This window comes from Zalophus californianus, chromosome 8 (assembly GCF_009762305.2).
Source record: "Zalophus californianus isolate mZalCal1 chromosome 8, mZalCal1.pri.v2, whole genome shotgun sequence".
Taxonomy (NCBI): domain Eukaryota; kingdom Metazoa; phylum Chordata; class Mammalia; order Carnivora; family Otariidae; genus Zalophus; species Zalophus californianus.
Window position 1 is genome coordinate 9,142,847 of NC_045602.1, and position 122,473 is coordinate 9,265,319.

Below are 122,473 nucleotides of genomic sequence, written 5' to 3' on the forward strand. Positions count from 1 at the left end.
GCCAGGAACAGGTGAAAACTTCCTCTTAGTGATCCAAGACACGAAGCCACCGGAGAGCTTCAGGGACCAACACCGCCTTCCTCTTTCCCTTAGGAAAAGTACAAAAATCGGGCCACGCATAGCCCCCATCCACACCAGTAGCCTGAAATGCGGATGGAATGATGCCCTGGCTTTGAAATCAGTCAAACCTGGGTCACATCCCCGCTCACATACCCTCGATTGCTAGCTCCGTGACCTTGGCTAAGTCCCTTGACCTTCTGAGCTCCAGTGTCCTCATGTGTCTATGGAGAAGATCATGCTTTTATTCTTCCATTCAGCAAGTATTTATTGAGTAGCTACTACGTGCCAGACACTGCTGGGGATATGATAGGGACATCAGGCACTGCCCCTTATGGAGGAAGCTGTCATTAGCTGAATAGTTAGGCAAACAAACGTAGCTTTACAAACGGCGTTGACTGCTATGGAGAAGTGATAAGGGTGCTGTGAGGGGGTGCAGTGATGATGTGATCAAGTTGAGGAGGCCAGGGACAGCCTCTCTGAGGAGGTGACACTTGTCTGTGGTCTGCTCTGGCAGTGAGTAGTAGCTAACCAGCTGAAATGTGTCTCAGGCAGAGGAAATGGCACATGCAAAGGCCCTGTGGGCTGGAGGGAGTAGGTTGAATAGGAGGGGTTAAAAGGCCAGTGTGACTGGGGCAGAGAGATCACAGGGAGCAAGTGGGAGATGACACTGGACGGGCGGGTGGGAACTTTGTTCACCAAGTTAAGGAAGGGTTTAAAATGTTGTATACGTTTTATATATTTACTTGAATGGTTTTACATGACAGAACCAGATTGTCAAAAAGATGACCATGGCTGCAGCATGGAGATTGAACTGCAGGATGGCAAACAGGAATGTGGGCGATCCCATTAGGAGGCTGTGCCAGGCAGGATAATAGTGGTCCCTCAAAGATATCCATGTCCTAAGCCTTGGAACTGTGAATGTATTAATTACATGGAGAAAAAGAACTAAGGTTGCAGATGGAATTAAAGTTACTCATCACTGACCTTAAAATAGGGAGATTATCCTGGATTATCCGAGTGGGCCCAGTGTAATCCCGGGAGCTCAGAGAGTGGGTCAGAGAGCCGGGACTTCGGAAGCGCTTGACATGCCCTTGCTACTTTGAAGGTGGAGGCAGTATTCTTTCCCTCATTTTGTAATTGAGGGGGAAAGGAATTTTGAAGACACAAAGTGACCTACTCAACACCAAGCATTATTAAATATTGTATCCAGGGCTTAGATCCAATCCCCTTGACTACAGACGCTCTTCCCATTGCTGGGGGGCTGGGGGCAGGTTGGGGCCTGACTTGGTCTAATTTCAGCACTCCCTGTAGTGTCATCCACTTCACCCCATCGGACCCTGCCCCCCAACCAGAACAAGGCCATCTTCTTCTACTTCAAGTTGTACTGACCGAGAAAAGAAACGGGAATTTGTCATTGGAATCACGATGTAGGAGGGCAGGCACATTTGGACTTACAGAATTTTGGAGATAAAAAAGAGCATAAGAGTCGCCTAGTACAACTGCGTCTTGTGACTGCTGGAAAAATTGAGACCCAGAGAAGGAAGTGTCTCGCCCAAGCCTCTCCGACCTCCCCCCTGCAGGTGAGAAACAGAACTAAAGCCGGAATTACCCGAGCCCCAGAGCAATCAGCCTTCCATTGTATCCCGGACGGGGGTCCCTTGTGTTCCTGGAAACTTCGGTGGGAGTTTGAATGACTTTTCCCATAAAAGTAGGCTTTCTACATGGAACTCGGTGCCCCTAAGACTCCAGCTGTAAGGGGTGCTGTGCATTCCTCTGCCTTCCCTTCCCCGGAAAAGTGAACTCACTTTGATAGGACCGTTTCAGGGTGAAAATGTTATTCTCTACTCCAAAATAAGTTCACAAATGAACTTCAACATGCCCCATTTGTAAACTCGGAACTGCCTGGACCATCGCTGTGGACTCTCCACCTGGTAATCTGGAAGCATTTTTGTCTGAAGACTCCCCCCAACCCCCGCCCTTTTCCCCTCTGCGCTTGTGGGAACCTACTGTCCAAGCGTTTGTCCAGCGGTGCAAGTGCAGCAAGACCTCTGGAGCCACGCAGAGCTGAAGCTGAACTTGGACCCGGGTCCCATAAGTGGGAACTCCAGCAAATGGTGGGCCAGGGGTGGAGCACTGAGCCAGGGACTTGGATCTCGATCTTCATAAAGACGCAACTGAGATTCAAATTCAGTTTCACTGAGTACATAGTACGTGCTGGTCACCTCCAAGTACACCTCTCAGTAGACTCTCCTAGCAGCCCTGGGGGAGGTAGCACTGTGTCGGTGCTTTATTGATTTATTTTAAAGATTTTATTTATTTATTTGAGAGAGAAAGAGAGTGTCAGCTGGAGGGAGAGGGAGAGAGAATCTGAAGCAGACTGCACGCTGAGCACAGAGCCGGATGTGGGACTCAATCTTCTGACCTGAGACCACGACCTGAGTTGAGACCAAGAGTTGGATGCTCAACAGACTGAGCCACCCAGGCGCCACCATGTTGGCTCTTTAGAAGAGGAAACTTTCCATATGAGCCCGCTTCTAAGTGGCAGAGGCACTGACCAGACCATGGCCACCTTCCTGATGTGCACTCGCACGGCAGAGAGATATATCTCTCTGCTATCTCTTCTTTGAAGGCACTAACCCACTTCACAAGGGCTCTACCCTAATGACCTTATTACATGGCATTATCTCTTGCTTCTTACATCAGCTCCAGGGTAACCATTTTACTGTTCTCTCTTTACAGATGAGAATACTGAGGCTTACAAAGGCAGAATTCCATGCTGAAGGCTACACAGCTCTTAGGGGGAGAACTGGGGTTCAAACCCAAGTTCATTTTTGGTGTCCACCATAACTGCTCCCTGCTTGGTGCGCGGGCCCTGAAGGCTGGGCTTCAAATTCTGCGTTAAGAATTTTGAATGACGACGGACAAATCACTGTGGGGCGGAATGAGATTATTTTCTTCTTGACTTTGAGAGAAATTCTTGTTGCAATACACAAGTTCACCATTTTGGGTGTTCTTGTGTTTATATTTAATCTCTGAAATCAAACCAAACCCTTGGAGGGTTCAGAGTTCCCCTGGCAACAAAACATATATTTGGTATTTTATTCAAAACTTGATTTTTAATCGGGATCAAATGCAAGCATTGTGGATTTAAACTGCTACTGGCCTTCCTAGCCGGCCTCGTGAGTGTGACATGAGTACCACCATTGTACCCAGTGCGTGCTTGTGCCCCAGGAGGAATTTGAGTTGGATGGTCTAGAACATCTGTATCCAAGCTGCATGATTTTTAGAGCGTACTGTAATATTCCACAGGAGCTGAAGTGGGGGCAGTAACGGGATTCTAAGAAGTGTTTCAAATGCATCGTTCTGTTGAAACCAGGACTGAATTAAGGGCCATATGAAGCAGTTCATAGACGAAGAACCTGCTCTGCTTGCCCCACTTTCCCAACAAAGATTCCGACTTGGCTGGGGTCCCTTGGCTCCCAGCTGCTGCCTTTCCAGAGCCTGTTGTAGGAAGCTCTATCCCTCTTCTTCCAGATGTGGTTTCCGGGATACTAGAATGGTCCTCCTGGAATTTATCCTTCCGGTTTTCCTCATTTAGTTAGTGAAACCATCATCTACCTAGTCACCCAGGCCACAGACTTCAGTCATCCTCAGCCCCTCTCTCTTCTCTCACCCAGCCGATCCACATCACTCACCACGCCCAGGTGATTCCATCATTTGGACCTGCCCCCAGCCTCCCCTTCCTCGTTCCCTCCCCCTTTCCCACCTTGGCTCGCCTCCTGGCCATCCTTTGCGAGAATAGCCTTTAAATTCACTCTGCTTCCAATACGAGACCTCGGAACGATCCTGTCAGACACAGGTCTGCTCATCCCAACCTGCTGCACCTCCCACTGTGCCCAGTGACGGTTCTCAAACCGGGTTCTCTGGAACCTCCGGGTTCTGCAACCAACACCAGGAACAGCCAACACTGTGGCAGTTCCCTTCTGTCTGTCTACATAGGGCCTCCTAAAAGATCTTGTTTGAGGAGGGCATTGTTCTGAAAAAGAGAATGGCCCTACTTTACCCACATCTCCTGACCATGGCCCCACCAAAACTCCCTCCCACTGTTCCCTGGGCATGGGGCCCTCTGCGCTATTCTCCAAATACACATGTGGTACCTTTGTTTCTTTGAGCACGATCTCCACTCTGTTTGGAAAGGCCTTTCTCCCTCCTCTCTTCTCTGAGAGCCCCACTTATCCTTCAGAAGCAGCTCAGACGTCACCTTCTGTGGATGGCACAGAATTCCTTGTATTCCCTGCCGGAAAAACAGTTGGCTCCCTCCTGTGCTCCCAGGGGGCCCTGGGCATGTCTCAGTGGTCACCCTGGAAATGACACACCTGTCTACCTGTCTTCCTGCCCAACCCTGGCTCGACTGTGAGTGACTCAAGGGCAGGATTTACATTTCACCCATCTGTGCATTCCATCTACCCACCTAAGTACCTGACCCCTGAGAGAAACTCAACAAATAACGATTTAAGTAACACATCAGCCAATCAACAACATGGGCTGGAAAAGTTACAGGCAACTGATGCGTAGCAGGCACAGTGACAGGTGAGAGGGTGACAGGACAAAGGAAACAGGCATAAGGGGCTTCAAAGGTTGCTGATTCTGGGCTGCCGTAGTTGAACTCAGAGCATATATATTTTTGAGTATGACTTAGGTAGGATTTGAGGCCTGCAAAAACTCAGCCTGTTGGGGCGCCTGGGTGGCTCAGTCGGTTAAGTGCCTGCCTTCTGCTCAGGTCATGATCCCAGGGTCCTGGGATGGAGCCCCACATCGGGCTCCTGGCTCGGCGGAAGGCCTGCTTCTCCCTCTCCCCCTGCTCTCTCTCTCTCTCTGTATCTCTGTGTCTCAAATGAATAAATAAAATCTTAAAAAAAAATCATACCAAAAAAAACCTCAGTATGTCCCTTAGGCCGGGCTACACCAGCGTGGGAGCGGCATTTTGGGGGCTCTACCTGCGGCACCTGTAGGAAAAGCGGATGGCGCAGGCCCCCCTGGCTTGGGTGGGGCCACACCGGCAGTCTGACCAGCTCGTCCATGTGCTAGGCTTTACCCTTCCTCCCGAGTGGACTCCATCAGTGCTCACAATGCACCTGTCTGCTCTGGGGTTACAGTCATACCCATTTTACAGCTAGAAAAACAAGACTTGTGCAGTCACAGTAAGACACTATGGAGGCAGCCCTGGACGGCATGACTTCTGACTCCAAATCCCATGGTTTCTCCACGTTGCCCCGCATGCACGTTGGGAAGAAAAGAAGTGGAGACAGGGCAAGGGTGGGGGGAGATTTACGACCTCATAATGTGTCCCGGGTAACCGAGACCTCACGCTCTCTGTAAACACGCTCCGAGAAAACTCAGCACGTCCTCCTCTTATTTAATTTCTTTTCTTTGAGATATAAATACATACCATAAAATTCGCCGTGTTCGAGGGTACGGTGCAGTGGGGCTTAGTATCTTCACAAGGTTGTGCAATCATGACCACTGTCTATTTCCAGAACATTTCTATTTGTTAATTTCTCGTGTTTTTCTTTTTCAGATTCCAATGATGAGAGACCCTGGCTGGATTAGAAATGTGTGGCCTTCGAACATTAATGTGAGTGATGTTGCTGTGAATGTGCCATTTTACCTTTACATTCCGAGGTGAGAGCAAGTGCTCTGACAAACCGTCACGTTCTGCTATGGATCCACACGGTCTCCAAACCAGGTCTCCGCCACTCCCCCGAGGCTGGCAGAGTTGGCCCGCAGCTCTTTCTGGGGGCTCGAGAGGCCTGGGATGGAGCTAAGAACGTTTTGGCTAGTTTCTAACCTCTTCTCCCTGGATCCATCCTCCCCTGGAGCACGGAAATGATTTTGCTGCCTCCCTGATTTAAAAAGCCTTCCATGGCTGCCTAGTGCCCATGGGAAAAGATTCACGTCGGTACCCGAGCCGTTTGCTGGTTGCCTCTGGCGGATGGTCCTTATAGTGTGTGTGGTCACATGGATCTAACAAAAGCCCCCAGGCCCCTCAAGGCCCTCTGCAGATTCTGCTTCCTCCTCCTGCGCCCTTTGGTTCCTTTGTCCTCCCGCGTCAGTCCCACTGCCCCGTGTGGTCCCCAAGCCTTAGGCCAGGCCCCGCAGATTGTCCCTGTGACTGTACTTGGTACTTTGCAGGCCAGGGACGCTTCCTTTGGGATCTCCCGAGACTGCACGTCCCGCAGCCTGAGGGCCAGCCCCATCCTCCGCCCCCTTGCCCACTGTGGCTTCTGGACTCGTCCTGGATCCGGCTCGCGGAGCCTCTGTGCCTGGGGAGGGGATTTCTGCTGTAGCACTCCGGCGGTGGGCCCAAACTTCATCTCTACTTCCTGTCTCATGGTGCCCTCACCTTGCCCCAGAACTGTACTGTAAGCTTCAGCAACATCCTACGACCTGCTGTATACCCCTGTGGGTCTTAAACCTGAACTCTTTTCCGGTGGAGGCTAGACTTGAGGGGATAAGTTAGGGGGTGGCGAGGTTTGAGACAAGGCTTTTGGAATGATCCAGGGAAGAAGAGATAAAGCCTGAACACTCGTTTGTCCCTGGGTGGCCTGTCCTAAGCCTTGGGGCTGCAGAACAGAGGTAGCCTGGAGTCTCTGCTCTCAAGGAGCTCCCAGTCTGGAGAGGGACCCAGGCACAAAATGCGGACCAGAATGGGGACTCAGGAGGCCCCGTGTGGTGCGGGCCAGAGGGAGAGGTTCTCCCGGGAGTTGGATGCACAGGCTCGGGTTGAATGAATGAAGAAGGCAGCTGAGGGAGGCCTTGCCCCAGGGACTCGGTGAGGAGCTGGTCTGTTCCCGAGGGGATTGGCGTGGACAGGGCCCAATCAGAGGCCAGGAATCCTGACCAACGGGCAGTTAGTGGCAGTTGAGCCCCGAGTGATGGGAGCCATCCTCTATGGAGGAGAGTGGAGGCAGGAAGTCCCGGTAAGTGAGCCTCTTCTCTTGGTGGTGGCCTTGCAGGCCGGCAGTCACGAGGCAGTCTGAGGCTGCTTCCCGGGGTCAAGTTCCCATTCCGTAGCCCGGGGGCAGGAACCCATGGCCACCAGGTTTCCAGCCCCAACCTCTGGCCATGCACAGTGCAGCAGCAATGGTATACAAGAGAGGGAGGCAAGAAGAGGCGATCCACCGGGGTTCTCCCACAGGCCCTGCACTGCCCTCCACACGGCTCGTCTACAAACAAGATCAGAAGCAGTGGACAGGAGAGGCAAAGTAGGAAGTTTCTGTCTCGAGGCTGGAGTGACAGAAAGTCTTGACCGTCTAAGGCAGGGGAACTGGATTAGGAGGATACGTCCTGCCCTTGGACCCTAAGCCCAGCCACTTAAGAGTACGTGTGTCATCGAGCACGTTTGCTTGCTTCTCTGAGGTTCAACGTGTGCACGTGGGGAGTTCATTCAATCATAAACATAATGTGCTTGCTGTTTAACACAAGGCACCATGCAGAAGAGAAGAGGGGTTTGGAACTCAGCTCGGGTGGGTGGAGAGTTTAGAAGCAATTCAGAAGAAAGACTCCCAGGACAAAGCAAGTCTTACGCAGAGTCTTGAAAGAGCTGTACGTTAGCCAGGCGTGGAGGTGAGATACAGCACGCTGAGTCTGGGCACCTGGGGCCTGTGGTAGGACCAGGTGAGCAGTGGGAGATGAAAGTGGAGGAGAGCAAGAAGCAGGGGTGACGATGGAGGGGATGGGGGGGCCGCGTCTGCCTTCCTGATGACCTTGGACTTTACCCTAGAGGTAATGGTAATGGGGGCGGGTGGCATGGAAGGTCCTAAAGCAGGCAATGCCCCCTCAGATCGGCAGCCCTGTTAGAGGCCGGTCATGGGGTGGGCTTGGAGGCAGGGAGACCAGTTAGGAGTTCATTGTTGGCCTCGTTGAGTGTGAAATATTTGTGGACCGTCTGGAGGTGTCCAGCAGGTAGTTGGATGTAAGGTCTGGAGCTGGCGGCAAGGTGTGGACTGGAAATGCTGAACTGTGTGTGGCTGCCGTCTCCAAGGGGAGGCTCTCCGCGTCTGTCCTGTCTCTCCGGCTCTGGCTCTGTCCTGCTTGCTGTGCAGATGGGCTGGGTACCCGGGAGTCAGTGATGAGCGTGTCATGGTTAGGCTTTTGGTTCAAGGGCTCAGCAGCCATTAGAAGAGGTGGCAGAATACAAAATGGCGCAGTGACAACGCTCTCTGACATGTGCCATCATGGGGTTACATGTGGTTCATTAGTACAGAGAAGTCAGTGACTGATTCTTCACGGACCTCAGGATGTCTCCACGAGGTCTAGCTCTCTGTTTGGATGAAGTAGCTCTGGGAAGCAGAAACCCCAAGAAATACACATGCACCAACACGCCTCCCACCTCCATCCCCACGTGTACACACACACACACACACACACACACAAACACAGATTCATTCAAGACAGACAGACTTGAACTGGAGGGATATTCAAGCAATGAAATGTTCACCCAAACTGCTTAGCCCACATTGCTCAGCGAAGGGGAAAGAATGTGTGGGGCAGTTTGTTACATGAAGCCTCGCTCATCTTTCCTGTTGTGTTCATAATGAGCAGGATGTACTCTGCTGAGAAAAGAGAAAACACCTTTTTCTTGGCCAGCCTGTGGTTGGATTGGAACATTTCTTGTAAGAGCAGCAATTCTCAGAATTCTGGGTTATCCTGCTCTAGTTCCTTGAAACTTGTTGCTTTAGGTTTGGAAAGTTTGTCTTCCTTGCTGCCTTTAAGTTGAAAAAGGACTGGGTTTAAAATGTAGTCTTCTTGGAGGGAGCATGTTTTGGCATGGGGGGTGGATAGGTGGGTGGGAAGTGATTCTGTCTAGATTTAAATTTATTTTTGAAACATTTCATCAAAGGGCTCCATGTGCCTGGTTTCTAGAAAATCAGCTAGGCAATACCAGCCATACCTCTGGTCTATTTTCCCTGTCCCCTCTGCACATCATCTTGGGGCTTCCGCTCTGCTGGAGGAGAAGGTAGCTGATTCTCACAGAACACCAGGGACAAATGCATTCTCCTTTCTTATGCATAATCTCACCCTGTTTTAGTTTGTTCTGTATTCAGACACTGCCTTTCTTATATATGGAGTTTTTTCCCCCCCGCTGTGTTCTTCCTGGGGGAGGTGTGTTTCTCCTGGGGGTATTTTCCTCATTAGGGGGAGAAACATAAGCTTCCCATTCTCTGCCCCCTGCCCCCCCACCCCCACTGTCCTTAAGCTTTTCCTTTAGTCTGCCACTTGGAAACCTTCGCATTCCTTATCTTTAAGCCCTTACTTGCTTAAAAATATATTTAATATAAGGTTTAAAAAGTACATTTAATATGTACTTAAAATGTATTTAAATTTTAAATTTATATAATTTTATTTTAAGTATTTCAAGCCATTTTAAACATATCTTAAACAGTTTTAAACATATTTTAAAACAGGAACTTGCTTTAATTGGGATCTGTCTTTTTTAATTGGATGACCATGATTTTCATATAGGTCGTTGGTTTTCCTTTGTATTTAACAAACTTTTACATGGTCCTTATGTGACAGGTTCTTGTCTAAAAATGTTATACATATTCACTCATTTAACTCCTCTTGGCAGCTCTATAAGTTGGTCCTATTACTGGCTCTGTCTGAGAGATGTTGAGGCTGAGAGGTTGAGCCAGTTGCCCAAGGTCACGCAGCCTGTAAGGGCCAAGGTTAGGATTTGAACCCACACCTTTGGCTCCAGAGTCTTTGTTCCTAAGCACTATAAGATGCTGCCTCCATAAGAAGTTTCTCTGTTGAGCAGTCTTGAATTTTTGTCATTTGTTCCTTGCATTTAGTACCTCTAGTCTGTACTCTGGCTTCCCACACTTTTAGCTGTGTGTAGATGCATTTTTTTACCCCTCTCTCTGGGAGACTTCCTTCCTCCCGCTTGCTCTTACCTCCTGAGTCAGAGCTGTGATGTTGGGGGGGCCCTCCCGAGGTCCACTGCTACCCAGACAAACATGCATTTATTTTCCCTTTACTTCCAGATGTCGCATTAAATTTCAAGGAAACTTCAGAACTTAGTAACCTACAACAATGCGGAAAACAGGAGGGGCGTCTCCGGTGGAAAAAGCTATGTGATCAAATTTGGAAGGCAAGAACAAAGGGAAAGGTGGCCTAGAGAAATAACATAGAGCAAGCGGTCCCCTGGAACACCTGCAAAGGTTACTGTGGCCGAGGGAGGGGCCGCCAGCCCAGTAGAACCTCCAACAGGCGCTGGAGCCACTGAGGCGTCCCCCTTCTTTTAAAAGACGTTTACCCCTCCCATTGTACCTTGTACATAGTAAGCAATCAGAAATGGCTTGTTGCATGAATATATTCTTTGTGACTTCCCTCCTGCTTAATTCTTGATAAGGGCACTGGTATTTTTAACATTAGTACATGCGTAATTTTTTTTTATTAGGATAATTATATATATATATTTTTAAAGATTTTATTTATTTATTCGACAGAGAGAGACAGCAAGAGGGGGAACACAAGCAGGGGGAGTGGGAGAGGGAGAAGCAGGCTTCCCGCTGAGCAGAAAGCCTGATGCGGGGCTTGATCCCAGGACCCTGGGATCATGACCTGAGCTGAAGGCAGACGCTTAATGACTGAGCCACCCAGGCGCCCCTGCTGAAGAGAGATTTTACAATAATTGCACACACAAGTGGAAAATTTTAGCTATAATAAATACTTCAAATAAAAGATACATAGACTAGTAAGAGTGTCTAGCAGGGAGAATTGATATAGTTGAGGAGGATAGTGATGGTTGAACTGAGGTTGAAGAATGAGTGGAAGGTAATCAGGTAAAGAGGGGATAGGATTCCAAGAAGAGGGAAGAGCATGTCCAAAGGCCCTGTGGTAGAAGGGAACAGGGCGAGCATAAAGAAATGGAAATGATCCAGTGTGGCTTGAACCTGGACTACGTGGAGAAACGGGAACCAGAGCAGTGGTGGCCCTTGATGTGTAGTCAGATGTTTGATGCCGGGGCTGGAGGAGTGTGTGTGTGCACGCGCGCGCGTGTGTGCGTGTGGGTACACGCATGTATGGTAGGGGGATGTGCCCTCATTCGGATGCTCTCCAGCTGATCCATCTTGTCTCCGGGTCTCCCGAGCACCCTGTGGCCCGGTGGAGCATTGCCTGAGCCGGATCCCGCTTGCCCCGGGTTCAGTGTTACGAAGCGGCGTGTGATAAAACTGAACAGGGTCAGCACGGGGCTGGATCCTTGTCTGTCCACCCTCACTCCTTGCCTCCATCCCTCCCTCCTATTTGAAATTCAAGAAGCTCACATTTCCAGGGGAGGGAGCAAGGGGAGGAGAAAGTATCTGGTAAGATGTTATCTATTTTTTTTTAAAGATTTTATTTATTTATTTAAGAGAGAGAATGAGATAGAGAGAGCATGAGAGGGGGGAGGGTCAGAGGGAGAAGGAGACTCTCTGCTGAGCAGGGAGCCCGATGCGGGACTCGATCCCGGGACTCCAGGATCGTGACCTGAGCCGAAGGCAGTCGCTCAGCCAACTGAGCCACCCAGGCGCCTGGATGTTATCTATTTTAAAATTAAAGTGATTTCCCATCTATTTCTTCTTTTGAAACTATCTCTGTATCCTTTGAAATGATTAGAGATGAGGGGTGCCACGGACCCCGGATTGACAGTGACGCCTGTGTGTGTTTGGGGGGATGGGCGGGCAGGGCAAGATTATCTGTACCCCCATGAAGTCACATCGCAGACAGGTCGGAGCTGATGATCTTCCATCTCCACTTCCTCGCTTCCCAATGTGGAGACTGAGGTCTTGAGGTGACACATGCAGGGTCTCGTAAGTGACAGAGAGCACAGACCGGAATATCCAGTCTTCACTTCCCCAGAGCCATGCCCTACCTAGGACACCCCAGATTCCAGAAGGACCTACGGGATTTTTTTTTTTTTTTTAAATATCCTCACTGTTCTGGGAGGAAAAGATAGAGTTTCCCTCTGGGGACTTGGGTTACTTACAGCTAGAACCTGGGATCTGGTTCAGGGGGAGTTCTCAAACTCTTTTGAGACCAGCTTATTTTCAGGATCGCTTTATTTTTTGCTTGAGAGAGGGTAAGGGAGAGGGGCAGAAAGAGAGGGAGAGAGAGAATCTTAAACAGGCTCCATGCCCAGCGTGGAGCCTGACATGGGGCTCGATCTCACGACCCTGAGATCACAACTTGAACCAAAATCTAGAGTCAGACACTTAACTGACTCAGACACCCAGGCGCCCCCCTTAGGATTCCTTTAGACAGAGTTCTCTTGTCTCTTCTCTTCTCTGGGGGCAGAAGCCTCAGTGGGCTTCTGTGCTTCCAAACACCCAGGTCATCTTCTGAGGGGAGTGTATGTGTGTGAGGGGAGAGCAGCTAAGCTCAATCCAGCAGAATCCGAGGGCGGTGTTCCCACCTCAACTTGCCTGTCTCCACACAGACCACCATTCCTCTGTGCATTGCTCTGGTGCGGTACAGCGAAGCCTAAGCCAGAATTCTTTTATTTTTTTCATAAAGATATGTTTTCATTTTTTACTTTATTTTTTATTAAGTTTTTTATTTTAATCCCAGTATAGTTAACATAAAGTGTTATGTTGGTTTCAGGTGTACGATACAGTGGTTCAGCAATTCTATACGTTGCTTAGCGCTCATCGCAAGGGTCCTCCTCCGTCGCTATCACCTGCTTCCCCCGTCTGTCCTCCAACCTCTGGCAACCATCAGTTTGTTCTCTCTCTCTCTCTCTCTCTTTTTTTCTTCATCAGTTTGTCCTCTGTAGTTAAGAGTCTGTTTCTTGATGTGTCCCTCTCTCTTTTCTTCCTTTGCTCATTTGTTTCTCAAATTCCACATATGAATGAAATCATATGGTATTTGTCTTTCTCTGACTGACTTTGCTTAGCACTATGCTCTCTAGCTCCATCATGTTGTTGCAAGAGGTAAGATTTCCTTCTTCTTTATGGATGAGTAATATTCTGTTGTACATATACCACATCTTTTTAAAAAATTTTTTTAAGATTTTATTTATTTGAGAGAGAGAGAATGAGAGATAGAGAGCACGAGAGGGAAGAGGGTCCGAGGGAGAAGCAGACTCCCCGCTGAGCAGGGAGCCCGATGCGGGACTCGATCCCGGGACTCCAGGATCACGACCTGAGCCGAAGGCAGTTGCCCAACCAACTGAGCCACCCAGGCGCCCTTAAAAATTTTTTTATTGTTATGTTAATCACCATACGTTACATCATTAGTTCTTGATGTCGTGTTCCATGATTCATTGTTTGCGCATAACACCCAGTGCTCCACGCGGAACGTGCCCTCTTTAATACCCATCACCAGGCTAACCCATCCCCCTCCCCCCCAGAACCCTCAGTTTGTTTTTCAGAGTCCATTGTCTCTCATGGTTCGTCTCCCCCTCCAATTTCGCCCCCTTCATTCTTCCCCTCCTGCTATCTTCTTCTTCTTCCTCTTTTTTTTTCTTAACATATATTGCATTATTTGTTTCAGTATACCACATCTTCTTTATCCATTCGTCTATCCATGGGCACTTGGCTGCTTCCATAATTTGGCGATTGCAGATAATGCTGCTAGAAACATAGGGGCGCATGTATCCTCTGGAATTAGTGTTTTCATGTTTCTTTGCTAACCTAGAATTCCCCCATTAGTTTTGCGAAAGACACAGCAGTTCCCTCTGGAAGACAGGGAGAAGGAGAGAGCTAATTCATGGAGTCAGGGCTGGGAGAAGCAGTGGGGTTCCAGTTCAACTTGTGGCATCATGTTTGGGAAAACTTGTACAGCCCCTTTCTGACTGGGGGTCCAGCTAGGAACTCCTGGGCTCCAGACACAGTGCAGGTTGTCTGCACGGGTCTGACCTGTCTTCTTAGGTCCTTTTCATTACCATCACAGATTGTCTAGAATCTACAGACAAACATAATTGCATTCTTGCATGTCAGCCCTTGATATTAGATCCCCATTTCTCCATGTCCCACTCCCTACATGGGGCTTTTCTGCAGGTTACACAGCTTTGGTTGTTATTAAACCCTTGGAGAGTGGTTTGGCTTTCCCTTTCATGCTGGACCGTCCCCTTCCAATTGGCCCACTGCCGTCCTTATGGCTCTCAGGTCTGATGGTCAGCACTGGATGGGGTTTTGCAAGTGTGGTCTGACCTACAGAGAAGACTAGCAAAAATTACTTCCTTTGTTTGAGGCTAACAGGCATATATCCATGCAGCCTGATATCACAAAGTTGGGAATATGCAAAGCTACGTGATCTTATTCTATGGAGGCTGGCAGGTTGTTACATGAGCTGAAGTCTCGGGGCCCGTTGAACACGCTGGCTTCGGTAACATCCCTTCTGGTCTCCGTAAAACATCGCACACTGGTGTACGCTTTTGAAGAGGAGAATCATAATTTAAGAAGAAAGTGAATATTGTTTAGCCCCCAGATTTTCATAAGGAGGGGTTGGCAAGATCTGAAGAAACTAGAGAAAAGACTAGTAAAATAAAATAAACTGATAAAAAAAAGAAAAGACTAGCATTTAGTGGAAAGGATTTGTAGATATTTTAGGAACTGCTGTTTCCAGTTGCATTCTCTTATCCAGGACAGCTGAACGTGCTACATTTGCACGAATTACTGAAAGGTGCTGCGTTGCATAATGACAAGTCAACAAAGCAATGTACAAATCCCGGGCAATTACTAGAACCTACCACCCAGCCTTTTGACATTTGAGCATTCTTTTTAGGACTCTGCAGTGACCACGAATCTGTCTAAGGCACCATGAACTAGAGACGAAAGAAAAAAAAAACTTCTCTTCCTTATAAGAACTTGTTTTTCAAATGTACCTTTTCCACGGGGATTCAAAATCCCCATCCAAAGATGTGGGAAGGGATTAGCATGTTTCATGCGTCTGGAAGACTGAGGGCTGGCTCCAACTCTGGATTTTCCCAAAGAATGAGGTGGCCCATGGCTCATGAATGGGTATTTTCAAATTTCACCTTTGACTCTGATGCATAGCGTTTGGTAGTAAGCATTCTCACCATGCCCCAAAACTGCTTGTGAGAAGACAAGCCCATTCCAATCTTGGGCACCCAGGGTCACATCTGAGGCGGGCTAATTTTTTTAAAAGATTTTATTTATTTATTATTTGAGAGAGAGAGATTGTGTGCACATGTGCGCAAGCGAACATGAGTGGGGGCAACGGCAGGAGGGAAAGAGAGGGAGAGGGAGAGAATCTCAAGCAGACCCCCCACTGAGCATGGAACCCAATGCGGGGTTCGATCCCATGACCTGAGCTGAGACCAAGAGTAGGACGCTCAACAGACTGAGCCCCCCAGGTGCCCCCTGAGCAAAGACTTTAGATGCTTGTGCAGAAGTAACTGCCTTATTTTAAAGGATTCCATTCTCATCATAGCATAATCTTCCATTTTTACCACCAGTTTCAAACTATTTTTAGTTGATTGGACAACAATTCAGCAATTGTATCTTGTAACTACTCATTTCCCCCTGTGACTTAGGCTTCATATGACTTAAGAGTTCATATGTAGCCTTACATTTCTTGGAATTGATGCTTTTTTTGGCAATAATATCCATTACAGAAATCTCTTAAAGACACAATACATAACACCAAATTTCCATGCTTGGTAAAAAAGGGATAAGTCAGGTTCCTCCCTCAACATTTCTTCAATTTGTTGGGGGGCAGTTTTCTGAATTAAAAATCCCCTCCACTTAGCCTGTTGTGAATTCAAAAATCAGCAATGCAAAATCCGACTTTGTGAAGGGATTTGGTCATGCTGTACTCCAAGCTTCCTATCAGCCCCACTGTGGACCAGGTTCTGCTCTGAATCCAGTGCTGGGCTCAAACCAGCCCCACGCAGCAGCCTTACTTAGTCCTCATTCATCTTTCTTCTCTCTCAGGGCACCGCCAAGTACTGACATCACAAGCCCAGGGGCGTGGTCACAATGCTGCCACCCAACAATGAGCTTTTCCTGGACCCCCTGCAGAGGAAAGGATGATGACAAAGGAGAGAAAATGGGAGGGGGGTGCTGAGGGGCAAGATCAAGAGGAAGAGAGAAGGGCAAGACCAAGAAGGAGCCAGCCATGCCTATCCCAATGATGGCCAGTAAGTGGTGGCCAAGCCAGCTGAGAGCTAGACAACCAAGAGAATGAGGAAGGTCGACCAGCTGGCCAAAGCTCCCGTGAACGGGGCCTCCCATGTGAAGTTAATGGAAGATGAATGGGGTCCTGCCAATATGCCCTCCAAATGGGGGAGACTAGGCTTTCCTCTAGCAGCTAAGGTAAATGGCAGGCAGGGAGGGTGGAGCACAATGAGGTTTTAAATTCTTCCCCATGTTGTATGTCAAAATCTCCCTATGCTGGCTCCTCAGACACAGAACTCACTGGAGAATGGAATCAGTGACTGACATGTGGGGACACTAAAGCCTATTACAAGGCTCTTAGAGTTTCGAGTCTACCTTCTGTTAGTTGGTTTGCTCTGGGCTTTTATACAAGTCTCTTTATCTATTAAGCATAATTGATTTCCTTCTAGTGGAGTCCTTTTAAGAATGCTAAACCTGGCCATAAATGGCCGTATTATAAAATTCTAATTTATACAAATGATTTTTCCCCAATATTTTGTCTCATTAACATGGAAAATGCAAGGGAAATACCATTTAGATGTATGTACCAGCAGCTGACATTGAGCATATTTTCAGGGAATTCTTCAAGTTGGTGCCTCATCGGAACCTCCAGAGTCTGATTCCCATTAGAAGGACAAGAGGCAGTAGGGACAGGAATTTCCATTCCCAGACCGGGATCCAAGGAGCCCACAGCACCCTTGTGAAGTAGGTGAAATTTGCCTTTGGCTCCTCTCTCTGGCTCCCTACACTCCCTCCCCACCAGCTCCCTGCTCTTTCCTTCTTCTATTCCATAGAGCAGAGGTATCTGTAGTACGGAGAGTAATTACTCATGCAATAGTAATTAGCAAACAAATACTTAAAGGAAGTTCAATTTCACTGGGATTTTAAGACTGTCATTTTTTTCTTTGTTTTGTTTCTGGATTGGGACGGTGTGGGAGTCAGAGACTTCTCGAAGCAGGCAGTCTCTACAGACGGATGCTCACACGAGGGCCCCGGGCAGGGAAAAATGTGACCATGGTTCCCGAAGCACTTTTTTTTCTTTCCGGATCTTTGGCCCTTCTTTAATGGATAGTTGGGGAAACAAATGAAGAATCAGTTTTCCCACAACCAAAAAGGACTTAACTGGGAGCGGGGGGCGCGTTATAAGGACTCTCATTTCATAACATGGAATCAGCACTGCAGAGATGCTCCGGCATCTCACCCTGAACCTGGGTGGTGACTGGCAGTATTATTGCTGGAGCTCTCCATTTACACAGACTTAGAAATGGGTAAATTTGGAAATGCGCTGCCCCTTTATCAATTCTCCATGTTTGCAATCAGCTCCTGATGACGTCTTAAACCTATAACTGGATATGTAGACCACCATAGAAGTTGTCTACCTTAATTGTCTTCTGCTGCCCACCCCATGTGGTCTGCCCACCATGGCCAAGTTCATTTTCATAAAATGGAGGTTTCATAATGTTTTACTTCCTACTTATAAAAAGCTTTTAGTGGCTCTCCGGGGCCTTTAGGATAAAGCACTGACTTCTTCGGCTGCCGTTTGAGGCCATGTGTTGGTCTCAGCCTGCCTTTCATACTAATCACTCAACAAACCCGTAAGGGCATTCTCTCTTTGGTAACCTGCACGGTGAATACCGAACACATTTTGCATTTTACCGCTGCTAAACCTTTGATAAACTTGCTGCTCCATCTCTACCCCCGGACCTGACCCCAATCTCTTCTCTACTCATTTCTACTGGTTGTCGTACGGTGATCCTTCAAGGTCTGGGTCAGAGCCATCCCGTCCTCATAAGTAAGGACTGTGTCCTCCTTTCCCATCGAGAACTCACTGTGATCTTTCTCCCAGACTCCTTGGGCCTTTGGGTCTTTACTAATCATTTGATGCTAAGAGTGGGTGACAATATTGAACCAGTGACCCATTTTTTTTTTTAAACTAAGCTGCAAAATTTATTCAGATTCTACCAATTTTTCTACCAATTCCTTTTCCTGTTCCAGGACCAAATCCAGAATCAAAATATGGCATTGAATTGTCCAGGCTCCTCCAGTCTGTGACTGCTCCTCAGTCCCCTTTGTTCCATGATCCCGACACTGCTGAAGGGTGGTTAGAGGGCCCCTTGATTTGGGTTTGTCTAATGTTTTGTCATGATCACATTGAAGTTGTTATGGTATTGAGGAAAAGGCAACAGGGCGATGTGCCGCCCCAGTACTTCCTACAGTGGTATCGCTGTGCGTCCCCAAGACGTTAACCTCCATGGCCCGGTTAAGGCCAAGTCTGCCAGGGCTTTTCACTCTGACTCCCCTTTGTAATTACTAAATGTTTTGAAACCTTGGGAATATTTTGTTTCTGCTTTTACCTTTGTGCACTAACCTTAGCTTCCATCCGTGGATCCTGCCCATGACAATTATTACTGGTATTATAATGGTGATTTTTCTGCTTCCCTCATTCTTTCTTTTTTAATTGGAATTTCTCAAGGAAGAGCTGCGTCTTCATTATTCACTTCTTTATTCGGTTATTTTTTTATTTCCATATGGATTCACGAATTTTTTTGAGTTATTTGGGTTGTAATCTAATAATGCTATTTTGTTGGACAAGTTCCGAATTTGGTCATTGAGAGGTGTTTCAGGTCAGCTCCTGTACTCTTTCAACATGCTTGCCCATCTCCTCCCTCCCTCCCTCCCTCCCTCCCTCCCGCCCTACCTCCCTCCCTCCCTCCCTTCCTCCCTCTCTCTCTTCTTTCCTTTCTTCCTCCCTCCCTTCCTCCCTCCCTTCCTCCCTCCCTCCCTCCCTCCCTCCTCTCTCTCTGCCTCCCTCCCTTTCTCCCTCTCTCCCTTCCTCCCTCCCTTCCTTCCTCCCTTCCATCCTTCCTCCCTCCCTCCCTCCTCTCTCTCTCCCTCCCTCCCTTTCTCCCTCTCTCTCTTCCTTCCATCCTTCCTTCCTCCCTCCCTTCCTCCCTCCCTCCCGTCCTCCCTTCCTCCCTCCCTTCCTCCCTCCCTTCCTCCCTCCCTTCCATCCTTCCTCCCTCCCTCCCTCCTCTCTCTCTCCCTTCCTCCCTCCTCTTCCTCCTTATTCTTCTTTGGCACTTCTTTTCTTTGTGGTACCACAAGATCTTCCGGATTCACCTGGTATTTCCCCTGTTCAGTCCCTGGAATCAGTTCTTCAGTGAACCCTAGTTTCCCTTATTGGAAAATGGTATTTAAAAACCAAGACCTGGGTGTGTGTGTGTGTGTGTGTGTGTGTGTGTGTGTGTGTGTTCACTGCTACTGGAGTGTCACTGCTTCTAGTCCCTCTCAGTGGAAAGAGATAAACATATATGTGTGTAGAGTAACCTATGCACAGACACACATGTATGTTGATCGATCTTATCTATTTATCCATCCATCTTATCTATCATCTATCTATCTATCATCATCATCATCTATCATCTATCTATCTACTCTCCCATCCATCAGTCTCAAACATGAGTTCATATCTGATTCCAGTTCAGACCACAAGATACAATCTAGGGTTTTCCCCCTTCACTTTTGTGTAGCATCTTTCTCCAACAGCAAGAAACCTCACTCCTATTATCTACAATTTATTTACCTATATTTTCAACCCCGGTACCCGGATGAAGCAGTTTCAGAATTGTTCATCCATGCCCCTGTGAGAAACTCATTTATCAACTGGAGGACAGGGTTTATATGCAGTTCGTGTAGTCGTTAGCCTCACGTTATCCAGTCAAAACACTTGCTGCCAGAGTTAGGTCAGTTGTTTTCTTCTCCATCTGCCTCAGTGTGATTCTGTGATTCACTTATAATACAGTTAGACTCATTTGAGTCACCACCTGCGTTCGGTCTTCACTCCTACATCCTGTTTGACTTTTGAAATTTACCGAAAGTGGTAGTCTTTGCACTGTACAGTTCTCTGAATATTGACCAATGTATACAGCCCTGGATCCACCATCAAAGTTCCCTGCCTGCTGGATTTCTGGTAGATGGTATTTAGCTAGGGCATTGCTGTTGTATTCAATCTGCCAATCATCTTTTAACTGGTGTATTCAATGTGATTTTGATATGGCTGGATTTAAATCCACCATCCTACCAGCTCTTTTCTGTGTGTGCCCCCTGTCCTTTGCTTTTTTCCCCTCTTCTTCTGCCTTCACTTATGTTCATTGAACACTTTTTTGTGACTCCATTTTATCTCCTTATTGACTTGTTATTTGTATCTCTGACCAATTGTTTTTTACTAATTGCTGAAATGCTTATAATTTACATCTTTAACTGGACTTTCCATTAAAATAATATGATAGCATGTCATGTGTAGGGCAAGGACCTTGCAACAGCACGTCCCCAAGTGTTCCTTCCCATCCTCGGGACTTTCACTTTCACATTAGCACATAGCATCTCTACCATGCTCGCGCTAGACCAGGGGCTGAGACACTATGTCACGTGGGCCGTATCTGGTCCACCACCTGTTTTATAAATGAAATTTTATTGGACAGAGTCATGCCCTTTTGTTTATATATTGTCCCTGACTGCTTTTGTGCTATAAGGGGCAGAATTTAGTTGCAGCAGAGATGATGTGACTCGGAGTCGGCAAAGTCTACAGTATTTACTCCGGCTCTTTTGCATGGTTTTTGATGAGAAGTCCGCTGTAAGGCTTACCTTGTTCCTCTGTGTAATGTGTCTTTTCTCTGGCCATCTTTGAGATTTTCTCTTTGCTTTTATTCTCAGTAGTTCAAGTGTGACATGCTTGTGTGTGCACGCGTGTGTGTATATGTGTGTTAGTGCTGATATTTATCCTGCTTGCTTGCCTGGTGTTCTTTGAGAATCTTGGATCTGTGATTTGCTGTCACTAATTTGGAAAATGCTAGGCCATTATTTTTTTAAAATATTTCTTCTGCCCTATTCTCTCCCTCTCTTCTCCTTCCGGGATTCCATTAGATGAATATTAGACTGTTTGATATTGACCCAAGCTCTTAGATGCCCTGTTCTCTTTTTTTTTTTTTTTCTCTTCTCTTTCTTTCTTTTTTCTTTGCATTTCAGTTTGGATAATCCCTAATTAGCTTACTTCAGCTTCACTGATTTCTTTCCTCACTATGTTGAGTGTACTGATGAGCTCACTGAAGATGTTCTTCATCTTCATTACAGTCTTTTTCATTTCTAGCATCTTCATTGGATTCTTACAGTTCTCATCTCTCCAATGAAATTACATATCTGATCTTGCATCATGTATACCTTATGTGTTAGAGACTTTTAACCTGTTAGTTTTTTAAAAAATCCATATCAGATAGTTCCAACATCTGTGTCATACCTGAGTCTGGCTCCTACCATTGCTGTCTGTCTCTTGGGAGTGTGTTGGTTTTTCTCCTTGCCTTTCCATTTGCATCATAATTCTTTCTTGAAAGCAGACATCTTGGTGGAACTGTAGAAACTTAGACAACTTGTTTTTCTCTCCAGAAGGGGACCTGCTTTTCCTCCTGGTAGGCCTGCAGTGTGGAGTCCTGAGCTATTGCTGTGGTTACCCTCAGTGCACCAAACCTGTCAATTTCCTGCTGGAACACTTTGTGTTTTAAGGTGGGGGTGGGGGTTATCAGAGAAATGTCTGCTTGACTCTCATTTTTAGACCTTTCCCTTACACGGAACCTCAGAGAGGGTTCCTTTGTATGTTATTTTTTTTCTCTCCGTGCTGTTCTTGTTACCCCGTGGTTCTCGTTCTCATTAGCCTGACTGCGTGAGGTGGTGGAGGTAGAAATTTCTGTTGTTTTGATGAAGCCTCTGTGGAGGCTGGCTGCCTGTCCCTGGCTCTTAGAAGCCTGACTTCCTCAGTTCTCCTGTCCCTGTGCAGCAGATCTAATAGCAACCATAATTTTGAAGTAGTAGCGAGTGTATATAATATTTTGCAGTATCTGCAAAAACTTTGAGGTGGCATGGAAATATCTGTGATTTTTTTTGCTGGTGTTGGTCACAGGTCCTGTTACGACTACTGTGTTTTGTGGCCAACATTCATAATGGAAGGAGATGCTACTAAATTTGAGTTAGAAGTCAGTGAAATGAAGATTTAATTTTTTCCACATTAAGTTCATAGATTGGGGCTTTCTATCCATGGATGCTTTGGAGTCCTAACTAACCTAACTTTGAGAGAGAATTCACAGGATGAGGGATGGAAGGTAGTAATAATAACTTGCCCTGTGGCCAGAATCAGGTAGTGCTTCTCTCTTGAATTAATATAAGCTCCGTCCCCCCACCCCATTCTGTAAGCTTCCTGTCTTGGCTCACTGAACTGAGAGTCAGGAAAAGCCTGTGTCCTGAGGACAGCTGGGCCAGTGTTGAGGATGTATCATTAAAAAAAAAAAAAAATCTCCTCCTACCCCAGAAAACCTCTCCACAAAAGGAGAAGAGAAAGAAAACGTTTATTGAATAAACATCGAACCAGAACATGATGTGTATCATAGGCAATTGGCTGGCTAAGAGATTGCAGTGACAGAAAGAAATTTCATCCCTTCCTATAGTCAGGCTGATACGACACATTGCGTAATGTTCTCAAGTTCAAAGACAACTAGTTCTCAAGCGGGAGGGACTGGACAGCACCATTTGTCACGCACACTTCATCCTAGCTTACCTGCTAATGGGGCGGCCCTCTGTGTTAATAGCTTATTGCCTCTATCCAAAGGGAAAATGAAACTTCTAGTATCCTTTATGATAGGACCGAGTTCCGCACCTTGGAGCGAGGCATGGCACCTGCCGAAGTTAGGTACCTACCCTCCCAGGAACACTGGGAGAGAGACGTGAGATGTTTACATTTCAAAGAGATGGCTTCCAGGTCCCTGAAACATGTCTGAGTTGTACAGGTGCTCAGAGTAGAGGCTTATTTAGCCTTTAAGAAGATTTACTTACATCTCAAAAGATGTAAGAATTTATAATAAGTGTGCTATTGTAAGTGCTCAGAGAAGGAATTTATAGGAAGTGTGGTATTGTAAATGCTCTAAGAAAAGAGAGGGAAGGCAATCTCTCTCCCTTAATGCACCAGGGAGGATTGCGTTTTTTTCTCAATTCGGATTGACCCTTACACCAGCAAGGAGCATTCCAGTGGCATCTGGACAGTGCGTCTCACAAGACTCTGGGCGGGGGGTGGGGGGGGGGTGGGGGGTGGGGGGGGGTGGGGGTGGGGATGGATGAGGCCTGGAGGGTTGAGGCCTGGAGGGAGGGGCGGGCTGGGAAGATACTGAGGGAGTGCTCCCAAGGACCCCGAAGGAGGGAGATCCTGCTGCTCTACCATCTTTGATGTTCCTTGTAGCAGCCTGTTGTTTTCCTTATGTGTGATATTAATGTTCTGCCTTGGGTGAAAGGAAGGTCAGTTTAGCTCTCCTAAGGCCAAGGAACATGTTTTTAATCCAGGCAATTGACTTTCATTCTCCTAAGTGAGTGGTTCCTTCCTGTGCTAATTGAACCCAGCCAATCAATTCATCAGTGACTCAGCATGTCTTCTGAGACCTCCCTTCGGGCCCAGCACACACTGGACACTGGAGAAAAGAGGAGGAGAAGAGGAGTTTATTCTCGCACACTAACCGGGGAGTCGCCCCCATAGTTGGAACACATGACCCTGAGAGCTCACCGTCCCCCATGAGCCTTTATTGTGCCTTCCTGGGTGCTGTTCCTTCGGCCTGAAATGCCTCCAACTGCACACAGTTCATCTGTCAAAAGTCTTCCCCATCCTGAAGGCCCAAACCTGATACCGTGTTTGTTAGCAGGCTCCTAAGTGTTCATAGTAAATATAAAAAATAGGAATTATCATTATTAGTATCAGGCTCACAGAGTGGACCATGTATATTGTACCGGACATTGCAGCAGATGCTTTCGAGCGTGTATTCCTCCACACAGCCCCATGAAACAGGCATTTGTACCCTAATCTAGTAGAAAAGGAAACTGGGGGTCAGAGAGGTCAAATGTGCCTTCCCCTAGATTACGTAACTAGCAAGAGGTGAAGCAGATCAAAAGCCCAGCTGGGAACCCCTCCCCTGGGTGGCTCCTAGGCCTCTGTGTGGACCCTGCCTTCTGGGCTTTTCCACAGCACTTCCCTCCTCTTCCAGAAAGGTACTCACTCACACCAAGACTCTGATACCTGGCCGATTTAAGAAGGCCTGGAAGGAAGGCACAGTGCCTGGCTCACGGCCCCCAACTCCTTCAGCCTTTAGCACTGTGTCTGGGGTGCACTGGGTGAAGGAAAAGGGGATGCGAGCAGAACAGGGAGCTCTGGACCAGGGAGGGGCACATGACCTTAAGGTGGCCATCCCTAGGATGTCAGCGACCTAAGACTGTGTATGCCAGGGTGAGAGGGTGACCTGGGTTGCTGGGATTTTTCTCTCGGAATGTTGGAGATAGAGAGGATCTGAGGGGGACGGTGTGTGAAGGCGAGAGGTGCATGGCGGGCTGTGGGCGGCCAGACTGATGAGGGAGGAGAACCCGGGAGGAGGCGAGCAGAGGCAGCAGGCTGCGGGGGAGAGAGGAGGCAGAGGTAACCCAGTGGGAAGGGACTGAGTACCAGAGATCAAGACCCACATCCAGAATCCTCTGCTCCTTTGAATATATCATGCTCCATTCACATACACACACACTCACTCACTTTGCTTGAGCTCGCTTGTATGGGTTCCATTGTATGGACACTTAAGAAGAAATATAAGTTATATGGTGGCCCTTGGCATAGAGGGCTGGGAGAGGGGAAGGTGGGCTTTGAGAGAGAGCGTGGTGGCCAGGATACAGGCCGGAGGGAAGTGGGCTCTTAGAACACTGGTTCTTGGAAGTGATTGGACCCTGGAATCTCATGGGGAGTTTTGCAAGATACCATTGCTGGGTCCTGCCCCCAGAAACTGTGGTTAATGGATGTGGACTGTAGTCTGGGCATTGAGAGGTTTTTTTGTTTTGTTTTTTGTTTTTTTGTTTTTAAAGAGAGAGCAAGTGAGAGAGAGAGCATGAGCAGCGGGGAGGGGCAGAGGGAAAAGGAGGGAGAGAATACTCGAATGCTCAAGCAGCTGAGCGCAGTGCCCAACTCAGAGCTCCCTCCCAGGATCCTGAGATCATGACCTGAGCCAAAATCAAGAGTTCCCCTGGGCACTGAGAGTCGTAACAGTTTCCCAGGTGATTCTAGTATGTGACACATTTTTGTTGGAAGCACTCCTTTAGAATATTAGGAGTGGGTGAGAATGTCCAGTTCTAGAATGATTTTGTTTATTCTAAGAACAAGAGATGATGAGATAGATGAGTTGAAATCCTCAGAATGTAGAGTTACTTTCCTCAACCAGCCCCAGGTTCTCGGTCAACAATAATTAAAGAGGTTGTATTTAGGCTGCAGGCAACAAGGAGGTGCCGATGTGGATGACTACAGGCAAGCAGCATTTAAATTCTGCACGTTAACAGATGTTATAATTTGTTGGCAGATCCAGTCCTTTTCTGCTTCCCTAATTGTCTTTTTTAGAGCTGACAAAGGATTGTATTACTCAGCATCATAGATTTTATCTTAACTGGTAGCGAAGTTCCATCGGCGGAAAAGCCTAGGAACTAGCTGAGCGGGAAGCTTGAGGCTGGCTCAGAGCTCACAGCAGTGTAACAGGCTACTAGTCTCTTTGCAGGAACCTGACTTTATTCTGGAGCCAGCTTCCCTCACCAAGGTCGGAGGTTGAATCACTATGCTTTGCTTTGTGGTCCAGGTTTCTGAAAGGGCTCTGCCTTCACGACCTCACCTAAGCCTAACTACCTCCTCGTCTCCAAATGCCCTCATATGGGGAATTGGGGCTTCAACATATAAATTGAGGGGCAGTGTAGCGGGGGAGAACATTACCATGCAGTCCATAGCAAATGCATTTCCCAGTTAACTCCAAATATGTTTTCTTCTTGGGTAGATTCAGCTAGGATACACTAATATGGCCTTGCCAATGGTTAAAATATTAGAAATTTAGAGACACTAATTATTGGTTGTTGTCCCAAGTTCCCTAAGTGGCCTCATTCCTGCCATCTCCTTTGTCCTGCCCTGGCCCCTCCTAACCTCCATAATCCAGCTGACCCCTGCTCCACTCTGCCTGGTGTCGGTTCTGACTGGCAAAGGCTCAGGCCTTTCCCGATGGGGTGATGATCAATTTGGGACTGGCAGAGACAACTGTTTCCTGTAAGCTTGGGGACAAGCTGGGAAGGGTCAAGTCTATAGAGTAAACTGAGACACACTGATCTGGAGCTCACATTCTAGGACACAACTTCCAAGGTGTGTGGGCTATTTTGCAGAGTTAAAAACAAAACAAAACAAAATTTAACTGAGTAAATTTGAAAATCAAATTAGTTTTATGAAGCCATTCATGAATCAGGCAGCATCCCATCTGCAAGTCAACAAGGGAGCTCGGAGGAGTTGCACAAAATACAAGGAGAGTGGGGCAAGAAATTAGCAAAAGACAAGAAAGGATTGTTTCAGGCCAGGTCACTTCCCCTAAGGAGAAGGACAGGAGTTCTTACGAGGTGGATTACCTCATCTTGCTCTACTGGATGGAGAGGGTCTGTGTGATAGATCACCTCTTCGGTGCCGACCAGAAAATGTCAGATTTATCGGCTTAAAATTCCACTCCTGAAATTGTAGGAGTTTTCCTCTTGGCTTGCTGTTCTGGGGGCAAGGGATTCCTCCACCTTGGGCGGGTGGCTTCCATTTTAGCAACAGAGACCTGGCTCCTGCAGGCCCGGAGTGCACCAGGAAGAGGGACCAAGGTACTGGTCTCAGCGAAAATCTCTTTTGGACCTTGCCTGGCTCCTTAAGAATCTTCCCCATTTGTCCAGAGGAGAAAGGATGTCCCAGCGTCTCCTGATTGCAGGGGACACAGGCTGGGAGCCCTGCCGGGGCAGTCATGGGACTTGCTGTGGTCCCCCTCACCTCATCGGAGGCCAGCCAGGACCTTCCTTCACCCCTGCACACACCAGACTGTTCTGCACAGGCGGTTCCTATGCCCACGGTTCTGCTCCTCCACACCCGGCTTAGATTAGCCCAGATGAGGGCCTGTTCAGGGCACCAAGGTCAGCTGAACCGGCCTCCTGGGGGCTGGAGTGGGTCGAACCTGCGGCCGGCCGTGTACAGCCCTTCAGGTCATGGCAGCTCTGGCCGGGGGGACAGTTCTGTGTGTATTTGTGCGATTGGCCATGATTCCGACCCCAAACCATCCGCTCACTGAGGTCCGATGCCTTGTCTGGTCTGCTCCCTGGTGGAGCTCCTAGCACTTCACGCAGGGCCTGCTCTAGAGAGAGTTGGTGTGGGCCCGGCGGGCCCTGTCCCAGAGCAGGCCCTCTGGGTGAGCCGCATCTCCCTGTGCCCCAAGCCTGGGGGCTCCCTTGCCTCACGGCTGCACTGCACACACAGCTCCTATGCATCCTCAGCCGCTCAGCACGTGCTCGGGGAGGATACATGATGCTGTCTAATCCTCTGTAGGGTGAATTGGGTGGTGTGGCCTCCAAGATCCAGCTGTAGCCCACTGTCAGCCCCGCCCCTTTATCTCCCTGGGACTTCTTTTGCTCTCTTGGATGCCTCAGGCCTAATCGGCATCCTCCTTCCAGTTTGGGGGTGAACCTTGGTGCTTTGGTTGAGGACATTTGATTCCCAGGCCCACCATCCCCCTCCTCCTCTCTGTGGGACTCAGGGCCCCCCACGTCTGCTTGTTCCCCCCTTGAAACTTGCTTTGGTCAGCCCACCCACCTGCACCCAGGGGACCCACTCTGTCTCTGATGGCTGCCAGGCTGCTCTGTCCCCTACCCTTTGAGGGGGGGTGAGGTGACATCAGGTGGTTAATGGTTCCCAGCTAATTCTTGAGGCCCTGAGCAAGGGGGTGCCCGTGCTGAAGTCACCTACCTCATCAGGCCTCTCCCCCCCCCCCCCCCCCACCCCAGGCCAAGGACCGGCCTTGGATCCTGAGGAGATCCCCTCCCTTCCTGAGAGACCAAGTCAACCCTGCCAGAGATCAAGAGATCAAGTGCAGCCCTCTGGGGGAAAATTCACTGTTCTTTCTTTAGTGTCCTTCCTGCCCCGGGGCATTTACAGAGCTAACGGTGGATGCCACTCCTTAGAGCCATCAGGAGACCAGTCATCCGTACACCTACTGACAATGCGCGCTGAGGTCCCGTGAAGAGGGGCGTTCACCTCTCCTGTCCCCCCTCCCCTCTGCAGAGCCCTTTCCATTGTGTGGGTAATACATCTGGAAAAGTTCAGAGTTCCCAGGATAAATCAGTTATTATCCCTGGCTAAACAGGGGTAGTTTTCCAGCTAGAATAGGGCTGCTTTTACCACTCTCCTCACTTTTTATGCACAGAAAAGCTGCTGCAGCTGGGGAGTTGTCATTGTTTGCTACTCTCTGGGTGTCCCTCCTGGGGGGGCATTGCTCAGCAGCCTGCTGTGTCCTGATGCTGAGTGAACCTGGTGGTCTCTCTGGATCACAGTGGGGCTAAACACTGAATACCTACCTCCTTCTGGGAGTCGCCACTCCCTAATATATGGGGTTTTTAGAATTAAAAAATCTTTCAAGCCAGCCACTGTGCCATGAATTTTACACGATGGACTTTTCCATTCTCAAAGTGGATCTGCCTCCCATTTTCCAGACTGTGAAACTGAGTCTTTAGAATCAAGGATGTGTGTGCTGCTTTGCCCTGGCTTCACTCAGCCCTTCCTTCCTCCTCCTGCTGGAGACTGGAGCAAGTTTACTCATCTCTGTGGTTCCTTCTTATCTTCCGAGTTGGGCTGAAGGCGGCAGGTGCAGGGATTGGCCAAGGGGATCACCTCAGCTCTTCCTGGCTGAGTCACAGCCGGGTCACCAGCCCAGTAGCTGACAACACAGAAAGGGCCCTCCCAGGGGGACTCCAGACAGGGCAGGATCAGAAAGTGAAATGTAATCTAGTGCATGTTCTCTCCTGGAGGCTTGTCTGAAAAAATTTCCCCCTTCAGCATCTGGCTCTGTTTAGATATTGTGGCAGTAATAGCAGGAGAAGTGCCTCTCCCGAAGTAGCAGGCTAAGCTTGGCATCCATCAGACTTCGCTGGGGGTGCCCCGGGGTGAACCTCAACCCCACTCTGCCCCACGTTCATCATCTGTAGAATGAGTGTTTTGGACTGGATTTTCTTATGTGTTTAGACCTCTAGTCTCCAAAGTTTAATAATTCAAGATCTATTTTAAGCAGAGTCTTCACTTAAGTGGCCTGAAGTTGGACTTTCCCTCCAGAAAGCTTTTCCATTAGGGTAGCCTTGCTTCTTGACTCCGAGGCCAAATACTCCCTAGGAGAGTGGGGAGCATCAGAATGCTTCCTGCTGGGGCCCTGCAATTTGCCGGCAGCAGTGGTAACCTCTCCCCTTCGGTCTCGGAGACACATCCCTGTGGAGGAATCTCACCTGTTAACAATGATCTACCTTGTAGCCCCTCCTCCCAAATGCCGATGGGAAGGGGTCACCTGCTTTCCTGGGGACAGGCTGCCTGGATGGGAGTCACCCCAAGACCAGCTTGAACGCATCCACCGATGGCCAGCTGGAAGGAGACACTTCACCTGGGCAGATGACCCCCATCTTCTGTCTAGAGCCAGCCCAACTTCTCTAAAGATGCTTTCCCGACATCTCCTCTGGGATGGCCGAAAAGCATCTCAAACTTAGCGTGGCCAGAACTGCACTCCTGAGTTTCCTTCCAGGCCTGCTTCTTCTTCCTTCCGGATCTCAGTAAACAGCACCATTATCCCTCAGTTGTTCAAGCTCCACATGGGGATTTAACCCTGGATTCGCCACAGCCACCCCACCCATACATCCACCAATCCACGGGTTTACTTACCTCCAAAATGTATTCGAAACCTTTCCACTTCTCACAACCGCCTCACCCCTCCCACCAGTCTGAGCCATATCATCTCCTCTGGTTTCCTGTAGTAATGTGTGTGCACTTCCAGTCTGGCCCCCTACACTCCATTTTCCACATAATAGAGAAGTAGTATAATTCTCAGGCTTAAAACCCTTCTTGGAATATCTAAACTTCTTAGTTGGCCTACAAGATCCCAAAGATTTGGTCCCTGCTACCCTCCCAGCTACCTCATGGCTCCAGCCATTCACAGAGGGCTGCCTCAGGACCTTTACACATGCTTTTTCTGCTCTCTAGAAAGCTCTGCCCCCAAATCTTTGTAGGACTCTGGTGTTTCTTGTCATTTAGGATTTCTATTCAAACATGACCGCCTGTGATCATCTGATCTACATCAGGTAGCCACAGATTATTTTCTTCATTATTCGTCCATTGCCTGTCTCCTTGCTGGAAATGGAAGCTCCGAAGGAGCAGGGGCCCGTCTCTTGTTCTTAGTGTCTGGAACAGAGCCTGACAAGTATTTGCTTAATGAGTGGATGAAGCAGGAGTGCTTGGTCATTTGAATAAAGGATGAAGGTGAACCAATGTTGAAAAGATAAGTGTAAGTTGCAATTTGGTCAACAAGGTGGGCTGCCACGACATGGTTGTAGAAACTAAGACCCTGGGTCAGAAAGGTTATGGGACTTGCCTGGGTCCCACCGCTTTTGAAGAGTAGGGCCGAGATGGCAGCCCGCCAGGCCCTGGGGGGTTTCGGAGCGCCTTACCTGGCTGCCCTAAAGCTGATGTTGAAAGCCCCCTGAATTCGGAGGCTTCCGGGAACATGTCAGTCTAGCCTGGTGAATTAAATAAATGACTTTGGCTTTGGATAGGATAATCAGAAACGTGGCCTAAGATGCCGTGCCCAACAGGCGGTGGGCGGTGAAGAAAGGGCTAGCGGACTGATGCCTTCCTTCGAAGGAGGCTGGGCTGCCCGGGGCCAGGATGGGCCCGAGAACTGCAGAGCGGCTCGCGCCTCGCGCCTCGCGGGGGGCCCTCGCGCGGCCCCGCTCGCCCCGCCTCCGCCCCGCCCCCGCCCCGCCCCCCGCCGGCGGGGGCGGTCGGCAGTGACAGCGAGCGCGCGGCGGACAGAGAGTGTTTTCATACAAAGGCGGCCACGCGCGCGGCGCCGCACGGTGAGTAGACGCCTCCGCGCTGTCCGCCGAGCCCCGGGCCGAGCCGCCGCGGAGCCCTGGCCGCTATCAGGGAGGGGCTGCAGCCTCGGCAAGGCCGGGCGGGGCGGGGCGGGGCCCCGAGAGCGGGGGGCGCGCGGCGGGGCCGGAGCGGGGCCGGGGGACGGGGCCGACGCGACGCGGGAGGACCGAGCTCGGTCTCCGCGGCCCTTTGGGGGAAAGTGCTTCGGGGAGGGCGGCGGAGAAGCAGGCCCGGGGCCCGGGCGGCGTCGCCAGCATCCCTCGGGCCTTCCCTTTCGGGGCGCACGCAGGGCTGACCTTGATCCGCCTGGCGGTCCCCGGGGAGGGGGTCTGCCGAGGGACCCCGGGACGGCGGGACCGGCTCCATCCAGCGGGGACGGGTGGGTTCGGGCTGTGCAGCGGGTAGTCCCTGTCCCTGCGGTGCGCCCGGAACTTTTATGAAAATGTTCCCCGGGGCTTAGGGTTCTTGCTCTGCAGCGGAGGAAACTGAGGCCCAGGGAGGCTGACCTACGTGACCAAGGTCACACAGCTGCTGGGCGGCAGGTTGACCAGGGTTGGAATCCGGTTCTCAGATTACCGTGTGGTTCCTTCTCTGCCAGGCCTCCGTGCATCTTTCCTGTGGCCCAGTGGGTGCTAGGCCTGGTTAGTTCCATCACATGCCCCTGCAAAGAATTTTATTTTGGGGAAGGCCAGGAAAATGTAGGATGCAAAGTAGTGGTTTGGAAATAACTCTAAGTGCCTTAGCGCTGCAGTGTAGGTAACTGGCGGCTAATTTATGTGGAGAGTAGTCGCTGGAGAAAGCAGATGTCAACCCCATGTTTGACCACCAAACCGGAAACTTGAACTAAAAAAACCTGGCAGATTAACTCAAGAGAGTTTATTAGCACCCAGTAGTCTCCCCAGGATAGTAGGAGTATTTTGGAAAAGATGAGAACTTGTAACAGTTTTTTTTAATCTGAGGAATGGCATGATTGTGAAATTTACTATTTATCTGTTTTTCTATAATTTGGGTCCTATGAATTAAAGTAAGCAATTGAGGAATGGGTAGTAATTGAGAAATAAACACACCCTCCACCCTACCCACCCCCCCAAAAATGTTGGAAGAACTGAGAGTTTGTTTTATGGTTCTGTATTTTGATAATTCTTCATATTTGTCAACATTTGTATTATTATCCAGCCTTTTTGTTTATGGATGTGTGTTTTGGAGCTTTTCTTCCTGTTTGTATGTCGTAGGGCTGTGTAGTGTTGTGGAGCTGGGCCTGGCCAGAGCCTTGAACCTGAACTTCGTGGGTCGTGCCAGAAACTCGAACCTGAATTTAGCTCTGCCTGAGCTTGCTGGAGGCCCTTGTGCGAGTGTGCTCCCCATTGCAGGTCTCATTTATCAAAATCTCATCACTCTAGAAAAGAACGTGCTGCAAGGCACAAACCTACCTGCTGAGTCCAGTTGCACAGGACAGAGCTTGAGGGTTCCAGGGAGGGCCTGAAGGATCTCTGCGTCCTGGGGGGACCTCAGGAATGGCTGGGGAGAGTTCTCCCTGGATGGGGTGAGGATGGCCGGGCTGGCCTGGGCTGGCCTGGCCTGGCCTGGCCTGGACAGAGGGAGGTCTGTGGGCCCAGCCCTTGTCTGGTGAGCTGCGCTCAGAGCCCTGGACCAGAGGGAAGGGGAGGGCAAGAGATGGAAAAATAGTTCAAAGAGGCCACCCTGGGCCTGCGGGGTGCTGAGTCTAGTGCTTTGTAGTTACACTGGGCCAAAGACTTAAATTCTCTGAGCCTTGGTTTCTTCATCTATGAAGTGTGGAGATAATCATACCTATTCAGGAGATCATTGTAAAAATTAACTGAGATATACAAGAGATATACAGGGTCAGTGACTCACTGTGGAGGCTCTTATCTTAGGGAGGAACACAGGGTACCAGTGAGGAGGGCTGTTTGTAGGGTTGAGACAGTTCTGACCGACACTGGCCCCTCCCCACGCTCCCCCCCTCCTATTGTGAGTTGGCCTCTCCTGGATCCTCTCTCTTCTGGGTTCAGGGTACACAAGACAAACTGATTTGGGCAAGCATTCGGATGGGTATGGATGAGGGTTGCCGGCAGCTTCTTGCAGGGGAGGGCTGGTGGACCAGGCGGTGGGCGGGGCGGGGGGGGGGCAGTCACACCAATTGGAGAAGCTTTTGGAGCATTTTTGAGAAACACCGAGAAGGCCGCAATCCATTGGGACACTGAGGCTAGTGCCTTGACCTGTTTGCACATCAGCTCCCTCAGTGTGACTGGGGGACGTCCGTATGAGTTCGGAGCTGTTGAGGTATACAGGAGGTCAGGATGGATCAATGGCGCACTGTCAGCACTGGGGCGAGCTCCCTGGGAAGGGGGACGTCACACTTTACGTTTTACTGAATTCTGGCTCGGTTTATTATGGGGTAAGCCCACTCACTTAAAATTGGAATGGCATTTGTGAAAAAAAGTCAGGCAAGGCCCCAACTTAATTCTTCATCTGTGGAAGACTCCAAGGGCCTATTGGCTGGCCATTTCTGAAATGGAAACTTTCTAAGCTGTGAGTGAGGGGCCTAATACCTGCTTTAGCACCTGGCAGCAGGTCCAGCTCAGGGGGACCCCAGGGCCCTGAAGGCACCCTCGGTGTCCTGATGTCATGCATCGTGCCCGCCTCCTTCCCCTGTCCTCCCCCTCCCCGCTCCCCACCTTTTATTCAACAAACTAGGACATAAGAAGTGAGCAGGGGTAGAGGCTGGGCTGGGCTGGGCTGGGCTGGGCTGGCAGCAGGCCGGAGTTCCAACTGGAGTGTGAGTGTCCTGAGGAAGAGGGCAGCTCTGCACAGAGCTCGGGGTCTAGGCATAGGTCCGTGTCTGTCTGACCCAGTGTAGTTTGTGACCTCCTGGTCATAAAGTCAGTTTAGTTGGCCCCCAGACATTTAAAAAAAGTGAAATAGAAGGGGAGATATCAGATATTGCTTTGTCAAACTTGTTTTAGCCTGTGATATGTGTGTGTGTGAGTGTGTGTGTGCGTGAGTGTGTGTGTGCGTGTGTGTGTGTGTGTGTCTGTGTGTGATCACGTGCTCCAGTGGAGGGAAGGAGGGTTGGTGAGTGAGGAAGAGTGCATGGGTGTGTGGGGAGGGGGACCGCGCAACCACAGGCTCTGGCTTCCTCCTGGCCCACGGCAGCCACTGCCTGCTGGGGACTGGCTCAGGGTGGCTGGGCCATGTCCACTGCCCAGCTGAGAGGTCGGGAGGAAGTGAATGGATGGGGCTCAGGCTGGAGAGGAGCAGGGAGCTTTTCAGCCTGGTGATCATGGCCACATCTTTTAACCCCTTGACCAAGTTGTGTGATTCCTCCAACAACTTAGAATTTTTTGCTGGTACCGAATGCTGGGGCTTTCCAGAAAAAAGCTACAGGCTGTTAGAACAGTCATGGCTCTGTATCAGCTGTCTGTTTGCTCCTTAGTGTGATGTCCTCTGCATCGCTCACGAAGCTGACTACAGACCCTGTGATCGAGACACACCTGTTTGCTGGCCGCTTCTGGGACACTGTGAGCACACTGACCCTGTGTGCCTTGTTCCCAGAGGTCCCTCTATCTCCTTAGATATGTGTACTTTCTCTTTTTGGCAAAATCTTTCTCTGCATTCACGGGTCTCACTAGGCGTACCCTTTGGTTTACAAGAGACAAGATACAAGCAACAGAGGTCAGGGGATAACAGGGCGCAGCTGCCTCAACAAGACGTTCTCCTTGGCAACTGCTTCTGCAAAAGAATTCCCTGCTGGTGAATTCTGCATAATTGCAGAATGCTGCCCAATCTCACGGTTGCTTTTGGGCTCAGATTTTTGAACAGATGTACTATTACGCTATGGTAATAGAAACATACCCTTCTACTATTTCTGTATTAATTTTAACCTATGAGATTCCTTGCCCCTCTCTTTTTGGGAGGGTGCAATTTAAATAGTTAAGGCAAGAGCCTTCATTTGGAGTCCAGGAGCCATTTGTGACCACAGGATTAGCACGTGGCTTGCATTTGGTGCCTGTACTTTGGAAAGTACTTTACATACGCCACTAATCCTCTGAGGCGGACAGTGTTCATCCTGTTTTACAGATATGAAACTGAGGCTCAGGTTAATAATTGGCTCGTGGTCACAGGTTGGTGGGTGGCAGAGCGGGGATCTGAACGTCAACCACCTGCCTCCAGGAGAGTCTTCATTCTTATCCCCTGAGCTGTAGGCAACACTCTTGAACACCAGGTGATAGTTAACCCTTCATGAACTGCTGGAGTGGAGTGGGTGGGGGGTCATACAGAAGTGGAAGGACATTCTTTTTGACCAAGACACAAACATGGACAGAGAGCACCTGCAGGTTTGTAGAGAGAGGATGCAAACCTTGCGCTCGTTTAGTGAGTTAAATAGTTAAGAGCTAGAGGATCGGGGTCTAAACCTGGAGTGGTTTGGCCTGGCACATTGGCCGCCCTCTAGTGTAGATATCTCCATCCCGTACTGTCCAGGCCTTTTGTGCTCCTTGGCGGGGACCCGAGAACACTCATCACATGGGATTATAAGATCCAAGCGTTGCAAAATCCCAGTGCTGGAGGAGCCGAGTGGTCACCCTCTGACCTTTCTGACCAAAGCAGGAACCCCCTGTCACCCCATCTTGTTCCAGCAGTTCCACTGACCGGAGACCCCAACACTGAGGGGCCAGAGTTTTCCATCCCTCACCCAGTTCTCTGAGGTCTCTAAAAGTTACTGTTCAAGTAATACATATGCACGTAAAAATCAAAAGCCAGAACCAGCACTGTGGACATATTAATGGTGAAAGCGAAGGTCTGGTTTCCCAGACCTGGTCCCCAGGGCTCAGCCTGGGGACCTTGTTTGGTATGTAAATCAGTCCCGATTTTTTTTTTTTTTTGTGCATCTCAATATGTGTAAATGTAATTCTTAAAAAAATGGATTCATTTTATCAATATTTTTGTACCCTTTCACTCAATATACCTTTGTGGATTTAGTATTTGTGGGACTACCTCTTCCTGTTTCTTTTTTTTAAGCAGGCCTATGATATTCTGTTACATTGTTTACTTAACCAGAGTCCTACAGATATTTAAATTGTTTCTAATTTTCCCTATTACAGTCAATGCACAATTAGGGTTTTGTACATGGATCTTACAGCAGTAGGATTGCTGGGGAATTACATGCCAGAAATGAATGTGCCCCAGTGCTCACCTTGTTTATTACCCACCAGCAGTGGGTGATGACTTGGTTTCCCCAGCTGTCACCAACTCTGCGGTTTTTACGAGATGCTCTGAGTCTAGACCATCTGAGAGGCCGCCTTTGCGTATCTTAAACTATGAATGCGGTTGAGTATCTTCTCATGTATCACTGACCGAATGGACTTCTCTCTCTCTGACCTCTCCCTGTATTTTGCCCATTTCTCCTATTGGGTTAGTGTGAGGCCATCTTAAACGGACTTTAATCTTGTAGAGATGGGTGGTGGTAGCAAAAACCGCAGGGTCATGAACACTGTGGCCAGGGTTTTGAATTTTGGCAGAACTTCCAAGAAAGCAGAGGTTCTTGGCAAGTTGTGAAGTCCAGAGAAAGCATCTGTCGATTTTGGGTGAAAAGCCGATTTTTCTGATGTAATCACTAGGCAAGAAGTTATGAGACCTCCCTTCCCTCATCTTGACAATGCGTTCACTGTGCTACGCTTCTGGAACCACACAAGATTGCTCTCGTGCATCTGCCCTGTGCCGGGAATTGTACAGATTAGCTCCAGCGTGGGGCACTCCTGCCCCTGGTTGGGGGGGGGGCGCTTGAAGGAGGAGAAGAGTCCCCAGGCCTTTGCTCTTTGTCCTGCATAGTAGGCAACAGCCCCCTCCCCTGGGACACACACTCTCCACACCTCCCGTGCACCCTCCTCCCTGCAGGATCCTCCTGGAGCTGGCTCGCCCCTTCCCCTGGTCCTGAAGCTGAGCTATGATGAGGAGAACTCTGTATTCTCTGCCTGCTTAACTCAGGAAGGGCTTTGGTGGGGGAATGCTCAGCCCAGCTGGTTTTTTTGCTCCATCGCTTCTGCAGGAAGCATTAGTCTGACTTGCAAGCTTTCTAGAAGCGTCTTGGGCTTTTCTAGTGAATTTTCTTATTTTGGAGGGGAGTATTTCCTGGAGCATGCTGGCCTGCCAGCGAAGTCCCTGATTCCCCAAGAGTATTGACAAGCACAGAACTTTACTCTTTTGTTTAAGAAGCTTGTCTTGGCACTGGGGGGAGGGACTGTGGAGCTTCTCACGGAAGCTGGTGGGCTTCCTCAGTCCAGAACCCTCAGGGAGGGAAGGAAGTGTCTCTCTGAGGCCCGGCTGGGGTGTGGACAGCGCGTTCCTAGCATGTTAGGGTGCAAGGGGCAGTCGCTTTGCTGTCCTCTGACGGCCTCAGGACAACGGGGAGAATGCAGAATGAGACCTCCTGGGCCTTCAAGGACCTGTGGGGAGAACCCCAGGGAGGCAGCCTTTATTGCGTTCTTGAGGAAGAACAGTCCTGACTAAGAGCCGAATGGCTTAAATACTCCTAGTGACAGGGTGCTCACTCCCCAAGGCAAATTCTTCAGTTTTTGGGAAAGTAATAAAGGGACCTCAATATTGAGTCATTGAGAGGCACCTGGGTGGCTCAGTCGTTAAGCGTCTGCCTTCGGCTCAGGTCATGATCCCAGGGTCCTGGGATGGAGCCCCGCATCGGGCTCCTTGCTCGGCGGGAAGCCTGCTTCTCCCTCTCCCACTCCCCCTGCTTGTGTTCCCTCTCTCGCTGTCTCTCTCTCTGTCAAAAAATAAATAAAATCTTTTAAAAAAATTCAGTCGTTGATAACTGAGCCAATTAAGATAGAAGACTTCCTGCTTCTCAAGGACGGGAACGAACTTTCCCTGGGGCCATACCCACAGCCAGGTGCGAGGTGAGCATCTGTGAAATCTTTGCTGCCTGAAAGGAGGAATGATCTGGGCAGGAAGGGGGGCCGCGGTATTGGTCTCTCACTCACCTGTCCTCAGAGACAACTTTCAGATATTTACTGTAGATCAGGATAAAAAGAGGAGGAGGAGATTTTATCCCTGAGTATTCAGACTTTACCAGCAAAATCTCTGCCCTTTTTCTTCAACTGCGAAGGAATGAGCCCCATTCAGGGCTCCTGCTTTACCTGTGGGCGCGGCTGGCCTGCCACTCTGGGACCGACCGGCGCACACAGGCCTATCTCCGGAGCAAGCCGACCCATTTCCAAGCCAGACGCTCACTTAGGAAAAAGAAATAAATCGATTCAGATGTACCTCTTGGATCATCTTGGCCTCATTGGAGAAGTGAAGATATTGGCACTTGCTGTACATTACACTTCCCTGCATATGGAATATGAAGTCTGTGTGTGCTTCCCTATACATAGATAGGACCGTCAAGTCATACAGGAGGGTTGTAGGATTGTCACAATGCTGGATACAGACTTACCCTGGATTCCAATGCTGTTCTGTCCCTTCCTTGCCCTGGGACCCTGAGCAAGTTACATCAACTCTAAAGCTCCATTTCCTTCTCTGCAAGATGGGGAAAATTCTATCCTTTGCATCATTATGGTAAACAAGTAGTTTAAACTCTATTATTGTCACACCCCCCCCCCCCCCCGGGGCAGTCCCAACCTCGGTGGTGGGTGAGAATGGGCAGTGGTTTGTGTCACACGGGTTTGCTGCTGTATCATCTTTGCCTGGTGTTGCTGGAAAACTCTGGATGTTTAGAAGCCTCTCAGATGTGCTCCTTTAACCAAAGCAGGTGGCGGGCTGGGACCTGACAGTTAAATTGGTCAGTGTCTGTTGGCCCTTGAGATCAGCTTGTTGTGTATCCAGGTGTGTCCCTGCTACTGATAACAGGAACATGAAGCGGGAGGCCTCACCCCGGGCTGATGTGGGGTTGGTTTTCCAGTCGAGGAGCTCCCTGGATGTACCATAAACCTGGATTCCACAGGTGTTCCCTAAGCACCTGCCGTGAGGGTAGCAGGGGCAGAATGCATGTGTGTGCAGGCACTGGATGAGAGGCAGGCTGGTCTCAGGAAATGATGAATCATTCTGAGGATGAACGTGCCAGAAAAGTCTCTTGACATAAAGGAGGCTGTTTTGACTTTTTAGTCCTTGAGGTTTTGGTTTACCTCCCAGGGGACCGTGAGGTGGACTAGTGAAGAGGGTGTGAGTACTTGTGAAAATACCACATTGAGAGCCAGCGACCAAGTCTGATTGGTCTAGTCACTTACTCAGGGAGGTAGGGACACCGGTAACATTTGCCCCCAGCTTTCCAAGGGCAGAGACCTTTTCTAGGGCATCATTTTGTGTCACGCTCACGATGACAGCTGGTTAGGTCCCGTCAGAGACATGGTGTTCATACCTCGCTCCCATGCACAGAGCTTGCAAATTTTGGCCATCTGACCCCAAGTTTTGTACGGTTTCTGTTTTTCAGCCTCTTATCCTTTGTGTTTCATGGCCGGCTTTTTTGGCAAGAAAAGCCTTACGAGCCTGTTATTAAACTGTGTCTGCAGCGAATTTCGTTTGGGGCATTGTCTTCATGAGCTTTACGTTCCTGGGAGAGAATGACTGCCATTCTTAATTTCTTCTAGGTTTTAAATCGTAGCACTGGCCCCCTCGTTCTCGGAGTTGCTGCGCTGCTTCTGGGGTGGTGGGTCTGTACCTTGCGGTCTGCACATCTGGACTGTTTTTGTGATGGGACAAAAAAACCCCCAAACAAACCCCTTCCCCCTTGCAACCCTTGGTTTCTTGCTTGGGATGAAGGCTTGATGTCATGATGTTGCTAAGGCCATGTCACAGAATCGTGAACTTAACAGCACCACCGAGTTCTTGAAGTCCCTCCACAACCTTTTTTGCCAGAGGGTAGTTTAGACTCTTTGATGAGACCACCACTGATGGCGAGCTCACTCCCTCTAATGAGTCAGCTCTCCGTAGAAGCTTGGTCTCCTAGACTGTGCTTTCCCTGCCGGCTCCGGAAGGTCCTCTCTGTAATTCTGACTCTAACTGCAATCTGTGACCATCTCTACAGCACTGGATATCCTGTCCACATGGGCTGGACATTATTTGACATTTGGATCTAAACGATGCCATCGGTTTTGCTAAAGCCACACGGCTGACTTTCTTTGACTGGGCGTCACCCATTTATACCAGTTTCATGCACCGACTGGGGGGAGGCAGCACTATGCAGAGAACAGGGGAGTCTCGGGGTTCAGCCTGGGCTCCTGCCCTCAAGTCTGCTACTGGTCGCGCCACCCTGAACATCACGAAAACCTGGCACCCTGGGGTCCTAATCAGAGAGGGGGCAGTGAAGTTGGTTTCGAGTGCTGCACAGGGTTGCTTAGATTTTTAGCACATGAGCTCAGAGCTCGCTCACGTGAAGGTTTTCTGTGCCTTGTGAAGTGCTGTACAAATGTAGCGTGGAGGTTTGCATGGCCCCTTTCCTGGGATTCACTTAGTGATATGTCAAGGGTTTGGAGCATAAACGTGGGCGCTGGTCTGATGACTTCAAGAGCGTTCCTCTCCAGAGTTGGTGGTGGACACGCGCTGTGGTGCTCCAAGCCCACTGGAGTCTTTCCCATCACCATCATTTTGTCCTCCTCGCCTCCAGCCATTACCCTGGGGTTCCCGGCCATGGTGTCAGGGACGAGGCCTGCTCAGCCAGGCCGCACCTGCAGCTCCACCGAGAGCCTCATGAAAATAAGGTTCGGCCTTGGGGCTGTGATGAGGGACAAAAAGTTTATCTTGTATATGCAGTAGGTTTGTGTCCTCAGAGAGCCTGGAATTCCGTTTCATTTTGGATGTCCTTTCGAAGAGGAATCAGAGGTTAGCGTCTGCTTACACTCAAGTGTCATTAGGTGGTTTTTCCTAGCTTGCTCTCGGTTCCTCATTTCTCTTTGCATGATGGCTTGCCAAGCCATTGCTCATTAAAACGCACCTGTGTGGCCCCGACAGCCCAGAGGACCTGGCTGTGTCCTGGGGAAGTGAAGCTGCCTCTACACCACACACTCGGTCCTCCCACCGCCCACTGCTCCATCCCGGCTCCTGCAGTGGTCCCCAGAGGTCCTGTCTCTGAGCTCCAGTCCCTGACTCGTGGCATACATTTGGAACGTACGACGGAGGCAGCTTTGACCCTGCATCCCCTGTTCCCATGGTACCAATGGAAAGGTGTTCCAAACCAATAAAGCACTTTCACTTTTGGAAGACCATCACCCATATAGATTTAATTCAAATAAATCATCCCAGAGGTACCTAGTTTCATGGACGGAAAAAAATAAAATAAAATAAAATTCGGCTCCTGGCAGATACTGAAGAATGTCGTCCAGTACAGCCTGAGGAGTCAAGAAACGTGGCCATGTATGACTTCAAACATTTCCTGGGCCCCTGGGATGGGCCAGGCACATCGTGGGGGACTGGGCGCCCAGAGATGAGCCAGCCTCCTCCCGGTCCTCCGGTGGAACAGACCAGCTTGGCCAATGGGGACTGTCCCGCCACCTGACAAAATGGCGGCTCACATTCATCCACTGCCCTGGATGGGAAGTCAGGTCTTTCACTGAGCTGGAGGGCTGAGGAGGAGGTTTAGTTCCCAAAACCATGAGTTGTTTTGGGCGTGTTTATGGACACGGTGTCCGGGACAGCCAGGTAAGGACCTGGAGGAGGCGGTGTGAAGTGCAGTTTAAGGAGGGATTGTGGAACTCCTGCGGGACACTCGGTTCTTAAAGGGAAGGGCATAGAAAGAGGTAGAGGTGAGATGTAAGGTGGTGCTTCTGAGGGTTGTATTCACTGAGGCAGCTTTGCATTCATTTTGACCTTGGCCAAGGCGGGAGTCCTGACCTTCAGCCTTCTCCGAGAAGGGGAGAAGAGAAGCACATGTTTAGGGGTTGCCTACCAAATTTCAATTCCCAGGAGCAAACCCACAAAATTAAGGTGGAGAGACTGTTATTTCCAAGATAACGTGCCTTTGATAACATTCTGGTTGAAAGAATTGGAAAGGGAATTAAAATCACTTTTATCCACTTGCATATCCAATGAGTAGAACAAGCAATTTCAGAATCGACAGGTAAGAGCCTTAGCCTAAAGTAATTCGAGTCCTCATATTTAATAGTTGATGCAATTCACGTTGAACACACTTTATTATTAAGGTTGTAAGCAGAATCCCAGGTGGACATATACTTTTGGATTTTTATGTTCCTCAGTGTTTTATCTGTCTATCTCTAATATAAGTACTGTAGTAGTTTCTAACTCAGGGAAGACTATCTGAAAAGATGGTATTCCCATGAGATGTAATAGCCTCAGAAAATTAGCCTAAGAAATCTTCTGGAAAGCTAGAAGATACCATGTTAAAAGACGCCACATATAATTATATATTAATAATAATATTATTAATTATAATAGAAATACATTATATTAATATTATATATTAGTTAATATAATTATATATCACACTATGTATTATATTACATTATATATTATATAACACATTATATAATAAATTTATCTATGATATATAATTATAACCATATAATTATATAATATTTAAGGATATTTAATGAATAGTAATAATATTCGATATTAAATGTATAATACATATAATATAATATATAATACAATATATAATTAATATTATATAAGAATATAATGACACGATTAATTATATAATATATAATTATAATAATTATAATATATAAAAATAATTATAATAAAACATGTCAATTATATATATACATTTTTTAACATGTTTCTTAACCTCGGAATTGCTCTGAAAATCCACAGCATAGTTTATTTTATTTATTTATTTATTTATTTTTATTTTTTTAAAGGTTTTATTTATTTATTTAATTGACAGAGAGAGAGAGAGAGAGAGAGAGCGAGAGAGGGAACACAAGCAGGGGGAGGGTCAGAGGGAGAAGCAGGCTTCCTGCTGAGCAGGGAACCCGATGCGGGGCTCGATCCCAGGACCCTGAGATCATGACCTGAGCCGAAGGCAGCCGCTTAAACAACTGAGCCACCCAGGCGCCCCTCCACAGCATAGTTTAAAGAGCCCTCATTTGGCCAGATAGAGGGTGTTTATGAGGGTTGGCTTATCTCTCCTTAAAAAACTTCTGAAATAGGTTGCCGAATCCTGTTTCATGTGATAAATGAAGCCCTGTCAGGGGAAGCAGCCATTTTCTGCCCAATGTTGAGATTGAAATCAACAGATTTAAAAGTAATTTGGTATGGCGTGAATGCAGAGCCTGGACCTCAGAGCTATTTAACTGGATACGGAAGCATTTTGTTTTGTTCTTTACAGGTCATACTTTGGTTACTCTGCAGGTAATTAAGATGCTTTCTTCTTCACAAGACTGCCCTTACTGCCGGATCCTGTGTCGTGGTGAGCACCAGGAGACCAGGGCAGTCATGAGAGTAATGGGCAGGTGCAGGGAGGTGCGTGCATCTCCGGCTGGCTTGTCTGGCTTCTTATCTTTAGGTAAATCCTATTAGCTTCTTCCTTGAGCCGTTTCCTTCCAACGGAACTGAGCAAGTGAAGTTGGGAGCTGGTGTCCAGCTGGTCTAGTCCTGTATTCTTCCAGTATTTGCCCAGCACTTCTTTAGAAAACATCCTGGAAGAGCAGAGATGAAGAAGAGCCATGCTTGCCCCCCAACTTGCCTGCGCCCCTCAGCCAAGCAGGTGCCGGGGCTGAACTGGGCACCCCCCTCCCCGGAAAGCCTGTCCCAGGCCTCCTGGGCCCAAGCAAACAGTAGTCGCCTCCCTGAAATGAGTTCCGGTTGGTACAGCATTCTCCCTCACCCCTTTAAAATGGTGGTAAAGCACACGTAACATAAATGGTTACTGTCTTAATCATTTTAAGTGTACAGTTCAGTACACATCGTGTAAGCACATTCACACTCTTGTGTCACCATCACCACCATCCGGCTCCAGCTTTGGTTTCTTCTCCTGAATGAAGCTCTAACCCATTAGACACTAACTGCGCTTCCTTCCTCCCTGCAGCCCCTGGTAATCTCGGTTCTGCTTCCGGTTTCCGGGGGTTTACATAGAAGGAGAAGCCTACATACGGTATTTGTCCTTTTGTGACTGGCTTATTTCACTTAGCATGATGTCCTCTGGGTTTATCCATGTTGTATATATAACGTATATCTGAATTTTCTTCCTTTTTAAGGCTGACTCATAGCCCATTGTGTGTATGTACCACAGTTTATTTATCTACTCATCTATCGATGGACACTTGGGTGGTTTCCACCTTTTGGCCATTGTCAGAATGCTTCTGTGAGTATGGGTGTGCAAATATCTCTTTGAGACCCTGCTTTCGGTTTTCTTGGGTATATATTTCGAAGTGGAATGGCTGGGTCATATGGTAATTCTGTTTTTAATTTTCAGAGGAACTGTGTTCTGTATTGTTCCATCCATAGTGCGGCACCATTTTGCATTCCTACCAACAGTGCACATGGGTTCCAATTTCTTCCCAGCCTTGCCAACCCTTGCTTCTTTTTTTTTTTTAATTTTTTATTGTTATGTTAATCACCATATATTACATCATTAGTTTTTGGTGCAGTGTTCCATGATTCATTGTTTGTTCATAACACCCAGTGCTCCATGCAGAACGTGCCCTCCTCAATACCCATCACCAGGTTAACCCATCCCCCTACCCCCCTCCCCTCTAGAACCCTCAGTTTGTTTTTCAGAGTCCATCATCTCTCATGGTTCGTCTCCCCCTCTGACATACTCCCCTTTTCTTCCTCTCCTGTTATCTTCTTCTTTTTCTTTTTTCTTAAAATATGTTGCGTTATTTGTTTCAGAAGTACAGATCTGTGATTCAACAGTCTTGCACAATTCACAGTGCTCACCATAGCACATACCCTCCCCAATGTCTATCACCCAGCCACCCCATCCCTCCCACCCCCGACCACTCCAGCAACCCTCAGTTTCTTTCCTGAGATTAAGAATTCCTCATATCAGTGAGGTCATGTGATACATGTCTTTCTCTGATTGACTTATTTCACTCAGCATAACACCCTCCAGTTCCATCCACGTCGTTGCAAATGGCAAGATCTCATTCCTTTTGATGGCTGCATAATATTCCATTGTGTATATATACCACATCTTCTTTATCCATTCATCTGTCGATGGGCATCTTGGCTCTTTCCACAGTTTGGCTATGGTGGACACTGCTGCTATAAACATCGGGGTGCACATACCCCTTCGGATCCCTACATTTGTATCTTTGGGGTAAATACCCAGTAGTGCAATTGCTGGATCGAACGGAAGCTCTAATTTCAACTGTTTGAGGAACCTCCATACTGTTTTCCAGAGTGGTTGCACCAGCTTGCATTCCCACCAACAGTGTAGGAGGGTTCCTCTTTCTCCACATCCCCGCCAACATCTGTCGTTCCCTGACTTGTTAATTTTAGCCATTCTGACGCCAACCCTTGCTTCTTCCTGTGCTTGAGAGAGTAGCCATCCAGGTGGTCTCCTTTGTAAAAAACATTCAGCGGTCAGTTAAAGCAGCCCCTGTCGGTGTTGAGAGTTCCCGGGAGCGTATTGCCAGGTGGGGCCATGACCCTGGTCATCATTTGTCCAGAATTATGGAACAGATGCCCTGCTTCCAAGAGGAGGCATTTTCAGATTTCCAAATAAGTTGTTCGATAGAGTGGGTAGCTAAAGATAATCAAAACAACTTTCGATTATTTGTGGTGGGAAAACTACACCAGGCCAATCCCGTGGCACGCACGGAGAGGGACAATCCCCGGACCGGGAATCGGAAAGTCAGAGTCCAGCTCCATCTCTGTGAGGTGGGGAGTGCTGCCCGTCACTTCCCATTTCTGGCCTTATTTCTTTGAAACGACGCTGTCGGACTAACAGCCCAGGGTCCTGCCACCTTCGAGATCTTCAGATTCTGCGCAATAACCTTGAATTTGTTCACCGACGGGAGGGATGCTTTATTGTGAGGACAAGAGAGGGGAGTGCCATTTCACTTGAATTACTAAAGATGCCCTTTCAGGCTTCATCTTGGGGCCGTCGGAGCTGGAATTGGGTCTTGCGGGTCATCCGGGCCGACATCCTCGTCTTACAGATGAGGGGCCGGGATGCAGACATGTGGTCACACCATCCAGTTACGAGCTTTCTCTTGGTTGCGACTACAAAGGTTGCCCGGCGGGTCCTCTGGGGCCGCGTGAGCAGCCTCAGAGGTGAGGGCATGGGTTCAGGCCTTGCTGCAGGAGACGGTTACCTGTCAGCGACCGGCGAGGCCCACAGCTGAGGGCCATGAAGTCGGGAGGGGGGCTATGGAACCAAAACAGAGGTGGCTTCGGGCCCAGGCCTGTGCCCTTGGGCATTTGCTTCATTGCACTTTTGCTTGTCCTTAGTTTGTTGGTCTGAAAGGCCTCGTACCCACAGCATTGTTGTGAATACCACTGGGGCACGAGGTCATGTGGAAGCAGTCGTACAAAAATGTTGTTCATACTGCTTGTGCTTAGCTGCAGGGTTAGAGGTTTACCCCTCTTGGGAAGCACCATATGTCCATATGTTAAAATCTACATCGAGCATTGGTGTGATGGTTTGTTTGTTTGTTTTTTTTTGCAAAATGATTCCCTATAAGAAGTATCAGGGTTCCTGGTGCCTGGCTGGCTCAGACCGTAGAGCCTGCCACGCTCGATCTTGGGGTCATGAGTTCAAGCCCCACGTTGGGCATAAAGCTTACTAACAAAAACCCCCAAAACAGAAAAAGGAGGTATCAGTGTTCCAAAGAATCTGTTTTTGCATTTTTCATCTCTTCAGGAACTGTCTCCTCTCCCGTTTTGCAAGAAGCTAATTAGCTTGCACGGCCACACAGACTTCGAAGTTGCGCGGTTTTCTGTTTTTGCGTCCATGTGACTTGTGTCAGCAGTGGGAGCCCGACCACCCGGTGTCCAACTCCATCTAAGGGTGGCTGGCCTGTGTGCATCTCTGCTTGTGTTCATGGAGGGTCTGCTCGTCGCTCGTCTGAGGGAGGTGGGCACTCAATCCACAGGGTGTCATTTAAAATTGTGAAATGAGCCACTGAGGGCTTTCTTGTGTTCTTTGTAGGTTTTGTCACTGCTTTTAGGGCTCTCGCCTCTTCTAACTTAGCCTCGACTCAGTGGTTCATGTTTGCCCACGGTGTGCAGGGCTTTTGACCAACCACCTGTAAACCTCAGTTTCCTTATTTCTAAAGTGGGGGCGCTAATATCACTTCTGCTTATGTTGCAGGGGTTGAGGTGAGGCTTATGAAAGGTAGTTTTTGGGGCACCTGGGTGGCTCAGTTGTTAAGCATCTGCCTTCGGCTCAGGTCAGGATCCCAGGGTCCTGGGACCGAGCCCTGCGTCGGGCTTCTTTCCGCTTCAGCGGAAAGCCTGCTTCTCCCTCCCCCACTCTCCCTGCTTGTGTTCCCTCTCTCACTGTGTCTCTCTCTGTCAAATAAATAAATAAAATCTTTAAAAAGAAAAAAAAAAGAAAGGTAGTTTTTGGTTTTTTCAACTTGCAAAGACAAGGCTTGATCCTTGGCCTCAAGGACAATCTGGCTTTGCTGAGTGACAGGAAAACCACACGACAAAATAGAGACACATCTGAGCGAGGAAGTTCACAGAACCAAACTGTGCAGACAGGTCAGGGACAGGTGTGTATATGCAAGGTGGTGGTTGCTGGGATCATTGTAAGGGACCCGAAGTGGGTGGGGTCAGCATGGTCCCTTGCGCCCCCATGTAGGGTAGGTAGTCGCTTTGAAGAATTGGGGCATGATGGTTGGGAGAGAGGGTGAGGTCTTGGGATCCAGCGATTGGAAGTCACAATGTGCGGACCTTTCATGCTTGGATGGTGGAAACTGAGGAGGCCAACAAAGTGTTAAGTGCACAGAGAGGAGAGGGGAGCAGCTGTGACTGGGCCAACGTGTGAGAGCAGCTAAGCTGGGGGCAGAAGGGCCCTGTGGGCTGGCAAGAAGGGAGCCCCAAGTGAGCTGCACCCTGAGGCAGGTGCCCCGAGTGAGGGCAGACACCTCTGAGGACAGGCACGTCCCAGGGCAGGGGGTGCCCAGGAGGAAGGCGGCAGGGTTGGCCCTTGTGGGCTGTGGGCCAGTCTGAGGTGTCCGAGTCCCATCTGGGCACATGACAGGGCCAGACCATGGAACCGGAGGGTGGGCTCTGCCGAGGTGGGCAGTCGGGCAGGTGAGGACGGGCACCAAGGCGGTTGTGGCAGCCAGAGCTGTGGAAAGAGGCCCAGAGCATGGCGCCAGCTCACTGAGGGTCCTCTGACCCCGAGCCTCTCTCCAACTGTCCCTCCACCTCCATTTCCTCGTTACTGCCTCCTTTCAGGCTGGCGTCTTAGAAACGTCTGGACCTCCCAGCGTGGCTCCAAGTCTCCATCCTTCCCTGCATCTTCTCTGTGGCAGGCAGAGCCCCTCCGGCCGGCCTCCTGAGCACCTGTCCCTGCTGGTGTCTGCCCTCCTTCCCGGCCTTCTCCGCCTCCCTCTGCTCTGGCCCCTCCTGTTGACTTAAAACACACGGAACAACACTGACATATATTTTAGTTCCCTGTGTTTACTTCTGTCTCCTTCATGAGGCTGTAAGTCCCTTCAGGGGATAGGGACTTTGTCTTTTTTATCTCCGTGTCGCCAGCACCAGGCTGGGTATAGAGTAGACGCCAGATGTTTGCTTGACCGGCCTTCAGTTGATTAGCCGGGCAGACCCACTGGAGCGGAGCCCGCGCTTCCCCTGTGGCTGCCGTGGGGCAGAATCCGATGAGGCAGACCGACACCAGGATGGAAATTATTCCAAATAAAAAGTCAACTTTTTTCCGTCTCGAGTAAAAAGAGTCATTTTTTTCCCCCAACTAATATTATTGAATGCCTACTTGATTTGGTGTGGTGGGGGCTAGATCCTAAGAGGTATAAAGTACAGTCTCTTTTCTCAAGAGTCTTAAGATGTAGCTGTAGAACCTGCAGATAACGACAGAGGCGGGCACAGCTGGCAAGGGCCATCAGGGTGCTGTGAGCAGGTGCCAGCGCCCCAGCGGGGAGGAGCCCTGCGCTCTCGGAGATGAGGCTTCCCGGGGTCGGCAGGGTGGAGGTTGGCGGGCTTGCTGACTGGGTGGGGGTAGATGGGCAGTGGGGGCGGGTGTCATGGAGCCCATTCCAGTGGAGCAGAATGCAGTCGAGCTAGTGTAATGATGACGAGCTCATCTGGACTGGCTCCAGATGGATGCCTTCTCTGAATTAACCGATCATGAGTCTGTCTCTGTTTTCTAGACTCAAACCATGAATTACGTGGGGCAGTTGGCGGGCCAGGTGTTTGTCACCGTGAAGGAACTCTACAAGGGGCTGAACCCTGCCACCCTGTCCGGATGTATTGATATCATCGTTGTCCGCCAGCCCAACGGGAGCCTGCAGTGCTCCCCTTTCCACGTGCGCTTTGGGAAGATGGGGGTCCTGCGTTCCCGAGAGAAAGTGGTAAGAGCATAGGACCCGGTGACCTGGCGGAGGGGCAGTTTCTCTCTTTAGAGAAGATCATCGTGTTTCTGTCTTTGAAGATTTTATTTATTTATTTGACAGAGAGAGACACAGCAAGAGAGGGAACACAAGCAGGGGGAGTGGGAGAGGGAGAAGCAGGCTTCCCACAGAGCAGGGAGCCCGATGCGGGGCTCGATCCCAGGACCCTGAGATCATGACCTCAGCCGAAGGCAGGCGCTTAACTGACTGAGCCACCCAGGTTCCCCTCGTGTTTCTGTCTTTAGACAGAGCTTTAGGCCTCCTTTAGGAGCTGAGGCTTCACACTGGAAAGGTCTGGTCACTGAATTGACAAGTACTCACTTGAAGTTAAATTATTCTGAAACATAGGGGCAAAAATCAACTACTTATTAAGCTCACGGGTTGTGTGAGTCAGAAATTCAGACCAAGTGCAGCAGGGCTAGTTTTTCTCTGCCCTCTGCCATCTGGAGCCTCAGCTGGAAGACCCACTCTAAAGAGGTGCTCACTTGCGCGGCCGGGGGCTCCTGGCTGGGCTCTCCACTGAGGCTGTTGGCCAGGACGCCTACACATGGCCTCTGCATGTGGCCTGGGTGGCCGCCCAACATGGCAGCCAGATACAGGGTGAGCCTCTCCAGAGGAAAGCCACGGAAGTTCATAGAGCCTCTCCTGCAGCGCTCTGCTGGCTGGGGCAATCACAAGCTTCCCCGGGCACGGGGTCGGGGGTGGGAGCAAGGAGACTCCATTTCTGATGGGTGGATTGATTGGGATGTGGAATTGTGAGATCATTTTGGGATATATGTGATTAGAGGATGCCTATGTAAAGACATAGCATCCCCCGTGAGGTTTCCTGTTTTAGTGAGGTGTGTTTTTCCTTCAGGTTGACATAGAAATCAACGGGGAATCTGTGGATTTGCACATGAAATTGGGAGATAATGGAGAAGCATTTTTTGTTCAAGAGACGGATAATGATCAGGTAAGGAAGGCTGTGGGCGGTGACTGTGACTTCCTAGTTTTGAATTTTGAGCAATGCTTATCTAGAGGGCCCAGCGGAGTGTGTGTCTCGGAGAAGTAACACTGGTGCTGGGTGGTGGAGACCACCGCAGCAGAGAGGTGTGGCTGTTGATCTGTACCAGGGATCTGTGAGCCCGACAGGGTGGGTGCGAGCTGTGTCCACACAAGACTCAGCAGTCCTGGCCTGCTTCCGCCGAATCACATCTGAGCTGTTGTCCGAAGCATACAGGTTATACTGGTGTGTCGAATCTCAGAGGGCTTAGTGTTCTAGTTTTTGTGCAGTGAGTGACCAAATCACTTTCATTTTTTTATTACTTAAACAATTTTTAACAGCTCTATAAAGATAATAGCTTGTGTACCATACAGTTTCTCTGTTTCAAGTATACAGTTCGGTGGTTTTCAGTCTTCTAAGGTATGTCGCCACAGTCAATTTTAGGACATTTTCATCCCCCCAAAAAGAAACCTGGTGCCCTGTAGCTTATCACTTACCTATCCCCAAGCCCCCACCCCGTCACCTTCCTGCACCCTCAGCGGCCACTCTTTTATTTTCTGTTTCTCTAGATTTCCCTGTTCTGAACTTTCACACAAATGTAGTCCTAAGTATGTTGTCATTTACACCTGGCTTCCTTCACTTCTCATAATGTTGTCAGGGCTCACCCATACCGTAGCCGGGCTCAGGATGTCATCCCTTTGTAGGGCTGAGTCATCGCCCGTGGTATCCGCAACCACATTTTTTAGCCTTTTGTGGGTTCGTGGACATTTGGGTTGTGTCTGCCTTTTGTAAGCCACTGGGAATAATGCCGCTGTGAGCATTCACTCTTTCCTTCTTTGAGAAAGCCACGTGGAAGGGATCCTGTGTTGTATTCCTCAAGAAAATCCACTTAGACTAGTTGCTTTATGGGAAGATAGCATGATTCAAAAGGAACAGCTCTAAATAGCTGCAGGCTCGAAAATGAACGTCCATAGTTTCAGTTTCAGAATAAAACTGTCCCAGGTTCTTCTTTTTGGTGTCCCCAAAGGTGTGACATAACAGGAGGACCAGCATGCTCATCCTGTGCCCCCATCTTCTGTAATTACCCCTTCTGTAGTTACTTCCCCATTTAAAGGGAAGGTTCTGAGAATCATTCATTCACGATTATTAATTCTTTCCATCTCAAATGGATACTTGCCTTTTAAATTTCTGCTGTCCCTTAGCTGTGGACAGATTTTACACTGTGGGAGTTGAAGAAGTGTTTTGGGTGAGGCCTCCATGGAAGCTGCAGGGTCTTGGGCCTGCTCCGCCGGCCTTAAGGGTGCCTGTGGGTGGGATGGGGCTTCGGAGTCCAGAGTATGTTCTGCCCCTTACAGATGCCCCTGGCTACCCCTGGAAGGCTGCTGGAAGTTGGGGAAGCCTGTGTCCCTCATCACCAGATTGTCCCAGGATGGAGTCCCCCTCCGTTTGTGGAGGTCTGTCCCTTCCCTATCCAGTCTGGACCCTCGTTTGCTCTTAACCCCGTGTCAGCACTGTAGGCTTTTCTTCTTCGTTTGACCCATTGAGCAGCTGGGCAAGATGACCCCTCACCACTCAGCCTGAGGCTTGGTCTTTCAGATGTTCATTGTATACCTGCAGCACCTTGGGTGTTCTCGAAACCACTGTAAAGGGTCAGCAGCGGGTTTCTGTTTCTCTCTTCTCCTTTGTATATATTCTTTACTTCTTGTTACCAAGTGGATCATAATACATAAGTCATTAATAAAATGATCATTAATAGTTTTTAAAAAACTGGTAAATCATTATTAAATAACTTAAATGAACAGGCCATGTATTTTTTCCTTTTTAGGAAGAGAGTCAGGATCTAATTATTAAACGGCCGTATACCTGGATGCCCTCTGGTATAGGCAGGCATTTGCGATGGAGGGCTGTCAGCTGTATTTTTGTTTTTAATTACTGTCATCTTAATTCAGTGCATATTAAAAAACGCATACACATTCTCTTTTACATGCAATCACATGCACGCACACACACATACACACACCCACACACCCCACCACACACACTCACCCTCCTCACACCTACCCACCCCCACACTGAAATGCAAATTGAGTCCAGTTCCCAGGTAATGTGATGACTCAAAGCTCATTTCCCTCTTTACTTTGGATAATTCAAACAAAGTTGACTTTGGGTGGCCTGAAATCACTCATGACCTCGCTTTGTTACAATTATGAAAATGCAGGATTCGGTACAAATGGCATTGAATGCGTTGTTGACTTCGTGGTCAGCTGTCCAATCTGGCACTGTGCCTCCAGCCATGGCGGCTGTGACCGTTAGGCTCCCTGCCCTGTGTGGCCCTCCCCAAGGGCGCTCGCGCTCCTAAAGGACCATCGGCCGGCCTTTGGCACCGCCCTGCTCCTTAAACCCAAACTAGCGAGACTCTTTGAAAACTAATTTCTGTCCTTTAGGAAGTGATCCCCATGTACCTGGCCACCTCCCCTATCCTGTCGGAGGGAGCCTCGCGCATGGAGTGTCAGATGAAAAGGAGCTCTGCAGACAGGATCAGAAACCTGGACCCCAGCGCATCGGGCCAGGCCTTACCCCCCAGTGAGGCCCCTTCGAGCGGCTCTTTAGTGAAGAAGAGGAGGAAGAGGAGGAGAAAGTCCCAGCTGGACACCCTGAAAAGAGACGACAACGTGAACACGTCCGAAGATGAGGACATGTTTCCCATAGAGATGAGCTCGGACGACCAGGCCGACCCACTGGACGACAGTAGGTAAATGTGCATGAAAGGCGAGATCTGTGTCGGGGTGCATTCATTCTTTGAGATGATTCTTGCAAACTCTTTCCTCCCTCCCGCCCCGGTATTCCCTCTTCTTCTTTTTTTAAAAATCTTATTTATTAGAGCGAGCGAGCATGAGCAGGAGCTGGTGGGAGGGGCAGAGGGAGAAGGAGAGGGAGAAGCAGACTCCCTGCTGAGCAGGGAGCCCGATGTGGGACTTGATCCCAGGACCCGGGATCACGACCTGAGCTGAAGGCAGACACTTAACCGACTGAGCCCCCCAGGTGCTCCACTATTCCTTATTCTTATGTGAGTGCATTTTAGACTGAGTTTTAGAAGTCTGTGGACCCAACCTCAAGGAGCATAAAGATCTGAGGTAGCTTACAACTACAAGGCAGTTGGTAGTACCCGACCTCCTCGTCTGGTTGCTTCAGCATCCAGGACAGAACCAAGGGACAGAGAAGTGAGCAAACTAATACTTCATGCACTAAACTGTTGTTTCAGAGCCTGCTTGCTCTTATTTGGGCCCCGACTGTGGACCTGGCCGTTGGGCTGATGTGTGGCTGGGGACTGATCTGTGACAGCCTTCAGGTTATAAGTACATGTGCAACGTGACCAGTTTTTTCTCCAAGCAGACTTTTCCTTTTCAGTTTTGACTAGGCCTGAGGTTTCATGGTCGTCTTGCTCACCTTTTCTTTGCTTTTAACAGGGTGGTGAAATTTGGTTTCTGTGTATTACTATTTTAGTGCAAATGGCCAGTTTTAAAAGAGAAAACTCATCTGTAAAGTATACTTGATATTTCAGATCTTTATGTAATTCAGTATAATTTTTCTTTTTTTTTTTTAGAGGGGGGGTGGAGGGGCAGAGGGAGAGAGAATCTCAAGCAGACGTCCTGCTGAGCACAGCGCCTGATGCAGGGCTCGATCTCACGACCCTGAGATCAGGACCTGAGCCGAAGTCAAGAGTCGGGCGCTTAACCGCAGGAGCCACCCAGGCACCCCTAAAATTCAGTATAATTTCTGATAATTATTTTTGTATCTTGCTAACATAAAGAAGGGATAACGAACATCAAGAGTATCCCTCTGCTTCATTATCCAAAATAGGATTTATCCCCCACTTGGCTAAAAATACGGGCAAATTGGCAATGTCACTTTTCCTAACTATAGCCTCTAATCAGCTGTAGGCTCAGAAACTGGTGGTTGGGCTTATTATAGTTGCCATCCCTGCGTGGCTTTTAATTCCAGAACTTAGTGATGGATATTTCAGGGAACATCAAAAGTATGGGTAGATGGCCTCTGTGTGACTGAAAGAGCGAATCGTATTTTTTTAATGGATGCTTTCTACCTGAAATGAGGTAGCTTTGCAGTCATTTTGTAATTGTAAGATTCATTTGGTTTATATCATTTATTTATTCTGCCAGATGAAGCATGGTCTGTGTGTGATCATTCAGTTACTCGGCAGCCCTACCCGTGGACAGTAAGACTTCTCAGCCTCCTGGGCCCAGTTTCGGGGCTGCAGGATCACCATTGTGCATGTCTGTCAGCCCAGAGGCTTAAATACAGTCATTTTACGTTTATAATCCAGCCAAAGCATGAACACATTTTTGTGTGTCTTTGTCTCATGTTTTTCCTCTCCACTGCCTGCAATGTGTGTGGGTGGGTCAGAAAGAGATCATGTTCATCTACAATGAACTTAGATAATCAAGGTAAAAGGGAAACTTGCCTTTACTGTGAATCTATCACTAATAATCACTAATAGTTCTTTGATGTTAGTCTTTGTTTTTTGTTTTGTTTTCCCTCCAGAACTCTTCCTAATGATATACCTGCATTCCAAGAAGATGTTTCTAAAGAAAGCCCTTCCCCCATCATGACTTACCCTCAGTCAGCTTCGTACCCTAATTCTGATAGAGAGTGGTCACCCAGCACCAGGTAAGTTGCTGGGGGAAGTGTGTGCGTTTGTTCACCCCGGTCCAGAGGATTTAAAGTCAGTGACAGGAAGCGTGTCTAATAAAATAGTGAAATATAAGTAAAACGCGAAAAAATGCAGTTTAGAGTAGGAAGTACAGATCAGGATTGAAAAAGGACATGTGCAGGTCATAAACTTCTGATATCATCATCAGGCTGCAAATCTGGCTCTTCACTCCCCGCAGGTGACCTTGAAAGCAAAACCACTCTGGTTCCTCAGGGCTAATTGTCAGCGGGAGAAAACAGGTGGCCGAGCCTTTTTTGACACTTAGCCCTCAAGTACGATTCAGGAGCCACCAAGGTGGTTCTGGGCTGTTAGAATGATGCCTTTGCCCCATGCTTAACCCCTTCTGCTGAGATCAGGAATATTTAGTATAACTCTGATGTTGCCCTAGAATTGGGTATAAACTTGGAGAACCAGACCTGCTCAGGCTACGGATTGCCATCCTGAAGATCCCAGAGACTTGTAGTCAGTGAGACCTCTGAGAATATGTGAGCCCTTCAGAGCCCTTCTCAGAAGGACTGGGGCGGGGGCAGATCTAAACTGAGTGTTCTCAGCAGGGACCATATCACCCCCATTGGGACAAAAATTGGTTCTTGGGCAACAAAGAATTCTTAGATATTATAATGGCTTGTGGCCTCCACGGGGCCTCACACATAAGCAGGTTCAGAGTCCATCTGTGGTGTTCAAGTTTCATGGTGGAGAGAGGACCACAGCAGGGTGGGGTGGGGGGAAGCCTCAGCTGTCCAGAGGTGCGCTAACAATGAAAGAGGTTGAGAAACACCGATCTTAGTGACAGGGACATCCTTGGATTCTTCTTCTTCTTCTTCTTCTTTCTTCTTTCTTCTTTCTTCTTCTTTCTTCTTCTTTCTTCTTCTTCTTCTTCTTCTTCTTCTTCTTCTTCTTCTTCTTCTTCTTCTTCTTCTTCTTCTTCTTCTTCTTTCTTCTTCTTCCTTTTCTTCTTCTTCTTCTTCTTCCTTTTCTTCTTCTTCTTCTTCTTCTTCTTCTTCTTCTTCTTCTTCTTCTTCTTCTTCTTCTTCAGATTTTATCTTATTTATTTGAGAGAGAGAGAGAGAACAATGAATGAGCAGTGGGTGGGGGGCAGAGGGAGAGGGAGAAGCAGGCTCCCAGAGGAGCAGGGAGCCCGATGCCGGGCTTGATCCCAGGACCCCCAGATCATGACCTGAGCTGAAGGCAGACGCTTGACCGGCTGAGCCTCCCAGGCGCCCCAACCTTGGATCATTCTTGTTCCTCATGTTTTAGATGTACTTGTAGCTTGCAGTGGAAGTGTAGGAACCCTGCTGCAAAGGCTCCCTGCCTAAAGCCAGGGTCCTCCCAACACCACTCCTCGTTCCAGTTTCACCAGAGTGATCTCGCCAGTGGGATAGCACAGTGAGCAGTGTGCGCTGGAGCCCGAGCCCGAGTCCGAGAGAACTATATAGGTCCCGTGCCTGGTTCCAGCCAGGACCAGGACAGGGAGTGTTAGTCCGCCAGGGTGGGGCTGGGGGCCTGGCAGATGTCCTTGTGGAGGTCTGTCTGCAGACCCGCCCCATGTAACAGAAACAGAATGCTGGCTACCTAGGACATTTACAGTCTTGTAGCAGCCAGCCTTAGAGGGTAAAAAGAAACTGAAAAAGTTCACTTTGGTGATGGAGTTCCTTTGACCCAGTATATCCAAAATATCATCAAGTCGTTCTCACGAAGTTCTTAATGAGATATCTCACGTTCTTGTTTTCATACTAAGTCTTTGAGGTCATTGTGTATGTCACGTGTAAGGACCACCCCGGTTTGGACATGTCACACTTCACGTGCTCGATAGCCACATGCCGCTGGTGGCTGTCATAATGGACAGTGCAGATACTAGGCCTTTCTGGAACCTCCCACATCGTCTCCCTAGGTCTGTGAAAATGCACCCTAAGGAGGGAAAAAGATGGTACTTTAGGAAGAAAATTACGTGGGATGGTTAAAAACCAGTATTAGGTTGAAAAATCTGTTCAAACACTCTACATTAATTTTAAGAGTTTCAAATAAATGTTTAAAACACAACCCTGATATGTTCCCCTGTCTTTCATGATTTGCTGTATGAATCCGGAATAGCGACTCTGTCACATCGTGTGGGTCTGACTGCTGTCAAGTGCAATGACAAATTAGGATAAATAGATACATTTCCATACTTGGAATTATGTATTTTCTTTAAAGAGACAACTGGCAGCAGAAACGATCAATTCTTTGGAGAATGTAGTTTGATTAAGCACTAAATTCTGACCAGAGAACAACAATCTTTTATGGCCATATGGATGAAATAGAAAGTGAAATGAGTCTTTTGGCAGTTTCCTGTTCTTATGGTTCAAAAAAATTCATGTTGATTTCTGAGTGATTTCAACAGAGAGTGTTCTGCTGTTGTCAGATGCTTAACTATGTTCATTTTCTTACAAATGCTTTTGTGGAGAGTAGTCAAAGAATTTATATGAAGTTCAATTTAATTGACCTATGATTTTTCTTTCTTTTAATGTATATCACGTGGTATCCAGTAGCCCGATAGATTGCCAAGGGACTGCCCCCCGCTTGGCGGTTGCGGCCGAGGGAGGCCTTTCTAGCTCTTGCCCTCCACGGTCTTCCCACCTCCATGCTTCGGAAAGGTAGAGGGGCTCTTTTCCCCACTTGGATGTCTTCAATAATAAAAACTATGATCTAACTCTTACAAGTCTGTTTACCATTGACCAAATTACTTACGTGGAAAACACATAGAGACTGTATATGAAACCTTTGATCTAACCCTTACAAATCTACTTGACTAACCAAATTACTTATGAAGGAAATACATATAGATGATTATTTGCCTTTGATTTTAAGCATTTGTAGATTATTAGATCTTTTTTTTTTCCACAACTAAATTTGATTCTCTGGAAATTATTTATGGCTAAGTATATAGTTCTTCCTAATTTTGTGGAGTGCTTTGCAAAATAGAATAATGAAATAATTGGTAATATGATTTTTGCTTTGTGTCTAGGGTTGTTCAACATATAAGTTTATAAGATCTTTCGTATAAGGGGGGTTATTATAGCTCTTTAATTAGCTTCTTAGACTGTCTGAATAATGGAATCCTGTTGCCCCAGCATTTCTAGAATGGAGTTTTGGGGCGTAGCCTAGGGTGGATCTTAAGGTTTAGGGTCGTAAGTTTATATTTTCCTCTGAGGTTCCTGCCTCCAGTCCCTCCATGTCGTCCACACTCCAAGCTACGTGATGGACGTACATGGTTTATAAACTTTAACAAATGAAGCTCTGATTGACCTCCACATGGGAAACTGTTTTTCTTTTTGATTAAAGAGCCAACTCTCAGGATGTGCTTCATTTGGAGGTTACATGTATAGAGGAAAGGCCATTTTGAAAGGAGGTAAACTAAGCTGTGAACAGTTAAAACTAACTTGCCTAAGTGGGGCTGGCAAACTTCTGAAAACTATTACGTGGTTAATAAATGCATTATTTATGAAAACCAGTCATGGACCTTGTGAGCTTACTTTTTTGAACAACCCTTGACCTTAAAAGTCTAGTATTTGATAATGGGAAACTTTGGGACCACCATCTTTCTCCTGAATCACACCCAGTACTGGGAGACCTTTCCCTGACTCACCTACTGTCAGTCTGAATTCTGCAGAACGTTGCGTGTGTATTTGCGTCCAGAATCCTTTTGACAAAGGCTGGTGTTGCCCACGTGCTGCCATTTATCTCGGTGGCGTATCAGGCGTGAGAGGTGGGACTCCGAGCTCGTGACTTCCACACAGGGCTCATTTCTCTGTGAATGAGTTTGCAAACCTGAATACCTCTGTGGAAACTTAGGGCTTGTGGTGTTTGTGCAAGGATCGGGATAGCAGGTGTTCTGGAGTTGGCGCCGCAAGAGACCTGTGTTCAGTGTTCGCCTTCTTCTAGAGCAAGGGTTGGCTAACTACAGCCGGTGGGCCAACTGTGATTTTATGGGACTACAGCCAGCTTGTTCACGTATCGTCTATGGCTGCTTTTGTGCTACTGTGGCAGAATTGTGCATTTCTGACAAAGATCGCATGACCCACAAAGCTTGACGTATTCAGTCTCTGGCCTTTTACAGACATAGTTTGCTGACCCCCCTGCTCCAGAAAAGTTCTAAAGGGCTTTACTGACTTTAGTGCAGAGGGTAAGACAATTCATTGTTCCACAAGATATAAATTATATTTTACGTGGTAAAATATAACAGCAGGAGCTTTTTAAACCAGTGATTTGAGGTTTGGGTGCAATGCTGTTGAGGATAGGAAGCCAATTACAGTGGACTTTTTCTGCGATGACTCTGGAGAAAAAGTGGATTCAGGTCACGGTTGTGGACACACCAGTGCCAGGAAAGCAGTGACCCTCCTGTAATTGCGCAGGGCCGGAAGGAGCAAAGGAGGTTGGGAGGCGATGAACACTTTACCACCTAGACGTATGGGGCGCTCAGTCTTCCTCCCGTGGGACCACTTCCCATAGGGTGGAACAGCGTGTGTGCGTGTGTTTATGTGTTGGGAGAGGTTTCCCACTGTATACACCCCACAACACGCTGTCCCAGGGTCCTCCTGTCCACACATGGAGAAATAGAGCGTGAGGGCCGCACTGTGGCCATGTACCATGGGGATGGCTTGGTGGGCCATGGGCACCACGGGCGATGGACCAGCCTCTGAGCACCTTGGTGTGGAATGGAGGAGGGAGAGAGAGCGGTCAGTCTCTTTGGTCCAAACGGCTGGACCGAAGAGATCTGGGCCCAGTTTGGCCAGCCCATTCAGGGTCCCTATTTGTTTCATCTCTGACTGCTCCTTGTCCTGACAGGAAGCCATGTTCAGCTGGAGTTGAAATCTAACTCAGATAGGTCTGTGAGGCCAAGCAGGACGGTGAGTGGGAACCCAGGAGAGAGTGAGGTCTGTGGAAGGGCGTGCGAGAGGAAAACATGGCGGCTTTGTCCCCCGTGTCATGTGACACCGTTGTCTTACTCAGGGGGAAAGGACGTGAGAGAGTAAAGGCAGGGAGAGAGTAAATGGATGTATTTTCTCATCCAGATGTTGTTTAGGAGACTGTGAGAAGTTTGTAGACAAGCTGATGACTCTTGGCTGGTCACTCTGGCTGGACAGAGGGAAAACTTCGTTCAGGTCTAAAGAGTAGAAATAGGGAATGTGGAGAGAGAACACAAGGTACAACCACTTAAAAGCTGGCCTGAGAGTTAAGCCCCGTGATACGTTGTTACAGAACAAGCCTTGACCAACAGGTGGATCAGGTGGATCTTTGAAGTATTCCTGGAAGATAGAGTATTTAATGAAATCTCAACATAGAGGCTCCTGCCACGTTAGGGAGTTTGAGTTTATTCTTGGCATCTGGAATTTGCAGCAAAATTGGCACGTGATGCAAGTTCCCTGTTTTTGAAGCCAGTGCAGATTCATAAATATTTTAAAAATAGAATATGATGGGTGCGTATCTGAGATAGGCAGGAGTCCCTTTGCAGCCGAGAGCTGACAAGCTCGGTTTGGAAGTTGAGAATGCAGGAGAGGGGAGCTCAGGGTGAGGTGGGGAAAGATGGGTGGTTTGGAGATAAGAACAAACTTTTTTTCCTTTCTACTTTCATCTCTCTTTTCCTTAATTTTCCTTTCAACATGCCTCTTCTCAACTTTACCTGGAACTGGGGGGCAGGTTGGGATAGGTTACCCAAACTGGGAGCTCCTTCCACCTGGCGCTGTGTTCTGTGGACCCCTAGTGGCCACAGAGGGGAATGTCATGAAGCTTGTGTGCATTTTCTGGGCTGTTTGAACCACAGAATTCTGGACCAAAAAACATCTTAAAAAGTTTCTCTTTCCAGTTTAATCATGGCTTTGTGTTTTTCTTAAGTCCTTCAGGTTCTCGACCTTCAACACCTAAAAGCGATTCAGAATTGGTCAGTAAGGCCACCGATAGGACGATGCAGAAGAATAACCTAGAAATGCTTTGGCTTTGGGGAGAATTGCCACAAGCAGCAAAGGTAAGTTTTTCTCCCCCCCTCAGCCCTGCTCTACGTCGAAGATAGTTTCTAAAAACATGAAATGGGCACAATCTTTTCTTTCACAAAGTTTTGTTTCATATTCCAGTCTATCAAAAGAATCTTGAATATATTACTATAAAAATTTTTCCTAACATTGTAAAGCTTCTAGAAGATGCTCCAGCTTCTTGTATCCCCAGTAAATATTTGTAACATGAGTGAATGAGTGAGTAAACATTGAAAGCATTCCTATTAAGAATCCCGATGGGCAACTCTGTGGAGGGAAGATCTGTTGAGGTAGAGTTGTGGACTCTTTCCTTTTCTGGGTTATATTTAGCTTTCATGGACAACGCTGATTTCTCTGCCCACAAGCTATAGTGCTGACCCAGCCAGCCATCTTTACAAGCTCATGTCATTTGTTGCTGGAGAAATGGCATGGAAGTGAAAGTGCTAACCCATCACTTCTTCTGGCAAAACGCTTCCAACCACAGACGGGCCATAGCATTGTTTTCGTTGTGCTAGAGCCGTGAGATCGAATACAGGAACGAATACCCTCCCTCTCCTGTCCAACCCCAGAAATTGCATTTTGGTTTTTGTTTGGATAAATCTTTTCCCTAACTGGACACTCCTTGGAGAAGTAGAATCGGAAATGCTAATTTCCGACTTACGGGGGAAACCACTTATTCACTTAGTTTTGTGGGTAAACTTTATTAAAACATAGCTGTGTACAGAAAAATGCCCGGATCGTAAGTGCACAGATTGGAACATTTTCACACTGTGAATGTGTCCACGGGACTTGCACCCAGAGAGAAGCAGGGCTTAATCAGCCACTCGAAAGCCCCCACCCTTTGCAGGTACCGCTCAAACTGCCCGCCCCGCCCCCCCGGAAGGATAAACGTCCTCCTGCCTCTCACAGCAGAGATGAGCTTGGCAACCTTCATCATGCTATTGTGTGTAATTGTAGTTCACTTGTCATTGCTGCCCATTACTACCCATCCTGTGAATAACTTCCCGTTCTATGGATGGACATTGAGTACTTGAGCTACTTCTGTTTGTTGGCCTTTACCGATCCCACTTTATTCTCTTTGGCATTTGATGTTTTATATGAAAGTTCATTTGTTTTGGAACTGGTGTTCTGCTCTTTAGAGTCTTTTGGCAGAAGGGAAATCACCGGGTGACTCCTGAGGCTTAACTGTCTCTCTGCGAAATGGGCCGACAGTTGTGCAGATTGTTAATGGGTTAACTGTTTTTCTTCGGTTAACACCTTTTTTCTCTTCGCCCACGCTCTGACCATTCTGTCTGTCTGTTTGTCTCTGCCCCTTCGACATAGTCCTCTCCACACAAGATGAAAGACTGCAGCCCATTAAACAGTAGAAAAATCTGTGATAAGATGCACTTTCAGACCATCCAGAGTGAGTCTTCCGATGCGTTTAGTGACCAGTCGCCAACCCTGGCCAGGCCTCCCGTGCTGCCCGTTCCAGAGTCGGGCAAGCCTCCCATGGAGATGCAGTTTGTGAACGAAGAAGATGTCGAGGCCTTGGGGGCGGCAGCCCCGCCTTTATCTACGATCGAAGAACCCAAACCCCTCTCTGCCAGCGTAGCCCCGACGGCAAGCAAGACAGATTCTCCTTCCAGGAAAAAAGGTGGGAAGGCCCGTGCGCCCTAGCTCCTTCTGTGCAGACTTGGTGCTCTGCACATTCCCGATCCTTCCCTTGGAGGTCCCTAGTGCATCAGGGGGGAAGCTGGACCGGGACAGCTTTCTGCGGAAGGTGTTAGCAGAATTTAGTTACAGAATCAGACCGAAGGAACCCTTGGGGCGGGTGTCATGAGCCCCCTCACTTTCTAGATCCGGGTGCTAGGATCCAGAGGCATGACGTCTTTTTCACCCACTTGGGCCTCCAGAGGAAGTTGATTATTGAGCTAATCCTGGTCTCCTCGCCCCCTGCCCCCAGTTTCTGTCTAGCACGTTGCCCAGTTTTAATTTCTGCATGCTGCATATCAATGTTTTGGGGGATCACTTGTTTATATATATATATTTTTTTGCCGGGAACTCCCCTACTAGAATATATGTGCTCTGTGATATCAAGAACCTTTTGGTCTGGTTTACCTGTGTTTCCTCTGTGCTCAGAATAGTCAGTGCTCTGTAATGGCCGGTGGAATACACACCTGGTGGTGTGTCAGGAGGGGTGATGTCAAGCCTGCTCAGTTAACCACGTGGTGTGGTGCAGTTTTCTAGATTTGTGTGAACCAGTGACGTAGTTCTCTGGCAGAAGGAAACAGGAAGTCCGCGGTCATGGTGCACAGTGACCGCCGACGTGCTGTGTAGGCCCCCGGGCCTGGGACTATGGATACCAGGACGTGCTTCATGAAAGCTTTCGTCATTTAATAATGATGGTGGCAATCGCTTCAATAGATTGAGTGCTCAGTACATGTCAGGCACTTCACAGGTGGGGGGCGGAGCTCGGCAAGGTCACGTAGCTCGGTCAGGGGTACGCTCTTAGCAGTGGTGGGGTTGCACGCAGACTTGGTGAGTCGGCCTCCGGAGTCCTGCTGCGCTGCCGACCTCCAGCTCTTGTACTCGTGGGCCAGTGGGGACACTTTGGAGCAAATGTGCACATTGTGTTTAAGTGCTTTCCAGAGCTACTCACAAGTCCATGGAAGACCAGGGCTCTGACTCGACCCGTTTGCTTTTTCAGACAAACGAAGCAGGCATCTTGGTGCTGACGGCGTCTACTTGGATGACCTCACAGATATGGATCCTGAAGTGGCTGCCCTGTATTTTCCCAAAAAGTAAAATTTCTTTTTATTCCTCATATCATTTTCTGTGTTCATCTGTGTGAGTCTGGTTTTTCCCCCCTTATATTCGATTGGAAGGTGAGTAACAAAAGGGAGGCTCAGATTGTACTGTGGAAAGCTACCAGTAAATAATGGATTTTCTCTGGAGACACGTGTGTGGATATCTCTGTGTGGCTGGCTTCCCACCTTCTGAACAGGAAGGCAGGCCCCAAGGCCGGCTGCCGGGGTGACGCCACAGTCACGTCACGGGGGGCGGTGGCCCACAACCCTACTCAGTGGCCAAGAGGGGTCAGCTGCACAGCCCGCTCCCTCCCCAGGAGAGAGTCTCCCGTGGCCCCGGAGGGTGGTCGCGAGATCCGTGGCCTCTGAGGACAGCGTGCTTTCCCTGCCGTTCATTTCACGTAGGCTTGGAAGGCGACACGGGGAGGACAGTAGGCTAAAATAATTGCTTCTCTCCCAAGGCAGTTGGTTTCCCTTGTCTGTCTTTGTCACGGTCCTGAGATGAGCGCCTGTGCTACTCTGAGGGCCAGCACGTGGAGGGAGCCATTTGCTGTCTGTGATGTCAGAACATCTCCCCTCTTCCTTCTCCCAGCGGAGATCCTTCCGGACTCTCCAAACCCGCCAGTGACAACGGGGCCCGGTCTGCCAACCAGTCCCCGCAGTCCGTGGGCAGCTCTGGCATCGACAGCGGCGTGGAGAGCACGTCGGACAGCCTGAGGGACCTGCCATCCATCGCCATCTCCCTGTGCGGGGGCCTCAGCGACAATCGGGAGATAACCAAAGGTACAGCCTGGGAGCCAGGCCCTGGAGCCCGTCTTCGGGCCATGAGCGCCCTCGTGTGGCCAGTGGCGAGAACGTCCGGAAGCCCGGGCTTCTCTAGTTCATGTCCAAAGTCGCTCTTCACTTGGCTGGGTTCCTGAGAGCGCAGACAGCTCATTGCAGCTCAGGGCCCAAATGCTGCTGGCCTGCAGGTGGCTGACCTGAGGGCTCGGGGCCACTTGCCGTGAGGGGTGTTTGCTGAGCATGATGTGTGTCTCCTTCCCTGTGCCTGTCCTGCAGAGGTGCCCTCTGGAGCCTACAGCCCAGTGGGAGTGTCAGGGTTATGGGGACACAGGGCACTGGGAGTGTCAGAAAGGCTGTGGGGTCTTGAGGAGGGAGGGACGTCTGAGTTTGAGCACGTTCAGGGGCCTTTGCCAGCTGGATCTCAAGGGTGCTCATAGGCTTGGCGTCGGTGGCGAGTTAATTTGTAGTGTCCATCAAATTCAGAACGATGGTTTCCCAGTATCTCGTGACAGCTACGTGGTGAGGTGGCCCCCAGGCCCCCGATGGGTGCATCAACCATCACCAACTGATGAATTCCTCGAGTGGCCTTAGTGGCCCTGAGTCTCCCTCTGCCACCCCTCCCACCTCCACTGTTCTCTCTTCTTCATCACGCTCCCCCCGCCCCACAATGGTCTGTTTTTCTAGCCGGGAAGGGGTGAGGCTGTGCAGTTCATCCCCTTGCCACTCGGGAGCCACTGTCTTCCCTTCCTGCCCTGAGCTGCCATCCTAGACTCCTGTCTCTCCTGAAGCCCCGCAGGGCTTTGTGAAGTTCTTCTCACACAAAAGCTGGGGCCCCTTATTCCGGAACCTGAACCAGCTAATCCGTCACCTGGTGCTGAACTGAACATTAAGTTTCTTAATGTGATCCAGCTGATTTAGTCCATCACAGGAGGTCTTTCTAAGCCCCCCACCCCTCTAATAACCAGCCACCTTGTTTCCAAATCTCTATCACCAACCACTCTGGGGCCTGGAAGAGGTGTGAGAAGGCTGGTGTGCAATGGCACCCCCTCTCCGGTGCACTTGCGCACTGAGTGTCCTTCCACGGGGGTCCATACAGATGAGGCCAGATTCCCATGACCAGGAGCCCCCGAGGAGAGTACCTAGCGGTATGAATTAGGATTCCGAAGGTACACGCCGTGCCAGTCCGGGTGGGCGTCTGACCAAGGGGTCTTTTCTACTGGACATGTGTGACTCCCGGTGTCCAGGGTCGGCTGGGTCTTGGTTCCATCCGGGGTCTATTGGACCCCCTTAGGGAAGGAGTGGGGACCAATTAGAGCCAGAGAGGTGGTCAGAACCCTCATCAAGGCTCCAGCCAGGGCCAGCCGAATGGGGGATGTCGAATGGAGGCCAGAGCTCGTTGCAGAAGCCAGAGTCAGGGCTAAGGTCCAGGGCCTCTGGCCCTGTGGCCTTCCTGCCTCCCGGGATGTGGTGGGGCTGGGTCAGGAGGCCAGGCCTCACGCTGTCTTCCGCACTTCCTACACATGACAGTGACCAGCACCTCACCCACTGACATGGAGTGAGCCCTTGCTTTAGGCAGGACATTGTGCTTCCCAGCCTCATAGTCACCGAGGAAGCAGGTGTGGTTCTTAATCCCCACGTTACAGATGAGGCTTGGGGAGATTAAGTACTTGCTCAACACAAGCTCACACCAATAAATGTGACTGAAACTGCGTGGCCTGGTTTCTGAATCTACTTGCCAGTCACCTGCTTCTGTAGATGCATAGGGAGACTGCATTTTCCACACACCTGCTCCCTGCCTCACTGCCTGGACATACGCTTGCCCCACGTCCTCGGACTGCCCCCAGCTGCCCTTCATTTCTGCACAGACACTGCCCCCAAACTAACTCAAGCCCCTTTACAAATACGTTTGAAGAATTGTCTATACAGCTGGAATGCATAGGCTCCCAGAAAACACTTGTGAATGAGTGAGGGAAACCTAAACCTATTTTTTTGAACAAAATATTCCTTCTATTTTCTCCTTGTTCCCTATGATTGCTTTCACAGATGCGTTTCTGGAGCAAGCCGTGTCGTATCAACAGTTTGTGGACAACCCGGCTCTCATTGATGACCCCAATCTTGTGGTGAAGATCGGGAATAAGTAGGTTCCTATTGAAAGTCATTTTGGCTGCCTCAGGGTACTGTTTGCATTTCAGTTTTTCAAAAGCAGAGACACAGACAGTAAACCTTAGAAATATGTAAGATGAAGTCTTTGTTAAAATTTATTATTATCTCTTCACTCTTGGCAAAATACCGTGTTGTTATATAGTTGGTAGGTTGGTGTAACTGTCAATCGTGTGGGTTTTAATATTCATCTGTACTAGATTTTCTTAAAAAGATGTATTTATTTATTTTAGAGACAGAAAGAGAGCATGAGCAGGAGGGACAGAGGGAGAGGGAGACGGAGGACCTCAAGCAGACTCCCTGCTGAGCGCAGAGCCTGGTGCGGGGCTCGATCTCACAACCCTGAGATCACGACCTGAGCCAAAAGCAAGAGTGGGGCACTTAGCCGACTACGCCACCCAGGTGGCCCCGTACTAGATTTTATAATGGAATGCATCCAGTCTCGGCCCTTGGCCTGTGAGCCTCAGGCCCACGTTGTCCGTGGGCTTCACAGCATAGACTGCTTGTCTACCCCGTGAAGGTTTCGGTGTCTGAGGTCAGGGAATGTGCAGGTGTTTTTGTAGACTGTCAGCAAACTTTTCTCCCTGAGAGGAAGTCAAGGGTGTTTAGGTATTAACTTGGGGTACCTAGTTGCCTTTTCCATGAAGTATGGCAAGAAATGCCTTCAGCACGTCAGTGGCTTGATGCGCCACGGAGCTCGGGCTCACCTCCAGCTGGCCGCGGGGGGTCTCCCACCGCCTCTGTTGGTCTCTGCTTGGCCCCCGAGAGCGGCTGCTGTGGGGTCAGCAGGGTGAGGGGCAAATGGGGGAGGGCCGGGGTGTTGGCAACAGCATTGGGCTCATTAAGGACCCAGCCGGGGTTCCAGAGCTTTCCTTGACTGTTTCTCGTGACATTAGGAAGATTTTTCAGTCCGAGCCTTGGTCTTTGACATCTATGTCATTTTTCCACATCAGATACTATAACTGGACGACAGCAGCACCTCTGCTCCTGGCAATGCAGGCCTTCCAGAAACCTTTGCCAAAGGTGAGCTTGAACATGAGGCAGAAGAGGTGGCACTAAATACCATAGGCAGACTAATCTGGGCGGTTGGAATTTAACTTTTACTTTAGAACCACAATGTTAATTACATTACATTCTTTTGAAGTTCATGGTTATAGAGGTCAGGGGCTTGGAATCTGCCTCTCTTGCACCCTGAAGGTCCTTCCCCTTCCTGCTTATCAGGGCGAAACCTCCCAGTCCCGAGTCCTGCCTCTTCCGGGGCTCCTTTCCCGACACCTGCTGTGCTAGGGACGTAGGTGGGGGCAGAGTGGGTAGATGCCGGGAGGTCAGAGCCCAGGGTTGGCGAGGGGACGAGAGAGAAGGGCTGGAGCCGATGGCAGTGTGGGTGCAGGGAGACAGAGCGTCAGATGTCAGCCAGGAAGCAAGCCCCGGGCCTCACTGGCCGAGGAGGGGAGAGCGCAGGGCCCGGTGGTCCCTAGCCGCACGAGAGGGCAGGTGGTGGCCGTGGGAAGAGGCAGGGTTAGAAGGGCAGGCGGGCCGCTGTAGCCCCCCCGCCGTGCTGTCGTGCTCCCCCGAGGTCTCCTCGGACACTCGGCCTGGAATTGTTCAGTTTTTCCACCTTTTATCTTCCTACTAGATTATACATTCTTTCTGCTGCAAAGACCACGTCTTAACCTTGTCTCCCTCATCCGCTCAGCAAGAGCTTCGTGCGGTTTGGATATTGTAGCCATCAGATAGTTGTGATATCCGAGGTTCTTGAAAGTCTGCTCTGACTTTGTTGGGCCCATGCTCACGCCTTCCTGCGCGTGTGCGTGTGCGCATGTGCGGGCTGCGGCCGGGGGGGGGGGGGGGCGGTTGCGCGTGTGTGTGCTTGGATGTGCACGTACCTGTGTGGGTAGCGTTTGGGGTTTGGAGATCGTGACCTCCTCTGTGGTGGTACTTTATCTGAGGTCTTGTTTTCCTCCCTGGTTTTGTTTTGTCCCTGCTGGCTTCCCTGTCCCCTCATGGTATTCATGGCCCAGGATAAATTATTATGTTACATTTCTCAGCTCTTAACAAATCAAAGGAAAAAGACCAATGCAATAGAAATATCCTTTAACTTAAAGGGGTTTAGCTCACAAAAGACGTGTGCATGGCTCCTAAGCTGAGGCTTTGTGATATCCTTTACAAGCTGTCAGTAAGTCCTTGACTCTGCTTATGGTGTTTCTTAATGTAGAATTAGTTTTATATGTAGAATTTGTCCATCCTTTAAGGCTGTTGGGTCTTGTATCACACTTAGAATGGCCCTGCTTCCCCATTTCTGAAACTTGTGAAAATATGCTAGCTTTCCCCCTGGTACTTTCTTTTTCTTCTTTTTTCTTTTTTATATAGGTTCCCTGCCTAGCGTGGAGCCCAATGCGGGGCTTGAACTCACGATCCTGAGATCAAAACTTGAGCTGAGATCAAGAGTCAGATGCTTAACCCCCTGAGCCACCCAGGCGCGCTCCCCTAGTACTTTCTTAAATCTCTGATCTGTCTAGGTTTTATTTTGTGAGTGAGTGAGGTATCAGGAACCAAATCAGTTCTTTCCCAGCTGGTTACTGAATCATGATGCTTTGTAGGAAACAGAATGACTATGAGTAGCTTGAATAATAAGGGTTTATTATCTGACATAGTAAGAATCTTTGAGGTTGGTAGTTTCAGGGTTAGCTTCTCCGTGATCGTCTTGGCTTTCCCTTTATGATCACAAGGTGGCTGTCCCCCACGTCATCCTCTCCAACAGCCACACCCCAAATAGGAAGGATGAGACAGACTTCTCACATTTCATTGGCTACAACTTGGTCACATGATCACCTCCAACTGGCAAAACAGCAGAATGAACGTGAATGGCGTAGATGAAGCGAGGTCCAAACATATTGCACCTGATTCCTAAACAGAGTTTTGGATGTGTTGGCAGGAAAGAAAGGGGATGATGTGCCCAGGGAGGCAAGTACCCGGGCCTGGCATAGCTACCTAATTATCTGAGTACCTTTGGTTAGATAACTCTTCTCCCCACTGATAGGCGCTTATAGCTACAGTGTGTATGAATTTAGATTCATTTCTGGACTTTGTCTTCCGCTCCAGGTATACGTTTACTCATGTACCAACACGCATTCTTATAATTACGATAGCTTTTCAATATATTTTAATATCTAGTAAGACTCATACCTACCTAATAATACCCTTCTGTCTGTGAGTTTTCTTGGCTATTTTTATTTGTTTTATAAATGAACTTTAGAATCGCTTTGTCTAGGTATGAAAATAATCCTAACTAGTTTTTTTTCTTTTAACTGGGGTTTTGTGACATTTATGGATGAATTTAGGACGAATAGGGTAATCGACATCTGTACACATTATCCTCTTTATGAATAGGTTACTCGTGGTTTTCTTTTCCGTGTATTCAGTTTCTTTTGTATCAAATAGGGACTTTTAAATGATAACAAGAAGCACAATAGGCGAAATATGTGAATTTTTTTATCTCTCACTTAACCTGAAGCCTGTTTGGTCAAAAGATGTAAATTGTTCTTTCGTTACTAGCGGTGGGGGGGGGGGGTGTCCGTTCCCTGATAGTTCTGTGAACCAAGGAAGGGAGAGGAGATACTGTTTACCTGGTGCTGGAATTCGCCTCAAGATAGACATTTTCTTCTTCGGAAATTTTCTTTTAGAAAATTATTAATTAATATTTAATCTTCCCCCATTAAACTTTGATTTCTTTAGGGCGTGGGTATGAGTTTTCTTTTTAATACTTGAGGTTTTGACCCAAATGCATCTACTAAGGTTCAGTTTGTCCCAATTTGGCGGTTTACATTTACTAAAGAGATCCTGTACATTTTACTCTTTGTTTAAAACCATTTTACCCTCTACTCCATATTAATCATTTCATTTTTTTCTTTTATAATCATCATACTGAGAGTAACAGTAGTTTAACCAGTAAATCACTTTAATTTGAAAACCTCTGGTCTTAACTAATCACTAATGATTTTCAATGCTTTCTTTTTCTGTTGTTGTCGTGTTGTATTTTATTTGTTGTTTGTTTATTCCTTTAACATCTTCTTAAGTCTTCATGCTTAAGTTATCTTCATGTGGTTTTGGACGCCATTAGGTTTTGCTTCTCGAAAATTTTTAGTCCACAAATAGTATGTTGTGTTTTCTCTGATTTTTTTTTTTTTAATCTTACTTTAATTTGCGCGTGTGTGTCTTTTGGTTTGATGTGCTAAGTTGATCTTTTTTTGGTTCCATTATTTATGTTACCATCCATTTAAAACAGGCCACTGTGGAATCTATCATGAGGGATAAGATGCCCAGAAAGGGAGGAAGATGGTGGTTTTCATGGAGGGGAAGAAATACCACAATCAAAGAGGTAAGCATGGAAAACAAAAGGGTGTTTCTACTTAGCTCAGCCAGTTTGGGGGTTTGTGTAGTGGAGTGTGTTTTCATGCTTGTATGTCAGAGAAATAAGCACAAGCCATAATGCTGAGTTTTCACGAGCTAGCTCTGCGTTGAAGCAGGGAAAGGCATCCCAGAATGTAGGGAGGGTACAGAGGAAGGGGAGGTGTGGGTTTACCTCCCGACCCTGTTACCTGGCTGGGAGCCCATGGCCAAGTCACCGCCTCTTTGGAATTTCTTCATCTGTCGAAAGAAGGGATTCAATCTGATAGTTTAATTTTCTTTTTTAAGTTAAGTATCTTCTTGCTGCTTGTGAGTATAACTGTAATGAGGCGATACTTAGAGTGGTAGACTAATTCTCATCAGTCCTTTCACTTAAATGGTGTGTCTAAATATGCATGACTTTGGTGTCCCTTTATATAAATGCCTGTACTTTTTTCCAGGTCTCTGTCAGCCTCTTCACCTATTTCTTGAAGCACTTTCCTTGCTTGACTTCCATGCCCCTGTGTTCCTCCCAAGGCTGGCCCCACTCTGGCTCTGCCCCCACAGGGGGGGTCGTTGGGCGTTGTCCTAGGGTCTTATCTTCTGCTTGGACCACCTACCTTTCCCTAGGCAACCCCACTCACCCATGTTTGATTTCCAAACCATTCTTTTGTATTTCCTGTCCGTTTATCAAGCAGCCAGCACTGTGGACATCTCCATGTGAATACTTCAAGACACTTCGAACTGGGTCGTTTCCAAGATTGAACTCACGGTTTTCTCGTGAATTCTCCCTTTGTTGGACCATAGTCAGAAAATGGTGCCAGTGTCCCTCCGCGGGCTAGACCCTTCCTTTTTCCTCATTTCTCACATTCGGTTCATCACCACGCCCTATCAATTTACCATCTTAAATATTTCTCAGACGTATCCATCTCTCTCCGGTTCCACTCCCCCACATGTAGGCTAGCACCGTCTGTCCCAGGATTGCTTCCTGTGGTCCACTGGTCTCTTCTTGCCCTCTCCTTTTCAGCCTCTATAATGTAGTTGCATTAGTTGATGTAGGATACTGGTCCAATTTATGTTATTCCTTCCTTAAAAGCTTTTGGGTTCCCAGGGCTCTCATAATTAGGACCAATATCCTTACCATGGTTCACTGTGTTTGTGTATCATAGCCCCTGCCTCCCTCTTTAGCCCTTTTTTGCCCTTCTACGCCCCGCCCCCCCCTCCGTTTTAGCTTCACTGGCTGAAGGTGCACTCTACCCCAGGACTTTTGCATATGCCGTTTCCTCTGCCTGGTGTTCCTAGGACCCCTTTACTACCCCCTTCACTTAATTAACTCATGTCTCAAAAGACTCTTTCTCAGCAGATTAGTCTGGGCGGCCGTTCTCTGTTCTCATAGTCCCGCCCGGGACTGCGGGAAACGCTTTCATACATTTTTGTCAGGTTTGTAATCGTACACATATTAGTGTGACTATTTGATTAACATCTCTTTCTCCTCCACATCCTAAACTCCAGGAAGGCAGAGACCATGTCTGGCTCTGATCCCTGAATATCCCTGGTGCCCATATTGGACACATAAGAGGGGTTTGGTGAACATTTGAGGGAATGCTGATTACTTTTGGCATATAGTGCAAGGACACCCCAAGGACAGCAGTCAAGTTGGTTATTATAATACTGACAGAAACCCCAGTGAGCTCAATGTATTTATTGCATGAATTCAAGGGGAAAAAGTCTGGTGGAAGGGTTTTATCAAGATAACGTTCTTTCACATTTTCTTAGCATAATCCAAGTTTTACCGATTACCCCGTTATCTTCAAGGGGTATAAACAAGTTAGACCAAACATCTGCTTTACTTGAGGTGACTTAAAACATAAAGGGCCTTTCTAGTTCCCTTACTAGAGAGTAGAATGTTCTAGAATTTAGGCAGAGGGCTATTTCCTATTTCAAAGGCCTGTTTATTGTAGGGTATTCACGTTGTCACCAGTTTGAATTAAGGGGAATGCCAGCATGAAGGAATAGTTATGAAATTAAATATTTCTTAAAAAAACTGAAATACATTTATTTCAGACAGATATATATATTTGAACTTGTCTAATAAAGAATTGTTGATAGTGGTAGCTAAGTTACCTCAATACATAGATTAAAAATTACTGAGTATATTGTCACATCAATTATTTGTGTGCTTATCAAAAGCTAAAGAATGTTTGGAAATAGTTTGTGCTCATCCTGTGTTAAGATGGTCACACTGATATATTATTTATTTCACTCGTTTTCTTTACTAACATTGAAAACATTAACCTACCTCCTGACCAAATGATCCCAAGTAATGGGATTTAACTGCACATCCTTTGTCCTTGGGCAGTTCTGTTTGATGAATTCCCATGAAGTCTGTGGGGCCGGTGGGTGTCTTCTCCTCCCTGGCCTGCTGTGGGCCAGGCTCTGTGTGTGTGTGTGTGTGTGTGTGTGTGTGTGTGTGTGTGTGTGTGTGTGCGCGCAGCTTCTCTGTGGTCCTCACAGCAGCGTTAGGAGATGGATGTTATCCCTGCCCCTGCTTCATAGGTGAGGAGACAAGGCTCTGGAAGGTTCCAGGACTTGCCCAGATCTCACAGAGTTTCAGAGCTCTTTCCAGTACACTGAAGGAGCATTTTCTATTAAGAGTGTGTGGTGTTGAGAAAGAGAGAAGGCGTCCACGTTTTCCCAAGCAAAATATGGCGTGAAAATATTTTTGAGCATTTCTATCAGCAATTATAAGAAAATATTTTGAAAATATTCGGGTATCCAGGCAGCCCTTGATAAAGCATTTGCATAAGCTCCAGTGATTATGAAGTTTGGTTTGGTGCCACAAACACTTATGGAAAACAGACTCATTTCTGTCAAAAAAATTTTCTCAGCTTAATTGAACGCTTCCAAGCAAAGGAATGACTGGGACCTGCCATGCCTGGGGCATGTAACGCTGGGGACGGCATTGGGGGCCCTGCCCCGGGCTTAGGGGAGCCCGTCGTGGGACCCCAGCAGTGTCGTGCAGGTCCTTCTCTTTGGTACCCCGTGACTCTTTCTTGTCTCCTTCTCCAGGAAAGTAAGCCGGAGCAGTGCTTGGCTGGAAAGAGCCACAGCACCGGGGAACAGCCGTCGGCGCTCAGCACGCCCACCAGGTACAGCGCCAGTCCACGTGGGCTGTTGCGGCCCCTTTCTGCGTCCCAGGGCATGGCACGTGCCTGCCAGGTGCTGATGGGGTTCACCGAATATACAGGCAGACCTGGCTTGCAGCCCTGGCTCTGTGTTTGCTCAACGACCTGGAGCCATTTACCTCACGTGGTTTCCCGTGATCGATCGAGTGGAGGCAGTTGCCCCCTTGGACGTCTACCTGGCAAAGTAAACACGAGGCCTCAGTGAGGTCACGGAACTTGAGTGCTGCTCAGGGTCTTGGTGTGTGATGGCCCCGGACATACAGAATACAACGGCAGTTATGCTGCTGCTGCTGCTGACCATGACGACGACAAAATGAGCGTTAACGGCAGCATGGAAATGAGTTTCTTTCTGAAGGAAATTGCCTTTCTCTATGGTTTCAATACTTACAGGGGCTTATGTTGATACTTTTCTAAGTATTGATATGGATTCATATGGACTTGGCGACTGATCAATACTATTAATGTTTTGTCTTCAGGTTAATCTGTTTGTACGGGATTTGAGGGTAACTCTGATCTGAGGGCAAAGCCTTCGCGCACTAGTTATGATGCTAATAATGTATATCATTGCCGAATGAGCTGATGTAGCACCTTTTACATATCACCTTACCTTTAGAGTATCCCTGTGCTTAAGCAAGCCAGGATTGCCTTCCTTATTTAGCCGGCAGAAAATACTAAGATGCATATCTTAATAATTTTTGTATCGTAGAGGCTAAGCCAATGCCTGACGCATAGTGGGCACTTCATGAGTATTATTGAGCTATTACTGAATTGGTAAGTTTTTCCCAACACACTGTTGATTCATAGGAGAGGCAGGCTTCGAGTGCACGTCCTCAGCCTCCTGGCCATAGCTCTGCCTCGTCAGCTATTTTAGTTCTAGAATCCTCTGCGGAAATAGAAACCCATAGAGGAGGAAGTAGGAAGAAATCTGGTTTCTTCATTGTTCTGTGTGTAGAAGAATGTGCAGGACCTTTTGAAGATGACTCCCTAAGAGGCCTCGCCAGCTCTCGGCTGGAGTATTACTGGGGGCACCCTTGCTGGTTCCCATGGGGGGGGGCCCTGGCACTGCTGGTTCCCATGGGACCCTCTGCCTCTCTACACTGGAGAGGGAAGCGGGGTTGGCTTTTCAGTTTTTCGCCTTCCATCTCTGGCTCGTTCTCTGGAAAAGGGCTTTCAGGCATGGTTTTCTGGATACCTTCCCAACCTGGAATGTTGAGTGTGACTTTGCGGGAGCTCGGTAGGGAGAAGGAGGGTGTGTTCTAGACGGAGCGCAGGCTGCGGATGGGCTGTCCTGTGTGGGGACGTGCACAGCAGGCGGGCTGGAAGCCAATGGACTGTTGGTGGGGTCGTCGTTCACGCCCACGAGTGGGCAGCAGTCCGTAAGCAGAAGGCTTGGGAGTCAGGCGGACCTGGTTTGGAATCCTGGCTTTGGGGAAACTGGTTTCCGTATCTGAGCAGAGGAACAGGTGTGATGTTCATGTCCAGAGCAGCAGGGGAGGCAGCCCAGGAGAGAGGCAGCGCCGTGGGGGGGACACGGGCAGAGGCCTCAGCCCACCTGTCCTGAGCGTTTAAACCAGCAGTTTAGCTGCACTGGAAACACCCTGCTGTCCTGGAGTTCTTTTCAAGAACCTTGTCTGTCCTAGCCACAATTTCCAAACACGAGAGGCAGCATGAGCCGGACACAGAGCAGAGGCTTTGTCAGCTTTCTGTGTGAGCTTTGGTGAATTCGTCAGCCCCACGGTGTCTCCTCCTCCATCTGTGAAATGGGGCTAAGAATGATACCAACCCCACGTATATCAGCTGACTTAATTCTCATGGCATCTTCACGAGAAAGGAGACCAGAATGCAAAACCCCACAGGGCCACACAGGAGGGGTGCTTCCGGCAGCTGCACGGGAGCAGTCAGGAGGCAGCTCTCGGGGGACCTGGCCCAAGGTTGAAAAGGCACAGAATGTGGGGCGCCTGGGTGGCTCAGTTAGTTAAGTGGCTGTCCCTAGATTTTGGCTCAGGTCATGATCTCAGGGTCCTGGGATCAAGCCCTGCATAGGACTCCAAGCTCAGCGGGACGCCTGCTTGAGATTCTCTCTCCCTCTCCTTCTGCCCCATCCCTTGTGTGCACACACTCTCTCTCTTTCTAGAATAAATAAATCAATCTTAAAAAAAAAAAGGCACGGAAGGTGACAACAGCTGACAGTGTGGCACACAGCGGCATCTGCTACTGGTCGGGCCTCTCCCCTTGCCAGCAGCCACGTGGAGGACCAGGGAGGACCCTGGGGGGCTGGGGGTGGGGGATGAGCAGCAAGACCCCAGGGCGGCTCCTCCCGAGCTGCGGCATCAGCCGGCGAGGTTCATCTGAAGCATCACCGATTTTCTTACCATCTGATACGATCCTCTTCAAATGTTGGCACAGATGCTATTCCCAGCTAACTAGAAATCATCCAGGACTGTTCACTGTTGCAAGTTAGTCACGCCGCACTTCTTATTAAACCTGGAAAGTGAAGCATTGACTCCTATGAGAAGGAATTGAGATTTTGAAAGGTATTAACATAGAGTTCTTTGGAGAAATGGAAATCTTTTAATTTTTACTGGCATCTTAGACGCTGAGCCTCCCAATTGGATCCGTGCAGCCGATGGAGAGAAGGCGTTGGAGTGCTCTCCTAATTGACAGGCTTGATTGACAGAGCAGTCCCTGAAGTCTCCTAATTGAGCAAAATGCTTGTCACCACACAAATCATTAAAGTACTATTTGAAAAATGTGCACGGTGACAAGTGCTAAGTTAGATGTTGTTCACAGCTACTCTCTGAACACAGACTTTCAAGTGAGATGAGCCCTTTTGTTTGTTGGTTGCTTCTTGGCGGCGGTGTAAAGCGGGCACCAGCTCCCGAGCCCTCGCAAGCGTGGGGGCCGGGGCTAGGGCTCGGGCAGGGGGCCGGTTCTGTGCGGGGTGGCAGAGTCCTCAGATGCCGCATCCTTGCCCTAAGCTGGCTCTCCCAGCAGCCAAGTGTACGACTCCCGTTGCAGTGTTTGGGTCTGTTTTCCCTCAAACATGGCGTGCTGCACGGGGTTGGTGGGTTTCTTTTTTCTTTTTTTTTAAGCAGCAAATGGAAAGGAACAGTGATTCTGCCTTGCTTCCTCACCCTCTGAGCAGAGGCACACATCCGTGTGGTGTCATGAGAGCTTTGGTTCACATTTGGATCTCAGTTCGCTCCAGACTGGTTGGTCGGAGCAGAACCGTTTCCCGATTCAGTGAGGGACCTGCAGCCTGGTCTTTCTCTGGGTTCCCGCCTGGGCACATGTCTGGCCGGGTCGGCTCCAGGACTATGTCTTCCCCAACGGGAAATCTATGGGTCATAGTTTCAGAAGAACCGGCATCGTTCGCTAGAGTCGGGCGGTGGGGGTGGGGAACCAGAAAGTTCTGTTGCTTTGGAACATGTCATTGTCCAGACGAGCGAGAGGCCCCGAGAGGAATTCTCCAGTCATGAGGACTTCAGTGAGTGGGGCTCATGTCTCCCAGTCTGGCTCTTTCTGTCTGTTACCTGCCTGTACCCTGAGTGTGTTGGTGGGTGTGATGCGGTTTGCTCCTCTACATTTTGAGATAAGGAAACCAGGGCAGAAAGGAGAGCAGTCTGTGAGGGTAACAAGCTGATTCCTGTGGGGTTCCAGCCTGGGCTTCTCAGGTTCTAACCCCCAGGCCGTTTTCACTGTACCTAGAAACACAGTGTCACGGGTTAGATTCATGTGCACGTAGCCCGGCCCTGCCATGTACCAAGCAGGACACTAGCCATCACGCTCTGTCCTTCTTCGTGGACACAACGACCTGTCCCCATGGCTCATTCCCCACAGTCACCGTATCCTGGTGGTGGCCGAGTCTGCTTTCCCATCAGAGCACGTATCCTGCTGTGTTGTGATGGTTTAGACAAAGCGCCTGGGGAGAGCAGGGGCCGGTCTGTCTGCCGTATCGACGGCGGCCGGCACAGCGCAACGAGCATGAGGTGGATGAGCTCCAGTCTGCCAGCCTGCAGCCCACAGTCTCCCTCTCGTGGGGCTGGGGCAGCAGGTGCTTAGGGAAGGGCCCCTCATTCTAGATGTGGAAAGAGGCCCGTCTCCTCTTAGAAATAGGAGAGAAGTGGGTGCTGTGTGACGGTGTCCTCCCTCATGTCTCCCTAGTTTGGGATGGTCCTGGATTGTAGGGACTGCTCTGGAAGGAACACACGGGATGAGAAAGCAACAGGCTGCACGGGCAGCGGAAGGGAGGTGGGGGAGAATGGGAGGCTGGAGGAGGCCGGAGGACAAGGGGGACTTGAGCATTGAGAGGTCAGAGCACATTGAGATAAAAAGATAAAATAGAGCTCCCACACGTGTCGGTCTTGCATAAAGGGATGTCCCGAGCAGGAAGCTTTGCAGGGAGGTGTGCACCTGAGGGTGGGATGTGCCTGCGTGGGGCCGACTCAGCCCTTTCCACTCAGCCTTAACAGACACTTTGTAACTTTGTATAGTGGCAAGACATTTTTGAAGGTAATGGTCTCAGGGAGCAGAGCTGATGCTGCTGGGTTGGGGATTATGCTATAGCAGGATGTTGATTGAGGGAACAACCAATAGGCTTTATAAGAGCTGGTTAAAGAAAGAGAGCCTGCTTCCCACCTGCAACCCCCAGCCCTTCACCAAACGGAGAATTCTGGAAGAGTCGGGAGCATTGGCCCCGTGTGTTCTGCACAGGCAGATGACGTGCGTAGCCCTTGCCCGTGGGACAGCCTGCTCAGGGCTTCCTGTCTTCACCTGGTGGGGAGTCCTACAGTTACTTAGTTTTTTGGAGATGGGTGTTTGGAGAGGTATAAACAGACCTGATCACTCAGGATGTGTGGAAATTTGGACTTCTTCTTGGCCTGCAGCCTTACACCCGGAACAGAAGAGAATGTTTACAGGCATCCTCCTTGGGAGGAGGGAGCTTAACCCTGTTTATCAGGAAGAAGCAGCGTCTTGGTTTAAAATAGAGTGATAATAGCTAGGAAATAGGGAAGTGAATGAGGAGCGGCAGCCCCAGATAAATAATGCAGGAGGCATATGAATGGGAGTTAGTGAGCGTTCATTGATAAATGTAATGGCATATGGTAAATGACCACCCGAGAGACAGTACTCGGGAGAGACCCGATTGACTCTGTCATTGATTCCGGCCTAATGCATTTTTAATGGCTACCCAGATGCATTTCCTAATTGGTGATTACATCACTCTGTGTTCCAGAATAAAGCATGAATCATCCTCCAGTGATGAAGAGCACACAGCTGCCAAACCATCAAGTGCAAGCCACCTCCCTCTGTTGTCCAATGTCAGCTACAGGAAGACCCTTCGGCTCACTTCAGAGCAACTGGTGTGTGTCTCGCTCCTCCCTCGCCGGCTTCACAGGCACTGGCCGTGGCGTGGCCACCCAGACTCAGCGGCCTGGTGCTCTGGGTGCCCCTCCTGCTCTCCAGCCCGGCCTCAGCCCCTGGCCAGGCCGACCCCACAGCCTCGCTTCCCCTTTGTCTTCCCTGATGTAGCCCTGGAGCTTTCAAGTGTTGGAGGAGGGCAGCCTGAGGAAGCTAATTAATCCTTAGATGTAAATGACTGATAGACCCGAATCTCACAGGCTCTTTCCATTTTTAGAGAGATGTTTGTCGACTCCAGGGCATCTCCTAAATTGGGGGAAATCAAACACTTGTGCTGGGGTTTAGAGAGTTTCGGGTGGAAGGGGGCCATCCTGGTCACAGGGTCCTCTTCTGTGGGGGTGTACCATCAGTTTTAGTCGGACCCTTCTTTCCCTGGACCTTGTTTCCCGTGAACAGCCAGTGAGCAAGTATCCTCCGTCTTTTGCTTTTATCCTAAGAATGAGTGGGGGGCCAGGCTAAGCTGTGATGGTGTTCACGGGAAAGGGTCAGGCCAGACCCCCACTTCACGCCACCAGCACGCCCCTCGGCCTGGCAGCCTCTGTGCAGTTGTGTGGCACGTGGCTCAGGCCAGCGATGCTGGGGGCACCCGGGGTTAGGCAGCCAGCTGGCATGCACGAGGGGGTCCCCGCAATGAGATGCAAAACCGCCAAAAAGGTAATTTTGCTTTCCGGATCTGTTGTGAATTCCTTGGGTCTGCGGTTACTCAGGAAAACATGTTTCTGCACTTGGCCTTGTCTCCCCCGTTGTGGCCCTTCATATTTATTCACGGAGTAGTAAGTGTGTCCTGTTCTGAAGGTGGGATTCCCGTGGCGAGCCTCCCAGCCTGTCATTCAACCCTGCAGGAAGAGGGTGAGCTTGCCTTACAGGGGGGCCTATGGGGAGAGCTGGGTTCAGGTGGCCCAAATCCCGGAAAGAACCATCCTCATCTGTAGGCAGAAGTATAATAGCGGCCCAGGGTCAGTGAGTTTACAAAATAGTACTAATCTAGCGTCTCATGGAATGGAATCCAAATAGCCCTCAGTCTGGGCCTTCCCCTCAAGTGGACACATGGCTCATCTTTTTCAGAAAAGCTTGAAGTTGAAGAATGGCCCCAACGACGTGGTGTTCAGCGTGACCACACAGTACCAAGGCACGTGTCGCTGCGAAGGCACCATCTATCTGTGGAACTGGGACGACAAAGTCATCATCTCAGACATCGATGGGACCATCACCAGGTAGGTCCGGCCGCCTCAGGGTCCATGGGCGAGTTCACCTTCCTGTAGGGCCCCGGGACCCGGGTCCGGCATCTCCATTCTCTGTGGTGCTGTGGGGCTCATGCAGTTCCGTTTCTGGTGCAGCCGTGGAATCTTCGATCTTTGCCCTAAACGGCCGTGGTTGGGGTGTGGTGCTTGTTTCCCAGATGTTGCTCATGTGGATGCTTCCCAGGAGCGTCTTTTCAGGTGCCCTTTCCGCTTTGATTTAGCAAGTCACGGACTTGATGCGTGATCCGCGAGAAGGTGCCCTTTCGTGTGCTCATGTACCCCTCTGTGATCATTCTCTGATTGCTCTAGGTTTGCGCTTTCTCTCCAGCAAGTAAGTCATGGGTCTTGTTGGCATATCTTATGAGGTGTTTCTGGTACAGTGAATTGGAATGGGCTTTCTCCCCTGTTGTCATGCCCCTTGTATTCTATTTTTCTCATTTCTATCTTTATTTAGATCAGATACTCTTGGCCACATTCTGCCCACCCTGGGCAAGGATTGGACCCACCAGGGCATCGCTAAGCTGTACCATAAAGTGAGCCAGTAAGTACCGGGCGCCTGCCCCCATCTCCCGTGCGCTGTTGGTGCGTGCATGACACTCTGCCCGCGGAACCTGGACCTTGAACGTGACTTGCAAGAGGAATGCACCTCAGTCAAGCGGGGTCAGTGGGGGTGTGGAGGATTCTGAGAACACAGTGAGTGCTCATCCCGCCAACTCCCAAGTGTGAATTCAGTGCCAAGAGACAAGAAAGGAAGTGATAGGAGACTCCAAAACTGTTGGCCGAACAAGGGTGGCGGCGTGAGGGGAGGGCTTGAGATTCAGTTCCTACTGAGGACCCATCTCCTCAGATGAGGTGAGGTAATGGTCCTCTGATAGCTGCCCAGCCATGTAGTTTAGGCCGAAGAGGTGCAGATTCCAGGCAGGTTTTAGCTGCGGTGCTCATCTTGTCTGCCGGCCTGGCGGGTCCTCTGCTGTGTGGCCACAGCGCAGGACAGTGCCTGCTCTGTACCCTCTCACCGGCATGCCCAGGTGGGAGGGTAGATCTTAAATTGCTGTCCTGTGTCGGGCACGTGTTACTTCACTTACTAGCTTTTCAAAATTACCATAAGAATTAATATCATTAGTTCCCTCAGAAGTGGTGGGTCCGCATTCCCTTAGTTGCTGACAGGAGGCAGGGCACCTTCAGCCCTGGTCTGTCTCTGAGGTCAGGGGCCGTCGGGGTCTCTCCCTCCCCACACTGGCTCATCACTTTCTCCATCTTTCTGTGGACTAGAGTCTCCTCATCCGCAAAAACTCTACCCCTAATGCTTTCTGTTCTGCAGCCACTTGGGCTGGAAGGTGCCTCAGGCCAGCGCAGGACAGCCCCTCCTTTCCCTGGCTGAGAAAGGTGAGGAATTACATAGTGGAGGTCAGGCCGGAAAACCGGGCCCATGATTCCCAAGCTGATGTGCTCACCTCTGGCCCACATAGGTGACAGTTGGGGGGTGGGGGCTGGGCACTCAGAGCTATGCCCGTATTCCGTGAGCACGGATGACCGAAGCATACTTTCCTGCCCCTCATTCATTCACTTACCCAGCATTTATTGAGTGCCTGTTGTGTGCTCAGCCCAGTGACAGGTGCTTGGGATGTCACGAAGTGGACATGGCGTCTGGCCGCCTGGGCCTCACGCTGCAGTGGGGGTGGGGTGGCTGGGATGGGGCCTCGTACCCTGGTGGGACTGAGAGCGTCTGATCTCTTAGATGCCCCGCTCATTGGCTTGACCTCACTTTTCCAGATTTCCTCTTCAAAAAATTACAAAAGTAATACATGCTTCTTTAAAAAAATGAAGAGATATAAGAAAAATGAGAGAGATTTGAGAGTAGAAAGGTTGTGTCTTCCTCTCGGCCCTACCGCCAGGCTAACCCACTCCCTGATGTGGAGCCGCCGTGAACAGTTTGGTTCTGTCTCGGTGTCCTTAAAATCCTTTCCGCTCTCCCCACGCCCCCCCGGACACCCACGCACGCCTCCATGATTTAGTAATATGTCTTTCTGTTTCATTACGTGTAAGATTTACCTTGTTCTCCAGTGTGGCACATGCTGTATAATATGGATAAACTGTACTGTATCTAACTAGTTGTCTGTTGATGCATGGAGGAGGGAGTTTCCAGTTTCTTCACTAGGTCCAAGACTGATGTCCTAAGCACTTACATAGAGTGTTTATCATGTGTGATGAGCCTATAAATAAATAAAGAAGGCGCACACACGTAGGGAGGGGCTGCTGTCAAGTGGATTCCCAGAAGTAGAATTGATGGTCAGAGGATGAACGCATTTGAACTTCTGAACAATAGATCCAGATTGCCCTCTGCAAAGGTACACCCCATCTGCAGTCTTGTGGATGGTGTGTGTGCTGGTCCCTTTCCCCACAGCCTCACCGAGGCTGACCTCTCTCTCGTTGAGAAGGATTAATCCACTGAGGAGCTGCCTGGACTTGCACGACACTGAAGATTGCATCTATTTTTAGCTGGAAGAAGCCCTCATGAGTCAGGATACCGAGAAGCTCACAGCCTGAATCATTTTGGGCTTTGGAACATAAATCTACTCCTTTTCTTACTGTACATTAAAAAAAGAAAAAAGGGCCCAGTTGCATTTTTTTTTCCTTCCCCAGAAAAGATACCTCTTTGGGAAGTAAAGTAGGGTAGCTTACCAGAGAACACCTGAACATTCTTGACTTTGACCAGTGGGCATACAGGGAGTGAGGTCTGTCAGTGAGGGTCTGTGATGAGTGCAGAATACTTCCTGCATTTTCAGTTTGGTTGAGAGGAAGGAGCTTGATGTTTATTCATCCACTGAGTTTGGTGTGTGTCCTCAGTGCACCCAGACAGGCCAGTGACAGTCAGAGTTTCCGGAGCGATCGGAGCAAACATGGTTTGGCCGTGGCCTTCAGGGGCCTGCACTGAGCGCCTCTGGGCGGAGGTGCAGGCTCCTTTCTCTGCCTTTGCTAGGGTAGGCCCTTACTTCCCAACTTTCTCCCCAGACGTTCTTGCTGTAATCCAGGTCCACGCTTCGTTTTCCCATATTCCCACCTACACTCAAACAATGGCTTCTGCCTGCCATGCCTGTACCTCTGGTTTTTGCCTCAGCATTTTTCAGCTTGTGATGCCCAGCGCAGACGCCATAGTCTTCACCATGCCTTCCCAGAGTTGGCAGTCCTGGGCAGCTCTTACCTCCTGACTGAGCTCTTTGTGGACGCCCAGGGCTCGGCCTGGCTTGTTGGGAGTGCTAGTGCAGGTGGGCTCACTGTGACGCTCCTGTGGCTGACTGTCGGTTCGAGGGAACCCCCAGCCTGGCAGCGCCCCACATGCTTCCTCCTCTAGGGCCCTAGGCGGCCGCCACAGGACAGGGGCAGGGACTCAGGACTGGTCACGGTGTGGACTCCCTCTTCTCGTGAGTACAGGTCATTCGTTTCATGTCCTCCTGTGATTGCCCGCAGGCCTAGGTAGAGAGAGCTTTAGCATGCTGGAGTACTAAGAACGTGATGCTAACTTCAGGATTTGGGGACTGATCACTCTGTCTTCACCCTGCTTTTTCTGAACTTAGGCTGCGCTTAAATTTTAGGCACTGCAGTATTTATCTAATGGAAAAACCAGTCTTGCAGATAGCCTCTTGCCTGAAAACAACAGAGAATGAGGGCAATTTTATTTATTTATTTTTTGCCAAATGTAATTACCTATTTGAATACAGTCAGCTGTGAGAAATTGTCTTTAGGGCTGATTGTCACCTTGGTCATCGAGAGGGTAGAAAATAGCTTGCTTGGTTATTGATTAAAAAGAAGGGGTGCCTGGGTGGCTCAGTCGGTTAGGCGTCAGACTCTTGGTTTCAGCTCAGGTCATGATCTCAGGGTCGTGAGATCAAGCACCGAGTCGGGCTCCGCGCTGAGCATGGAGCCTGCTTGAGATTCTCTCTCTCCCCCTGCCCCTCCCATGTCCTTACCTGCACTCTCTCGAAAAACAAAACAAAACAAAACAAAAAACCAACGATAACAAATACCAGTGGAAGACATGAAGCCCTCCCTCCCATTCAAATATGTTCAGTAAGTACAAGGAAAGTAAGGGACTGTTTCCTAAAATATCTAGATCATTGAGCCAGTGGGTCTTTTGGGGGCTAACTCTGGACAATAACTGCTCTGATTTTGCACCTTACTGGATGCATATTTTTTATATTGGCGTAACTAAAAATTGGTGTGGGTGCGACAACGTGGCGACAACGAATGCTGTGGCCTGAAGAGGGCGCCGTGTGAAGCCAGGATGCCGAAAGCGGAAATCCTCATTAGCAGACTCGGTAGGATCTCTTTTCTCCTGCCCATAGCGCTTGTGCTCCCCTCTACTCGAGGTCTTCTGAGGTGACTGGGGGCTCGGGGGGCCTGGGTTCTGAAGGTGACAGCCCTTAGCTCACCCTGGATGTGCAGACCTCGTCCCCACTCCCAGTTTTGGTTTCCTCATCTCTAAGATGGGAAAATTAGGCCTTGGGATCCCTGCCAGGCCAGAAGCTTGGTGCCGCGGGTCGCAGGCTTGCGGTCACCAGGCTGTGTGCTGTAGCGGGGTGAACTTTTCCAGGCCGGGCCTCCGGGAGAACCCCGGGACTGAGCAGACTCTGATTGCAAACCTGCGCACCAGGGGCTGTTGTGGGTGCTGTACGGGCTGCAGGTGCGCCTCTCCCAGGGAGCTCGGGGTCCTGTAGAAGCAGATAGCACCCCTGTCATGAGGCAGTGAGGGGGTCACGCGGTGAGATGCAGGTTTCTCATACGGACGTGAGGGAGAAATTAATTCTGATCGGAGGGACGAGAACTCCAAGATGGTTTCAAGGAGAAGGGGGCGCTCGAGCTGAGCCTTGTTGGGCGAGCAGGGTTTCAAGAGAAGCACACTTGTCATGGGAGGTGGGGCTGAGAGCTGAGCCTGTGCGTGGTGAACATGAAAGGGGGGCTCCGGGCAGGGGGCCTCAGAGGCCGGGCTGAGCACAAGTCTGAGTTTGGCATAGAGCCTTTCATCCTTAAGGGAGCGGGTGATTTTCTTTCCTCTAGGCCTGAAAATGGGGCTACGGAGGTCCTTTTTTCTACAACAGTGCTCCCAACTGAGGGCGATTTTGGCCTCCAGGGACCCATGGCAATGTCTGGAGACGTTTCTGGTTGTCCCTCCTGGGGCGTGTCACGGACACCTAGCAGGTAGAGGCCGGGACTGCTGCCTAGATATCCCACAGTGTGGCATTGTTGGGGCTTCTGCCCTGCCCCCCAACAATTATTTATCCATTCCAAGATGTCAGGAGTGGGGAAACTTCAGCCTAGAAGCTTATCTTGGCAAATAGCCCCAAAGATAATCTTTCCAAGCTACTTTAATATCGGCCTGGGCCAAGTGTTTTAAGAGAGATACAGAGGCTGGGACAGATGGGAGAAACCGTTAGTTTGAAGCCTGGACGTGGAATGTTCTTCCTTTTTGGCTCTGGTATTTCCCCAAGCCCTGTTGAAGTTGCTGAGATATGAGAGGGTAAGTGTGATCCGTGTGTGTGTTGTAGTCCACGTTTGCTGTCGAGGGTAGGTTTCCCCACGTGTTCTTCTCTTCCCGAAGGGCAGGGCTGGGCCGGCCGCACGTGCATCCCGAGGCCAGCCTGGGCCCAGGGCCGGAGCGCCCGCTGGGGGTGCGTTGACAGGAGGAGCGCATCCTGCCCTTCTGAGTGCGGCGTCTGACCCCAAGCGGCTCACTCGAGAGTGAGCTTTGGTGATTTGGTGCCGTTGAGCATTTGATGGGATCACAGACGGCTTTCATGGGGGTGAAGGCTCTGCTACCAACAAGCATTAACATCCCCCCTGCCCCACACTGGACGTCTTCAAGCTGATTTTCCAGCCAAGTTTAGTAACGGCCTTTGAACAAAGCAGAATACTTGCATGGTGAGAACAAGGCAGTGGCCTGATCAGACCATGAAATGTATTTGAAAATCAAGTTTTGAATAAAATTAGCATCTCAAGCCCCTGCAGGTGGCAGCTTTTAGGAACTTTGATGTGAAGAGCTATATACAGAGTGGGGTTTTTTTTTTTTTTTTTTTGAAGATTGCATTAATTAGACAGCTAAAATACAAAGATGTTTAATTAAAAAAGTTGCTTGATTTTCAGATGCATTTTTCAGATGCATCCCTGTATTCAAGCTGGTATTTCTGGATTCTCTTCGTCTTAAAACTTTCCTGTTTCCTGGTTTTAAAGAATGTATTTATTAAGCAAGTGTAGAGACGAGTTCCTTGACCAGCATAAAATATCCATGGTGGAACAATAAGCTGGGTTGGAAGTGGGTAGTTTGTATTCGCTCATGTAGCAAATATTTACTAAGTGTCTGTGACTTGCTGAGCACTGTTTTTGGCCCTGGGGTTACAGCAAGGAATGACACAAAGTCCCTGCCCTCGGGGGGCTTATCGATTCATGAGAGATACTGTCAAACAAGGAACTATCCTCTAATATTAGTGATGAGTGCCATTAGGAAAAATAAAGCAGAGCAGAGATTCAGTGTCTGGAGTGAGGGTAAGCGAAGGGTGTGTTTTATTAAATAGAGGGGCAAGGGAAGGGTCCTCTGGGGAGGTGATGTGAGGGGAAGGAGGGAGCGAGCCTGAAGTGTGGGGAACAGTGTTCCAGGCGGGAGGAACAACACGTGCAGGTGCCCAGTGCAGGAATGGGCATGGTGCCTCGCAGGACTGGCAGGGGCCCCTTCTGGTAAGCGGGAGTGACAGAGCAGATAGGGTGGGAGGGAGGGGCGGGTACCAGGTCTCGCCAGCCCTGTAGGTCATGGCAAAGAATTTGGATTATATCTGAGGGACATAACAAGATTCTGAAGGGTTTTGAGCACGATATGAGTGGGTTTTGAGTTTTCTTTCTGTGTGCACACTTGGTGTGTGGGGCCAGGAGCTGATTTAGGCTGCTGTGGGAGTAGAGGCAGGAGGCCCTGTCCCAGAGGTGTGCATGAGGACTGTGGCGGGGACAGGGGACTTGGGGGGTGGTTTGGGGTCCTTGTTGGGGTAGAATGAGGAGGCCTGCTGATGTGTGGGGGGCTAGGGGGGTGGTTCTGAGGAGAAGTAGAAACCCAGGTGGTCCTGAGGTTTGGCCTCACACCTGGGCCAGCGAGAGTGCTGCGCGCTGAGTGGGGAGGTCGTGGCAGGAGCGCCTGCGCATGTTTGGCTATGGGTGCATCACGTGGGGGGTACTGTCCTGTACCCCATGAGTAATGGGGGGTTTGCAGCTGCATGCGTTGGCCTGGAGATGAAGAGAGGGGCCTGGACTGGAAGTATAAATTCAGGAGACAGCCATGTATAGATGGTGTTTAAAAACGTTGAGTGTGTTTTATTTAGTCCAATGTATGGAGACTATTACCATCTAAACATGTAATCAATGTAGAAATTCTTAATGGGATAGATCTTCTATTCTGTTTTTATAGTAAGCCTCTGAAACATGGTATGTATTTTATATTAACAGGACATCTCATTTTGGACACTAAGCTTTCAATGGTTAAAAAACGTGAAATGGAGGCCTAATAAAGTAGGAAAGTTGTGTTTAATAGAAGAATAACCCTGTGATCTGTTTTTCACTCCCAACACTGCGGACACCCAACACATGGGGCCGTCACATGGAGCAATTCTGAAATTCTGTGTAGAGACCAACTGGGTGTCCAACAATTCAATTCAGGTCTGACCCCAACTACCCGGAGGTAGGGTAGACCCTACAGGTTAGGGGCTCAGGCCCACAAGACAGCTCCCATTTTAGACACTAGCTGCAAGTAGGAGGTCCCTGGCTTACCCCCACTTTTGCCTTACTTGGCTTCAAATCAGGGGTCCCCGCAACCCCTTGTCAGGTTTAATAATTTGCTATAATGGCTCACAGAACTTAGGTAAACCCTCCGGTTTATTCTAAAGGATACAAATGAATAGCCAGATGAAGAGGTACATGAGGCGAGGTCTGGAAGGGTCTCCCCTCCAGGGGGTTGGGGTGTGTCTCAGCACATGGATGCATTCACCTACCTCTCTGAACCCTGAACCCCATTATTTAGGGTTTTTGTGGAGGTTCATTGATCAAATCATTGGCCATTGGTGATTGAGTTCAATCTCCAGCCCTTCTCCATTTCCCAGGATTTGTGTGTGTGTGTGGGTGGTGGTGGGGCTGAAAGTACCAACCCTCTGATTGCATGGTTGGTTCCTATGGCAACCAGCCCCGCTCTCCAAGGACCACCTCATTAGCATAAAATCAGGTTGGAGGGAGGGGCTTGTCTCAAATAATAAATGGCTTGTTGCTCAGGAAGTTACAAGGGCTTAGAAGCTCTATGCTGGGATCCGAGATGAAGACCACGTACATCTGTATTATATCACAACATCACCAATATCGTATACTGCTTCGGTTTGGACGTGGCATTTAAAGCCTTTGGGGAGTGGGTGTGATCCCCTAGGGAGCCAGGTGCTGAGGAGGATAGTGCCCCCAGGACCCCAGGATTGTGCACGTGGAGCCTGGTTGGAGACAGAGCCAGGGGACCTGTGTGGGAAGCCGAGGGACGGAGGTGTTCCAGAGGAAGGGGTGCTGCTGGGAAGTCTGTCCACATGAGAACTGTGGCATCGCAGGGACCTACGGGGCCAGCGAGGCAGGGGAACGAGTCTGCTTGGAGCGGGTTCTCGGGGTGAGATGTGCAGTCAGTGCAGATACTCAGCCCTTTGAAGGAGTTTTGCTGCCAAGGGAACAGGGGGATGGGATTTGGCCTGGAGAGAGGGAAATCCTTCGGTGGGTACAGGCAGGTCGGCCAGTTGGCACAGAGCCTCAGTTTCCCTAGCAGTGAAGAGGAGGGAAAATACCTACCGGAACGAAATTCTCGAGAGGATTAAAGCAAGTGAGGGAAGCGAAAGTGCTTAGTAAGGGACCGTGAAATGCATTCAGGCTTCGTTCTCAATGCAAAAGAATATTTCTAGAATGTGGCCCTTGGCTGGGGAGGGAAGCTTGCGGCAGTGCCATTCTGTGTGAAACATTTGGGTTAGCGTTTGTGAATGCAGAACCGTTCCGTGGTGTGATGCCATGACACGTGAATGCTTTGTCTCTTTTTCAGAAATGGCTATAAGTTTCTCTACTGTTCTGCACGGGCCATCGGGATGGCAGACATGACGAGGGGCTACCTGCACTGGGTCAATGAGAGGGGCACGGTGCTGCCTCAGGGGCCCCTGCTGCTGAGCCCAAGCAGTCTCTTTTCGGCCTTGCACAGGTATGACACTTGGCCCAGCCACCTCCCGCCCCAGAGCTGCGGGCCCCCCCAGGCCCCCTCGCCTCCTCCCCGGGAAGTGTTGGCGAGAAGAGCCTCTCAACTGCTCTGATGCAACCCATAGCCCTGCCCCACAGTGGGCATCAGGAAGGTCACCCTAAAATGCAGGTCTGGCTCTGTTCCCCTGGCCTCACCCTTCATTAGCTCATCATGGCTCTCGGGATCAAGTCCAGATTCATTAGCTCGGCTCACGTGACTCTTCCTGACTTCCCCCTGCCCTCCTTTGCAGTTTTTAAAACTCAGTCACGCTGAACGGTCCCCGTTTTTCCAGAACAGTGTTTCTACTTCAAGCCCGTGCACCTGCTGTCCTCCCTTTGAGGGCGGCTGCCCCACTGGCGTGGCCGGGCTGAGTCCTAACGACTCTGAGAGTCAACTTGCATTCCGTCTAATCGGGGACCTGGGCTGGGTTAAGTGGCCCCTCTACCTGCCACCACCACCTACCTGGCCCTTGGCTCCCAGAGGAGTTGTCCTTTCTGGGAGTTTTAGTCACACATTTTGTTGTTGTTGTTGTTTTTAAAGATTTTATTTATTTGAGAGAGAGTGAGAGAGCAGGAGCAGAGGGGAGGGGCAGAGGGAGAGGGAGAAGCAGGCTCCCCGCTGAGCAGGAGCCCAATGCGGGGTTCGATCCCAGGATCCCGGGATCATGACCTGAGCTGAAGGTAGACGCTTAACTTGCTGAGCCCCCTGGCGCCCCCCACGATTTGGTTTACTGGTCCTCTGATGATCACTAGCCAATGTCTGATTACCCCCCTCCCTTCACCATCACAGCCTAATTCAGAGAAGTTGAGCCAAACTAAGTCTGGTCCCCTGGGGTGGGAGAGGAGAAGACAGGGCTTCCCTGTACCCTGAGGCCCGGGGCAGCTTCCCAGGCTGCTCTCAAAGCATCATCTATTGTGGTTATAACAGGATGTTGGTTCTGCCAAAGGCTGGGTCTAAGTATCAGATGGTTCTGTCTTCAAGACCCAGTGAGAGGCTCTGCCTCAATTTGAGGACCAGCTTAGCTGCTTCCTGCTGCTCCCCATGCAGACAACAGAAAAATCCAGATGGACCCCAAGCACCATGTTGGTTCCTCTTGGGTGTTTTTCTTCAGCTCTGCAGATACCTTTTCCATCGCAGCCTTGTTTTGTGTGATTTGTAATTTGTTTCTTGTGGTAAAAGATCTCACACTGAAACTTGCGCATTCTGGGGAGGAAATTCAGGCAAACCTCTGGATGCCATAGTGTATTTTAAATCCCTAGAGTTGTCCTGAGAGCATAGGCCTCAGTAGAATCCAGATGGTAATGAAATGGGGTCCCTGATGTATGTTGACAGTTTGTAGCAAGCGACTCATTGTCATGTGTTAAGAACTGCAGATTTGCAAGGTGAGGCAAAACATTGACATTATTACTCTAATACCCTACCACTAAATACACATTTAAGGCGATCTTTTTCATTTTTTTCTTATTTAAATACCACTGTCCACGATCTATCAAAAGTGATCGATCTTAGACAGTGAGGAATTATTAAACCAAACAAGGACACCTCCCGGTGTGTGTTCCCTCTTGGAGCTGGAGGGGCTCCTGACAGATATGGCCAACAGCCTGGTCCTTCCAGCACCACATTCTAGCCCGAGCCATTCTCTGTGTCAACCGTCCTGCGGAGCTTCTAGAATTGATGGGCATGTCTGCCATGAGCCAGAATGACCTTCCCTAGCAAGATGCTTTCATTGGGTGCACTTCTGGTGATACTGCCTGGGTCTCAACTGGAATGAAGGCAAATCCACACAGTGGGTGGAACGCAGTTGGCAGGTGGGGACGGGGAGCCCCAGGCTCTGCTTGGCGACTGGCTGGTGGTGTGACCAGCCGGTGCCTCTCTGTCCTGAGTCTGTGTCCTCAGCTGCCAAATGCGAGGGTTGGATTAGACGACCTCAGGTGTCCCCTTTCAGCCCTGAAATGCTATGATTCTAAGAAACATGTCATGTCAGAGAAGTTGAGGGAATCTGTTTCCCACACCTCATCTTTTGGTGCAGGAGCTTCTCCTTTTAAAGTGGAAATTGGCTTTGAGTTTTCGTTACTTGCCCTCTTGTGTTTCGGCGGCAGGGCAATTCAGATCGTTTTCACAAACCTCTGTGAGTACGGTGCATGTTGCTGATACGTGTGGCTCAGTCTCATGGGGGGTAGGGGGGCTCACTGACGACAGGCAACTCGCCTTTGCTAAGCCCCAAGACTAGGTTACTGGGCAGATGTGAAATTCTGGAGTTTGGCAACAACAGAGGCTGGCCTCCAGCTCTGGGAAGGAAGAAGCTGTTTCACAAGTAGCCACGTTTTTCCCTTTGGGGTTTTCTGAGGTGCTCTGAGACTCGGATAAATGACATTTTGTTGTTTGCTGGAGTAAAATTACCTCAAGGGTGAGTTAGGACCAGGGACTATTTGCACATTCAGGTCACCGAAGACCTAGGCTGTGCCAAGGAGCAATCTGGATGCTCACCTCAGTACTTGTCAGCAGTCCTCATTGCTTCCTCCCGGCCTACCTTACTGCCCACGAGGAGCCTTGCATGGGTGGCACGGGGCCACAGGGCCACGGGTCGTCTCTTACTGGGTACCGCTTACCCGCTCTATATCATGCAGACATCCTTCTCCGCGTGCCACACACTCACACACTCGTGCCCGGGGAGTGTGCTTGAGTGTGTGTGTGTGTGTGTGTGTGTGTGTGTGTGTGAGATAGAAATTGCGATTGAAGCAGGAGGCTGAATTTGGATGGTGTCCCCTGAGTGGATTGAAGTTTGAGACTCAGTCACAGTCAGCCATAGGGTCCTGAGATACATAATGTAAAACCTAACCATAACGTAAAACACTAAAAGTGTTGCATTTAGGGAAGGCTGCGGAGTCCACGGAAGTCCCTGCAGAGCCAGGGCCAGCCCTGGGGTCTTGTGACACTCAGGTTGATAGTCTACCACCACCACCACCACCACCACCACCACCACCACCACCACCATCATCATCATCTAAATTACATTTTGAGTAGGTACAGAAGAATATTTCTAAAACACATGCGAGGTATAAATGATAATCAAATAGTGAACAGCAGTGTACCCACCATCCAGCTAAAGCAAAAGGTCCTAGACCCCCCCACCCCTCCCCACCTAGTGGTGACGGTAGCCACTCTCCCTGAATCTTGTGTTAATCATTCCCTGCTTTTTAGAACAGTTCTCTCGCATGTATTTGTGATCCTGACCAATATGCTTAGTTGTGCGCATATGTGGCCTTTATGTAAACATATCATATGTTCTTCTGGAACTTGCTTTTCTCGCTCAACATTATGTTCCCATGACTGTTGAGTAGAGTTGTGACTCATTGCTTTTACTTCTGTGTGGTATCCTGTTGTAGGACGACCACAGTTTATCCATCCTACTACTGATGGATGCTTGGGTCATTTCCAGGATTTTACCATTAAAAGCAGTGTTTCTTGTGTGTCTGCACTGGGAAACACGGGCACTAGGTGCTCCAAGGTACACACTTAGGATTGGAATTGCTGGCCGTAGAGGATGCACATATTTAGCATTACTAGGTCATTCCGAACTGTTTTCCAAAGTAGTTGAACCAATTTATGCACTGACAGTGGGGTATAAGCACTCCCCTTGTTCTGCTTTCTTGCCAACACATTGTCAGCCATTTACATTTTTGCTAGTCTGGTGGGTGTGAAATGTCTCTCTTCGTACGTTTATGGGCCATTTGGGCTTCATCTTCTGTGAAATGCCTGCTCAAGTGTTTTCCCAATTTTCTTTTTGATTTGTGTGTGATGGATTCTATATATGTAGCCTTTCTTATGAGCGTTGCAAAGAGCCTTCCCCAGTTTATGGCTTGTGATGAACATAAATTCTTCTTTTCATGTGCTTGAACATATCATTTCCCCTGTAGTTTGTGCTATTTGTGTATTAAAAACAGCTTCGCTGGCTGTGGGCAGGAAGAGAGGCTCCTGTGATTTTATCCAAAGGTGTTGCCTTTCATGTTTAAGTGTGTAATCCACCAGGAATTGACTGTTGCATGTTAAGTGCAGGAGAGGCCCATTTTCTCTCTTTTTTTGGTTTCCCTTCTAGGGTTGTTCAGTTGTACCACCATCATTTGCTGACATGATGGCCCGTTTCCTCCTGCTTTGAGTTGTCATTGTGCTCATAAATCAAGTGTCCATAAATGTGTGATTTGGTTTCTGGCCTTTGCTCTTCTTGTGTAATTGTGACGATCAAGTTTTATGAAGACATACAGACAAAATCCTGTCGAGAGGTTGATTGAAATTACAATGAACTGTGCATCAGTTTAAGGAGAGTCAGTATCTCCTTGTAATACTGAGTCTTCCAATTCACCTATCTGGTGTATTTTTTCATTTAGGTCTTCCCTAATGTACTTCAATAAGGCTTATAATTTTATCCATAAAAGTCTGGCACATCTTCTGTTAGGTTTATTCCTAGACATTTAAAATTTTAAATTTCTATTTACGGAATTACATTTTAACCAATTTGTTTCTTCTGATGTATGAAAGTGCAGTTGATTTTTGTACATTAATTTTTTTTACACTGATTTTTATACCCAGCAATCTTATTGATCTCTTATTAATGATGATTATTCATCTGTAGATTCTCTTTTTTTTAATGTATTTTTTGTGTGTGTGTGAATAGTGACAGTTTTCTTTCCTTCCTTTCCAATCCTCGTAACTAGGTTTTCCTTCCGTCACTGTGCCGGCTACACTGTGTTGGGTTGAAGTGGTGGTAACAGCCACCTGTTGTTTCACTGTTACCTGGGTGTTGTGGGTTTGGAGTATGCCCTGCTATTCCGAGTTTAAGATTTTTCATCTTGATGCGATGTTGAATTGTACCAAACACCCTGTCTATATCTATTAATATGGTATGTTTTCTCCTCCTTCAGTCTGTTAATGGCTTAGACTACATTCATTGGTTTAAAGTGTTGACTTACTCTTGCATTCCTGGAATAATACTTTTGTGCTTTGCTGCTGCAGTCAGTTTGCATATGCCTATTTATTTAGGATGTTTGCACTGACATTCATGAATGAGATTGGCCCACACTTTGCTCATGCTTTTCTTCTCTCAGTTTTGTTTTTGAGGCTACATTAGCCTCATAAAACGAGTTTGGAGATGTTCTCTCTTCTCCTACGTCTGGAATTCTTTGTTCCTTGGATGACTGGTGGAGGTCTTTAGTAAAATCATTTGTCCTTAGCATTTTCTTTGTGGGCAGACTTGAAAGTATGGATTCACCGTCTGTGAATTTAGAAATAGTTTGATGCTAATGAAGCTTCTTCTCTCAAGCTGATCCATTATTTATTTATTTGTTTTAACAGAGAAGTGATTGAGAAGAAGCCAGAGAAGTTTAAAGTCCAGTGTTTGACAGACATCAAAAACCTGTTTTTTCCAAACACAGAACCCTTTTATGCTGCTTTTGGAAACCGACCGGCTGTAAGTAGTAGATTGGGTATATAAAAGAGCTCTTGAAATTACCGCCTTTTCTGACAGCAGTCGTCCGAAAGGTGGGTCTCAACTCCATGGGGAGTCAGATTCCCCTCCCACTAGACATAGCTGTAAGGAGATTTTCAATTATCTCATGGCCTCTAGTTTTCTTTGAAGATTGGCTGGTGGGTTTCAGTCTTAAGCTTGAAATGTGGGACCAGAAACTTCAAATTCCAAATCACTTGCCAGTTTAGTAGAACAAGAACAAAAGGATTGGACTCTTTCTACCAGAAGGGAACCACAAAGCCAGGCCTTAGCACCACGGTGAAATTTGGCATCGCAAGTTTTCAGAACATTGTTGCATATGGTAAAAGAAATGCTTTGAGATTTTATGTGTACTACCCAAATTTGTGGGAGAGTTTAGCATTCTGGATAATATAGTTGGGTACTAACTTCCCAGTAAGAAAATTCCCCTTTTGAAACTCACGCCTGAGAAAATGGGTCAGAGAATAGCCTTAAGGGGTGTAAGAATTGCAGGGGGATGTGGTAGGTTGTTTACTCATTAGCTCAGCTCTCGAACGGATGAGCGCATGAAGGCCCTGAGGGGGAAACGGATTTAATAATTTCACATCCAGACATACTTTTTTCTCTGCACTACTTGGAAGCAGAGTTCTGGTTAATGAAAATTTTATAATATTGCATCAAATCTGAAATATCCCATATTTGTGTTTATAATGCGCTTTTTTCCCCCCTAATTTATACTTTCCCAAATACAGGATGTGTATTCGTATAAGCAAGTAGGAGTGTCTTTGAACAGAATATTTACTGTCAATCCCAAAGGAGAACTTGTACAGGAACACGCAAAGACAAACATCTCCTCGTGAGTACCGTGCACGTTCTGTGGGATTGCTGTGTCCTTACGTTGTTAGAGTCTTGATCTTGGAAAGATGTTTTACAGTTTACACTCTGCCTTTTTGTCCTTTGTTGCCTATACTTTCATCTTTAATTCCTACAAAGGAAATACAGTTTAACTCCTGGTAGTTTGTCCAAAACTTAGCTTTTGGACAATCTGCATTAAATCGGGCCCCCTCTGAGTCAACAGTTGAAGCCAGTGGTTAGGTTCTGCTACTGAGTGGAATTGAATGAATTTCAAAACTCGTGGTTTAGATTTGCCAAGTGAGGACTGAAAGCCTAGCGTGCAAATTGGAAATGTAATCGAATTGAAATATCATGTGAAGCTGTGTTTACGGACGAGAAACTCTGTGTGCCTTCACACACTGACCTGCCACACTGCTCTCACCAGAAATTGTCAGAATTCCTCTCATACTTGTGGTCGGAGCCGAGGCTCCCTGGGCAGTGGGCTGAATTGGGCTCCTGTCTGAAATGAGGCAGCCTGGCCAGCTGTAGAATCTCCCTTGACTTGGGGTGTGCTTCGCTCTGGGTTCCTAACTTGTGAGAGTGGAGAGCATTTCCTCAGGCCTTGTGTCGGTGACCGTTGCCCACCGGGCATTTTAGGTAGATGAGAGATTTAGGTTCCTCCTAGAGCCCATTTTCACTTCCAAGATGATCCTTACGCGCGTTCAAGCTTACTTTAGCCTAAATGGGGGTGGTTGTAGGCTGGAGGGGGCCCTGGGGCCCGCCCCACACGCCTCCTTCCCCCAGTCATGGCTGTTCCTAAGCAGTTCTCAAGATATGCTGGGAGAGAGAGGAGGATGGAGCCAAGAGCCTCCTCCATCCTTCAGAACAGGAGGCGGTGCCGGGCCCCCTCCGGGCTGGCGGAACAGCAGCAGGGACGGATTCCTTCCTTACCCCGGCCACGTTCAGAGTGGCCCCAACGGCATCGGGGGCACTGCTCTCCTGCATTCCCCAGCGCAGCACCCTCCCGCGTGAAAGGGTTTCCTGGTCTGGGGAAGGTCGAAGAGATCTCTCTTCAGGGTCAGAAAGCACCTGAACTGATGAGACACTGCCCAGAAATGGCAGCAACCCGGTGGCAGGTCTGTCACAAGGGATGTGGCAGGAGGGGTCCCGGCCCCCGCGAGGGTTTACCCCGGAGCCCTGTGGGGTTATCCCATTCCTGAGACTCTGGGTTCAGGCGCCTCGGCCCGGGGTGGATCTCTGTGTGGGAGGAACTTGGCGCCTTGTCATCTCATGCTGGGCTAGGACACGAGGCCCTTCCTGGGGGGGGGGGGGTGGGGAGTGCCCCTCCATCCCCTGGAGAGCACACGCTCTCTCTGGCACCAAACTTGGGATGGTCATTTCAGATCCTGGGACACTGTGTTTGAGAAATCAGATGGATAGGAGCCCCGGGCGGACGGGGAGTGTCAGCACTCGCTACCGTGGTTTGTGACCATCCGTGTGGGAGCTCTGTTTGCTCCCAAGGGCCTGTGTGCGAGAGGGGTGCATATGGGGCCCGGCCAGCACCCAGAGCACTCAGCAGTTTGGATCTGGTGCCTGCCGCACACCCTGACGGCGCGCCATGAACTGTTCCTCACGGGGAGGGGCCGCCTCCCACAGCCACAGAACTCAAACAGATAGGTCTTCAGGCCAGGAGGTATTTTAAAAATTTGTTTTAATCCCCAGGAAAGACATAATTCTTGCTTGTTAGGGGAGATTTTCCCCATTCTGTGCAAGCATGATGTTCCTTATAAGCCCTTTGCGGGTCCTTTATTAAATACACACTCTCATCCTTAGTTAATAAGGTATTTGATGCCTCAGAACATGCTAATTCCTGGAGTTTGTTTCAAAAGGCTTTTTTGGTTTTTAGCAAATTGGAACTGGAAAAGGAACCTGTGGCTCTCAGGGAGGACTCTGGGGACATGTGGAGAGGTCTGGGCTTGTCAGAATTTCTGGTTGGAGGCGCCCAGAGGTCTGAAAAGGCACGTTCAGTACAGCAACTTTCTTTTTGTAGTATAGGCCAAGGAGACTAAGATGCAACATCTTCTTGGGGAATACACAGAAAATGGAGGGAGAGAATATTGCGGGGAACGTCGAGAAACACCCGTCTAGTCCAACTCCATATTCCATAAAGACGAAGGGCCTGAGGCCCAGAGAGGGCAAGACACTTGCCCAAGGTTACACAGCAAGCTTGGTGGGAGTGGATCCTAGGTCTTGTCCCTCGTGCTAGCTAAAGCTTCTTCCCTAAGGCTAATAATTAGCGAGGGTTGATGTTAATAATGGATGTTGAATAAATTCACTGAGCACCGAATATGAGTTATTTTATTGTCGCATACGTTTATTTAATTCTCATGGGGACACAGGGTCAGTTTTCTTTTCCTTTCCTTTATAGTTGAGGAGATTGTGGTTTAGAAGGGATGAAGCCATTTGCCCAAGGTCACTCAGCTGATAAATGGCAGAGCTGAAGGTCAAGTCTGTGTCTCCTTAGCCCAAGGCCCAGGGTCATTTCCTTGCACAGTGGAGCAGTCTCTGAGGCTTTATCGGTGGTTCTTCCCCCCAGGCTTGGACACCCGCTGTCACGCTGATTTCCTCCCGTCCCCCACCTCCCGCTTGTGCCCCTTCTTCGGTCTTTCAAGCCAAGTCAGGTTCCACCCGCCTCGCCCGTGGGGCCTTCTGTGAGTCCTAGTTGGCACATTCGTTGATTTCCTGTTAATTAGCGAGGAATCATTCTAGAACAACTGCCAGTGTGTTAAGCAGGGTGGTCTGTTCCCCAGGGCCATGGATCTCTCTTCCAGGCACAGCGCAGGGGACCTGGCCGGGGTCCCTCGGAGGCAATGACGTTGTCCATTCTCCCTCCAGGTACGTGAGACTCTGTGAAGTGGTTGACCACGTTTTCCCATTGCTGAAAAGAAGCCATTCTTCAGACTTCCCCTGCTCAGATACCTTCAGTAATTTCACCTTTTGGAGAGAGCCATTGCCACCTTTTGAAAACCAGGATGTTCATTCTTCCTCAGCATAAAATGTCGCAAGCCACCTCCTGACATCATGTGAAGACCAGCACCCTTGATTAAAGGACAGGTTTTGGTAGCCACGGAGCAGGAGCTCGGGAGCCTGATGTGCGGTCATTTGCTTAAGAGCAGAGAAATCTGAGGGGCCTTTCTCTCCCTTTCCCGTGGCCCCCAGGGGTGGACTTTTCTAAGTGAAATACAAAGGGTGTACTTTATAGGCGAGGCGTCGGGTGCACTCAGAGCGGGAAGGCATCCCTCGGTGGTGGCTTCAAGCCAGTCGCCGCGCTGCCCCACCCTGTCCACTCTCGCGGTCCCTTACTGGTTCCCGGGGAGAGGTGGCTGCCAGGGGGTCCCCACCGATGACTGTTCGGTCGAGGCACGCCAGACGCGCGGGACTTTGGTCGAGGAGGGGCCCATTTCCATCCGTGGCAGTGTGTGCTGAGGGGCCCGAGACCTGCCTCTGTGGCTTGGCCTGGGGGTGTCTCCCTGCAGTATTTGCCGACGGGGCTGATGGTGAGGCCATAAATTCTTTAATTCCTTTGATTAAAGATAACCTAGTTGGTATATTTCCCCCCATTTTTGTGGCCCAAGGCTGGAATATCTATGCCTTAATGCATCTGTGGCACGCGTTTTATTTAGAATGTGCTTTGTCTGCCTCTCTGTAACTTTGCAATGCCTTAAATTCAGATTATAGTAAGCATTCCTAGGGCAGTGCTTGGAATGAGCTCCACACTCTGCCAGCCCCCCTTCTCCAGCCACGTGGTGCTGTCAATGTGGGTTCGAACAGAACTCATGCCATGTGGTGGTGATGTCGATTTTTGTTGGGAGCTCTGGAAAGAAACTAGGTGGTTTTACGAAAATCGCTTCAAGACGTTATGTTCTTTGTAGATACTCTTATTTATTACTTTACTCTGATTGGGTTTATTGTTATGAGCATTTTAGCCATAGTCTTTCTATTATAACTGTCATGAATACATTAAAACAATAGAGATGTTAGACTATCCAAAGAGCCTTATTCTGTATATCTCATAACACTGACCTTCTTTTGGAGCTTATGGGTAATGCTTTTTATTTTCCTTCGCTTTGCCTGCTCGAGTTAAGGGCAAGTGGATAAGTAATAATTCGAGTGACGTTCTTTACGTTGGCAGAAGATGATTCCTTTACTTGTTTATAAAATTGGCTTCTGGAGAGAACAATTTGAAAAGTGAAAGAACTATTTTGGTAAAAGATTTTGCTTTACTTTTTGAAGTATTATTTTTTTAAAGAGTGTTTTATTCCAATGATTGCAAATACTTTCCTATTTAAATCGCATTGTTAGAGAGTCAGAACGTGCAACAGTTGAATGAAATTTTACTCTTTCTGTGAAAGAAAATCCAGAGGTGTTGCCTTCATTCTAGCTGCTGGCCTCTGATAGCAAGGGGTGCCTTCACGGAACTGTCCGCCAGGCCCGACAGAGAACGGCAAACATGTGTGTGTCGCTGGTCACAGACTTGCCTAGAATCGAAACGCGCATGCACAGATTCCCTTTTGGAGGCATTAAAAATAATTAAAAATAGTTCTGCCTTAACTACTCTGGGCTTGTTCATTAGTGACCTTTAGAGGCTACGTTAAATTCCGTCATGAGGGTACTTCGGGGTGAACTTGAAGTGTTGTGAACTAAGCATAAGGTCTCATGCCTGCAGAGGCTGACATAGTTTGTCCCCTGCACTGGGGAGGATCCGGCTTTGAGGAGGGGTGGTGTGTCCTACGTTGTGCCATCCTGCGGTACCCTTCATCAGGACGACCAGCGGCAGTCACTCTCCACGTGGACGTCGGAGAGCTTGCAACCCTGCATTCCTAGTTTTGACGTACCTTACACCTCCGCACCGCTGCACTCCGAAACAGAGCATGCCTTCCAGGAGGTGACACGCTCGGTTGTGTGTCCCCTCTGGCGTGTGACCCCTGGAGGGGCTGTAACATTCACACCTTCCTTGTGGCTTCCGAAAATGAGATTTGTATGTGGCTGCACTCATGCATCTATCAGCTGGTTTTTCTGTATGTACACACTTATTACCCAGTAACCCTGTGGTCATGCTGCGTCTGGACCACACATTTCACAGTTGCCCTGTGGAGATGAGTCCCTCCACGTGGCGTCATCAGATGATCATCCCGTGTGATGAGGGGAAATACACATACCTGGTACATGGACAAATGATTATATCTTCAAAGGGAAACTCCCTCTTCACTTCTAGGTTGAGATCACCACTTTAAATATATTTAATTTACAACACTTGATCTGTATTTGTGTATGCTGGCGCGATGATCCCAATCACTGTAAGCCCCACGGTGTCGTGCTGGCTGCAAAGCTAGAAAACATTGTAATAAAGGAGATGGATGAGCGATTTCTCTGGAAACCAGGCGTGTGAATTTTAAAGTTTTTTGGTAAGTTATTAAGTTGCTTTCTAGTGTGTGATATCAAACATTTTTATTCTCTACTCAAAAAATCCTTAAGGCTATGAACTGCTCAATATTTGGAATAAAAAAGCCAGTCTTCTCCTTTGGTGCAGTACTGACCCTCTGTAAGCATGGGGGGGGGGAGGGGAGGCTGGGGGAGGCTGTGTCCGGGGCCCGTCCTTCCGGTGGGAATGTCTTGAGAGCAGAGTGGGCTCAGTTAAGTGTGGTGCATGCAGGTTCCTCCAGGGCTTCACCCATGATCGATGTGTCACACAAGCAGGCTCTGGTCTGTGTTCTTGCATGAGTTGCTCCATCAGGTGCAGCTGCAAGAGGAGACACAGGAGAGGCTCAGGAAACCAAGTTCATTATACCTGAGTATAATGACATGGGAGGCACTTCATGCTTGCAGTGCCCTGTGGGGAAACACCAGGGTGGTCAGGAGGCAGAAGTGGCTGGAACGAGGTGAGAACCTAGGCCAGAGCCTTTCCTGGGCTTTCCAAAGGAGAGGGTGTCCAACTTGAATTATTTCCATGGCCTCCAAGCTTGGGGGGGGGGGTGGTCCCTGGTGGGCTGGTGCCCAGCCCTGGGATGTTTAAGGCAGAGGAATGTTGGCTTCTGGGCGTGCAGACCAGACAGGAGGGCTGGCTCTGGATGGGTCGGTTGGCATGTTACTGGCGAGCCCCAGCTGGGCCCCTGGCTGCCTCTAGGAAGTGGCTAGCCAGTCTCTCCCCAGCCAAAAGGGCTCTCAGATGTCAAAACACTGTAATAAAACACAGAAAATAAAAGTATAAACTGTGCAGTTTCCCTCGTCTCACATTCCCTGTCCTCAGCTTTTGGACTCTTCTCTGTGCTATACCTGACTCATTTCTCTTAAATTTTTATTTAAATTCTGTTTAGCATACAGTGTAGTATTAGTTTCAAAGGTGCAGTTTAGGGATTCAGCACTTAACCTGCGACACTCGGTCAGCAAGTGCCTTCCTTCATCTGGGGGGCACCTGGCCAGCTCTCTTGCCTTTTTTTTTTTTTTTTTAAAGATTTTATTTATTTGAGAGACAGAGAATGCGTGCGTGCAGGAGCGGTGTGGGGGAGGGGCAGGGAGCGAGGGACAAGCAGACTCCGAGCTAAGCACAGAGCCCGATGCGGGCCTCGATCTCACCACCCGGAGACTATGACCTGAGCGGAAATCAAGAGTTGGGTGCTTAACCAACTGAGCCACCTAGGAGCCCCGCTCTCTTTTCATTTTGAATGAATCAGTCAAAACCCTTCGCTAGTTCGCACAGATGACTTGAAAACGTCCTAATTCCTATTGATTTTGTGCATCATTGGCATGCCCGAGACATCCTGTGGATTTACCTGCATCAGCCTAAGTGTTTTGGGATAAATGTTTAAGAGTACGGGTCCCTAAATGCATAAAAGACGGCTATCCAGGGCCCCAGGCCGAGCTTCTCGCGAAGCCAGAGCTGAGCAGGCCATCTGGGCGTCTCAGAGTTAATGCTTCTGTATCTTGAAAACAAAACAAGCGCCTTCACGCAGCTGAACATCACAGATTTATTCCACCTCTGATTTCAGACTGTAGACTCTTTTTATCTGTGAAGTAAAAATCAGCATGAGCTGGAGTCTTTGGCCTGGTGACCGCCGCCTGTTCCCACACTTGGCCACTCTCCTCTCAGTGGTCCCACCAGGCTATGCTGTTGCCATTCGGCGCTGTAGGCGGCTCTCACACGCGTGCAGGATAGCTAGTTCAGCAGCTTGAATTTCCCCAGTGTCTCAGCTGTAATCACCTGAATATTTAAAACACTTTCTATGTTGGTCTTCGAAATTGACACAGCCGGCCGGATTCACCAGCCCTTTCACTGGAGCCCGGGGAACACGGACGGTGGGGCCAGTGCCCATGAGTGCTGGGCCTCAGAGCTCCCTTTCCCACAAAAGGGAATGGCGTGCGGCCCTGGGACATAGTCATGGTTGTGGGGGAAAGTTAAGCAGGCCTCATTAAAATGAAAAACCGAACTCCTTTGGAATCTGGATTTCCTGGTTGTAGCGGGAGTGTTGTTCTAAGCAGCTGTTCAGGGGAGCTGTGTCGTATCACCCATCACTCATCCCTCTTCCTTTGTACGTCTGTACTTTGTCTTCAGACGGCGCTGGGGGGTGGCTGGGTGGAACGGGACTGCCCTGCTTCCACGGTCCTGGGGGTGGTGGGAGGGCATCCCGTCTCTGCACCAAACAGAAGTGCTCAAAATGCCCGTCGCGCCTCCCTCCTGCTTCTGATCCCTTTCCCCACTCCTGCTCCAGCCCGAAGTGGGGGGAGCATCCCTGCTGTGGCAGGAAGGCTTGGTGCCCAAGGGAAACCTGAATATGACCTGATTGAAGTGGCCCCTGGGAGCCAGCGGGCCCGGAATGGCCACCTGGGGGCACAATCAGTTTTGGTTTGGAGGCACAGCCTTTTTTTAAAAACATTGTCCGGGCTTGACAAAGGCCACTCCCCGCAGTGCTTGTCTTGGAGACCAGCCAGGTGTGTTGAGGGCTGGTGGGGCGGGGGAGGAGTGCCCTACGGGGACTGTTTGGGCGCCAAAGTGCCTCCAGTGGGCACAGCCCACGGCCAGACATCACTAACCAGCTCGGAGGAGGGAACAGTTTGTGGGTGATGGCTGTTCAGGTTGAAGAACCACTTAGATCTGTGGGTCTCAGAGCCTGCAGCTCCAGCACCGACCGGAAGCTTGTTAGAAATGCAAGTTCTTGGGCCCGACCCCAGACCCATGACCTGAGCTAATACGTCCTCCTCAGGATTCTGATGCATGCTCAGGTTCCAGATGACACAGTGGAGGCCCACACTCTGTTCCCAGGGGCTGCCTGGGCACTGTACTAACCTGGCCGGGCCAGAGGGACAGAAAGGAGCTGCTGCAGGAGGAGGCCCCTGGAAACCCACTACGGGGGCTCGATTGAGTCACGGGGTGCCGTGGGAACCCTCCGAGGCACAGCTGCCAGCCTCAGCCCCCTTCCCAGCATCTCCGTGGGCTGGCGGTGGGGAGGGGGCTCCGCCCGCCGACCGGGCCGGGCAGCTGGGTGCGTGTGAACGGCAGCCCTGGGCTGTGCCCAGATTCCTGGTGGCTCCCTTCCTCCCCCAAATTGTGGGAGCCTGGAGGGACTGTCCTGATGCCAGCTAGCTTTTCCCTGGCACAGGAAGTCCATTCAGCCCTGCATTGCCTTTAATGAGTTTTGTAAGCAAGTGGCCTCTTCCGGTGACTCATTCTGCCTTTTGTGCCCCGGAGATTGTGGTTTTAAGTTTCACTTTGGAAAGTAACCACTACTTCTGCTGCTTTCTCCGCTGCTGGAATCTGAACAAGTCACATTCATTTTGCAACAAAGAAATGTAAATGTCCGAGCGCCAGTCATATTTCTGCTCTGATTGTAAAAACATCCTTTTCCGAGATGGATGACAGAGCCAAGCTAAGAAGAAATGGTTTATATGGTTTTCAAGTAACACGTTCACTTGGGAACTTCGTCTTTTTCCTTCCAGAGTGGCTTGATAGTTTTGTTTTTGTTCCTTGTCGTCTTGATTTATATTTCAGGGATATCCTAAAAAATAAACAGCGCTTGCTGATTGAGTGAGGCGGTTAACCTCTGATTTATTGAGAGAGACTTGGTGCTGGACAAAAGTTTGTGTTCTCGCTTTCATGCAGTGCACAAAGGATGATGATAACAGAGATCACAGCTTCTACAGTAAAATCGTTCTCATCTGACTTTGCACAGAACTTCGGTTTATGGTACGTGAACCGATGCGTTTCTTAGGACGAGAGGGGGTGCAAAGTGGACAAACCCCATGTGGTATTTTTTTTCTCCAAATAATATAGTCGTCTTCAGAACGTTGCAGCAAACTAAATTATTTTTACGTGATTTTGTGTAAATATGTACCAACATAAAACCATAGCCCTTATATAATAATAAACCAAAATGTGTTTAAAATTAATTGCGGCTAAACCTATAACACTAATAAGACTCAAATGAACACGAACATTATGTGATGGGAAATGGGAGCTAGCGAAATGATGTTGGATTGGGGTTTATGACAGGTATTTGTGTTTTATATTGCATTTGTCAACTCGGTTCTTCCAACTGTTGAGCATGATAGGTCACCCTTCAAATCATTATTAACCCTGCCTTCCACAAAATACAGCAACTGGAAAGTTCTGATCACATGTTTCCATCGACTCTGGCTACGAATGAACTGTTGCAGATTCTTGCGCCCAGGGTGGAAGGCCTTCAGTAAATCGTCTCATAAGATAAATGTGGCACTGACTTGGAAAGGGGGGACTCTTGAATTTGGCTGGGGACGGCACTACCCTGACTCCATCGTCCCAGTTTTCTCTCTGACATGCCATAAGACCTCCGTGTGGACATTATCTGCCATCATCTTGTATGCTTAAAGCATCTGTACCCTTAGGGATTGGGGTTTGGGGTGCTCATCACCCTTCTCCCCAAGGTTCTGGCTGATGGAACGTGAACTGAATCACATGGGCACTCAGGGGTCAGCTGTACTGTCCAAAGTGACAGAAGTTACTGACATTGCCTGAAGCCAGATTGGGGCTTTTAAATATCTCTTTTCACGTCCAAAGCTGGAGAATTCCTCCTCTCTCTGGCTCCATGGAGGCGGGGGGGGGCTCCCCAAGCAGTCTTCACCCTGGTGTAAGAACACCCTTCGTGCCCGAGCTTGGGAAGGGAGAGAGCCTGCTTCCTGCTTTCGAGCCCGGCCGGCCTGCACTCTGGTCACGGGTACAGAGGCGCCGGGCCCCCACCAACCAGAGCTGCCCCTTCGTGCGGAGGGGAGAGGGGCCGCTGAGCAGAGATCCTGGGGTGGCTGCTTGCAAACCAGCACGGGTGTGGTCACTGTCTAATAATGTGGCCTGAATGTACCTCTATCTGCATGCTTCCGGGAGTCCAGTGGGCAGCTCTGCTTCTAGGGAGACAAAGCTATTTTGAAACAGTGCATTATGGTTTTGTTTACTTTGGGAGCGAGTTAGGATGGTCAGGTGAGAGCCTTTGCATGGTATTAGGGGGACCCTGGGATGGGAAGTGGCTTTCTCTGGGGGCTGGGGAAACTGGCCTGGCACCTCTCCTCCTAGAGGTACCTCCTCCCGCAGGAGCTGTGGCAGGATAGCTGAGCCACCTCCAATGCCCCGAGGTCTGTCCCGATCCACTGGGCACCTGGAGAAAAGGTGGGGGGAGGGACCTGACCTTGACGCTTGGAGACGAGTGGGACCTTGGGTCGCCTCCGATCCACTGGAGCTCGTACTGCCCCAGCCCTGCAACACCAGGCTGATGAGAAAGCTCCAGACTGGGGGCCTCCCAAGATACCCTTGCCGACCCCATGGAGGAGAAGGCGAGGACAGTGGCTTTGACTCGGGCTTCAGAGGAGACCTGGCTTTCTCTCCCACAGGGGGAGCGCCTGGCCATCGGCATCCTTTTACAACAGCGTCACGTCCTCAGCGAAATGTATAAAAACGGAAACTCAGACCCAAGGCATAGATTAGGGCTTTCAGTCCAGCGTCTGAAAACATGAGCTAGGATAAGGGCAGACGTCGAAACTAAGCACGTCGTCCATGCCCATGGGAGCATCTCACCTAAGCATGTGACTAAGACATGGCTTCTGGGAGGTAGTCTACTTAGGAATGGTCGATGTGCGTGTTCATATGTTCAGTGAAGCAAGTCCCGTAAGAACGTCTCTCAGCTGGTGTGCCCGTGGACTACACCCGCAGGAACGCACCCTCGAAGCTCGTCATGCCGGCTTACGGAGTGCTGCACCTCCTTCAGCTGCTGGCCAGCCTCTTTTCCCTGCTGCAAGTCTCAAGCTCCTCTCAGGCCTGGCCTCACCCTCCCCAGACTCTCCTTCAAAGCTGGTCCACACGAAGCTCTCTCAATGGTGGCCGAACGTCACATCATTCAATTCATCCAATCTTGCTGAGCTAGACTGGGCCGGGTCAGGGGATGGGGTTCGCCCATTTGCCCCGTGTCATCCTGGTTCAACCCTGACCCCATATAAGGACCCGCTCTTCTATTTCTTTTCAAAGTAACTGGTGCAGTGTCTGGCGCTTTGTACCTTCCCACAAAGGTTGATTTGAAGCAATCTGGACTGTCCCGTATTCTGTTTGCCGTCTCTCCTTGTGGCCACTGGGGTCCTACCTGGGTGTTGCTTTTCTCATCTGGGAAGTGGGAGATCATCCCCTTCCCTGCTGGCTCTGTGGGGTTGCCACGGAGCGAATCATGGCACATGGCACATGGCACACACTGGAGTGAGTGTCTGTGCTTTGGAAAGTGTAAGATATGGCACAACTCTGAGTTTTGTGATCATTGCTATTTCAGATCATTTTTTACCATGACTCACTCCGTTTTGTGGAGAAAATTGAAGCTCAGAGAGACTGTGATTTGTCGAACGTCCTCTGACTAGTGAAAGGCAGAGCTGGAACTCTGGCCCCCACATCCAGCATCATTTCAAGTGCTCTCAGGCTTGGTCCCACCGCCCCCACCAAGAGTGGCCGGTCGTATAGTGGCCACTGGGACAATGGAGGTGAGATGTGCACTTGATCTTAGCCAAAAGGCCGAGAAGCGATGAGGTGAGATGTGCAAAGATCAGAGCGGTCACCACACCGTGTGCCTGTCACACGGGACCCTACACGCAAGAGAGGCTCCGACATCCGCTCTCGCTGAGCCGATGGTGACAAGAGGACATGAACAGGGAACAGGCCGTACAGAGACATGAAGCAGCTTCCACAGATTACTCAGGGTTGAATCATTGTGTGCACCACAGTGCATTTGCTTTTTGAAAACACATTTCATAAAATGGGGTAAACACTTCCTGTTTTGACAAGAAACAAATGCAAACCAGACCCTGTTCCTCTCACCAAGCACAGCTTGACCTTTCAGTTCAAAAATACCTTCAAGGACCCATTAGGCTTGGGTGGGGAGATGGGACATATGTAATGAGGCTCTTGCCAAATGCACCCTCTCCCGGCTGAGCAGCAAGATTTGCCAGGATGCCTGACACCTACCGACTGGACACACCAGCGTGTGAGCTGGTGAGTGTGTTCGGTGGGCCACAGGACTCAAGTATTCTGTTCTTTGTTTGCCACTGATGTATGACGACCGCATAACAAAACAAAGGAACGACACTTGTGTGCTTGCTGGATTTTTGGTGCATAATATCCTGGTGGGAGTGTTAATTGGTTTGGGGCTTCCTGTGAAAGTGGGGCAGAGCCGGGGAGTTTGGAGACCCTGAGCTTTAGGAGTGTGGCAGAGGTGGTCCGCTGTCCTCCACAGAGTCCTGCTTTCCTGTGGAGTCATTGCTGAGAAGCGACTGACTCCCAGGGACTAAGTTTCCCAGCTTCTCAGCCCCACATCTAGGTGGGGCCACGCCACTGCATCTTGGCAGTGGGGATCTGAATGGCAATGGGGCTAGGATTGCCCCTGGGCCGAAGCAGTTAAAAAAAAAAAAATAGTTGTTCCCTTTTCCCCATTCCCCTCTCTATCCATCAGCTGGAAGCAAAGGTCCCTAGGGCAGAGCCACAAGATCGAAGGCACCTGGGTCCCTGAATCACTGTGTGGCAGCCAGCCTGCCAAAAACTAAAATGGATGTTGTAGGGTGAGAAGTATGGTTCCTTGGTGATGACCTCTGAGATTCAGAGGTTTCTGTGTGACAGCAGCTGGCAGATCTAACTGATACACGGGACGAGAGAACAGATGAAGGAAGAGATTCACACGGGAGAGGGACACGGGGGCCAGAGCAGCCTCAGGGAGGGAGGCAGCCACCCAGACCTCCTGTGATGGTGAGGATCAGTGTGCTTCAGGAGAAGTGGCATTTGAACCTGACTTTTACAGGCTATTTTTTTTTTTTTCTGATTTTAAAAGGAGGGAAAACAGGAGATACATATTTGATGACATGCGAGATGCTTCTGGGAAGCTTTCTTCTCCCAGACCATATTCTGGGGAGAAGGAGGAGTCAGCAATACTTGGTAAAGATGATGAGCGATTAAAAAAAAAATGGAGTGACTATCAGCCCCAGGAGAAGTCAAAAGTTCTAGAAATTAAAAATATCATGTGGTCAGACTAGGAGCTTGGGGGATGGGAAAGGAGGACTCATGGATGACGAAGTCTTCTACGACTTCATCGTAGTATCTAAATTGGATGAATCAAAATGTGACAGCATATTCCTATCATTTAGAAATATATAAGCAAATACCGGAAGAAAGAGCGGAAAGGGCCAGTCTTGGAGGAGCAGGAGAGGGCTGTGGGCGGGGCCGGGTTTTGTTCTGTGTCTTCTGGTAAATACTCTTTGGCTTTTAGAACTATGTGAATATATTATTTTGGTCTCAAAAAAGGTAGCATGAAAATTATAAAAGGCTGCCAACTAAACATATTGAAAAAGGAGCCGAGAAGGAAGGGCGGAGAGGAAAAGAGGAGAAGCAGACTAGGAGGAGGAAGATAGGGGGGCCTGGCTTCTCCTGTTCTCCTCTCCTGAGCGCTTTCCAAGGGACCAGTCTTCTTCGCTAGTCAAACTCTCCGAGGACAAGCCTGTTTATTTCATCTAGCGGCCAGTTCTGAGAGCACCAGTCCCTGTACTCACAAGCTGCTTTATGTTGGCTGAGTGTGGTCTCGTATGTTCCCCAGGACTAGTATTTGGGAAAGTGAAAAAAAAAAAAACGTTTGAAGGGATAAAACACCTTGAAGACCTACTGTGTGACCAATGAAATGCCAGGTGTTAGAGGATCTGAGGAGCTCATGGCCAGGAGCAGACGGACATCTAAAGTAATTGTGTGCTGACATGGGGCAGGTACAGTGACAGAAATGGGTCCTGGGAGGGGCTGGGGAGGGAGGTTCGCGTTCATCTGGGGGTGGGGGAGCGGTGGGTGTTATCAGGGTGGAGGAAGGCCTCCTTTGGGCTGGGGAGGGGGTGCCTGGACAGAGCCGGGAGGTGCGGTGTGTATGGTGGGCTGGGAGCAGCCATGAGCAGACTGTGGCCGGAGGAGGGGCCTGGAGTGTCCCTGAGGTGTGACTGGAGGTGGCGGCAGCACGGGGGGGCCAGGCCAGGGCAAGGAGGGGCGCCTGGTTGGGTGGTGTGTTAGAAAGCTCTCTCAGGAAGCGTGGACACAGTGCCAGGCCTCCAGGGAGACTTCATGGAGACTGTTAGGACGGCTCACATGGACGATGGCAGTGACATGGCCCAAAGGGGCGAGAACAGAGGGGAGCCTTAGGGGAACCCAGCATCCCTTCCAAGTAGCCATCACAGAATCTCGGCACCCAGGCCGACAGCTGGCCCAAGGGCACTGACCAGGCAGATGCAGGGTCAGCTCGAGACATGTCACGTGGTTGACCCCCCAGGACCACCCCCGCCCCCCCGGTGGCAGGAAGCAGCAGGTGATGCGTCCGGCTCGGTTATACTTCGTTGTCCCCAGTGAGGTGGACAGGAGAGATTCAGACCCAGGTCCTGCCAGAGCAGCTCCTTTCTGGAGAGTTCCGGAACGGCTCCTGTCTCACAGCTGCTTCTCACCCTTCCTCGGGGACCACAGTGGTGCCTGGCTGCCTTTTACAGGAAGCAAGAGGAAGGGTGGAGCCAGGACAGGTCTCACTTCCGGGTTGAGCAAGTGTCGGACCCTCTTGGAGGCCCCTGGGGCCCCGCTCTGAAGACCTGTGGGGGGCCTTCAGGCTTCTGTTCTCGTCCCTCCCAACTTCGCGGCCCAAGCCTGATCGGTGGGCATGGGCATCTTCACCCCTGAGGAGAAACAGGTAGGGAGTCTCAGGTGGCCTCACATCCAGGTGTGTTCTCCGTCCTGGCTCTCTTTCTTTATTATTCTAGCTTCTTCTGTGGTTTCATTCCCAGCATCTACTTCCCACATGCCCGTTAGTTCACCGTGTTTGTCCGTACTACAGTTGTGGGATGGAGGGGGCAGTAACCCATATATTTTAGTGCATTTTGGCTGGGAATCTTTGAGAGTAAACTTTGTGACTTTTACATGAAGAGAGGAGATTCTTGGTGGGAAGGCAGAGGTTAGCAGACTCCGTCTGTGGGCCTCGAGTCTCCCTTGCCTCGAGGGGAGGCAGCAGCTGTGTGCTCCCATCAGAATACGGCTGTGGCTGATGCCAGTGAGGGGGATTAGGAGCAGAGAAACTTCTAGGTCTCCCTAGCAGGGATTCTCAACCATGGTTGTATGTTAAAATTAACATGAGGGGGCTTGTTAAAATCACTGATGCCTGAGTCCCATCCCAGCCCCCACTGAATTTGAGCCTCTGAATCCTTACCCTCCAGTGGGGTCAGCTTGGCTCGGAAGTGCTTTGCATCATCGACTCTGTTGTAGATCTGCAAGCCCCAGACTGTGGGCTCGACCACAGCAGCACAACGGTGGGTTTTATCTATAAAAAGATAAAGACCTCTGTGAACCCGGGGAAGGAGTTGTTTCACGAGGGATATTCCATCTTCTTGGGTATTGCAGAGAAAAAAAAAAAAAAAAAACGAAATGGAATTATCGGGAAACAAGAAGCTAAAAATAAACATGACGCGCTCTGCTGGTAGGAGGGAGGGGAGATGGATCCGATACCTGGTTCAGCATCAGGATGCCAGAAACATCTGGGGAAACAGAAACGAGGAGACTTCAAGAAGCAGAAGAGAGCCTCTAATAAGATACGGAAACTTCAAATTTCTCAAGTTTTCAGGAAGACAGAGGTGTCTTTAATGTCATTTTCTAGAGAGCGGTCAATTTGCAACCATCACCGTGAAACTTCTCAAAGGTGAAGTTGGGCGGCTGGGTTTGTGTTTATAGAAAAAAAAATGTCAAACAACTGGCCAGACATTCTGGTATTCTGATGAGGCTGGAACCAAGAATATGTAACTTCTTCATATAGTTTCCATTTATTTTCCTTCTCCCAGAAATTTTCAGTCTCCGTTACGCTGTTTGGCTGATCTCTGACCTCTATGAGGGACTGTTCCCGCCATCGTAATTCTCCAGCGCTCGGAATTTGCTAGGGTTCTCTAACTTTTGTGGGTGTGGGGGTGGTACTAAGATAATCTGGTGGCTCTTAACGGATCTTTGGGAAAATGGGTCATACGAGAGATGGGCGTTGGATTTCTGTCCCCTCGCAGGTGCTAAAAGAATCACATGCCTTCCGCTGGAAGGGGGTTGGTAATGGAAGCTTCAGAACAAGCCCATCTGAAATCAATCCCATCAGGAACCTCTCTCTCGAACACCGAGCAGAATGAAAAATGTGTGTTTTAAAAAATTTTTAAACTTTGAAAAATTTTAACTCCACTATAGTTAATTACAGTGTTATATTAGTTTCAGGTGTACAATAAAAATGAAAAATTTGAAAGAATTATTTTAGACTTCAACTTCTTTGGCCTTTAATTCCCATGTTGAAATTTAAAAATGGGAGATAATTTACAGTGTCTATATTTGGGATACTGAAGAATGTGTGTATGTGTGTGTGTGTGTGTGTGTGTGTGTGTGTGTGTGTGTGTGTGTGTGTGTGTGTGTGTGTGTGTGTGTGTGTGTGTGTGTGTGTGTGTGTGTGTGTGTATTGCCAGACAGAGGACTGGTTCTGAACTCAGGTTCAGCTGCTTGCTGCTCAAAAGCCAGTACACGACAGACAAGCATTGGTGGGAAAGGAAAGGTTGCTTTATTCAGGACACCAGCAACCTGGGAAGATGGCAGACTAATGTCTCAAAGACCATGTCCCCATCCAGGTGAAGCAGGAGGTGTTTAAAGGGGAAGGCTCGGGAAATGGTGAGAAGGCTGTGTGCCCGAGAAGCTGGTGCTCAGCAGTTAATCATGTGTCCCTGAAATGCTTCCAGATTCCTCTGCTCTGTCAATTATCAAGGCTCCCAGGTGTCTCTCAGGAAGGATACCCGTGCAGTCCACCATGCCGCCTCCTGGCAAGGCAGTCCAGTCTCCCCCCGTACCAGGAATCAAGGCTCCCAGGTACCCCCTACTGAGGAGTCCATGGTCAGTGGTGGCTGTTTTCGAGTGTGGTCAGGCCTTATCTTCTGGAAAGTCTGGTCCTTTGTTCCTCAACGCCAGCGGTCTGCAGGATCTCAAGGGAAGTAGGTTAGTTCTGCTACAAACTATGGGGTTTAGGTCAGCAAGCAAGGAATGCATAAGATTGAAGGAAGTTAACTCTTAAGATCTGTTGGAGTGCTGTTACCTGTGTGTGTACGCTTCAATATATATTTGGGCTCACCGTATAATCTCTCCAGGACTGTATTAGACCATATGGCCCAACTTATTTACAACGTGGGATAGAATGGGGGTGAATTTCAGAATAGGGGAAATGCGACCTTGGAGTTAATTTAATGACTATCCTGTTCTTTGCCATTTCAAAACCTTTGGTGAAACACATAGAGCAGTAGGAGGACTCGAGGGAGTGGTGTCCCCCCAGGAGGACAGCTTCACGCACGTGCACACTTGTACAGCTGAATTGGGTCGGGTGAATGAATGCATCCCGGGTCTGGTGACGGCAGACGCCCTATTGGGTTTGGTCTGCGTTTGATCACATGGAATAGCATTACGTCTATGGGTGCCTTGAAACATTCCAGTGCTTTCCAACAGCAATGCTCACGAACTGACCTTTCCGGGGTTGGCAAAGTGTCCCCCAAAAGATATCAAATTTTAATAAGTCGTCTTTAATTTTTTTAGTTGTACCACACTTGTGGTGGATTATGGATTTGACACCCCCTTATCCCCAGCGAATATCCACTCTGTGGTTGGACTGAGTTTTCTATTTGTTCAGCCAAAGATGCAGACACATCCGGGAAGCGAGGTGGTGGCCCAGAGCAGAGAGGAGAAGGTACACTGCGGTGCCTCAGGGTTTCCCTTGGCTCTTCGTCTATCTGCAGGACACCAGCCAGGGAAGTAAGGTAGGCTCCTGCTGGGACCATGAAAGTCAATTTTTTATCCCTCAACGTCCCAGAAAGCCCATTTCTGCACCGTCCACTCCTGGATCATCCTTTAATACTTTTTATCAGGGGTGGGGGTGGGTTGGAGGACAGACGAAGGGATCGGTTTACACCCTTGTGGGGACTCCAGGTCTGGAACGCTAGGGGCCCAGGGCAGAGTGGATGTGTGTCGAAGTGGCGGTCCCAGGGCGGTCTCAGGCAGAGGGCCTTCTTCCTCAGGGGGACCTCTGTCTCTTTCCTTTAAGGCTGTCAGTCGAGCAGGTAAAGATGCTCACATGATGGAGGGGCTTCCCCTTTGCTCAGAGTCTGCTGATTTCAATGTTATCCCATCTAAAAATACCTTCTCGGCCACATCTGGACTGGTCTTTGACCAAACATCTGGGCACCATCGTCTAGCCAAACCGATGCATAAAATTAACCATCACAGATGATAATGTTTACTCTTGGAGAAGGATTGGATAGTGTAGCTAGGACTGGAGCTGAGAGCTGTTGATTCCAGAACTTGTTCCAGCTAGCTCATTAGTGTGTGTGTGTGTGTGTGTGTGTGTGTGTGTGTGTGTGTGTGTGTGTTGGGGGGATGCACTGGGACTATTAGCCGGGAGTCTGCTGATTGTAGCAGCCACTCTTCCTGCCTTGAAAAGCTTCCTATCACCTTATAGGGGGACTAAAACCTTATAGTATCTCTGGAACACTGTTCTCCAGGAACCGCGTTGCGGGGAAGCAAGTATTCGTGGATAGATGTAGGAAGCTAAGCTCGGTCCAGTTCCGTTCAATTCAGTTCACTCCCACCTGCCTTATTTAGCCCTGAGATTGCTCTGGGCCACAGTGTAGTTTAGGAAAAAACTCGTGGAAACACATGGCTCATGCCCTTTGGATCTGGTGGAGCTGGAGGCAGGTGAGCTCAGAAACTCTTTGGAACAAAAATGACTAGAGTACAAGCTATAGTGGGAAAGCAGGGCTGTCACGGATGGCCCGCCATATTATTCAAGTCAAACATACTGACTCAGTTCTTATTAAGCAATATTGAAAAATACAATCTAAAAAGACCGATTTAAATGTGTGTTGCTTTTATGTTTTAACTGAGCTGAGTTTGCCTTTGACAGAGAAGTTGATGAAGAACTTGTGATCAGCAGTGGTGTGTGTGTGTGTGTGTGTGTGTGTGTGTGTGTGTGTGTGTGTGTGTGTATAATTAATTGGAAAGAACCAACAGCCTTGGATTTGGATCCTAATTGGTGCTAAAGATGAAATAAGGTAAAATTATGACTCTCATGGAAATATATAATGAATACATGCCAAGGATTTTATTTAGCTCATTAATTAATGAGGAAACCAGTAAAATGTAAAAACAGATTCAGTGAGGAATTTGAAGAACACACACATATAGGCAGCCAGGAATCTGAAATGAATGTTCAAGTAGATGCAAAGCAGTTCAATGTCCACAGGGCAATAATCAATTGTATCTCCAAGGACCGAAATTCATTTGCATTTCCATGGACAAGAATTATTTGCATTACTGTCAGTTTTCTACAAATTACAGAGTAGTAAAATAGCGTGAAGCTATATAGGAGGTGCAGATATCTTGACAAGATGCTCTAGAAAGAACGCACGGCAATCCGTTTTTTTCCCCATTTCAGAGACTTTCAACATTTTCTTGTGACCCTGAGGAATGCTAGGAGAATAGCTTTGGGCATGTGATTTACCTCGCGGAGTCCCAGCTTCCCCATCTGTACAATGAGGCTGGTACTTCTTCCTTGCGCTGTCTTGCATATTAAAACATGATCACATAGAAAGTCTCTGACACAGGCTATGTACTGGATCCATATGAGATTTTCTTCCATTGTGTTTTTTTTCCAAACTGATGTGTGGATTCGTTCCTAAGAAATCTCTTTATGTATCTGTCTGTTCAACATTTGCCGAAGGCCTTTCACACTGGGCACGTGCCATGCTCACACATAACCACACAGCGAACAGATCCTCGGCTTCAAGGGGCTTGTAGACTGGTTGCAGGGGTGCTTGAAGAGACAGACCAATAGATAAATTGGTGATTATGATTTCATGTGACATGGGCGGGGATAACTGGAATCCTGGAAGTGTGGCCCGGGGCACAGAAGCAGTGGTTGAGAGCAATCACTCAGGAGCCAGACTGCCTGGCTCTTTAGCTGTGTCCTTGGGCAAGTTACCGAACCTCCTTGTCAAGCCTCAGTTCCTTCACCTTTAAAATGGGGATGGTACCTGTAGGTTGCGGTGCAGGTCAAGTGAGTTCATGTTTGCGAACATTTGGAGCAGGGCCTGGCACCTGCTAGGCGAGTGCCCTCTGGATCTACTGGTCTATGGTTCTCTGCTCCATGAAGAGGCTAGATTGCACCTGTTACTGGTGAGACGGTGGGGTGCATACACTGACAATGGAACTCAAAGATGTGGTGATACACGTTCCTTTTAAGACATCACCGATGATCACAGTTACTTGGATTCCATTTGCGAATTTCTGGAAGCAAATGCCGAGAGGAGAGCCGTGGGAAGGTCCCGATGCCCTGCAGGGAATATGTGAAGCACAGTGCGTGGTTGTCCCCGAAAGGCCCCTGACAAGGTTCCCTGCGGGCAGCACCTGGAGGGAGAGGCTGACAGCAGCTTTGTGTATCTCAGAGCAGATACTGTTTCTGCACTGGTCCTGACACAATTGGGCGAGTGTGCCCTGGGCTGGCAGGTGTCCAGCTGCAGCTGTGTGCCCAGCGCTCCCTGGAAGGGAGCCTGCAGCCTGAGAAGGGGCGATCTGTTTCCGCAGGAGGCAGTCCCAGCTCCCGCGGACAGGTTTGTTGCTCACTCAAGGCAAGGTCTGCTTTCTGGAGCTGGCCTGGGTTGGAGCCAGGATGCGGGTATCTCAGGGCCGAGCAGACAGGAGGTGTGGTGATCAGCAGCTGAGGGCAACTGGAGGTTTGTCGGGTCATTTTAAAACATTGCTTCGAGGCTCAACTGGAATCCCAGAATCCATTTTGGCAGCTCTTTATCTCCCTGCAGCTGTAGGATGGGGCATCTTTTATCAGACGCCTGCTCCCCCGAGCTCTTGTCTGATAGAAGAGCAGTCGAAGGAAATGCGACATTTTGCGCATGGCCCGCTCGATGGTTTCCCATCTGTGACCCTGCATTACGCCCACTGCACGATTGCAGGGTAGGAGCTGTTTCCAATCTCTAGATGAAAAATCGAGGGTCCACGGAATAAATATCCTGACCCAAGTCACACAAGAAGTAAGTGCTGGAGTCAAGATACTAAATTTATTATTTTATTTTTTCCTCAAGATACTAAATTTAGTTTCACTTGGCGAGTACTCACTGTGAAGCCAATAATATACTCGTTATAAGATGGGTTTCTGTTTCTCTACTTATTCTACCTACTTGTTCTGTCTGTGGTAATCTATCTGTTTAGTTATTCTCATTCTCACAGTAATGCTTCAAATGGGTATTGTTGTCACCATTTTGTAGATGAAGAAACTGAGGCCCAAGGGGGCAAATTAATTTACCCTCAGTCACAGGGCTAGAAAGTAGCTAGGCTTGAATGGTATCCCCATAGGTGTTTGGGTGGATGGACAACATCACAGCCTCTTCTCAGCCATATTCCTCTGGGGTGTGGAAGAGCCCTGCTCCCTGTTAGGGATTGTGGGGTCTGAATTGTCACCATCAGGAATATTTAGGATTTTACTTACCTCAGTCTCCAATCTCAAGTGATCAGTTTTCTCTGAGAGCATGGATATTCCTGAACAGGGGATCCATCAGGTAGATCACAGGATGAGACCCTCAGTGAGGTATTGATATTATTACAAGCCCACATGATGAGCCTGTAGTTCATCACGTCAGCTTTCCTTTGGACAGAGGCACCTCTAGGAGCATGAGATCCACTGGCACTTGGGCAGGAGGTGGGCATCTCACCAGGGAGAACTCCAGAAAATGTGATAGAAGCTGATGGAGAGAACCTTCACTACATTTGGCTCACGAGGCAATATGGTCTCCTTCTTGCATGAAGAAATGGGCCCAGAGTCTTTGGGGGAGAGATTTAGTTCAACTGAAGTCATTCATTCAGTGAGTCATTGATCAACAGGAAACTTATTCCGAGCATCTCCTCTGTGGCCAGGATTGTGTTTCCAGAGTGGAAGACAGAGATAAGACTCTGTCCACCTGCAGAAACCCCTCAGTCAAGTGGCAGAGACACCCCAGCAGATAGATAAGCTATAATAAGGTGTAATACAACAGGGGGAGGACTGTAATTTTGGCCAAGGACCCCAGTTTTCACAGATACAAGAATAGTGGGGAAATACCATTCCTGACTTGAGGAGGACAAGGATGAGTGTGCGGGTTACGAATCGCATTCATACCTGAGGCACAAGCACTCAGTTCACGGCCAGTAAGTGGGTGGATACCACTCCGTGAAGGCACATGGTGCCGACGAGGGCAGGCTTGCACAACCTGTGCGTGGCAGAGCTGGGACTGGACCCGGCGTGTGAGATTTGAAGTCTCACGCGGCTGCAGCCTCAGAGTGGGTGAGGGGCAGAGCTGGAACGGCGAGATGCCGTATCTCCTCGGGATAATGGACAGAAGAAGCAAACAGGCTAAGGGAGGCATCTCTCCAGCACGCATCCCTCAGGAGCCTGAGAGCTTCAGACCGGAGCCCAGAGTAGGAGGTTGAGGCAGAGACACCACACATGTCTTCTCTTCTGGAACAAGTGTGTGGCTTTTCGAGGAGTCTTTAGAGGAAAGGCAAGGAGAAGAGTTATTTCAGGGAGAGAAGGGAGCTGGGTCAGCTTGCCACAGACTCTTGGGGAGGCAGGAAGGGGAGGCGAAGAGGGGTGAACGATGACTGATGGGGTGCCAAGCATTTTACATACGTGATCTCATTTCATTGTCACGTGAGCCCCTGATGCAGGAACAGGATCTTGCTTAGGGATGAAGGGAAGTCTGGCTTGAGCCCGCCTTGTGAAGTGTCAGAGGTGGGTTTTGAACTCTGGTCTGCCTGACTCCGAATCCATTCTTTTCCTGTCTCCCCCTCCCCCCGCCACCCCCATACCACCTTCCACCCCATTCTGCGGGCTCCTTACTGTGGCATCTGTCTCCGCTGTCCTGTCCCGGCCATGACCTTTATATGTGCTGACACCCAGCAAATCATACGCTATTAACACACATTAGCTTTAGCTTTAGGATCTTACAACCATCTAGTGGGGTAAACTGATATCTATTGATCTAAGAGGCTTGATGTAAGAGACTCACAAGGGAAATATAAATTTAAAGGTGTAGTGCCAGCTTGAGAGAAGTGCTGAATTCTAGAGGTGGGGAAAAGCGAAGCAAGCAATCTGAGCTGGGGACAGGGTAAGCAAAGGGCTTGCAGGGCATCCTGAGGCTGGCGAGCTGTGAGCCAGTGGCGGGATGCGAGGCCCGAATGGGCAGTTGGCGCTGAATGCCAGGGCATGGTGTGCCCGTAGGTCACAAGGAGCAACTGTGGGATTCAGGGAGAAAAGCAAAACTGAACATTGAAGAACATTCTTGTCCTGTTTGCTGGGGGTCAGGAGTCTGCACAGGTGGCTACCTGTGCAGATACAGGTCTTTGGTTGGGTGGGTCTCCCCTCAATGCTGAGAGGAGCTGGCTGGAGATGTGCTTCTGGAGCAGCTCAGACAGCTCAGCCAGGACTGTAGTCCCCGAGACACCTGCTCCGAGTGGCCTGAGCCTTGTGAGGCTGGAACATTCCAAGGGTTGAGCAGGTCTCTTTGTCCACGACGGTGCTATGTGAGCACGTAGATCCTGATGCTTCCATTCACGTCTCCTCGCGATGCCTCTGCTCAGCTGTGGCCCCCTCATCTATTCACACTGCGGCAAGGCTGGAGGAAATTCCTTGCCACTTGGCATTGCCAGCACAGTTGGAAGTAGAGATGGTTACCCCAGGGGTAAGAGGAGGCTCTGAAGGAAGCTCTCTGGCGCTGAGGTGGGATTATTTCGGGGCTGGTGCGGCGGGGGGGAGGTGGGCTGCTTCAGCTAGCTGATCCGGGAAGGGCCATGTTTAATGTGAGCACTGAGGATGAGAACGATTCATCCATGAGCTGAGCTGGGGAAAGGGCTTTCCAGACAGAAGGAATGGCAAGTGCAGACACCTGGGCCTCGGCGGGCCAGCTGTGTCCAGAGGAGTGAGGGACGGCCAGTGTGACAGCAGTGGAGGGGAGCCACGTGACAGGAGGGGGACAAGAAGGCAGGTGCCAGATCACTCTGGGCCTTCCTGTGGTGAGGAGGGGGACGGGGCCGTCCCTGTGGTATTTTTGGGCGGGAGAGATGGTGCGGGAAGAATGAGTAACAAGGAGGCAGAGTTGGACGAAGGGATCAGTAGGGATGGCCGTCGCTAAAGTCCAGGACCGTGAGGATGGTGGCTCCAAGTGGGGGACAGTGGACACAGGGAGCAATAAATAGGTGGATTTAGGAAGTATTTTGGAGGTAGATCCAAGGGGACTTTTTAATTGTTTAGATGTGAGTCTTAAAGGACAGGGAGAAATTAAGGGTGTCTCCTGTGTTTGGGGGTTCAGCCAGCAAAATGGTGGCAGCAGGTAAGTTCAGTTAGGGAAGACTAAGGGTGGGGCACATTGCACACGGTTTGGGACATGTTAAATTTAAGAGACCCAGCGGGTGGTTGGATGTGTGGGTCCACTGGACCTGGTACCATGGGGGTCTTTAGAATCCCAACAAAATTCAGAGGCATGGAAGTGGGGCAGTGAGAGCAAGGAACGTGGAAGACCCTTTTGAGGAGTTCAGCTGTCCAGAAGAGTAAATGGATGGGGAGCGGTCAAGGGGAATTTTTTTTTTTAAGCTCTTTAAATCTTGATTGGAGTCTCTCACAAATAGCCAAGGGGATCCCATCTGAAACCCTCAACAAATTTCTTCACGTTTTTTCATTCTTGGTTATTTCTACTTTTTATTTTGAAAAGTTCAAAGTTCAGAAAAGTTGAAAGAATGACACAGTTGAGTCCCATGTGCCCTGTGTCCAGATGCTCTCTCTCCCCCTTGCTGAAGACAGGGC

General features: G+C 49.2%; 1 protein-coding gene and 1 long non-coding RNA gene across 5 annotated transcripts; both read left to right on the forward strand.

The window, feature by feature from the left end:
• Nucleotides 1-5,658: 5,658 nt before the first annotated feature.
• LPIN1 (lipin 1) lies at nt 5,659-100,622 on the forward strand. 3 transcript variants are annotated; one of them, XM_027621195.2, is made up of 22 exons: nt 31,130-31,217; nt 49,509-49,709; nt 50,605-50,700; nt 53,175-53,482; nt 55,291-55,416; nt 56,717-56,845; nt 57,985-58,092; nt 61,331-61,460; nt 62,788-63,100; nt 64,154-64,247; nt 64,846-65,036; nt 67,080-67,173; nt 68,150-68,219; nt 71,482-71,574; nt 74,652-74,731; nt 80,004-80,130; nt 81,254-81,402; nt 81,884-81,970; nt 90,521-90,673; nt 96,059-96,173; nt 96,941-97,044; nt 99,918-100,622. In XM_027621195.2, the coding sequence occupies exons 2-22, from the start codon at nt 49,518-49,520 to the stop codon at nt 100,075-100,077; spliced, it is 2,919 nt and encodes a 972-aa protein (XP_027476996.2). In that variant the 5' UTR covers nt 31,130-31,217; nt 49,509-49,517; the 3' UTR covers nt 100,078-100,622. The 3 variants fall into 3 exon arrangements, with proteins under 3 accessions (XP_027476995.2, XP_027476997.2, XP_027476996.2); XM_027621194.2 differs by lacking the exons at nt 31,130-31,217; nt 56,717-56,845 and adding an exon at nt 5,659-5,695; XM_027621196.2 differs by lacking the exons at nt 31,130-31,217; nt 56,717-56,845; nt 57,985-58,092 and adding an exon at nt 5,660-5,695.
• Nucleotides 43,738-47,243, forward strand: LOC113937230. 2 transcript variants are annotated; one of them, XR_003524554.1, is made up of 4 exons: nt 43,738-44,021; nt 44,246-44,311; nt 44,415-44,521; nt 47,030-47,243. It is a non-coding gene; the product is annotated as an uncharacterized LOC113937230 (long non-coding RNA). The 2 variants fall into 2 exon arrangements; XR_003524553.1 differs by having other exon boundaries at nt 43,738-44,311.
• Nucleotides 100,623-122,473: the final 21,851 nt, after the last annotated feature.

What these genes read in the sequence shown, in the direction of transcription:
- LPIN1 (XM_027621195.2), top strand. Translation starts at nt 49,518, where the DNA reads ATGAATTACGTGGGGCAGTTGGCGGGCCAGGTGTTTGTCACCGTGAAG. An exon ending in CTCGCCAGTGGGATAGCACA is followed by an intron (nt 56,846 to 57,984) that starts GTGAGCAGTGTG and finishes CGTGGTATCCAG; the next exon opens with TAGCCCGATAGATTGCCAAG. An exon ending in GCAAAGACAAACATCTCCTC is followed by an intron (nt 97,045 to 99,917) that starts GTGAGTACCGTG and finishes TTCTCCCTCCAG; the next exon opens with GTACGTGAGACTCTGTGAAG.